The sequence below is a fragment of the Muscardinus avellanarius genome, assembly GCF_963383645.1.
Source record: "Muscardinus avellanarius genome assembly, chromosome: 4".
In the NCBI taxonomy this organism is placed as follows: Eukaryota; Metazoa; Chordata; class Mammalia; order Rodentia; family Gliridae; genus Muscardinus; species Muscardinus avellanarius.
Genome location: NC_137789.1, coordinates 35791118 through 35925884, shown reverse-complemented (window position 1 = coordinate 35925884; position 134767 = coordinate 35791118). Strand labels below are relative to the sequence as shown.

The following is a 134767-nucleotide window of genomic DNA, read 5'->3' as shown; positions in this document are numbered from 1 at the left end:
CCCGTTTGAAGACTCGATGTCACCTGTGACCTTGGAGATGGTATTTGCAACAACAGAATACAAAGTGTTATTATTGCCAAATATCCTGAAGTTTCAGAATACCCGAACTTCAAAATGATTAAAAATGAGAAAGCATCAATAATAGAAAGTCCCACAGATTAGGCTGTCAAGCCAGGAACAAAAAACCTAAAGAGGTTATGCAATTATCATCAAGAGACCTTTGTATGAAGGTGAAAGGGGTAATTATACACATAATGAAGCTCCTACGAGCTCAGCAGCCAGCGCCACTCGCAAGATGAGATTGGATGTCAGCGCTGTTGTGACATCCTTTCTGAAACTGTCCAGATTAATGATTTCAAAGGTTTTCTTTATCTTGGACACTTTACATCATGAAATGCCCTGCAACACGGCATAGAACAAACTTCCTACATTTAATTAATTCAAACTTTTATCAGAAAAGGGGCTCTTGGCGTGTCAGTGAAGTGGTGGGGGAATGGCTGGCTAAGATTCACTGATAGTAATAGAAGGGAGAGGAGCACAGGCTCCAGAGGAGACGCTGGCCAGCAGATCAGAAAGCGCTTCCCCTTTCTAGCCTACATTTCTATGCATGGCTTTTCGGGGTAGGAGCTGGGGCTGGACATGGCCCTCAGCAGGGGAAGCCTGTCCATGGTCTGCACTCACCTGCTTTCCTTGCCCTACGCAGCCGCCTCCTTCCCCAGACACTCAGGGCCCTCAGCAGGCAGGAAACATGAGTCACAGGGACCCAGAGAAGAAGACAGAGAACAGGACCCCTGCTGTCCTGCACTCTTCTCCCCAGGGAAGCAACAGATTTGATGGACTAACATATCAAGGCATGTCTAAGAACAAATTATGCCTAGCAGGAGCAATTTTGAGGGAGGATTAGCAAGATTATGGATGCTTAACCCAGAGGCACACATCTACTCTGCGAACCTGCCACGGGGACAGAGCAGCCAGAGGTGCAGCAGGACTTCCTTCATTTTGGAACAAGGCCCCCAGGCCCTGTTGTATTTCAGTCATCAGCCAACGGGAGGTACCTACCTGTTGGCTTTCTCCATTCTCCTGGCCCATGCGGCCATGCTGTGGACCATGAGAGATGTTTCAGGCCACTGATTACCTGACAGAAGAGCTCTCAGTGGGGCAGAGGATGGGACAGTGAGGGTCTTTGAGCAAGACTGAACAAGGAGAGGTGAGTATCTCAGGATGCATCCGAGTCGGCATCTGTGGAAACTCCAGTCCCCTGGTCCACACTGGGATAGAACTTCCTGGCAAGGAGCCAGGCACAATAGTGCACACTTGTAATCCCAGTGCTTGGGGGGATGAGATAGGAAGCTTGCAGGTTCAAGGTCAGCCTCAGCAATTTAGCGACCAATGAATAAGACCATGTCTTAAAATAAAAATGGCTAAGGGTATAGCTCAGATATAGAATACCCCTGGGTTCAAAAGAATTTCCTGAGCTGGGCCTGGTGGCGCACGCTTGTAATTCCAGCACTCTGGAGGCTGAGACGGGAGGATTGTGGTTTGTGGACAGCCTCAGCTACTTAGTGAGGCCCTTTGCAACTCAGTGAGACCCTGTTTCAAAAATATATAAAAGATTTTTAAAAAAGGGCTGGGGTATAGCTTGGAGGCACAATGCCCCTGGGTTTCATCCCAGTACCACAAAAGAAAGAGAAAGAAAGAAAGAAAGAAAGAAAGAAAGAAAGAAAGAAAGAAAGAAAGAAAGAAAGAAAGAAATTCCTAGTAGGGCAACAAGTCACCCAGTGATGTGCGGTATAAGTCATAGCTGGGGAAGGTTGGCAGCACAGGAAGGCTGGAGGAAAATCAGAGGAGGAATTGAAACCACAGTCGAATCCTGGCTCCGATGCCAACTTCCTCTGTGGAGCTCAGGCAAGTCTCCTACTCTCAGGGCCTCAGTCTTCCCACTGGAAAAACCAAGACCTATGTGGGTGAGAGCTCTTAAGCCCTGCCTTCACCCTGTCCGCCTTCTGTGATTCTATGAGCAGGGAATGCCTGATGTATTTCTAGAATTAAACTTCTCAGGTCTGGATGGGTGAACTGGAGACCAGGTAGGACTCGCCTGCTGGATTTAGAGCTACTTTGCCTCCGGCTCCTCTCTCTGGGCTCAGGGTGTGGACTTGGAAAGGGAGCTGTGTACAGTGCCAAGCCAGCAGCTATCGGGGCAGGAGGTCTAGCAGGTACTGTGGTTTCAATGCCCTGCCCTTCTATAATTCACTGTGAAACCTGATCTCCATGGCGGAGCCTTAAGAGCTGGGGCCTTTGGGAGGAGATTGGGTCCTGAAGACTCCTCCCTTGTGAGCAGGATTAAGGCCAGAGTTTTCATCCAGTATGTGGCCCTTTTGCCCTTAGTCCCTCCCCCATGTGAGGACACATGTCTTACTCTCCGGAGGATGTGGCGGGAAGATGCCCTCTTGGGGGCAGCCCTTCCCAGAATCTGCCCGTACCTTGCTCCAGGACTTCCCAAACTTCTGAACTGGAAGAAATATATTTCTGTGGTTTATAAAGTATCCCACCTGGCATATCTTATCACAGCAACTCAGATAAACTAAGACAGCAGAACGGGTTTTAATGTCCTGAAGCTGATGAGCAGGAACATTTTCCCCCCTGTAGGACTGGGAATGGAACCCAGGAGCATTTTACCCCCAAGCTACACCCCAACCCTATTTTTTAATTATTTATTTTGAAACAGGGTTTCACTGAGTTGCAAAGGACCTTACTAAGTAGCTGAGGCTACTGGCGAACCGCAATCCTCCTGTCTCAGCCTTCTGAATGCTGAGATTACAAGCGTGTGCCATCATGCCTGGCTAATTTTTTTTTTTTAAATTGGGGCTCAGTCATAACCGGCAAGATAGTCAGGAATGGTTGCCTTGACTCTGGACAGCTGTTGAGGGAACTGGTCCAGTGTACAACTCCAGAGAATACTCATCCCTGAAGCACCTGCCCCTGGGCAGAGGAAGATAGCTGTCCTGAAAGGCCCCACCAGCCACAGGGGCTAAGATTCATTGAGTACTTGTGTTAAGTCAGTACTGGGCCAAATTTCTTACCTATACCATTTTACTTAATCCTTCCAACAACTCTTTGAGCTAAGTACTATTTCACCCCTTAACAAGCAACCCTTTTGAGGTCAGATAATTTGCTTGTGATCATGCAGCAGCAAACATTAGAGGCAAGCTTTTCATTCTGGAATCTGCAATTTACACAGTATGTAATGCCATGCTCCAAAGCCAGAGTCGATCAGGGTTCACTTTCAGTTTGTTTGTTTGTTTGTTTTTGGTACTGGGGATGTACCACAAAGTACCAGGGACTTTGTGGTGTGGCGTCTTTCACTGGAGCTTCTTCACTGCCTCTGTGCGTGGATCATGTCTCCCTCTGCACCTCCTGTCTGTATCCTCTAATATTACTCGTCCTGGATTTCTCTGATATAAATGGAAGGTAATGACATGGTATGTATTCCTTCCTCATTAAAAATGTTGTTTGCATGAAACAAATATTTCTTGGAACGCAATTACTCGTTTATCACAAGAGGCGCTCATTTAGACCAGAGATGGTAAACACAGTGATTACACTGTCAAAAATAATACCTAACTGTCCTCCTGTCACACCACTGTGTATTTAAGGGCACTAGTCTGCGAACTTCTGGGAACAATCTATATCCCATCTAGCTTTGTACTCAAGGGCACGTTGCAGGGCACAGTGGTGTAAGAAGAGCTCTTGGTCGACGTTAGAGTGTTTCGTGGGGACTCTGAAGAGGGACTTTGTCCTTGGTCCGCATTAGTAAGGACACAGACTAAACTTGGGATGCCAAATGTGGCTTTAGCATCATGTACTTCTCATTTTGTAACTTTTGACTTCAAGGTTGTTCATTTGAGCACTTGGAAAATCACATCATTGAGCTAATGGTGTTGTAAGATAAATCATTCATTGTAATGCTGAAGTAAACCACTAGATGGCTGCATTTTTATTGGTGAATTGTTATCATTGGCTAGAGGCGCACAAGCACACAGCACTGGGCGAGCTCTCCCCCACCTCGGCTGTTCTTAGCCCACTCCTCGCGCTCCCCACCTCCACACTGTGATTGGCGTCGTAAATCTGTGTATGTCCATCCAGGTATTTCCCGCTTCAAGTCTTCTCCCCCCTCCTCCCGCCTCCCTCGGTCTTGTCCCTCTCTCTCTCTCCTAAGGTTTTTATGTACTCAGTTTCTTCCTAGCTTCCACATATGAGGGAAAACATCCGAACTTTCACTTTTGGTGACTGGCTAATCTCACTTAGCTTCTTGAGAAGACCAACCAACTATATTTTTGTCTTGCTTGGCAAACTGTCATAAAAAATAAATAGTGTCACTCCTGGGGTCATCACAGCAATGTTGGTATACAGTCGTTATCCTATCCTCAAAATTGAAAAGGGAAATGACCTTTTTTTTTTTTTACTGTTCCCTTAAATATTACTAATATATCCTTCTGTGAACATCAGTGAGTTATAAGTACAGCTTCATTATAGAATTATGACTTTTTAGATTTTTAAAATGTTTTGCTCACATTAAGCAGTTTTCAGATTATTATTTAATGAACATATAGGTTGAGCATGAGTATTAACTTAAAAAAGCTCTATTAAAAGGGGTTCTTTAAATAACAAACTTCTATCTTGCATTCTCAGTATATTCCATATATATTTGATTTACACCATCCTACTTAGGTATATAACTTTCACATCAGCTAGACTTGAATATACAAATATGCCTAATGTATACCTGAACATTTGGAGAAATCTCAAAGCATTAGTGCCACATATACTAAGGAAATAAGTAAATACATTTGTTTAGAGGGAGAGAGAGAAAGAAATAGAGTTATTACACTTGTCTATAATTTTGAACCATTTAAAATTCTTCTCTTCTATCTCATGTTTTTCCTCTTTCCATTCCTGTCTACAATTTTCCTTTGGGAAAAGACTATTACATATGAGACATTGGAAACCTAAATCAATGACTTTAAATATTCGACATTTAAATTGTCATAATATGAACATTTGGATTTTCTTTGCAATGAGCCTTGCAAGGGAATAATAAAATGTTGGAAACGAAGTGAAAATACACAAGTATTCATAAAAAAAAAACTTTCATATATTGTAGTTAAAACCAAACAGTCTTCAAGGGGAAAGATGAACTTTCAAAATCATAGCTATGTACTTAGAGCTAAACGGGCTTTAAAGGGCAGCAGGGGTGGGACAGTTGAATGGACTATAAATATTCTTCCAGGTAGTCGAAAAAATTATTTTTCTAATAGGATTCATATTTGTTTAAGATACTGTGTCATCTCATGTCAGTCAGCCCTGCTTCTAACATCTTGTAATACCCAGGGAAAGAGTGTATGGTGTATCGCTTCTGTCCCCACCCCAAGCCCTCCCCTGTCCTGGAAGGTGCCCTGGACTCTTTCTTGTGTGTGGACAGTCCAACCTGCAGGGGCTCCCTCCAGCCCCTGGGAAGACAGATCTAAAAGAGACAGGCAGACTCTACATGTGGGCTTTGGCCATTCGGACAGGAAATTGTGGGATTCTTGGTACCAAAAATGTGGTCTAGAAGTGGCTGGGGGCCGCACACATCTCCTGAGCACTTACATGTATACTCACCCATTCCTGCTCTGCCTCATGGACACAGTCGCATTTACTCCCCCTCCTCCAAACTACTATTACAGGTCCGAATTGGAGAATCAGTAGGAAATGTTACTCTGTGAGTAACTGGAACCTCCCATAGTTGCTTAAATACATGGGACTTATTTCTTTTTATGTAAACTAGCAGTCCAGGGGTAGCCAGCCCAAGACTAAGGATCAGTCCTTTCCCTCCACATGTAGAATGAGGCTGTATCTTACAGAGATTGGCTATGTCTTTAGCAGTGTTTGTTACAACAAAGAATTTAGGGGGAAAATTATTAGGCTCCAAAGTCCTGAAAAGACCTCACTCCACGTTCACCCCCTCACTGAGGGAATCTCCCTTGGCCCCGGGCTCAAGGGATCTATTCATCTGTCAGTACTGGGCCTTGGAATTTTATTTGACTCATCACAAACAATACACTACATTCTCCTCTCCCTTTTCTTGCTTTTTCTGACTTTTATTGCAATTTCCTTCTATGATCCCAGAGCTGAACACACTTTCATCATCCGGTTCCATACATACTCTTCAGAAACTAGTGCTATTTTAGGACTTTTCCACATATCTCCTTTAAACACAAGCTTCAGAGACATTTTCTTTTTAACATTTAAACAATGATGATACTAATGACAAACTCTTATGTGGCACTTACTATATGATGCAGGTGCTGTTCCAAGAGCACTACACATATTATCGAATTTTCCAAAAGTCTATATTATTATCCCATTTTACATATAAATGACTGAAGTATACGGTGATTAAGTGACTTGCTAAAAGTCACATGTTCATAAGAAAGATTAAAATTTAGGCAATCTGGCTTCTGATTTTCACCTACTGTGTTGTTGCTTTTAATAAAGCTTAAAAATTTTTATATAGGTTATGATGAACTATTATGCAGAAATGTTATTTTTAAATGTAGTTGAAAACTAACTGCTAATTGTTAAAACCAACTGCACAGATATGTTTATTTAAAATTGTATCAATTCTATATGATGTGTGTGTGTGTGTGTGTGTGTGTGTGTGTGTGTGTGTGCGCGTGCGTGCTTCCTGGGGATTGAACCCAGAGATATTCTATCTCTGATCTACACTCCCAGCCTGATTTTATTATTTCATTTTATTTTTTACAGTACTGGGGATTGAATCCAAGGGCATTCTACATCCAAGCTACATCTCAGCCCTATTTTTTATTCTTTATTTTGAAACAGGGCCTCACTAAGTTATAGAGGGCCTCACTAAGGAGCTGAGGCTGGCTCCAAACCTGTGACCCTCCTGTCTCAGCCTTCCAAGTACTGGGATTACAGGTGTGTGCCTCCACGCCCGGCTTATTTCTTATTTTAAAACAAGCTCTTACTAAGTTGTGAAGGGCCTAAGTTGTTAAGCCTGTTTTGAACTTGTGATCCTCCTGGTTCAGCCTTCCAAGTACTGGGATTACAGACGTATGCCACCGTGCTCAGATTGCTATATGACTTTGGACTCAAGAAACCTGGTAAGGCAAATTTTTTACCCTAGTATTTGTAATAGACAAATATAAGATACAATCAACATACTTGGCATATAACAAGAGAGCTGATTTGATAGCCTTTTAGCAAGCAAGCTTTTTGGCGGGGAACAGTAAAACTGTTTCTCCTTAAAATAGTATTTATGTCATTTGCAGGAAAATGGGTGGAACTGGAGAATATTACGCTAGGTGATAGTAGTCAGTCATGTTCTCCCTCATATGTGGGACACTGAGACATTGGAGGGACTTCACACGGAGGAGAAGCCTTAGGGGAGTGAAGGAGGGGACCTGACTGAGAGAGATGGGAGGGAGACTTGAAGAGGAAAACGCCTCAGCGGACATGATGCTCATACATGAACCTATCACAGCCAGCCACTGTGTTGAGCCCAGGAAGGTGGGGAGGGTAAGAGAGTGCGGTGGGGCCTGGGGAGGGCTTAAGGAGTGCTGTGTGCGTGTGTACCTCTACTGCCCCGAACTTCACAGAGATGTATGATTACAATGCACCAATTAAAAAACAGCAAACAAACAGAAATAGGAATTACAGTCACTGAGTCTTCCTTACTATCAGGTACGATGCTGTGGAGATGGATGGCACATTTCTTTGCTGTTATTCAGAGTCGGGTCTTTTGCTTTCCTTACTGTAACTGGGTTGGTCTGAGTAATTTGACAATTTGAATGTGACAGACACTTACTAGGACTTTCAAGACTCAGTCATAAGAAGCCTTGCAGCCTCTATAGAGACAAAATATTCTCAGATCTCAGCTTCCACGCTGTGCAAGCAGCCCAGTGTAAAGGCCACTTGGAGGATCGCAGGCTCTCCGTGGACTCACTGGCTGTGATATCCCCCCACCAGGCACATGCCGAGGAGTAGGCCGGTTCCCCTGAGCTCTGCCTGTATTACTGACTTGTGAGCAACTGTAGGTGCTGTAGGCATAAAGGCTGGGAGTAGTCTGTTACACAGCAATAGGTGGCAGGGACACGGTGCTAAGGCCTTTATGAATGCGACCTTAATTTATTCCTTATGATCGCCTCGTGAGGTAACTTTGATTGTATGTAAGGTGATGAATCTGAGGCTCAGCGAGTTTGCATGACAATCCAGGTCTATCAACTTCAATTTTAATGAGTATGTCTCCTGACTGATACATTTAACTTCACTCTACGTCTTATAAGACAGCTGTTGAGACACATGACCAAGGTTAAATCAAGGTTAAATAGAATGTGAACATTCCACATATACGAATAAAGGAGTTGGCTGATGATAAGCAATGAGTAGATAGATTCTTTGTTTTGAAAATTCTTCCCCACAATGATAAAGGAGGTAGTGGTAAAAGGCTTTTAGAAACGGTGTTTGATGGTATAAACATGGGATACATACTCACATTTAGGGTCAGGTATGTACCAAAGCGTGTTGAATGACTTTTTAAAAAGAGAAAACCCTGTGTCATCACATGTATGACTTGTTATATATGTTATCACTTGTTTGTAAAACATAACACATATAAAGTTATAACACATATAACTTTTGTCATATATAAACAGATAAAATGTTAATAACACATTTAGTTGAAGTCTAGAAAATCCCTGATCTCTAACTCCATTTCTTAAAGATTCCTTCAAATTTTAGAATTCTGTCAATTTTCCTCCTTCTACTTCCTTGAATGTTGAGTAACTTAAGGGGGGAAAAAACAACACAATTTCAGCCAACTCTCAATCAGTGCCAGTATCTGCATTCAAGTATTTGTAACTGGTATGCTATTCCTAAACAAAAGTTCAGGTATTCTGAGGAAAGGCCTTTACCACCTCCCAACTGCCTGCTGCTCCTAGTTTTTTGTTTTTGTAAACAGGGCCTGAGTAATTTAAGTCCTGTCAAGCTGCGTCATCTTCTCCCTTTGAATTCAGGGGACAGGGCATGAAGGGATGCTGGAGCACACTGCATGGATGACAGCAATGAACAGCCAGCGTGTTACTGGGTCTGTAGTATGCACTCAATAAATACCTTGTGAACTGGAAGTACTCATTCTCCCACTATCCCTGTTTCATTCATTTCTGGATTAACAGCAGGCGATGATGCTGAGCAGCAGAGTAAGTGAAACCTCAGCGCCCGTGGAGAGTCTCTGTCCCGAGCTGTGCTCTCAGTTCTAGTGTGCAGCGGGAGCGGAGACAGGAACCACGCACCAAAGACAGCTGGTTGCTGACCTCTTCCCTGTTAATCCTGGTGCTCTGACTGACACACTGGCAAGACCAAGTACTGAACAGAAGACTTAAACAATTAGGGCAGTCTCTACTAAAACGTATATCCTGTGGAAAGAACGTGCTTTTCAAAAGTGACCTTGGAATATTTTCAAAAAGTTAAAGAGGATGAACTCTTAAAAGCATATATTATACACTTATTATGTTTTGGGTGCCATAAGAAAAAATTAATAAAAGAATCAGAAAATAAAACTATTATCCACATAAAAAATCCCATTATTTTGGAAAAAGCCAAAGGGGAGAAAGCCCCTCCTTTAAAAATACTTTTGGGTTAAGAATAAAAATACAAACTTAAGGACTGAAGATGTAGCATAGTGAAAGAAGGCCTGCCTGCATACACAAGGCCCTGTTTTCAATCCCCGGTACCGCAGAACAAGAAACCTTGAAATTTAAGAACACCTAGAAAATAAGAGTAATGACAACACCAATATAGAGTTTAAGTCCATGTCTCAGGTTTCATATTCATAATTAAGAAATAAATAAACTGTGAACTCAAGTTAGGGGAAAAAGCAACAAAATAAATTCACAAAAGCAAAAAGCAAGAAATGTATCTCAGTTGGAACCAACTGGCTGAAAAATAAATAAATGAATAAATAAATAAAAATAAAAAATGACAGAATCAAGACATATGAGACATGGCATTTTTAGTGTCACTGTCTTGTCTAGGCTGGTCTTCAACTTGTGGGTTTCAAATGACCCTCCCCCCTCAGCCCCCTGAACTGGTATGTGTCACCACACCTGGCTGTTAAGTTACCTTCGTTGAGAAATAAGGGAGCAAACATAATATCCTGAAGGAGGAAGGAGCCATACACACAGAAGAGGAAGATGAAGTGGTGTCTGATCTTAGATAAGACATAAAATCCACACAAACCAATTTCCACAGAAAATAGTAAGACATGGTCAAAGAGTTTCTTGCCAAGTATCCACCAGACCCAGAAAATGTCACTGAAATTTTAAAATCAGAAAGTCCCAATGCTCTTTAAACTGTTTCAGAGCTGGCTGTGGTGGTGCAACCCTATAATTCAAGTACTTTAGCGGCTAAGACAGGGGGCCCACAGGTTCTAGGACAGACTTAGCAATGTCTAGAGACTCTCAGCAACCTAGTGAGACCCTGTTTCAAAATGAAAAATAAAGTAGGGCTTGGGGTGCAACTCTGCAGCTCAGAGGTAGAATACCTCTGGGTTCAATCCCCAGCAAATTCAAAACAAACTGTTTCAGAGCACTGGAAAAGGAATTTCCAAATCCATCAGCATAAAATGAATAAAATCCCTTTCAAAGATAACACAAGCACATGCATAGATAAACTTATAGATTAAACTCAAATTCTCAAAGTAGAAAACACAATCTAACAATATATTTTAAAACACACAGAGGCAAGTAGAGTTTATTTCTGGAATGCAAAGATGAGGATGGCTTAAAAATTATAGAACATATTAATAAAATTCATTAGGATCAAAGTAGAGGAATCATACAAGCATCTCCATGGATGTTGAAAAGGTGTATGATAAAATTCAACGTGCATCCTAAAAACTTGACTAAGATTGGGATCAATGAATAGTCCTCACCATGATTAAATGTCTCTATCTCAATCTAGTTCATTATAGTCACTGTTAACATTTTCTACACAAAGTATAAGATAATTCAATTAAACAAGACACAAACAGTATGCAAAGTGTATTTTAACAGTATTTGCAGATGACATGGTTGTGCAGCTAAAAACTCAAAATAGTTAAATGAAATACTACTACAAATGTTAAGAAAATGAAGTTTGGTGGCTGGGTAGAAAATTAACATAATAATCATTAGTTTTTACACTAAGAGGCTAAATTATAAATGGAAAGGACTGCTTTAATAGTGGTAACAAAAACAATGACATTTATAAGATTACACTATTAAAATATGAGATCTCTGTAAAGTATAAAATATATCTAAAGGAAATGACAAAAATAGACTTAAACAAATAGGTGACATTTTTGGAGGGCACCATGATTTAGATAAATACTTTATTTAACATTGTAGTGATGCCAATTTTCCATAGGTTAATCTGTGACATTAGAACTGTCCAAAAAAAGAAAAAAAAATTTTTTGTAGAACTCACTAATTCTGAAGTTCATATGTAAAATGTAAAAATAAGCAAAAACTTTGAAACATTTTAAAACGAGTTATTAAAACAATGCTGTACTGGTACAAAAAGAGATAGGCACACAGGTGGAGAGAATTTTAGTCTTGAAATATACCCAAGTAAGGTGAAAATTTACTATGTTAAAGGTTTAATAAGCTGCTTTGGAAAAGCAATGTAGCCACCTGAGAAAAACAAAGCAAAAGCCCTAAATTTAGGATAGACCACTGATTTAAAGGTAAAAAATTAACCAATAGAATGTGTCATGGTTTAGCTATAGAATGTCCCTGATCAGTGTTGCTATTAAGTCATGAGGGTTAATCTCATTGGTGAATAAATCCACTGTAATGGATTTACTGGTGGTAACCTAGGAAGTGGCTATGGCTGGAGGTGGGTCTTCAGGGACTGTGCTAGTGTCTTTGAATCCCATTTTCTCTCTTGCTTCCTGCCTTCATGATATGAAAGCAGAGACCTTGCTCTCTACCTTTCTATGCCTCCTGCTGCCATGCCAAGTTCAGCAAATGTAACTAGGTTGATTACACTGAACTGAAATCTCCAGAATTGTTAGCCAATAAATCTTCCTTTCTCTACATAGTGTGGTCAGGTCTTATGGGTGACAGCAGTGAGAATGTGGACTAAAACATAATTCATCTTTAAATATTCAAATCCCAATTATGTATTTCCCCTTGAGAAAAAGCACTGAAAATATATGCACTGTATAATTTACTAGGCTATATATCACTTATCTACATACAAACATATTTATGAACTATATGTATAGTATATGGCATTTCTGGAGGGATATACAAGAATCTGGTATTGGTATTTGTCTCTGTGAAAGGGAACTAAAACATAGGTGTCAGGGGTTAGGACAGAGACCTATTGTTTTGCTGTTTAAACCAGGAAGATCTAGCAGTCAATTAAACAAGTCAAAATAAATACCACAAAATAAAACTAAAACCCCCTAAATTGAGAGTATATTATTAATAGGACCTAGAAGAAGATTAATTTGCCAATCCAAATTCTGCCAGTAGACTATTTGAAAATGATGTAAAGAGAGAACTGATGGTGGTATTATATCTTATAAGATACACCAATTAGGAGGTAGTTTCCTTAAAGGCAAAGTGATATTCAGGTCCTTAGGGAATTTACTCTTGAGTACTGGTGTAAATTACTACTTTACTACAAAAGAGTAAAGCAGAATATACCTATCATTTTCGTTTAGATATACTGCATATTTTATGGCCTCAATCTGTATATATACAAAAATAATAACTTTGATTTAAAAAGTACCTCAAGGCAATAAAAAAAATCATTTTAATTTTTGATACATATTAAAACATTTTAGTCAGTTCTTTCTGACAGCATAACAAGACAAATACACAAGACCTCAAACATGCTTTAAAATGACATTCAGCAAAGTATTTCAAATTTAATAAATAGCAATAATCACACAAATACATTTTTCATACTCAATCATTAAACTACTAAAACAGACAGCTAAAGAATAAATAAATAGGAATTAACAATAAAAAAAATAAATGGGGCTTTGCAATTCACACTACTTTAAAAAGGGAGGCAATCTGAATGATTTCTTAACTTGCTTTTCTTCAAGATTATAGCATGACACCCCCATGAATAAAATATATTGAAAAAAATCACTATTACAATAATGCAGTTTTTAAATACAACAAATAAATATGAAACTGGCAAAGCAATACCAAGTTATAATAAAAATGCTCCCTCAACCCCCCCAAAAGCTATGGAAATATATAGTCATTGTGGTAGCAAATAATAGTATTTAAAGTGATAGTGCTTGTGCACTAAACTCATCTGAGACCTTGATATGATTTTAGTGCAAATCCCTAGGGTCCAATATAAGCATAACCCTATGTCAGGGAAAGACATTACCAGCTGGAACTCATCATGTACAATATTTGTACATGTTTTATAAAGTTCAAGATTTAATGCATAGTAGAATATTTTCATCCACTTAATTCTGTCCCTATAGAGATGAAAACAGAAATGACTTGGGATTTTATCATTTGGTTTGTACCATATTAGAATATTAAAGTCAACATTAGAAAAGTTATAAAAGAGTTTTGATTTTGCCATTAATTTATCTAACTCTAAATTTCACATCACTATATGCTAAACATAAGAGAAATATTTTTAGGAAGCTTTTTTCCTTTTGACAAATTCATATTATTGATGAAATCCAATAACAGACAAATGTTATACAAATAAAATAGTGAATATAAGGGTTTGTTTTCTTTTTGTACATTAACAACCTTAACATCTAGTATATTAAGTTACAAGATGTGTTGGAAAAGCATAAAAGGTTCAATTAAAAGGCATTATTTTATATAAACAAACCTTTTAACGTAGAATAAAATGAGTCAAAGGAGTTTAAGCAGCTGAATTTCTATTGTGAACTACAGTACCAGGATAAAAACAATTAGAAACAAATGGAAGAACATTATGGAACAACATGAATACATAATGTAATTTTAGCTGCTAAAACAGTAGACTCTTAAGTTCATAGAGTTACAGGTTGTTTAATTTTACCATGCAGGTTAACATACTAGAAAAAAACATCCTGCATCTTTTTTCTTTTTAAACTAAAACTAGTTTAATTGGAAAATTACAAAACAATGAATGAATATTGCTCCAACTTGTATACAATCTCCCTTCTTTATGTGGTTCGTACCTAACAAAGTAACAAAGCCTCATCATCGCTCGTTTCAGTTTTCAGTGTTGCTTCTAAGCAAGTGTCTGGTATCTGGGCAGTGTGGACGATCCCACAGCGCTCACAGGGGCCGTCTCGATTACTTGGCCTTACTCCAGGGTTTGCTGCACTGTATGGCTGTCTAAACCCTGGTCCTTGATCTGAGGAAAGATCAAGAAGAGGTCTGGAGCAGTCATTGACATCGACGTCTGAAGCTCCGTCGGAAACTGGAATCAGCATTTCGACGTCATCATCTTCTTCTCTTCCACTGACCCCATTATCAAGCTGTCTCAAAGGACTCTGGTTCTGATTTACAGAATTTGAACGCCCTAAAGTGAAACGTACCCAGCGCAGCCCCTGAGTCATGCGACTTAATGCACTGGTAAGCTGGTGACGTGCTGGACTCACACTGGGGGGCTCCACGCCTGTCACGTCCCTGCCATTCTCTGTGTGGCCACTGCGGGTGCTCTGAGTTGAGGAGCTTCCACCTGCTCCCACTGTGGCTTCTACCGCTGTTGTGGGAGGGACTTTTTGAGGCAAAGGAGCTGCAACCCCACCAGATGCTCCTGCTGTATCTCTTCTTTCATTTTCTGTGTCTGTGTCATCAGACTCCACAGAGAACAAACTTCTGTGAGTGTGATTTCTTTCAGGTTCTCTGTTGGTACTCTGACTAGGGACAACCTCATCTCCATCTGCTGAGACCAAAGCCAAGGACCCTGAATGACGTGATCTTGCAAAATTAAAAATACGGTTCCAAATGTTGCTGGATCTGCCTGCCATGGGAAGCCTGATTGAAGTAAATCCAAGCTGAGATCGTACAGCAAGTCTCAGGTTTTCCAAAACAGAAGCCTACAAAAATAAGAAAAGATTTAAGATAGCTAACAATAATTGAGGTGGAAAACACTCTTCTATTAAGAATGCATCAGGCTAAAAATCCCACTATTCACTGTTACGAGGAGGATGAATTAAATTCTTTGCCCTCTATAATTTCATCCCATTATGAAATCTAATCTATAACTTGAATTGTCATTGTGTTTAAAATTTTCTTGATATTTTATACATCCAACTTTATAGTCATTTAATGTCATTTATAATACTGTTTCTAAATCTCATATAGTAGTCCAATCCTAAAAGTTAAACAAAGGTAGAAAATAAAATTTGATACTCTACAACAAGGAAGGTAGATAAATCTCAACCATATTTAAATGGTTTAGTATGAAAAATGGGCTATTTATGCTTCTTTTTATTTGCACGAAGAATAAATTAGACTTTATATAGCTGAAACTTCCTAAGCATGTGAGAATTATATTTCATAGAGTTGACTCTCAAGGATTTATTAAATGAACAAATATTAAGAATTTAATTATATAATCACAAATAAATGAATCAATATATTTCTAAAATAGCGCAGAAAACAACACAAAATAAGGAAAGCTAAAGTAATTAATTTGTTTATTGCACTACCCAAAGATCATTTGAATTCCTTCTCAATCTTTAAGGATAAAATTTTATCTTCTACAGCTAGTAGTAAGCAATCCTCCTGTCTTCGCCTCCCAAGCGCAGGGATTACAAGCGTGCACCACCATGCCCGGTGAAAAACTGTTTTTTTTTTTTTTTTTTTTTTTGGTGGTACTGGGGTTCCTGGAAGCCCTTCTACCTCCGGGCTACACTCCCAGACCTATTTTATATTTTTGAAACAGGGTCTCTTACGCCAGCGCGGCTGGCTTCGAACCTGCGCGATCCTCCTGTCTCCGCCTCCCAAGCGCGGGGATTACAAGCATGCGCCACCACGCCCGGCTAAAACTGGTTATTTTTAATTATTACATATGGAAACTAAATTTATTGCCCAACAGGAAGAAAAATCTATTTTCTTCCAGTGAGATTATTTTTAAAAGTGCACATTTAAACAGTCTTTAAGCTCCATCTAGTGGTTATAAAAAGAATATTCAACTTGGACATAGCTTTCATCAAGCTGGCTTTAGCATTTAAAATATAGTATTTCTAGAAAACAATGGTGAGTTGACATACTCTCCTTCAAATGAGAGTCTGCTTCCCTCTGCCAAAACTCAGCCTGTTGCCTTTCCACTCAACAGAGAAAAGAAAGGAAGGGGATAAAGAAGACATGACAGCTTATGTTCCCCATCTGTCTGGGGGACTGGTACTGCATTTATTCATGAAAAAAGAAGCTATGGCATCAGGAATGTTTCACATTCTAGTCTTACCAAGGCACAGATTATAAAGAAAAAATTGGGGGATCAGTGCACAGGACTTGTAGTACAAATAAGATTTCCCCCCCAAAATTAAGAGGTATCTAACAATAAACTGAAAAAATAGTGGCTCACACCCACAAGGAACTTCTCCATAGACCTGATCCTTGACATTCAATTTGCACAGTTTGTTTGAAGCACAAGGTTGATACCCAGCACTCCACAGAAAGCTCTTCAGATATCCTCCTGTGCTCTGCACTATCACCTGTCAACATCAACAAATTCTGCAACACAGTTTATTACTGACTTAAACACCTGTCACCGTCAGGGGAAGCTCTGTACTTAGTTAAAAGCCTATTTAATTAAAGACTGCCAATCTAACATCAGATTCTATAAAGGGAATCTCATAAGTATTTTAGTAAGACTTTCCTATACTTCTTTAGCTTATGAAGCAGCAAACATTCCTCAGAAAGCCTTCACTCTCTTATCCTTTCTCTCCCCCTCCCCCTTTCTTTTTGTAGCAATGACGTGATTGAATCCAGGGGCATTCTATCTCTGAGCTATATTCCCCACCCCCCATTCAGCCCATTCAGTGTCACACAAGGTTACTCAGTCTTGATATGCTGCTGAGTATGTCCTCAAATCTGAGATTCTCCAGTCTTGGTCTTCTAAGTACTGGGATTACAGGCATGCACCACCAGCATGAACATGTTTTATTTAAAGTGCTGCTGGTAGAATTCTCTCACAAGAGTAAATCATAAGCACAGAGAATGGGATAGTGTGTAGTAAAGAATTTAACCTATGGCTACTGGGATGTGATGTCTAAACTCTTAGGATACCAGGTGTGATAGAAGTGTCTTTGCCTGGAGGCCGTGTTCTAGACAGACACCAACACTGTGACTTAGGAGGGTGGCTCTGGGTCAAGTGGTGTCAGTCTAGCTTAGGAGGGCTGACAACTGAAATATGAACCGGACGTGGTGGTGCACGCTTGTAATCCTAGCATTTGGGAAACTGAGACAAGAGGATCTGGGTTTACGGCCAGCCTCAGCTACTTAGTGAGGCCCTCTGCAACTTAGTGAGACCCTGTTTCAAAATAAAGAATAAAAAGTAGGGCTGGGAGTGTAGCTCAGAGGTAGAATGCCCTTGGGTTCAATCCCCAGCACCACACACCCACACCCACACAGATTAAGATGAGCCACATATCAAGCACAGAGAATACATGTCCATATAATGGAGCCCAATAAAAACTCTCGACAGCAAGCCTGGATGAGCATTCCAGGCTGGCAATACTCCCTACACACTGCTGTACACTTGGTCAACAGAGTAATGCTTTCCTGTCTCTGTAGTGGAAAAACAACAGGGAGGTCTGTGGTGAGTGCTCTGCTGACTGTTCTGTGCATCTCTTCCTTGGCTGGCTGTAGTGAAATGTAACCGCAAGTTACAGTGAGTTCTTGAGGGTGGTTTGGGGACCTCCTCAAATCCCAGCTGGTGTCAGGAATGAGTTCAGTCTAAGGCTGTGCTCCCTCGATCTCCCAGGGTTAGGGGTGAGGTGGTAGATGGTAGAGTGGGTGAATGCAATTAACTATGATATGAAATGAAATCTACCTATGAGAAAAGAAACCTTCTCCATGGCAGGGACAACAATATAAAAAAGCCATAATTTAATTTTTCTTTCTATTTTGCAAACAACGTTTCAAAGAACAGAAATTCTGCATTACAAATTACATGTGGAAAGATGTTTAAAAACTAAAATTGTCACCAAAGAGTTCCTAAAAGATTCAAATAAATGACAGACTATACTCAGAAATCTTCTTTACCAAAAATGAATTGGTGTTTCACTCTGAACGGAATTAAATCACTGAGAAAACATCATTTTTCTTTAATACTAAAGACAATTTTCTTTAATACTAAAGACAATTTTTATGTTTCTAAATAAACTTATAATATAAATGTATATAAACTCTTCTGCCTAAAATTAACCTTGGCACATGTTTAAACCTTGAAAAAGAAATTTTAAAAAACTGGTTGAAGATTTTAAGCAATTCAAATGAGTTACTAAGCAAAGAAAATGGGTTGAATTATATACACTGTAAAGTCCAGTCTGAAGTCTTCCCTCAAGTGAGAAAGAAATGCTTACTTTATTTCAATTACGTCTACTTATAACTTGTTTATCTAGCCTGCAATATTACTAGCATGCTAATTTTAGTATTTACTCTTAAAATCTCCAAATGTATTTTCTAGTAGAAAATAATTTGTCAGTTACTTTTGAATTTTAGTTTACTAAATTATCCTAAACAATAAAATGCTTAAGAATAATACAACCAAATAAGAAGAGCAACAAATACACTTTTAATTTTGTAATATTTGTTAGAATAGCATAAAATATAATTGCAGTTTGTTATTTATTTTTGTGGTGCTGGGGATTGATCTGGGAGCACTCTATCTCTGAGCAACACTTCCAGCCCTATTTAATCTTTATTTTGAAACAGGGTCTCCCAAGGTTGATGAGTATTACTACTTCCCTGAAGCTGTCCTTGAACCTAAAGTCCTGTCATCTCAGGCTCTCGAGTACTGGGATGACAGGTGTGGGCAGGGTGTCTGGCAGCTGGAGAAGGTGGGCCCTTGGGGCGCAGCCCTCTCTTTGCTGTGCTCTCCTTCTCTCTACTCCCACTGCCAGGTCCTGAGGTCCTGACGCTGGCCTCACACTAGTGGTACCCAGGACTTTCAAGGAAATCATGAGCAAATTAATTTTCCTTCCTCTAAGTTATATGGTCAGGTTTTGATGATTCCAGCAATAAGGATGCTAAGGCAACTTGACTGCAAATGTCCTGACCGTCAAGGGTCCTTGCTTTACCATTGATACAGGTACTGAATTCATTTAAGAAACACTGAAATAGAAATCAGACTCTGCAATATACCTGATTAGGTGAACAAACAGGAAAATCTTCTACTGGTGGAATTAAACCCTGAGCAATCAATTGTCCATAGGACGGAGGGGCTTCTCTTCTTAACAATTCTGCTTCCACTCTTGACAACTGGGTTTCAAACGATCTTTGAGAGCAGACAGGGAGATAACATTTAAAAAGGCAAAGCAAAACAGTCATATTCCAGTACCAATAATTAAAACAACCTGAATCTTAGTATATTTGATTATTTTTAAACCTTAGTCATTTAACCAACCTTTACTGAATGTATTTTCCCTACAATGGGAATACAAAGATAAGAGTCTGTCCACATGGGGTGTGACACTAGCAGGAATCTGGAATTTTTGTGAAAAATCACAAAAATGGCAGTAAGTAATATGTGGAATTACCAAATATATAAAAAATATATTAAAAATCACAACTGAGAGTGGCAACTTGTAGAATTCCTACAAAACAGATTTATCTGAAAACAGCTGGTAAATACAGATTGGGCTTTCTCATCTCATAACTTAAGTATTTGTTTGTTTATTTAGTGGCAGTGGGGATTGAACTCAGGGTAATTTTACTTTCAAGATACACCCCCAGCCCATTTTATTTTTATTTAATAAAGGAAAGTCTCACTATTTACTGAGGCTGTCCTTGAACCTGCAATATTCCTGTCTTAGCCTTCCGAGTACTGGGATTATAAGTGTGTGCCACCACGTCTGGTCATAATTTAAATATTTAGTAGTCTGCAATACATTTAGCCCTCATTCTTGGGTTTTCATATGGATTTTATGAATCAATATTTACATATTTCTAAACTAATGAAAAACAAAAGTATACTGGCAATCACATTTAAAGGACTTGTGGTAAATACTTGGCCATATTTGTATTATAGAGAGCATAATCACTGTAGTTGTGCCTTGATACTGACCTTCGTTCAAACATTCTCAGAGAATAAAGCTTACAAGTACATCCCAATGCAATGACAAGTAACAGGCCACAGATAAGGCTCCCTATGACAGCTGCAGTTATGACTCTGGTAGGCACAATGACTGGGCAATTTTCCTCATCGCTGCCATCGCCACAGTCATCTTGAGAATCACACACCCAGCTTTCAAACACACAGCGATTGTTTTTACAATGAAAATTTCCTGGCTGGCAAAAAAAGCAGTTTTTTTCATCTGAACCATTGGGGCAATGATTTTGGTAGTTGCAGCGATCAGAACGAGGATAGCAGACACCATTGCGGGAACAGGGAAATTCTTCCTTTTGGCACATGGTACAGTTGATTTCATCCCTTCCGTTTGGGCAATGCCAATATCCATCGCATCGTTGCTGCTCAGTGTAACACCCCCAGTTACCTCCACAGGGTATTTCCCATGGCAAACAGAAGCCATCAACTTGGTAAGTAGCATTAAATCCCCTGGCAGCATTTACTTTATCAGCACAAAAATGTACTCTTATCTGTCCAGAAGAAGAAACAACTGTAAGAGGTGCGTGAGAATCAAAAGCAGTTAACACACGTAAAAGCTTGTGTGGATTCTCCTCTAATCCATCATATATTTTGACGTAATCACCGTAACCAGTACCATCAAGTTTAAAGTCAGTGAAGCGTAAAATGACTTTACGATGATCACCAGTATCAATTAACCAGGTGCAATTGCTCCCAGGAGGATAAAAGTCTGGATAATTGGGAGAGTTAAAAGTACCATAGAAATATTTTAACCACTGTCCACAAGTTGGCACATCACAGTCTATCTCATCTCCGAGGTCAAGGCAGTCAATGTTCCCATCACATTTTAAAGATTCAGGGAGGCAAGTGTAAACTTTGGTAAAACGGGACAGACACTGGAACTGGTTGTAAGCACAGGGTTGAAAAGAAGCAACTGTGGGAGGACTAGCTTCTTTGGCACAGATCTCTTCATCGGAACTATCTCCACATTCGTCCATATTATTACATTTCCAGGCTTCTGGTATACACTTGCCATTACCACAACGAAACTGATCACAAGCACAGTTTGGCTCCTCAGATTTTCCTGGGGAAAGGAAGAAGAAGAAACATGGTCTTCAATGATATATAATAGCCACTTTTTATGATAAATGTTGATTAAGCCCAAGTGATAAAGATTTTAAAAAATATGTTAAGTTCTAATTACAAATTAGAACTGGCACCAATTATTCAACAACTTGATCTGTAAAATGCCTATTATGTCTTCCATGAAGTTCTTTATATTTTAATATAAGCAGAGAAGGAATCAATTCTGTTTTTTCAGAGAGTTATTTTAGTATAGAACTTAGTAAAATGATGGAAGATACACGAGCCAGTAGGATATACCACCTGAGAATTTAGGTATCATTGTCCAAACATTATAAAACATGATATATATTTTTATGAAAAAATGCCCTAAATAATCACCTTTCAAATACTTTTACATATTCTTCTCTAGTTCATCTCTCCCTCTCTCTCTCTCTCTCTCTCTCTCTCTCTCTCTATATATATATATATATATATATATATATACATAAAATACTTTGCCATGTATATAACATATTGTGCAAATACATTATGTAGACTCAAACTTTTGCTAAGATTATCATAAGATTAAACCGCTTATAATTTTTCATGTAATCATAACACATTTAATAATTTGAAGCATACTGTTCTAAATATTTAACAGTAATGAAATAGCAAAAACAACTAAAAGCTGGCCATGGTGGCACATGCTTGTAATCCCAGTACTTGGAGGCTTAGATCACAAATTTGAGGACAGCCTTAGCAACTAGTGAGACTCCCATCAATCTAGCAAGACACTGTTTCAAATAAAAACAAAACAAAACAAAAAACAAACAAACAAAAACCCCCCAAAAAAACAGGACTGGAGGAGTATAGCTTAAAAGTAGAATATTCCTGAGTTCAATCTCCAAAAGCGCCCAAGTGCACAAACACACACAAACACACCAAATGAAAAACATCAGATTCTTTTAGTACCCAAAATGACAATGATGCGCCAATTAACAACTTATTTGTTGGTATACAAGTGACTGAAAACGTACTTCAGAAGCTAAATTACAAAAACTGTTTTCAAGAAAAAAATATATATATTTGTTAAAGGAAGTTATAATTTCAAAAAATGTAAAGCTGGGCATGGAGGCGCACGCTTGTAATCCCTGCCCTTTGGAGGCAGAGACAGGAGAAACGTGCAGGTTCAAGCCAGCCTTGCTGGCGTTAAGAGATCCTGTATCCAAATAAAAATATAAAAAATAGGTGTCTGGGAGTGTAGCCCAGAGGTAGAAGGGTTTCCAGAAACCCCAGTACCCCCCCCCACAGTAAAATAATTTTCAGCAGAAAATATATATAACTCTAGGGCATTCTACCTCTGAGCTATATTCCCAGCCCTATTTTTTATTCTTTATTTTGAAACAGGGTCTCACTGAGTTGCAAAAGGCCTAAATAGCTGAGGTTGGCCACAAACCTGGATCCTCCTATCTCAGCCTCCCAAATGCTGGGATTACAAGTATGTGCCACCATGCCCAGCTTCATGTCTTTTCATTGAAGATATAAAAACAATGGTAATTCACAAACTTAACAATATATTCTAAGTAACTTTCATGACATGGGTAAGTCCTTGATGGAGAAGAAATTATTTAAAAAACATATTTAGGATGTTTAAAAAGAAAATGACCTGAGTTTAGGAAATTAATCCATCTTTCTGTGGATTATATAAAACAACCTTTGGAGACCAAGTTCTAAAGTACCTGCCTTTACCTGCCTTTTCAAATCTTCAACCTCAGAGAACTTGAGGGCCAACTCATAACTAAATGGACTCTTGGTTCAGATTAGCCCTGAAATGTATGAGCAGCTAATAGTACAGAATTTGATTCATGTTTTTCTTCTTCTTTTTAAAATAACATACCTGAAAAATATGCAAGTCTGAAACCTTTCCTAGAGACGCTGTCATCTGAATGGAACCTTATCCAGACATGGTCTTGTGAAGAGATATATGGAGGTGGGATTGTGGAACCACAGGCTCTGTAACTTTCAATATTCTTGTATGTTTCTATTGTCAACCAGTCCAAACTGCATCTTCTGGACCCCTGAATATCAAAATCCTGAAAACTACAAAAAAGAAGTCAGAAAAGTTTCATAATAATACAAAGGAACTAGGAACATTATTATAAACCTTCATATATTTATTGATTCTGCTGGGCTTTCAAGGCATATTACAATTTATATCATCAGCAAATAATCATATTGCTTATGTGCCCCTAATATTTGAATCTTTTCCCCAGATGCCAGAATAGTACTTCTTCATTAGTCACACCAGATTCTAAAAAACAATGCTAAAATCAAGTGATATTTGGCACATTTTAAAAAATTATGTGTATATATTTAGAAAACCCCACTTCTAATTCAGAACATTCTAAATTTTCCTATTTGAATCAGAAATGCTGCTTTGTAATATGTGGATGGAAGTACACATGGATAAAGTCAGCCTTGTATTATATTACATTGGTTCATCTGCTTCCTTAATGCAAAGTTCATAGCTTACATTTTCTGGAGAGCAAATTTGAGTACAGTAAAAAAAAATTCAAAATGAACAAACATGGATTTCAGTTGTTTTGGTTTTTTTTTTTTTTGGGGGGGGTGGTACTGGTGTTCCTGGAAACCCTTCTACCTCCGGGTTACACTCCCAGACCTATTTTTAATTTTTATTTGGAAACAGGGTCTCTTAAGCCAGCAAGGCTGGCTTCGAACCAGTGCGATCCTCCTGTCTCTGCCTCCCAAGTGCAGGGATTACAAGCGTGCACCACCATGCCCAGCAAGTTTTTTAATTCTTTATATTAGTTTACCTAATAAAGCACTAATGCTATACTTGTTCCTTATAACTTTTTAGAATACAGATTCAGGATTGAGATTTTCAATTTCTTCATGCTTTTTAATTTAGTCAGCTTTTCCTAAACTTTTTTTGAGTCATCTTTGGTAATTTAAATTTTCTTAGAAATTATTTTAGCTTGGTAAAATTTATTACTACAAAGCTATATACAGTGCTTTCATATGATTTAAAGAGTTTTCATATCCATTATCTTTAAATTTGCTTAGATTTTCCTGTCACTAATTTCTGTTTGTTGCACTGTTATACTCACTAGGTGTTCTAGCCCAAACAGCAAAATAGCCTGACCACAGCTCTGGGCCTCACGCACGATGAAAGGATTCAATCCTCTATCCTCTAGGAATAAGCTGGCCTTAGTTGATTTGGGTGGGTTTCATGGGACAGATGAAAAAGTAAAAATTCCTTTATATCATGATCTTCAGCCAGTTTTATACAGAGAGCTCTCAGTATTGTATAACTGTACTTTTTAATATTATTTCCTTCTACTCAGATTGTTTAAATCCTATTTTACTAAAGATTTTAATTTTATTTTAAATTCAACTTGTCAAAATGCTTTAAAGCATCTATTCTAGATAATCACATACATTTTCTTTTGACTTGTTAAAAAGTAAATCAATTATAAATTTCCTAACAGTAACTTATTTGCATGTCTGAATGAGCTGCATCTGATTATAAAATAAAATTCTTTTGACTCATTTAAGATTTAATATAATAATATGTGAAATTCAAGTCTTTATATGTGAGCCACTTGTAAGTTTTGTTATTACCGTAATAATGACTTTATTTCTAAAATCACCTTATTTGTGTAAATACAAATTTATTAACTCCTTCCAGATTTAGAAAATCTCCCTTCTATACAGGGTTTGCTTAATTTTGTCCTGCATTTCAGTACTATACTTGATTTTTAGTGTATCTTACTTTGTGAAATCTCAAGAGTCCAACAGATGATCGATACCAGATGGTAGTATTCCATGCAATTCTGTACTGGCAAGAATATCCACCTTTAAATAAGTGAGCTGGTAAGTTGCAAGTTTAATTTTTAGGTTAAAAGATTAAAATCTTTAATCTCTATAATAAATTGTTTTTAGGTTGAAAATTCAATTTTTTTTTTTTTTTGGTGGTACTGGGGTTCCTGGAAGCCCTTCTACCTCCGGGCTACATTTCCAGACCTATTTTTACATTTTTATTTGGAAACAGGGTCTCCTAAGCCAGCGCAGGTGGCTGGCTTCGAATCTGCGCTATCCTCCTGTCTCTGCCTCCTAAGCGCGGGGATTACAAGCATGCGCCACCACGCCCGGCTGAAAATTCAATATTTTTAAGAGCATTATTTTGAAAGCATTATTTTTACTTGGTCATCTTACAAAAATAATATAAAATAGGTATACTATTCAGATGTCAACACTAGTACTGTTGCAGAAAGATTAACTCCAATAGTGTATCCTATTGATCAATCAGGCAAGAGAATAACACTTTTCCCAAAAGCAGCTGTGGTGTACCAGAAGTAGTAGCCTGAGGGAGAGGAACTAAAAGGAAAACAAAGTATAGCTACTTTATACCTTTCACAGAAAAAGGGAGATAGAAGATAGTTTCTCAAGGGAGATTGGCTCCCTTATTAAAGAACATAAAAAAGGCTTTCTTTTTAGGTTCTTGGTGGTTTCCTTTGATGAGCAGAAACTTTTAGTTTGATGCCATCCCACTTGTTAATTCTTACTTTAATTTCCAGTGCTTTGGAGGTCTTGCTGAGAAAGTTACTGACTATGCCTATATGTTGGAGTGTTGAACCTATGCCGTCCTCTAATAGCTCCACAGTCTCTGGTCTAATTTCCAAGTCCTTGATCCATCTCGAGTTGATTCCTGTGCACTGTGGGAGGTAAGGATTTAGTTCTATCTTTCTACAAATAGATAGCCAGTTCTCCCAGCACCATTTGTTGAAAAGGCTGTCTTTTCTCTAACATATGAATTTGGCCCCTTTGTCAAAGATCAAATGACTATAAGTGTGTACGTTTGTTTTTGTATCTTCTATTCTGTTCCATTGGTCTGTATGCCTGTTGTTGTGCCAATACCATGCTGTTTTTACTACTCTTGCTCTGTAGTATAATTTGAAGTCAGGGATTGTGATGCTTCCTGCATGTTTCTTACTGCTGAGAATTTTTTTTTGCTATTCTGGGTCTTTTCTTTCTCCATATAAAATTCATGACTGATTTGTCCAAAGGGAACTACTGTAACATATGCATACCCATGTTCATAGCAGCACAATTCGTAATAGCCAAAATATGGAACCAATCTAGGTCTCCGTCAACAGATGAATGGATTGTAAAATTATGGCAAATACACACAATGGATTCTATTCAGCTATAAAGAAGAACAAAATCATGTCATTTATAAGAAGATGGAAAGATCTGGAGAGCATTATGTTAAGTAAGATCAGCCAAGCACAGAAAGAGAAGGGACATATGTTTTCTCTAATATGCTCAAACTAGGGAGTATTAGGAATACCAGAGGGACTCCAGATAATGGAGGGGAAACCTCAGCAAAGCTAGAATGGAAGGGTAGGAGAGGAAGAAGGCTGAGGTTGATTAATGGAGGAGCTACATCCAAATATGTGGAAAAGTATGAATATAGCATGGTTAACCTGGACACTCACTGTTGGGAGGGAGGAAGGGAATTGTGCTTCAGCTCCAATGAAGTTCTTTGTTCAGGCACACTGCTTTTACCCCTGTTTAGGTAATTTTTTTCATAACAGCCTTAATATAAAACTTTCTTAAGCAAGCAATATTTAGTTTACTGAATAATCTCTCCTTAATATATTATTCCCATATTTTCTATAATAACTAAAAGTTTTACATATTAATCATAGCCTCTCTTATTTATACCATATTTACTAGTAAAAATCTTAAACTTATGGTTAATTTCCCCTAGAAGTACCTTCCACTTTGTATTCTTTCTTAACAAAGAATACAAAGTTTTTTCTTTTGTTTCAAAGTCTTAGTAAATATTATTAGCTTATGTTAAACACACACACACACACACACACACACACAAACACACACACCCTACAATCATGTTTTAACTAGGTAGAGGACTTCACTAATGAGAACATGGTTCTATACTATAACACCTAAGTGGGTTAGCTATTTAGCAAATGCGTGCCTTTTGTTAAAAAGTAGCATAGATGAATATAGGTGACTCACTGTAAATACACTGCCAACAGAAACAGTCAGAACACATATTATTCTTTCTCTTAAAATGATTCTAAGAGCTAGAATTTATATCTTCTGACAAGTCTTTTGGTATTACTGTATGTTATATAATGATACTTGAAAACTAAATGTATGCTTTGTAATAAAATATCATATAAACATATAAAAATGTGTCAGAATTACCTTATAGTAATGATTTCCCCTGGGTTTGCTCTTATTAGCCAGCTACAGTTCACTTTGGCAGGATATTCAGAAGGCCAGCCTGGACTAGTGATTATACCACTTGGTGCTCGAATTTGTTCTGGAGTCTCTCCACAAGCTGGAAGATGGACAAAACAATCTCAACTAATTTTTATACTTTAAAATATAGCATTAAGTAGATCAGCAATTCTTAAAAAAAAACCCAAACATCAAATCATATGCAGTAAGATGGAATCTTATCAGCCTTAGAAAGCTTCTATTATTTCAGCATGATCTTTTAATTTCTTCTATTTATAGACAAAGAACTTTCTCCTAATTAAGTACATGTTTTGGGCAGGTAAAGAAGTTTTCAAACTGGATCATTCAGGAGTCAGGATTGCTAGATTCAGTCAAGAGATCAACTGAGCCACCATCCATCATTTTTCAAATATCTTTTAAATTATTTATCATAAATTATCTAAAGTTTAATTTACTAAACTTACTGTTTAGATGCTTAGATTAGCATGTTGCTTTTAGGATACTTTAAATAAACACAATAAGATGCTGGATTATAATATTTGCTAGGAAGTTAATGGATGATTGGATAAAGACAGTAAAATTCAAAATTGCTGCTGAGTAGTTCTTCCATTTAAGTGACATTCCCAAACTTTACTATAGGACCATACATAATTCCTGAATTACTGAAAAATAAACTCTTCAAATAGCAGAAAGAATAAATTGAACTATTATCAGCATATTCCTGGATCCTTCTTTCTGTATTATCCTGAACTCTTTGTGTAATATAGTTAACATTTTACCTAGCCAGAATTCAGCAAATCTGACAATTTACTGTCTCAATTAAAAATGAAAAAAAAACACGCCCCCTAAAAAAACTATGATGCATGCTTAAGCCTTCAGTAGAATTGTAAAATCCTAGAACATCTTACTTAAATACAGTATTAGCAAATTAAATTACCTGATTTTTAAAGAAATAGCAGATTAAAAACAGTAAACTAAGATGGGTGCGGTGGCGCACACTTGTAATCCCAGCATTCGGGAGGCCGAGACCAGGAGCATCATCTACTTAGTGATGTCTTCCGCAACTTAGTGAGACTCTGTTTCAAAATAAAGAGTAAAAAATAGGGCAGAGGGTGTAGCTCGGAGGTCAAATGCCCTGGGTTGCATCCTCACACCCGCAAAAAAAAAAAAAACAAAAAAAACAAAAAAAACCCCAGTAAACTAGGAATGGGGAGAGTAGCTGCCAGTGATGTATAAACAGTTATCAGAAGTGCTGGGATAATTTCTAGAAAACAAATAAAAACTACCTATTAAACTCAAAGATCATACTAAATTCTGATATATACATTACTACCTTCCAAATGGTAGAGGATTTATGTCATAGTAGCAAATTAATATTCATGCCTATATCAAAAAGCTGTTGAGTGAGTAAATGAATCAGTATAAGCAAAGTACATTAATTCCCATGCTTCTTGAGTTCTGCAGTTAGTTTTATGTCAGGTAACGTAATTTGTATATAACCAAATTCCCCATTACAATTGTGATTTAGAAAAAAATGGTTACTTTCTCTCTCTCTCTCTGGTAACCGAGATTATACAGTCTATTCAACTTAAGCAAAGAATGCCAGGAAATGTACTATGTAAATTAAAAGAATATATTATCATGATAAAAAGACAATAAAATAAGCTGTATTACTTAAAATTCAATCCTAGCCAGGCATGGTGGCTCACCCTTGTAATCCCAGCATTTGGGAGGCTGAGACAGGAGGATTGCAGTTTGAGGACAGCCTCAGCTACTTAGTGAGGCTTTCTGCAATCCAGTGAGACCCTGTTTCAAAACAAAGAATAAGCTGGGCGTGGTGGAGCACGCTTGTAATCCCCGCGCTTGGGAGGCAGAGACAGGAGGATTGCACAGGTTCGAAGCCAGCCGCGCATGCTGGCTTAGGAGACCCTGTTTCCAAATAAAAATGTAAAAATAGGTCTGGGAGTGTAGCCCGGAGGTAGAAGGGCTTCCAGGAACCCCAGTACCATACAAAAAAAACAAAAACAAAAACAAAAACAAAGAAAAAATAGAGCTAGGGGTGTCGCTTAGAGGTAGAATGCTCCTGGGTTCCATCCCCAGTGCCGACAAAAAAAAAAAAAAAAAGTCAATCCTTATTTCTACAGATTTCCTCTGAAGAAAACATGCAGTTGAGGCTTTTAAAGTATGTTCTATTGCAGAAAACATTTTTATACCTAAATGGGATCTACCCAGAAGCTAAAGTAATATGTTGCCAAAGAGATCTCACTTTGAATTATTTTCAGCACAAAGAGAGTCATGATAAAGAATATACAAACACAATACACTAAAGTATATTTTAAATAATACATCATTCATTTCACTACCGAGGACAGTTTCCAACTTTTTTTTTTTGCCTGTTGTTTCATTAAAAGTAATTTTCCTTATAAAGAAAATGTTAATATAAATGAACAATGTTTTAGAAAAAAATAAATTTATCCAAATATAACTATTTTAAGAACTTATTATTAATAAAGTACTATTGGGTAAGGGCTAATTGGGCGATGAGTACATGTATGTCTTCATCATCTTTACCCCATTAAGAAGTATGACTACAATGTACCAATAAAAAAATTTTTTTAAAAAGTACCAGTTTTGCTTCTACTTTGCTCTAAGATATCATCACAACAATGAAGATCCTCCGTCATTTGTACGACTCTTTTTCATGATATTGTACCAAAGCATTCTGGACTAATATATTGATAGAATGCTTAAATTCATGGAGATACAAACAAATATTCAAATAAACAGACAAAATTATAAATGAAAAATTATTCCCACAAATAGGGGAAATTGTTCATTTTCATTAAAAGATTCATCTACATTAAAGAGATTAATACAATCTTGAGTTAAATTATATTTAACTCAGAAATGCAACACTATACTTGCACATTAAGTTATTTAAACACTTATTTAGCTGAGTTAATAGCAGTGAAATAGAATTTAAAAAAGTAGGTGAAAATGTTTTGTGACAAAGCAGAAAATTTTTAACATTTAAGTAAATGATAAACTAATTGCAGGAAAAAAATTATCATTTTATTAGGTTTCTGTTGTATTAAATTTTTAAAAATATTTCCAAACACATGAGAAACCCATAGGTGGTGCTCTTATACAAAGAACTAATGTTACTAAAACCTACATGTATTTTATTTTCATACAATTGTATAGGATAAGATATATATCACCATTAATAATAGTTTAAGATTCACTTCCTTATATCTTAATTTCATATGTACTTTTATTTACAGTTTTAAAAGATATCAATTATTCCCCCAATAAAAAACAAAATCCACTAGTGTTAAAATTTCTCCGTAAATTCACCAGGAATATATACATTTCCTTATGTTTGCACATTTATAATATAGACTAAATTTTGCATTTTTTTTGCGGTACTGGGAATCCCTTTTTATTTTATTGTTTTAATTTTTTTTGGTGGTACTGGGGTTCCTGGAAGCCCTTCTACCTCCGGGCTACACTCCCAGACCTATTTTATATTTTTATTTGGAAACGGGGTCTCTGAAGCCAGCGCAGCCGGCTTTGAAACTTCACGATCCTCCTGTCTCTGCCTCGCGGGGATTCCAAGCGTGTGCCACCATGCCCGGTCTGAGAATCCTTTTTTATATCTAAGAAATAATAAATTCAAGGCCAGGCATGGTGGTGCATGCTTGTAATCCCAGCATTTGAGAGGCTGAGACGGAGGATTGCAGTTTTGTTCGTGGTCAGCCTAAGCCACTACTTAGTGAGGATCTTTTCAACTCAGTGAGACCCTGTTTCAAAATAAAGAATAGCCGGGCATGGTGGCGCACGCTTGTAATCCCTGCACTTGGGAGGCAGAGACAAGAGGATCACGCAGGTTCGAAGCCAGCCTTGCTGGCTTAAGAGACCCTATTTCCAAATAAAAATATAAAATAGGTCTGGGAGTATAGCCCAGAGGTAGAAGGTTTTCTAGGAACCCCAGTACCACCACTAAAAAAAAAAAAAAAAAAAAAAAAAAAAAAAAAAAAAGAATAAAAAACAGGGCTGGGGGTGTAACTCAGAGGTAGAATGCCTCTGGGTTTCATTCCCAGTACTGCATAAAAAAAAAAAAAAAAAAAAAAAAGAAGAAGAAGGAGGAGGAGGAAGGGGAGGAGGAGGAGGAAGGGGAGGAGGAGGAGGAGGAGGAGGAATTCAATTGCCAAAAGAAACCATTTGAAAAAATTTCCCTCCCTTAATTTGGGTTAAGAGTTTGCCTATAAATACTGGTAGATGTGGTATTGGAAGACTCAGATGCTGTCTGTTCCATCTGCCACTTACTGGTTTTGCCACAGTGAAAATTACTGTAACTTGCTGGGTTTTAGTTTCTTTGCATGTTAAAGCAAGGAGTTGCTATTTGGATGCAGTCTGCAATCATGTACCTCTTTCTCTCATCATGATGATGCATTTCCACTATATTTATAAAAGCCTATCAGGAGGCACTTCCTTGGCTTCCATTTTGTCTTTGACCCACTGAAATCTTACTTTCAGTGGGTCAAAGAACTCCAATTCTTACTTCATCTCCATAGAAAGAATGCAAGCAGGTAAAAGCCATCTCCTGACCGTACTCCAAATCCAATTTGTCCCCAGTCCCTAAGGCACTGGATCTTTCTGGAGCACTTGAAAACTGACCTGTTTTTTGTCTTGATACTGTCTACTACCAACACTTCTTCTAGTTCTCTTCCTCACTGTTCTGTGTGAGTTTGCTAGCACTAGACCCTCCTTCTTCAACCAGCCAGATATGGTGGTATTCATGGCCTGTGCTCAAGCCGTCTACTTCTACCCCTGGTGGAAGATGACGTCTATAAGTTATGGCCTTAAAATTTCTAACCCAGTGACTTCTAGTCAAATGACCACTGGACAGTCCAACCTCAAATTCAATATGTGTCTCCCAAATCCTATTTTATTAAATATTTGGAATCATCACTGTCTGAGTGATTTAGCTGAAGGAATCGGCAGTTAAGTAAAAAGGAAATTTACTTTTAGAATATCACAGTACATCTCGAGGATTTTCAAGGACAAGAAATAGAGCAAAGCAGGACCTCACAATGATGAAAACCGGCAATTTTAAAGTAAGAGGTAGAGCTTGCTTTCACTAACACTTAGAGAATCAAGGCCTCAATATTCCAATTGGCTCCCCCTGAATCCTCAACCCCCCATTATTTTGGTGCCTTATAAATAATCTCCCAATACCAAATCCTTATAATGCTCCAGCATCTAACTTCAACTGTAATTTCATTTTCTTACTTTAATATATTTATACAATTGTTCTGTATTTTATCTTTTTAAAATAAATTGAAGTGGCTTAGTGTGATCAATTTGATAAAAGTTAAGCCTCCATTTCTTAGCTTGTAAATGGGGATTAGAACACTACCTAGTAGGCAGAGTGTTGAAGGATTAAATGTAATTATTTTAGTAAAGGATTTAGGATTTTAACATACTGCTTGGATTATAGTAAACTGAATAAATAACATCACCTGATGGAGAGTGGATGCTGCATTGAGACCGTTACTAAGGCTGTGTTGGCCTCACTGGGAAAGAGCACAGTGACTCTAATTTGTGCTATCATATGCTCTAGAAAGACTGAGAAATTATGCAATGATTGACTCATTATCTCACAGGAGTAGAAGCTTGTTGATGGGGTTGGGACACATAAAACTTTAGAAAATACTGTTTTTTTTTAAACAAAAATGTTTATATGGTTCCAAAACTTTTATAGATTTTGACAATGCTCCCAATTTATAGTACATCAAACTTGGCCTTTATCTATATTCATTCTATCCACGTCTTTTCTATTGCTTAGACATAATTATTTTAGCTAGGGTCTGCTTAATTCTTCAACAAGAATTAGTTTATATGTAATTGGCAGATGGAGGAATCTTGCCAGTATAATGCAAATGTGTATGTTTTTATTCTGAGCCTGCTAATGATTTGAAATAACCAGAGGTATAGGTTTTCATAGTTAAGAAAAAAATATAAATATTCTATAAAAGTGCCTGCCTAGGTGGGCATGGTGGCACACGCTTGTAATCCAACATTTGCGAGGCTGAGACAGGAGGATCCGGGTTCGTGAACAACCTCAGCTACTCAGTGAGGCCCTTTGCAACTCAGTGAGACCCTGTTTCAAAATAAAGAATAAAAAACAGGGCGGGGAGTGTTGCTCAGAGGTAGAATGTCCCTGGGTTCCATCCTCAGTACTACAATAAACAAACAAACAAACAAACAAACAAACAAGCAAGCCAGGCGTTGTGGCGCACGCTTGTAATCCCAGCATTTGGGAGGCTGAGATAGGAGGATCGCAGTTAGCAGCCAGCCTCAGCTACTTAGTGAGGCCCTTTGCAACTCACTGAGACCCTGTTTCAAAATAAAGAAGAAAAAATAGGGCTGGGGGTATAGCTCAGAGGTAGAATGCCTCTGGGTTTCATCCTCAGTACCACAAAAAAAAAATAAATAAATAAAAAATAAATCAATCAAAGTGCCTGCCTTTATTGGAAGAGGCAGTTACTTTAGTGGTTTAAAGAATTGCAGAGCTGGGTGTGGTGGCGCATGCCTGTAATCCCAGCACTTGGGAGGCTGAGACAGGAGGATCTCATAGGTTCAAAGTCAGCTTCAGCTGCCTTAAGAGACCCTGTTTCGAAATAAAATATAAAATAGGTCTGGGAGTGAAACCCAGAGGCAGAAGGCCCCTGGGTTCCATCCCCAGTACCACACACACACACACACAAAAAAAAAAAAAAAAAAAAAGCAGGATTTTCTTCTACATTAAGCTACCTTAGGATGCAATAAGTTTAGATAAGAGATGTGACTATATCATTCCATATGAAAACAAAACAAAACACCTTATTGATGAAGGATATGTCTGAGTCATATTTTTGGTTTTGGTTACATTGGTCTCTGTTAGAAGCAAATGCCCTTAAGGGCAAAGCATGAATCTGATCATATGTGGCTACAGAGTATGGACTGATTCTAGGTGCAAATATCTGGAGATACTTGACTATGTTAGTATCTGGACTGACATTCTATTTGTTCCTGTTAAATTTAGAAAGCTGCATAGCTATAAGTGATCGGTGCCAACACTATCTTTCTCGAAAGCCCTTCTTTTGCTGGGTAATTCTGCAAAACATGAGGTTTCCAGGAACATATATATGGCATCATGTCAGAAATGACTATATTTTAGTTTTTGTTTACTTGACCTCCTTAATACATCTCTTAATTACCAGAACCAACGTATATTCTTGGAACACAAACATTATAAAATATTTAAGTGACTTTGGTCATTATTTTTAGCTATAAACAAGAATTTAAGTATTTTGATGGTGATGATACATGTCTACATTTTATAAATTTCCCATTAACTCCAGAAAAAAATTAAAAGTGCTCTAAATGTTCATTAAGAAGACAGCAACCTTCAACTTGGACAGTATCTTCCTTGTAGGCACAGTGATTAGGTTATCTGACTAATAGCTCTTGAAAGCCTATTTATTTAACTCATAGTGGATCTAGTGTATAGGACATCTGAAATGAAAAATAAAGAACAATAAAATGATTGTAATGCTAGTGGCTAAGCTATACTAAAATGCCAAACACTCCCTCCCTCCCTCTCCCTCTCTCCCTTCCTCCCTTTCTCCCCCCCTCTCTATATATACTGTTTTTATTTGTCATAAATACTGTTAATTAAATGAAAATTTACTGAATTATGAATAGGTAGAAATTCTGATAGTTTTTTTAAGTACATTAAAATTCGTTTTCTGGTTGAAAATATAAAAATCTTATCATATAGTTTGGAAAACAAGGCAAAAACAACTGAACAAGAAATACTCAAGAACTCTACAAGAATGGCACTATGGCTTTAAAACTAGACAACTGCATCATGCCTATCTTATAAAACATTTTAAAAACTGGAAGTATTCAAACAAACTATTTAAGGGGACACACGGGAGAGGACATGGTCACTTCAAGATAATGTCAAATAAACTGCCTTTCAACTTGAGATTCCATGGTTTATAAAACCTGGAAAAAAGATGTAGGCAAAGGGATTGAGAATTAAAGCTGAACTATGTATAAAAGAAAAGTACAATTTCCTGTTCAAAAGATAAAAACTGGGTCTCCTTTAAAAACTGATAAAGATTGACATTTTATGACAAAGAGAAGAGATTAAAAGTGACATGAAATCTCTGTGCCTCTGGTTTTTAATAAGTCACAAAACTGAAATACAAAAAAAAGTCAGCTCTGCTTATGACTACCTAACCTCATATCACAAATATGGAAGGCACCAAAGAAGGTACTTCATATTTACAGAAATTATACTGTTATGATGTGTGCTTATAACTGAATCTAAGAGTCATGCAACAATTATGAGAACTCAGAGACAATACAGTACTGAACGATATAATGCATAGCTAAGATAATTTTAAACAAATGTCACATGTAAAGTTAAACATGGCATTGCTAAGTAGAAAAAAAGGCTCATCAAGAAGTTGTATTATATAAGTATAGAATGGGAGAGTTATACTTGACTATGAACAAAGAATTTCTTTCACGGAACAGAATTAGATATAGTTAGAATTATAAAAACACATTCCAACAATTTGGATGAATTTCAAATTTCATAGACACTAGTCAACCTACTAGACTTACTATGAAAGGATGCGATCAAAATTATTTTTAAAGGTATTAGTTTGTAGTGCTATAACCTGTGGGAAGAGAAACTGGCAAGAAAAAGAGACCAGATTAAAAGTATAGAAACTCCTCTTTTTACGGAATTTTATTTTATAAAATTTTCACTATGGAATAAAAGCATGCTTAACCTGCTCATTTTAGCAAAGGACAACATTTGTACAGTATAAGGGTCATTATCACTTAACCCTCTAGTTTCTGAGTATAGAATCTTATAAATATTATTCCATTATTGATGAATTGGAAAGCAATTCCAAGTATTTTTTTATTTTTTTTTTACAGGACTGGAGGTTGAACCCAGAGGACTTCTTCCTCCAAGGTATACCCCTCAGCTCCTTTACATTTTTGTTTTGAAACAGGGTGTCACTAAATTGCTAAGGTTGGTCTTGAACCTGTTATCCTTCTCAGCTTCTCAAGTACTGGGATTACAGGCATGTGCCACAACACCTGGCTCCAAGTGTTTAAAAAACTAGTAAAGAGGGCTTAATTCAAATAGGAAGAAACGTACTTAAAATACCTGAAAAAATTAGTAAGTATATGTTGATTGTTGCATGGCCATATGGGATAAGATAATGATTTTGTAATACATGGAAAGTATTGTGCTCATGAAAACAATCGAAGGCACTGAAACACGAAAAAATAAAAAGTAGGAAGTTGACTAGCATGAAATTCAGATACCTACTGACTCACTGTTAATTTAGGAGAACAGGGGCGGGTTGACAACTTAAAAGGTATGATGTACAGCTAAAGGATGAGACTTCTGTTGCAGGTTAGCCGCTTATGGTTCATAAGTTTAAGACCTGTGAACTTCGCAAAGTGAGAAGTATAGATAGGCCTGTAGATCCTATGGCTGATGAGAATGTTAAAAATTAGCTAATATTAACTGAACTCTTATTCCTTGTCAAATACTCTCTCTTTTCTCATTTACTTCTTACCAAACAGGTGGAGAAATTAAGAGGCACAGAGAAATTAAGTAATTACTCTAAGGTCACAAATAAGCTTAGTGTCACAGCTAGGAGGAATCTGGACACTAGGTTTCAGAAACTTACATGCTTAATAACTAAGGCAGAATGTTACCTTCTACGGAGCTCCTATGTGTGGAATAATTATGGGGGGGGTGTTTCAGTAGAACTACAATACTTTTCCATAGATAGATGTAATCTATTCTGAAAAATATCTATTGGTCCTATATTAACATGAAGAAAAGGGAAAGAGTCTATAATAACACAGAGAAAAAGTGTATACTTAGTAGTGTCTACAGATTGGTTCCTATTTGCTAAAACTATCTAGGAGGGGAAGGCCCTTCAGGGGTAGCGCCTAGTGCAAGGAGGTTAGGTCACTAGAGCATGTTCTTGAAAGTGAATACTGAACCCCAGCTTCTCCCCCTCTCTTTGCTTCCCAGCTCCATTAAGTAAGCAGTTCCTTCCACCATTCATTTTTGCCATGCTACACGGCCCTGCTACAGGCCCAAAGCAACAAGACCTTTTATGGAAATAATTACTAGCACTCTAATAATAATAGTTACTAGTCCAAGATGGGAAAGTGTTTCATTAGAGTTTAAAAGATAAGAATCAGTACAAGTAGAAAAATTATATTAATCCATCACTTCCACTCAGGACTTTCATTACTCTTGAACCTATTACTAGAAATTACATATTCTTATAGCAAGTAGAAAATCTTACATCTAGATGTTTATAATTTATATGAATATTCTCTGCATTAGTACAGATACTTAAGGAATGAATTCAGCACAATTATTCCTATTATACTAAGTAATGTTCTTAAAGATCAAAGTATCTTATTTGACCATTGGCTCTAATCAAGCCAGTAATTTCCTGGTTTCTTAAATGTCATGAATGTTCAGAACAAATAAATAATAATAAAGGGTTACATGGCAGTAAAATAAAATGCACAAGCAAAAAAGTCAGAAGAGGCACAAAATATGCCCAAAAAAGAAGAAAAAAATAGAAAACAGAACCAGAGAATAATAAAGATGAGGTAAGCAAAGAATCTGAATATATCTACCCTAAAAAAACTATGTAACCATTCACCTTGAAATTTCTAAGTAGCAAAAATAATTTTAAATTTTGCTAGCAAAGCATAAGATAAGAGGAATTGGGTGAATTAATCCTTTTATACCTTTTTTAAGGGCATAAGAGGGCAACTTTTTTTCCCTGCAAGGGCATAAAGCTATTGATATGGTACCTACATTTTCCAATTTATATACTACAGAAACCGAAAATGCTAAGTAAGCTACTACTTCTATTTCTCAGTGGGCAAAACTATTAATTTTGGAAGCAATCGTGACTCTCGTGGAAAGCACATAAGAGGTGAGGCAGAAATCAGTACTTGAGCAGAAAACTGGGCTCGGAACACAGGATTTTCTAAGCCATCTCTATCAGCTTTGACAGAGCCTTTATCCTAACTCCCACTAGTTATGTCCTTTGTCAAGGACAGTACCAGGAACTACTGTAATACTCAAGACTGTGTTTAGGTGAAGAGCAAAGAATACCATCATCTCATTTGTTCTGGACACTATTTCTATTACTGCAGGGTCAATCACCTCCTTAATTAATTGGACTGGTAAGTCAACCAAGAGCCAAAGCCTACTTTGCTCATCTACTGTGTTAGTCTGCTTCCTGTCAATTTAACAAAATATCTGAGATAATTAACTTATAAAGAGAAAAGGTTTATTTTGATTCATGGTTTTGGAAATTTCATTCTATAATATATTAGTTCCTTTGCTTTGGGCTTGTGGCAATGGTGAGCACATGCTGGTGAAGCAAAAGTGCCCATCTCATCAGGAACCAGGAAGCAAAGGAAGAAAAAGAGAGGTCCAGGTCCCACGCTCCTCTTTAAGGCTGAGCACACCTCCCACTAGTCCTCTCCCGTCAAAGACCTGTTACATCCCAACAGCACTATCCTGGGGACCAAGCCTTTAACACATGGACCTTTGGGGGACACTTGTCTAAGGTACAGAACCTGCTGAGGCCTGTGTGGCAGTGGTACAGTACCCTCCATTCAAATGCATGCCTTGGTAAAAATAAAAACTAATATGCTATTACACTTTGAAGAATTACTCTTAAAAGTGGCAGAGTAGAAAAGAAAATGTTAAATATTCGAATGCAGTTTTGCTGGCACTGACCTGACCCACTCAGTGGAGTGGATACATACATCCAAGTAGAGCTTCATCCCACCATCTAAGTATCACAAGCTGTCAGAATACATGGTGCCCAGGAACCCCAATGTATTATTATTTTAATACTGAGAAGTTTTATTGTTCATTGTAATAATGTAATATTACAAATGTGTAATAATTGTTATACATAAATAATTGTTCAACAAATATTTTATACCATGTAAATTATACAAAAATATACTGTATAAGAAAGTAACCGGTAAGATTAAATTATATAGCATATACTATAAAAATTATAATGCCATCATTACTTTTCTTTCTAAAACTTAAAAGTGTTTTATTCTACAAGCTCAAGTGTCTCATGAATAAATTGTCTGAAGGTAGGCAATGACTTTAAAGATGTAGAGTATCCTATACAAATGTGTGTATTTTTTTTAATGTACTGTTTTGTATTCCCCATTCACTTTTGTCCTTAACAGAGTTTCCTGGGTTCATACTAAGTTCTATTTTAATATTCTGAAACCCTAAAAATCTAATGAATGCATTATTATGTAAAATACAATAAACTTTATTTTCCCTTTCAACTGAAGCACAGGGAAAAGACAGTAGGTAGCACTGGCCAAAAGAACCAGTGAAATTCTTCTTAGTAACTTCAGCAAGAGGTCCAGATACCAGATTGAATAACTGCAAAATAATAGTAAGACCCCATAGGAAGAGGTACAAAGGAACACTTGAGCTGCTGCTTATTCATGTAACATTTTGCATTTTAAAACAGTATAAACTACTATGAAATAATTATAGTTTAAGCTTTATTTCCTGTCAGACTTATTTAGAAATTTCAAAAAATTTTAGCATAGCAAAGGTTTTATGATACTAGATGTTTTTCCAGGGAACCTTCAAAATACCATGTTATAATATTTAAACTTAAAGCAGTGGCTAAAAAAAATTTACTGCAGTACTTTATGCTATTATAAAATAATATAATTTGTAAATAAATCAACTGCAATTTAAAAATATGCCCACAATTAAATTATTGATTATAAAGGCTCAGAAGGAATCAGAAGTTGTGCTAGGACTTTAAGTACTAGAACAGGAAATATAAAATGCAAATACACAAAAGCAAAAGAGTGATGATTTTGACAGAATACAATTGTGACACAATATAGATTAACAATGCTTAAATATTACTTGAGGTCTATTTTTTTTTTTTTTTTTTTTGGTGGTGGTACTGGGGTTCCTGGAAGCCCTTCTACCTCCGGGCTACACTCCCAGACCTATTTTTACATTTTTTATTTGGCAACAGGGTCTCCTAAGCCAGCATATGCGGCTGGCTTCGAACCTGCGGGGTCCTCCTGTCTCTGCCTCCCAAGCACGGGGATTACAAGCGTGCGCCACCACGCCCGGCTTACTTGAGGTCTATATTATATACTCGGTTAATTCCATCAATATGAATAAGGATTAAGGATTGTCCTTAATATTACTTAAGAATATTACTTAATATTCTTTTTCTCAGTTCTCAAAAGCACTAGCTTTGCCTGACATAAGAACAGATTCAAAAATCAAGCTAACCTCAGAGTTTTTTACTACTGATGTTAAGAGATAGCAACATTTAGAAGTTGCATCACTGGTGAATTGGGACTAACATGTTAATACTTGAAATGGGGGGGGGCCTCTACCTGAGAAAACAACAAGCACCAATATTTGTTCCTATTAACAACCAGAAAATCTTTCTTAAATTTCATACTAGTTTTTGCCTAACTATAAGGGAAAGATAATCTCATTCTCTTTTCTGTTGCAATATCACAACTCTAGTCCATGAACCAAAAATAGAATTAAGCAGTTATCTTTTTGTTTTTTTTAACTGAGTGAGAAACTAAGAGTTTAACAGAAACACAGTAAGGAAAAAAAACTAAATAAGAAAAACTTTGTCATATCCAATGATACGCTAAATGCTTTCAGACACTGTGAACAGCTGTGTAAGATTGAAAACAATCTCTCAAAAGGTTTCTAGAGTCATTATGTTATTTAAGACTTTTTTTGTGTGAGTCTGGGGATGGAACCCAGGGGCATTCGACCTCCGAGTTACACCTCCTGCCCAATTTTGTATTCTTTATTTTGAAACAGGGTCTCACTGAGTTGCAGGGGGCCTCACTAAGTAGCTGAGGCTATCTGTGAACCAATATCCTCCGGTCTCAGCCTCTCAAATGCTGGGATTACAGGTGTGCGCCACCAAGCCCGGCTATTTAAGACCTTTGATATATTAATTGTACTTCTAGAAACATTCTAGGGAAATAATATAACAAATAAAGTAAGTCTAGATCTATATAATGTCCCTTGCAGCATAATTTAGATTAAAGGAAACTAATTGGAAAAACTCATTGATATATTTAAAATTAATTATAGTATCACCCTTCATTGAAATTTTGCGCAGGCCTTAAAAGAATACATATAAATATTAATAAAAACCAAAATCTATTCTATAAAATGTTAAATAGAAAGGTCAAGAAGTAAGCTGGGTGTGATGGTGCACGCTTGTAATCCCAGCATTTGAGAGGCTGAGACAGGAAGATCTCAAGTTTACAGCCAGCCTTAGCTACTTAGTGAGGCCCTTTGCAGCTCAGTGAGCCCATTTCAAAATAAAGAATAAAAAATAGGGCTAGGGGTAGCTCAGAGGTAGAATGCCTGATTTCCATCCCCAGTACTGAAAAAAAAAAAAGAAAGAAAGAAAGAAAAAAGAAAGAGAAAGAAAAGTTGTAATTTCAATGCATATTACAATTATTTTTAAGGTATACACAGAAAAAAGAACAAATGAAATAAAAATACTATTATTAATTGTACAGAGGGTAAGAGTTAGTGTAGTGGGTGAAAATCTTTTTCTTTTAAACATTTTTCTAAATGTTTAATGAAACTTACAAAATGAATAAGTAATTTATAAAAACAAATTCTAATTTAGAACTGAAGAGTATGGAGAGCATAATCAAATACTGATTTTTTTTTATTCAAGTCAATGCCAGATTATAGAGTAATATAATATTCAGTGTAACACGTTGTAGTTGGGTGTGGTGATGCATGTGTGTAATCCCAGCACTTGGGAAGCTGAGAAAGGAGGTTCACAGGTTCAAAATCAGCCTCAGCAATTGAGTGCGATGCAGCAACCTGGCAAGACTCTGTTTCAAAATAAAACATTAAAAAAAGGGCTGGGATATTACTCAGAGGTGGAATGTCTCTGGGTTCAATTCACAATACCATAGGGTTTGGGGGAATAAACACACGGAAAAAAAAATCAAATAAATTTGTTTCATGTGTGCAAAGACCTTGTTGTAAATCAACCTGATCTAAAAATATGTTTTTATAGCATATGAGCAATAATTCAGTTTCTTAATAAAAATAACAATGAGTTTAGGGACCTTTTAAGCTTTCTACAAATTCAGAAATTTCAACTTTCACCAATTCCAAAAGTTATTTAACTTTCCTACCTATATACTATATCTACTACAATACTCAATTTTTCTTTCTGTTCATATGGATAAAAAGCTTGGGTTTATGAAATAAATTGTAGGTCTTTTAGAAAAATAATTTAGCTATGTAAAATATTAGACATTTTAAAAAAGAACATAAGACACCTAAGTCTTTTAAAAAACATTAAAATAGCCTTCCTACTCCCCAGTACATACAATTACTTGTTAATCTCTATAATTTCATGATGATTTTCATATATTATTCAATTTATAAAAATACCATGTCTCTTTTCTCCTTTCTCTATTTTATTAATTTATTCTTTTTGTGCGTGGCACTGGGGATTGAATCCAGGGGCATTCTGCCTTTGAGTTACACATCCAGTCCTATTTTATTTTTTATTTTGAAACAAAGTTTCACTAAGCTTCTGAGGCTGGCCTCACACCTGTGATCTTCCTGTTTCAGCCTCTCAAATATTGGGATGTATGTGCCACTACACTCGGCTTCCTCTATTTTACATATGAAAGTGAGATTTAAAATTCAAGCTGAAGCCGGGCACAGTGGCGCATGCTTGTAATCCCTGAGCTTGGGAGGCTGAGACAGGAGGATCGCACAGGTTTGAAGCCAGCCTCAGCTATTTAGTGAGGCTAAGCAACTTCGTGAGACCCTGTTTCCAAATAAAATTTAAGATAGGTCTGGGAGTATAGCTTGGATGTAGAAAGCCCTCTGGGTTCTACCTCCAGTACCACACACATACACACACAATACATACATACATACATACATACATACATACATACATAAAATTCAAATTGAGGACAAGTTCTATGTTAAAGTGAAAAAAGTATAAAAAGTAAGATTTTATCTAATAATTCTCATTACATAATCACTATGTATGTATTTTTTTTAAATAATTAAGATTCCAACCTGTAGAACATAAGAACCAGGAAAAAAGGCAAAGACACACTTCTCTTGGCAAGGATTTGAGAAGAAAAAAAAAAAAAAAACTAATAGAGCGTTAGAGATACAAAGTCAAGTAGGGAAACCAAAATATATTTTCTTTCTTCCTTCCTTCCTTCTTTCCTTCCTTTCTTTTTTTCTTTTCTTTTCTTTCTTTTGGTACTGAGGATTGAACCCAGGGGCATTCTACCTCCGAGCTACACCTGCAGCCCAATTTTTTTTTCTTTATTTTGAAACAGGGTCTCACTACTTTGCAGAGGGCCTAAATAGCTGAGCTGGCCATGAACCTGTGATCTCCTGTCTCATCCTCCTCACTACTGGAATTACAGCATGCACCACCATGCCCAGCTCTAAAACATTTGTCAATAAAAATTTAATTAGTGCCCCAAAACAGTATTAATAAACAAAATTCAGCACTCAGTGCTATTCTGAATTAGTAAAATAATGAAAGTTAACATTAAATCATTTACTATTCACTGGATATTATAACCAGGCCATTATAAATCATCTAATCGAGTGCACTCTTTATTTGCCACAGGACTTACCACATTAAAGGTGCATTTTGGACAAGCTTACTTTTTCCACTAAATTATGTTCCTCAAGACAAAACATAGTTTCATTCATTGCTTACTCCCACCCTTTTAAGTACTAGATCGGTATCAGGTGCTTTCATACATGCAGAATAAAATGAATGCAACACAGACGGGGTGACTATTAACTCTGATTTGTCTAGGATAGCCCTGGTTTTGTCAGTGGTGACAGTATAATTTAAAAAATGGCTTCCTAGCCAGGTGTGGTGGCGCACGCTTGTAGTCCCAGCATCCAGGAGGCTAAGACCAGAGCATCGCATTTCGCGGACAGCCTCAGCTACTTAGTGAGGCCCTCTGCACCTTAGTGAGACCCTGTTTCAATATAAAGAATAAAAAATAGGGCTGGGGGTGTAGCTCAGAGGTAGAATGCCGCCGCTGGGTTCCATTCCCAGACCTCCCCCCCAACACACAAAACATGGCTTATTCTTTCACTCTCAAAGTGTCTCGATTTAGAAAATAAAGTACCTGATGGTTGTACTAACTGTAGATAAGCTAAAATTCTTTCTAAAGATGTCAGTAGTCCTCCCAAAGTGTAAACATCTGGAGTAGGGCACTGAGCACAGCAAACAGAGTAAGAGGTGAAAGGAGCAGGTGATACACAAAATAGGCAGCACCATGGATTACTGACGTAGCTCATCGTTCCTGTTGCTTGCTGGTCTCAAGAGAAAGCATGTCGTACATTTAGAGATTGTTTCGAAGGCCAGTTCTGTTTTTAGACCAGCGTTGAAGAGACCCCAATTCCTACCGGCAATATGAAGGTTTCAGAAAACTTATACAGGTTGAGCATCCCTCATCCAAAATACAAAATACAAAATGCTCCAACATACTCAACTTTTTGTGCACCATGTTAGCACTCAAAAACATTTAGATTTTTTAGATTTCGAATTAAAGATGATGAATCAGTAAAATATATGTGAGTACAACAAATTCCAACATCTGAAATCTAAAACACTTGGAAGCATTTAAGATAAGGGATAATCAAACTGTACTAGGTTAAGTCGTACATGTACAGTTCCATTCTGACCAAAGGAAAAAATGCAATGAATCTATGGACCCAAAAGCACCTTTTGAGACAGCATCCTTTTATTTTTTTAATAGTATAATGGGAATGTTATGTTTTGTATGTTATTCTTCTCACTCCAGAGAATAATGGTTTTATAAGTCCAGCCTTCAGAAATACTAATAACCCATTAGTACAGTTTCATTGACCTTTGATAATGGAATTCTGATTTTGACTTTTGGCAGTGCTAGCAGGGATCTCAAATATACTACAGAAGCTCTACCACTGAACCATAATCCCCAGTACTGAAATGGAACATTTTTACTAAAATATGATTAGTGAAAGCACACATTTTGTTATTAAAATATGTTGCCTTCAAACTTTGAAGTTCTAATATCAGTTTTTCAGAAACATATTACTCTATACCTGGAGTCTTTAATGAAGTAATTAAGTTAAAATGAGGTCATATGGGTGGGCTGTAATCCACCATGGCTGGTGTCACTAACAGAAGATAAAAGAACATTGATAAGATTAGAGGGTCACTCAGTAAGAAGGCTAAGATAACAGAACAAACGAACCTTGCCGACTTCTTGAATTTGGACTTCTAGTCTCCAAAAGCACCAGAATATAAATTTATGCTGTTAAGTCTGTGGTATTCATTTATGGTAGTCCTACAAACATTATATACACATATGTGTGTATGTGTCTATGTGTGTATATGTACAAACATGTAAGTATATATATATTTCTAAATACATGTCTGAAATTCACAAGTAGAAAAATAGTTAAAATATAAAACATCTTTAACACAATAAATTGCTGAATTTCTGTTTTTTTAAACAGGAATTTAAGAGCAGCATTAATGCTCAACAAAAGTCTGCTGATAATCTAATCTTAAGCAAACACATAAAAATAAGTTTAACCTAATCTTAATGAGTTGATGCAAAATTCTGAATCTGAGTAGATACTGGATCTGTCCAAATTTCTATAGCTTCTCATAATCTCTATATGACTCAGCAAATAAGTACTTTCCAAATGATAAATGCATATAATAAAATTATACATGCTAAAACAATCCATTCAGATGGCAAGAAAGGCCACCTGGGTTTTAATTTAACAGTGTACAAAAAGTTCACTGATGAGTGGTTTCAGATTCCACATTGCAACTAACCTTTAAGAAACTACCACTTGTTAAATTTTGATGTAGTATCAAAGAAAAATCTTCACAAATTATCTGAAAAGACTTCCGAAAACACTATTTTTTGGTGTGTGGGTCTGGAGATGGAACCCAGGGGCATCTGACCTCCGAGCTACACCCCCTGCCCTATTTTTTTATTCTTTATTTTGAAACAGGGTCTCACTAAGTTGTGGAGGGCCTCACTAAGCAGCTGAGGCTGCCGGTGAACTGTGATCCTCAGGTTTCAGCCACCAGAATGTTGGGATCATAAGTGTGCGCCACCACGCCTGGTTCAAAACACTACTTTTCACAGTTACAAATGAGCTGGGTTGTCTTTACAATTATGTGAAACAATGTCACGTTGCAAAAGACAAAATGCAGAAACAGCTGTGAGATTTAAGTCAATCATTAAAGATTTTATAAAATTATAAAACAAGCCTATTCTTATTGATGTTTTCATTTTGAGAAATATATTTTTCATAAAACTGATGTAAACCTGCAACAGTTCTTCACTACTGTGTTAAATTGAATCTGTTTTAAGACACTTCCTCAGTTTTAAATTCTAAATCAATAAATAGTAGTAGTGACTGCCTACATAAATAAAGACTCTTTAAAGTCCTTGCTATGAACTGAATTCAATCCTCCTTCAAAACTCGCTTGTTGAATATCTAAATCCTGATGTAACTGTATCTAGAGATACGGTCCTTATCCCATTAAGCTCCAAGTTTTTAATTCTGTGACTATTGAAGTTAACACAGGTGTATTTAAATAGGTTGGAAATAATAATCTAGCGTTTATGTATATTATTATATTGATATTATAATTGATACTTATATTATGTATCATATTAACTGTATTACATACTCTGTATATGAGTTTTTATAGGCATTCCACATCTGGGACAACATGACAAAAATGAGTGAAAGAGGTAACTGGGGTTAAGTGGGAGTGGGCTAGAGTCCAGCACAACTGGTGTCCAGAGAGAGAGAAGAGAGACTTCCACCCCTCTTTTGCTAGCTAAGCACCCACAGAAGAAATGTCAGTGAGGCCACAGGCAGAGAGTGGCCATCTGTGAGCTGGGGAGGCCTGGCTAGGAACCAACCTGTCAGCACTTTATCTAGGACTTCCTGCCTCCAGAAATGTGAGAAAATTAATGTCTCTACTTAAACCACCCAATGATATTCTACTATGGCAGCCCAAAATGACTAACACAGCCTTCAAAATTTTTACTTCAAGAGTCCCGAGATCAAAAATTTTGAAAACCACGTAATTAGACAAAAACCATTTATATAAACTAAAATGCTTGTAAACTATTTTACTTCATAGTTATAACTTGGAAAACTAATCACAATTATCATTAGTCACTCAGAGTAGAAAGAAAAGACGGGTCATCTTTAAAATAACCTTCCATTTATTTGAGGTATATACTTATATATCATTTAAAGGCACATTAAAAAAGTGAAACAGAATGTGAAAGAATTGCTGCAGGCTACTGAGGCACCAGCTCTTCTTTTTCAGGAAACCAGGCTTGTTGATGTGTTAGAGGAGTACGTAGAACCCTTAGAGCAGATGATGAGTCTGTTAGCTCTCTCAATACAAAGTCAGATACAAAATGAAAGATCCAACCTTCACTTTTTGCCTCAAGTGAGGAAAAGGTGCCAGTTACAGGATTTGTAATAGACTCAACAGATTAACACATTCAGCACAATTTTTAACCACATAAAATGCATCAAGAAGTCAAAGAAATGACTTAAGTTATTAATAAGAAACCCAATTTGAGTACATACAAAAATAAATACTGATCTCCTACTAACTGTAGTTGGTATAGAAAAATGGCAACAAAGGTGTAAAAGTTACCAAAGAATGAAAAATTTGACAGTAATGGGCCTTTCTGTAAGTTATACAAGTTTACATAAATGAACAAATGTATATCTCACTGAGTTTCTGAATTTCATGAACACAAGTATGTTGCTGGTTTGCTTTTTTTTTTTTTTTTTTTTTTTTTTGGTGGTACTGGGGTTCCTGGAAGCCCTTACGCCAGCGCGGCTGGCTTCGAACCTGCGCCATCCTCCTGTCTCCGCCTCCCAAGCGCGGGGATTACAAGCGTGTGCCGCCACGCCTGGCATGCTTTTAACAGCCAAAAATAAAATTGTGCACTTAAGAAAAAGTTTTATGTAGTGTCATACTCTAAAACATCAAACAAAATGCTTCATTTCTAAGGCTCTAAATCCTAAGACTGCCATTCAAAATTCTACTTTAATAAATTTCACTTTACCTAACTTTGCATGGAAAGAAAATGCTAATTCAAATTTTGCTAACTTTTCTCTTGGTTTAGTGTTTATATGGGAAAAAATTATGCAGTCTATTTGGAAAAGTTTAATCAATCCATGGGCATGCAACTATCATTTTTATCTTATGAGAATTTCTCCATGTTTCAGTTACTTCATTCCTTATTACATGCTGCAAAAAGCAGTAATAATTTTTATAGCCAAATATCAGTCCATAAGATACTAGGTAGCTTTCAATATTTACCATATAAGTCATGCATGAAATTTAAACATTACAAAAAAATGACTTACCAGTTGACACTCCTGAAATATGCACATTTTCAGAATGTTCTGCAAGAGCACCATTTCCTAAAATTAAACATAATGAATAAACTAATTTCCAAGATAAAATTTATAAAAAAATTTCAGATCCTTCCCCTAAAAAGAAACAATTACATAGAGCTACTTTAAATATTTAGAAACCTAAGTTTCTTAGAATAATCTTCAAAACAATACTAAGAAGCCCCAAATCATAATAGCAGGGAAAACAAAAGCTTTTGGAAATAAAAGCAATATGCTATGGTAATAAAGGCAGATATAGATCTGATTAATACCAGAAATAATTTCTATCAATTTATCATAATAGAAAACTACTTCTAGAAAAGAGGGGAACCACAGCTTTTAAGAGCAGCATTTCTCTTAGAGCATATGCAACCAGCTACACTTACCATGTGACTATTGCTAGGCCACACATGTCAGCAGCTTAAGAAATAGTACTTCAAATTGCCTTCTAAATCTTTCAGCTGTTTTCACCAACATCTCTAACAGTTTTAAGAGCAGGAATAGATTAGATCCCCTACTTTGAAAGTACTGATTTTCCTTATCTCATTTCACACAGTTGGGCAAATAAAACCATTCCTATCAATAACTTACTGAATGTCACCTAATAAAACAGAAGCATGGTTTTAAATGACTCTCATTTAAAGTCCCTTCAGGTGCTTATTTCAAATTCAAATTTTTTTAAATTTTTATTATAAATTATTTCCATTTAACTCTGTTCTTTTTTGCACAAATTGCTCATTACTTCTAAAGTTTTGTTTCTCTCTTCCCATTGGCTAGATGCGGTGTCACAAGAGCTCAGGAACTCAACAGACAGAAAGAATTCCTTTTGTACTGGTATGACTGGAGGTAGCTAGCTGGGAGAAGTTTAGAAGGCAAAAGCAGAATTCTCTTTGGTGGTTGAAAGTGGAGAAAGCAGCAAAGGTTGCCAACCAACAACTTTAACAATTATTATGCTTCTACTACAGAGCATGCTCCACCACACTAAGCTGCAGCAGCACAGAGTTTTGTGTTTCTTTGGCACACCCCTGAATGCACTGCCTCTACAACAGAACAGATGCTGAAATGACTAGAAATGGATGTCATGACAATTAAAATCAAATCATACCCATTAAGCACCTGATACAGTGCTTGGCACATAGCACTGGATAAGCATTTATCTTTATAACTGTGTAGAGTATGTTAATAAAATAAGTAACAAAACCACATTTTAAATCAAGTACAGCTACATCTTTCAAAATGAAAAGAACTCTGCTACGTCCATATATGAACATATTACTACCAATTTTACTAACGTACAAGGAGAAGGGGAATCCGGAAGGAAACACACCCAAGTCCTTTGTGCATATATTTTTGTATCACACTGAGCCTCACTATGATGCATTACAATGTAGCAATAAAATATATTTAAAAAATGAAAAGAACTGTTATGTTTCCCTCAACTAAGAATGATATTGGCGGGCGTGGTGACCCACACTTGTAATCCCAGCATTTGGGAGACGGAGACAGGAGAATTGTGGTTCGTGGACAGCCTCAGCTACTTAGTGAAGCCCTTTGCAACTCACTGAGACCCTGTTTCAAAATAAAGAATAAAAATAGGGCTGAGGATGTAGCTCAAAGGTAGAATGTCCTTGGGTTCCATCCCCAGTACCACCAAAAAAAAAAAAAAATAGTGATACAACAGAACAGGTAAAATAGGTATAAAAGCCATATCAAGTATATAAATAAACCTAAGTTATTAAGTACTTAAAAACACAGAAAGCATAATATATTTTCCCAGAAATGTTAATGTTAAATTATATATATATATATGAAGGTGAACCTACTAGACAGAATCTATCCATTTCTTTACTACACATAAGTTATAAAATTAGGTAGCACAAACAAACAAAAAACAGATTCAATAAAAAGCCTACGCAAGTTGGCCAAAAAACAGTATAAATCAGGTAAATCCTTATACTCTCAGGAAAAACAGTTTTAGGATCTCTGGAAGTTTACCAGAAATGCAGGGTTTCAGGTTCCAACATAGATTATTGAATCAAAATTTACCTTTTAATAAGATCCTTTTCTATTTCTAGTAATATCTATATTCTCTATCTATCTAAGCCTGAGAATTTGTTAATCAGTTCTAAAAGTCTTTTGGTTGAGTTTACTGGGTTTTCTAGGTATAAGATCTTATCATCTGCAAATAGAGATAGTTTCAGTTCTTCTTTATCTGTTTGTACTCCTTTGATTTCCTTCTCCTGCCTTATTCCTCTGGCTAGTTTCAAGTACTATATTGAAAAGGAGTGGTGATACTGGGCATCCTTGTCTTGTTTCTGGTTTTAAAGGGAATTCTTATAGTTTTCCCCCATTCAATATTTTATTGGCTGTGGGCCTAATTGTATATTGCCTTTATGATGTTGAGGTAAATTCCTTCTATTTGGAGTCTCTGCAGTGTTTTTAGCATGAGTGGGTGTTGGATTTTGTCAAATGCCTTTTCCGTGCCTACTGAAATGACCATATGACTTTCTGTCCTTAGTTCTGCTTATGTGGTAAATTATGTAGATTGTTCTTCATATGTTGAACCAGCCTTGCATCCCTGGGATGAACCTGACTTGATTATGGTATATAATTTTCTTGACATGGTTTTGAATGTGTGTTGCTAGTATTTTGTTTAGAAGTTCTGTGTCTAAGTTTATCAATGATATTGGTCTATAGTTTTCCTGAGCTGTCTGTATTTGGTTTGGGGATTATGTGATAATGGCCTCATAGAATGCATAGAACTGATCAAGAAATTCAACAAAGTATATAGATAAAACATCAATTAAAAAAATCAGAAGCTTTTCTATATGTGAACCATAAATCCGTGAAAAACAAATCCAAAAATATTTCCACTCACAATAACCTCAAAAACAATAAAATATTTAGGAATAAGCCTAACCAAGGAGATAAAAGACCTCACAATAAAAATTATAAAACACTGAACAAAGAAAGTGAAGATCTTAGAAAGTGGAGGGACTTCCCATGCTCTTGGATAGGCAAAATAAATATCATCAAAATGGTAATTCTTCCATAAGTGATCTACAGATTCAATGTAATACACATTAAAAGTCCACAGTCAATTATTCACAAATATAGAAAAATCAGTTCTTAAATTCACTTGCAACAACAAAAAAACTAGAAAAGCCCCCCCAAAAAATCTCAAAAATAAAAACCACATAGGAAGCATCACAATCCCTGACTTCAGAGCTACAGTAATAAAAACAGCATGGCATTGGCACAAAAGCAGACACATAGACCAAAGGAGCTGAATGGAAGATTCAGAAACAATTCCACACACTTGCAGTCAATTGTTTTTTGACAAAGGGGCCAAAGTATACACTGGAAAAAAAGACAGTCTTCTTCAACAAATGGTGTTGGCAAAACTGATTATCTATATGCAGAAAAATGGAAATACACTCCATTTTCTCATACTGCACAAGAGTCAAGTCAAGATGGATCAAAGGCTTGGAAATTAAAAGCATAGACCTTACAGTTACTTGAAGAGGACATAGGTCCAATACTCCAACATATAGTCACGGGTAAAATCTTCAACAAGATCTCAGAAGCTCAAGAAATTAAAATAAGGATTAATAGTGGGATTGCATTAAACTGAAGAGCTTTTGTCAGTAAAATAAACTATCAAGAACCTCAAGAAAGAGTCAACAGAATGGGAGAAGATCTTTCCCAGCTATTCCTCTGATAGAGGACTAATATCTAGAACGTACAGAGAACTCAAGAAACTAACTGCCAAGAAATAAAATAACCCAATCAGAAAATGGGCAAGTGAACTAAACAGACACTTTACAAAAGAAGAAATACAAATGGCCAATATGTGTATGAAAAAATATTCAATATCATTAGCAATTATAAAGATGCAAATCAAAATGACCCTGAGAGTTCACCTAACTCTAATTAGAATGACAGTTATTAAAAAAAAAACAATAATAAATGCTGGTAATGATGTGTAGGGACTCTGATACACTGTTGGGATAGCAAATTAGTCCAACCACTTTGGAAATGAATGTGGAAGATCTTCAGAAGAATGGGAATGAACCTACCATATGCTCCAGCTATACCACTCTTGAATATCTACCCAAAAGAATGGAAACCAAACTTCCATAGTAATGCATGCATATCTATAATTATAGCTGCGTAATTCACAACTGCCAAACTATAGAAACAGCTGAGATGTCCATCAACAGATGAATGGATTATAAAACTATAGGATATATACACAGTGGAATTCTACTCAGCCATAAAGAAGAACAAAATTAAGTAATTTTCAGGAAAAAGGTGGAACTGGAGAATATTATGTTAAGTGAGATTAATTAGTCATAAAAAGTGATGTTCTCCCTTAAATGTGGAAGCTAGAGAGAAATTGGGGCATAGGAGGGACTCCAGACAAAGAAGAAACTGTAGTGGAGTTAAGAGGAGGGCCTAAGTGAGGGAGATGGAAGCAGGAGGAAGACGTGAAGGGGGAAACCTGATGTACATATACAAACACTCATTGCTGGGAGGGGAGGGCACCAAGCACTGTGTGAATGTAAACCATTTTCAATATGACCCACATAAAAAAAATTTAAAAACGGTGAGTTCTAATATTAGAAGTATCTTATGCATTAATTTATGTCAAAAATAGCATAATGCAGTATTAAAATTGTAAATTATGGACTATATTGCCAGGAATCTAATAGCAGTTCCACTACTCAAAATGTAAGTTAGGCCAAGCTACCTAGCCTCTCTCTGCCTTAATTTAATCTCTAATAGATATAATACCTACCTTACAAGGTTTAATAAACTTCTTTATAATAGAGGAAAAGAATTAATCTAAATCTATATCCACATGCAAATAAGTGACATAGCTTTATAAGAAAATATTTAATAAACTAAATTAAATAACTAATATGTACTATCTTGCATACATATGCAAATATATTAAGATGTATCAGAATAGCATTAGAGTATGATCTAATCTTAACATCAAATTATGTAGTTTATAATATACATTATTTATATAAGCAAGTCATACACACACACACACACACACACACACACACACACACACACGTGCACACGCATTGGTATAAACATCAATGAGCCTAAAAGCATAAATAGACCAGAGGAAAAACTCTAAAAGGACTTAGAGTGGTTTTGAATACTTTAACATTTATTCAATTTGTTATAATCAGACACAGATTTCTTTAAAAATTTATTCATATTATTGAAAAGTGGGAAAAACTGGTAAGGAGAATATAGTTTATTCTCCACCATTCTGGATAAACAGAAACCTGATATATACTAATAAAAATATAATAAATAGATGTATTTTTCAGAAAATAACTTATATGTACTAGCTTGCATAGATATGCAAATATATTAAGATTTATCAGAATAGCATTAGGATATGATCTAATCTTAACATAAAATTATTTATTATTTTAAAAATTAACACATTAAAATATAAAAATGAGCCATGCGTGGTGGTGCATGCTTGTAATCCCAGTATTCAGGAGGCTGAGACTGGAAGATCTCGGTTTGTGGACAGCTTCAGCTACTTAGGCCCTCTGCAACTTAATGAGACGCTGTTTCAAAATAAAGAATAAAAACATAGGGCAGGGGGTATAGCTCAGAGGTTGAATGCCCCTGGGTTCTATCCCCAGACCCGCCCCACCCAAAATATATATATATATGTATATATATAATTTGTAACTTGGATTTTTATTTTTGAAACTAGGAATGAAACACAATGACCTTTTATATCTGGGTTATGCTCCCAGCCCTATTTTTTAGTTTTATTTGTAAACAGGGTCTTGAACCTGAGATCCTACTGTCTCTGCCTCCCAAGTACTAGGATTACAGGTGTATGCCATCATTCCTAGCTATGGTTTTGATTTAGAATGTCTCCCTAGACCTCGTGTAGATAAGGTGGCCATCTTGAAGGCAGGGCTTAGTTGATGAATGTGCTTTAAATTTTCTGCACACAAAACTTAAATCTTAACGTATTCTGTATGTGCGTGCGTGCGTGTGTGTGTGTGTGTGTGTGTGTGTGTTACTGGGATGGAACCCAGGCACATTCTACCTTCGAGCTATACTCCCAGCCCTATTTTTTCTTTATTATTTTGAAACAGGGTGTCACTGAGTTGCAAATGGTCTCACTAAGTAGTAGCTGAGGCTGCCCTTGAACCACATCCTCTTGTCTCAGCCTCCCAAATGCTGGGATTACAAATGTGTGCCACCACATCTAACTTAAAACATTACTTTTATAATTATACATTAGTAGCTAAGTACATAATAAGTCATTTAAGTAGAAAATTCCTAAAAAGTGAATTGTTAAGAAAATATTTCATCATTATCTAAATCAGGAAACTCTTATAATTCTTTCCCCCCCTAGTTCCACAAACTGAATCCTAAGAGACTATAGATTGTCCCCTTTTACTATTCTTCTACAATTTTGACTGCAACATGAATGTGCCTCAACTGAAAGAATAAACTTCCTTGGGAAAGAAGCTATGGGTCAGTGATAGAGTGTGAATTCTGGTCCTGGACTCCTCAGAATCAAACCCTGGCTCCACTGTAATTAGTCGTGAACCTTACTCAAACTACTTTTTCTAAGATTTTATTTACTCACTGCCATTAATCGGGATGTCATCATAAAAGAATATCTAAATTTACGGTCTCTAAATTCCTATTAAATTTTTATTTCTTTCTATTATTTGTTTGCTGTTTTTAAGAATGAAAGTACTTAAGGAATTGCTATGAAATATACAAAAATTTGATAGGTAGTACCAGTCAAATACTAAATGCCTTACTACCATTCCCTTAGCTGATCTTTAAAACAATGGTCACTTTACAAACAACAAAAAAATCTTAATAGTTTGATAATTTTTTTCAAAGAGCTAGTAAATTAAAAAATTTAATATTCAAATGTACAGTCACTAAGAAATTTGCATTCCTTACTTTCTAAAAATAATTCAGGTTCTATACCAATTACCATAACATTAAGAAATTTGTGTTTCTTTTTTTAAAATAGATTCAGTCATGAATATATTCTTATTGATAAAAGAAATAAATGCTTGACTCTGAAGCACTACTAAAACATTAGTTAAAATGTACCAGCCAAGTGGAAGGACTGTGAAATAGAGGTTTGAGGGTGATGGCTAAAGAGACTACAGGATTTCTTTTCAGGGTAACAAAAATACCGGAAAATTGATCGTGGTAAGGGCTATACAGCCATTGAATTGTACACTTCAGATGAAAGAATTAGATGTTACAGGAATTATGCCTCAATAAAGTTGTTTAAACAATGAAAAAATAAAATAAAATGTACCAGCCATGGCTATTCCAATTTGGGAAGAAAATACAGGTATAAAAGTTAAGGGTTAGCTGCCAGTAACTAACATGCTCAGGGTACAATTTCTTTTCTACTCTACAGTGAGAACAGTTATCAGACATAAGTGTTTATTTGTACATAAATTAATAAGGCAAAAACTGTTCATATTTTATTGTACTTAAAGAAAAAGTCCAAAGTCGTAATAGGGTTTGCCAAACTTTTTAACAGTCTAGTTCTTCCTATTTCTAAAGCTTTATCTCTTATTATCCATTTTTCCATTCCATCTCTTTTCTCCAGTAACAATAGCATCTTTTAAAAAGTGTAGTCTCTCGTGCCTTTGGACTTTAACATTTTCTCTTCAGTGAGATATCTCTTGATTCCCACATCCTTAGGTTTAGGCCATTTTATTATAGGCTCCTAAGGTATCCAACACGAACACTTTTTGGAACCTTACCACATATGTTGTTTGGGTAATGCCTGCAATTCCCCACTAGGTCCTAATGGAGGGGGCATAAGGGAAGAAGACGAGGAGTGTCCAATAGGATACAGCTGGGCTGTGTCATTTTGTAATGTCAGTGATTAAAACAAAACATTATACATAAAATTTTAGCCCATAAAGCAAATTTTAACATTTAAAAAAAGGTGAAATAATTTCTTGTATCCTATCAAACCATAACAGAAAAGAACATCTATCAACAGCAAAAGAAACCGCAGAAAATACATAAACACATAGAGATTGAACAATTCACTTCAGAATGAGCAGTGGGTCATCAAAGAAATTGGAGCAGAAATTTAAAAATCCCTAGACTCAAATGAAAATGAAAACACAACCTACCAAAACCTATGTGACACAGAAAAAGCATTACAAAAAGGAAAGCTTATAGCTATAAGTGTCTACATTAGAAAAAACAAAGACATCTCAAATAAATAACTTAATAATTCTCAAGGCCTTAGAAAGACAAAACAAACCAAACACAAAATTGGTATAAGAAAAGAAATAAAGAGAGCAGAAATAATAATAGACTAAAAGAGTACCACAAAAGATCAATAAAACAAAGGGTTGGTTCTTGGAAAAGATAAACCAAATTGACAAATCCTTAAACAAACTAACCAAAAGGAGAGGAAACCCAAATAAATAAAATTAGAGATAAAATAAAGGGTATTACAACAGATAACCATTGAAATTCAGAGGTTAATAGGGACTATTGTGCAAAAGTATATACCCATAAATTTGAAAATCTAGAAGAAATGAACAAATTTCTAGAATTATTTAACTTACCAAAATTGAACCAAGATAGAAAACCTAAACAGATCAATAAGAGGCATTGGGACTGAAGCAGTAATAAAGTCTCCCAACAAAGAAAGCCCAGGACCAGATGGATGCACTCTGAAATTTTAAAGAACTAATACCAATTCTCTTCAAACTACACCATAAAATAGAAAGGGACAGAACTCTTCCAAACTCATTCTACAAAGCCAAAAACCTAGTAGGGAAATTAAAAAACAACATTGTAGACCACTATCTCTGATGATGCAAAAATACTGAATAAAATACTTGCTAATTAATTTCAACATCATATTAGTTGGTTGTAGTCCAGTGATGCAACACTGGTTCAACATACACAAATCAGTAAATGTACTTCACCACATAAGTAAAATTATGGATTAAAAAACAGGATTATCTCAACACAACAAAGGCTAAATATAACAAACCCATAGCCAATATCATACTGAATGGAGAAAAATCTAAAGTATTTCCTCTAAAATCAGGAATGAGAAAAGGGTGCACTCTTACGACTCTTACTCAATACAGTACTGGAAACTTTGGCTAGAGCACTCAAAAGAAATTAAAGGGTAAAAATAGGAAAGGAGGAAGTCCTATTATTCCTGAACGCAGATGTTACAATTCTATACCTAGGAACCCTAAAGAATCTACCAAAAATACTGATAAACTAGGCAAAGTAGAATACACAATTAATGTAAGAAAATGAGTAACTTTACTATTCACCAACAGTAAACTATCTGAGAAAAAAAGGCAGAAAAACAATTCCATTCACAATAGCCTAAAAATAAAACAAAACCGAAACTTAAATCCCTACAAATAAACCTAATCAAGAAAGTGAGACCTCTAAAATAAAAATTGAGGCAGAGACAGGAGGATTGCGCAGGGTCAAAACCAGCCGTGTGCGCTGGCTTAGGAGACCCTGTTTCCAAATAAAAATATTAAAAAAATAGGTCTGAGAGTGTAGCCCAGAGGTAGAAGGGCTTCCAGGAACCCCAGTGACACAAAAAATAAATAAATAAAATAAAATAAAATAAAAATTATAAAACACTGAAGAAAGAAGTTAAAGAACACCAGAAAATGGAAAGACATTCCATGTTCATGAACTGCAGGAATATTATTAAAATGGTCATAGTACTGAAAATAATCTACAATTCAAAGTAATTCCATTAAAATACCAATCACATTCTTCACAGAACTAAAAAAAACCATCCAATTATAAAATTCATATGGAAACACAAAAGACTCCAGTCAAAGCAATTCTGCACAAAAGGAATAATGCTGGATGCATCACAATACCTGATTTCAAAATATACAACAACTGTAACAAAAACAGCATGATAATTGGAATAAAAATAGGCACACAGCCTAACAAAATAGAGAATTCAGGAAAAAAACAAGCATTTTTAGTCATCTGATTCTCAACAAAAGAGCCAAAAAACATACTGGAAAAAGACAGCCTCTTCAACAAATGGTATTGGGAAAACTGGATTTCTGCATGCAGAAGATTGAAACTTGATCTCTATCTCATCCTCAACAAAAATAAAGTCAAAATAGATCAAGACCGTAATGTAAGACCTGAAACTTTGAAACTACTAGAAGAAAACATAGGGCAAACAATTTCCTGAACAGGACTCTAGTAGCTCTGGAAATAACAAAGAACTGACAACTGGGTTATAACAATTTAAAAAGCTTGTGTACAGTAAAGGAAATGAGATTAAAAGACACCTAGAGAATGAGAGAAAAATATTCTGTCAGCTATTTAGCTAAATGAGGATTAATATTCAAACTATATAAAGAACTCAAAAATTTAACACCAAAATAATCTAATAAATAAATGGGCAAATGAGTTGAACAGATGCTTCTCAAATGAAGAACCATAAATGTTCAACATATTTAACTATTAGGAAAAAGCAAATAAAAATTACAATTGAGATTCTACCTCACCCAAGTCAGAATACCTATCAAGAAAAACAAAAAACAAATGCTAGTAAGGGTGTGGAAATGTAAATTAGTGTAGTGAGTATAGGAATCTATATGGAGGTTTCTCAGAAAACTAAAACTAGAGCTACCATATGATCCAGCTATACTACTGCTCCTAGGTATGTATACCTTAAGGAACTGAAGTCACATACAGCAAGATATACCTGCATACCCATGTTTACTGCAGCATTACTTAAATCATGAAATCAGCCTTGTTGCCCATCAATGAATAAATGAGTAAAGAAATTGTGGCATATGTACACAATGGAGTATTATCCAGCCATTAAGAATAAAATCATGTCAGAGAAAAACAGATGGAACTGGAGAGTATCATATTAAACAAACAAAACAGACTCAGAAAGACAAATATCGCATGTTTTCTCTCATGTGAAATCAAGAGAGGAAAAAGATGAAATGAAATTAGAAGGGGGACTATAAAGAAAGAGGCTAGGAGGGGTCCAGGGGAGGGGGAGTAAGAGAGTAATAGGGAGGGTGGATATGATCAAAGTATACCATGCATGTATGAAACTGTCAAGCAGAAACCCATTCTTCTATACAATTAATATTAGTGTCATAATTATAATAAAGAACAACAAAAATCACACTATGGAAGTATAATCAGCAAACTCTAGACTGAAATATTCTGAAAAATAGTTTCTTTAAAAATACAATAAAGTTTAAAAATCCTTTTAAAGGTCAAGAAGGAACTTAGATTGAACAAGGCTTAAGAAAAGTATCACATAATTACAAAGTGTAGGCCTTACCTGAGTTCTGATTCATAAACCTTTAGGACATCAATAAGATGACTTTAGACTTGAACTTAACTAGAATTTTAATGAAACCAAGGGAAAAAATAATTCTTGAAATAATGGTGTAACACATGTTTATTAAATCCCTGTCTTTTAGAAATGCACTCTTAAAATATTAATGGATGAAAATGATGTCTGCTGTTTGCTTAAAATTATGGGGAGGAAGAATGTAACAGGTCAGTGACTGAGACAGATTAGCTCTGTGTCAATGGTTGTTCGGATCTAGGTTTGAAGTGTGTATATAGGAGCAGGGTAGTCTATCCTATATTCTATCTACTTTTAAACAAATATTTTAAATTCTCCATTACAAGTGATATAAAAAATACCTCTCTGACAGTACTGAGTATACTCCCTTATACTATTTATATGGCATACTAAATGATCTGTATTGCAGATCTGTGGAAATGACAAATGTATCCTAAAACATGTCCTAAAATCAGGGTTTGTATTATATGAATAGGTTTATTCCCTTCAGTATCATAATCAAGTAACTCAAAGATATAAACTGCACAAAATAAAACATCTCTAATAATTTATTATACTTTTAAACTTTCTTAGTTTTTTAGGCAGCATTGTAAGGTGCTTTTATAAATAATTCATGTTAAGCTATGCAAAAAGATTAAAAACATGAGAGCCCAAAATGCAGGAACTAGAATCCTCAAATTTAAGATGCTACAGCCTGATCATCACCTTTTGTGAAGATACATATGCACAAAACATTGCCAGGAAAATTCATATTCCTTTTTTTTATTATTACCAACGAAGCTCTTGCCCTCTGAACCCTAGTATTATCTTCCAGAAAGGCAGGCTTGATAACTGAGGGCTCATTTTCCTTCAAATACACATCAACAGATCTAAGATCTAGAGCCAAAATGTACAGTGCCTACTTTCTCATTTCTCAAAACCACTGTTGAAAGCCGGATGTGGTGGCGCATGCTTGTAATCCCACCACTTGGGAGGTGAGTCAGAAGGATCGCAGCTTTGCAGCCAGCCGCAGCTAATTACTGAGGCCCTCTACAACTTTTTGAGACCCTGTTTCAAAATAAAGAACAAAATATAGGGCTGGAGGTATAGCTCAGAGGTAGAACGCCCTGGGATTCAATCCCCGTGCGACAAAAACTAAAACAAACCACTGTTGAATCTTGGCCCTCTGGTTAAATGAGGTCCTGTGTGTTGGAGCCCTCATCTAACACTGGTGTCTTTTTAAAGGAAAAAACACCAGAGACATTTCTCTCATATACGCAGAGAATAGGCCTTAGTAAGAAAGACACTGTAAGCCAGGAAGAGACCTTGCTGCAAACCAACTGAGAGAACCTAGATCTTGAACTTGGCAGCTTCCAGAACTGTCAGAAAATAAATTTCTGTTGTTTAAGCCACACAGAATGTGATATTTTGTTACGATGGTGCAAACAAGTTAATACAGATCCTTTTCCCAGGTATGGCTAGACCCAGATGTTTGTGAATCCTTCAAAATATGTAAGAATTTAGTACATTCTTTTGAGAAAGGGCTCCACAATATCTAACAAATATTGATAACAAGATATCCATACAAAAATGGCTAAGGAATTCCTGGAAGATATGAGTGCATTTTCACACTTTATTTAATTCTGTTGTTCTAAAGTTGTTTTTTCCACAACTTTTTAACTGTAGTCATCCATTATGGGGTTTTGTGACCTGGCCTCAACCTAACAGCCACTTACAGGAGCAGTAATAATTATTTATAACATTACTTTTTTTTTTTTCTCCAGTACTGGGGATCGATCCAGTGGCATTTTATATCTCTGTGATTTTGAAACAGGGCCTCGCTCTATGCTGAGGCTGGCCTCAAACTTGCCATCCTCACTGGTTCGGAGCCAGCCTTGCTGGCTTAAGAGACCCTGCCTCCAAATTTAAAAAAATATATAAAATAGGTCTGGGAGTGTAGCCTGGAGGTAGAAGGGCTTCCAGGAACCCCAGTACCACCAAAACACAAACAAACAAACAAAAACTTGCAATCCTCCTATCTCAGCCTCCCAAGTACTGGAATTATAAGCATGAACTACCGTATCAGGTTTATAACATTACTTTATATGGAAAGATACATTATAATTTGATAACACATTCTTAATGGACGTTTAGGATCTCATATTTTCCATTTTATACTTCTTCTAGTATTGTAAGATTTTATTTAAAACTTCTTAGAAATAAAGTTATGATGACAATACTAATCAAATACAAGCTCCTAGTAATGAAAGGATAAATCATCCCTTAAAGAACATGCAAAGATTTTTGATTCTTACTGCTAAGCATCTCAGTTCATGCAGATGGAAATAATTTTCTTTATTTTAAAATTAGCTTGAACCACTGATAAAATTCATGATATAAACTAGAAAAGAAATTTTAGGTCAGTCTAATGATTCTTATGACTCCTGTGGCTTATGAAGACAAATATGAACTTGTGAAAGAGATTTAAAATTCCTGAAAAAGGCCAAAGTATACACAAGCATTTCTCATGTGTTGTTGAGATATATTTCATATAATAAAATTCATCTTTTCAAAGTATACAATCCAGTGATCTTTAATACATTCAAAAAGTGCAGAGCTGGGTGTGGTGGTGCACACCTATAATCCCAGTACTTGGGAGGCTGAGACAAGAGGATCTCAGGTTTGAGACCAGCCTTAGCAGTTTAGCAACCTAGCAATACCCTTTCAAAACAAAACATAATAAAGTGCAGGAGGTGTAGCTTAGAGGTAGAATGCCCCTCGTTTCAATCCCCCACACCAAAAAAAAACAAAACAAAAAAACCCCCCAAATCAAAAGTACAACCATTAACACTAATGCCTCCCCTAAATGTTATCTATTAAGTTACTCTCTTTTCCATCCTTCCTGTTACTACCAACAGCTATTCTGTTTTGTTTCTATGGAGTTGCCTGCTCTGTACCTTTAAAACACACGGACTCACACTACATGTACTCTTTGTCTGAGAGCTACTTTCACCTAGCATTGTTTTCATGTTTCGTCCATGTTGCAGCATAACTCTACTTCACTTTATGGCTGAATAATATTCATTACATGGACACACATACTCACATATTCATCGGTGACAAGCATTTGGGTAGTGTCCACTTTCTGTGAATAGTGCTGCTATGAGTATTTGTGTACAAGTTTTTGTGTGGGTACATGTTTTAATTCTCTAGGATATACAGAGAGAGTGGAATTGATGGAATGTATGGTATCATACATTACCTTCTGAGGAACTACCTTTATAAATGGTTGAGCTAGTTTACATTCCCACCAGTAATATGTGAGGGTCCAATTTCTCTATATCCTGCCAACATTTGTTATGGTCCCATTTTTTTTTTTAAATTTCAGTCATCCTCGTGGGGATGAAGTAATATCTTGTTTTCATTTGCATTTCCCTAATGAATAATGATGCTGAGGTTTGCATATGTTGTTGACTATGTGTATATTCTTTGGAGAAACGTCAGTTCAAATCCTTTTTCTTGTTTTGGTTTTTATATTCGGTTTTAAGAGTTCTTTATATACTGTGGATATTAATACCTCGGCAAGATACATGATTTGCAGGTATTCTCTCCCCTTTTATAGTCTTGACTTTTCACTTTCTAGATGGTGTCTTTTGAAGCACAAGTAATTTAAGACAATCCAAATTGCCTTCTTTTTTTTTGTACTTTGTGCTTTGAATATAGTTTATAATAATTTATATAGTATTACTAGATTCAGTTTGCTATTATTTTGTGACATAATTTTTGCATCTATATAAATACGGGAAATTGGGTTTTGTTATTCTTTTGGTATCAGGGTTAAGAATAAGTTGGGAAAAGTTTGTAAAGGGTGTGTGTGTGCATGCACACTTATAAAATATATACACATAAATATATGTGTGTATATATTCACAAACTCAGTGTTATTACTTATGTAAATACTCATTTAAGGAAATGAATTTTAAGCATATATTTAAGTACACTGCTTTGCTTCTGATTTTTCTTCTTGGTTTAATACACTAAGCTTTATAGCTTATTACTGAACAGCAGGTGATTAGCTTATTGATTACATTTGACATTTCTGGAAAGTGGCTAGTGACCTGTTTTACTCAAATTATGTTTCAAGTACAGTAACCAAACCAATAAATTATTACCTGACATGATCAACTTAGAATAGGATAAAAATGTAACAAAAACAAGTTTTGTTTTCCTTTTTTTGGGGTACTGGATATTGAACCCAAAGGTAATATGCCTCAGAGTTACACCCCCAGCCTTATTTTATTTTAATTTTGAAACAGGGTCTTGCTAAGTTGCTGAGGCTGACTTTATTATATATTTATTCATTTTTGGTGGCACATGCTTTTCATCCCAGTATTTTGGAGGCTGAGACAGGAGGATCACAGGCTTCTTTTTTTTTTTTTTTTTTTACTTTTTTACAAACATAAGTTTATATATAAATATATATGAGTACATGTACAATTGCTAACTCTCTTCTAGGGCTACAGAAGGGGCCCTGCCCATGAGGGATTTAAATTTAAGCTTCATTTGTTTTTTTGTTTTTCTTTTTAAATAGGAAAAAATTTTATTTTTATTTATTTTTAATTTTCTTTTTTTCTTTATAAGTTGAACATATTGAAAATCGTATACATTTAGACTGTGCTTGGTGCTCCCCCACCCCAGTTCCCAATCCCCCTTCCCAACAATGAGTGTCCAGGTTAACCATGCTATATTCATACTTTTACACATATTTGGATATAGCTCCTCCATTAATCAACCTTAGCCTTCTTCATCTCCTTTCCTTCCATTCTAGCTTTGCTGAGGTTTCCCCTCCATTATCTGGAGTCCTTCTGGTATCCTCAATGCTCCCTAGTTTGGGCATATGAGAGAAAACATATGCCCCATCTCTTTCTGTGCTTGGCTGATCTCACTTAACATAATGTTCTCCAAGTCTTTCCATCTTCTTGCAAATGCCATGATTTTGTTCTTCTTTCTAGATGAATAGAATTCCATTGTGTGTATTTCCCACAATTTTGCAATCCATTTATCTGTTGATGGAGATCTGGCTTGGTTCCATATTTTGGCTATTTCAAATTGTGCCGCGACAAACATACATATGCATATGTTACAGTAGTTCTCTGATTTCAATCCCTTTGGAAAAATACCCAGGAGTAGTAGAACTGGATCATACGGTGCATCTATTCCCAGTTTTCTAAGAAATTTCCACACTGATCTTCATAGCAGCTAAACTAGTTTGGCTCTCCCACTAACAATGTAAGAGTTCCTTTCCCCACATCCTCGCCTTGATTTCTTTATATTTGCCACTCTGGCTGGGGTTAGATGGAATCTCAGCATAGTTTTGATTTGCATCTCCCTGATGGCTAATGATGTAGGACATCTTTTCATGTATCTATTGGCCATTTGTATCTCTGCTTTTGTGAAGTGTCTATTCAGTTAAGGCTATGCTTTCAGGGATCATTTCTACAGTATGTTACTAGTCATACATCTTAATGGGATAAAAGATTTGTGGAGACATACATGCTCCTGTCTCAGTCTCCCAAGTACTAGGGTTACAGGCATACAACACTACTCTCAGCCAAGAATGCTTTTTAAAAAAAATTAAAAACAAAAATCAAGCTCACACACTAAATACCCAAATTATACATAAGGAAAATATGTGGAAGTATTTATACAAAACTGCTAACAATTTAGCCACCCCCTCAACTTCCTTCCCAAGACAGGGAGGAGAGACAGAAATGACTGGCTTTTTTTCTTGATACATCTCTATACTGTTTGATTTGTTAAAGTACTTAATACTTTTAACAAATATCCTAAAGTAAAACTCTAATGCTACCTTGTGAAAAAACCCACAAAATTCTGTAGCTATGCAGTTATTCTTACTGATATCACTAGTAACACTGGAGTTTATGCACAAGCTAATGCAAAAAAAAAAAAAAAAAGCAGTGTTGGTTTAATTAAGTGACTTTTAAATAGCAAAGGTTACCAAAAATCTAACTATAACTCATCTTATTCTCAAAAACATCAACTCTGAGCCCATTTTTTAAAGTTGGAGAGAGAAAATCATGTAACTGGGGAACAATGTTACTACAAGTTTGTTTCAATTCATTTGGACAATGTTGCTAAGTTTTTAATAAAGCTTTATCCAACCATATCTTTAATTGCCTTGAAAATCATATCAGTCTTTCATTAGTCTCTTCAAACCTCCAACCAACTTGCTCCATCAACATTCTCAGTAAATTACTTCCCTTGCCAACTATTTGGGGTTCTTCAGGCATATGCCCTTTCCTTTCCTACAAACTCTCTTTTCAAACGTGTATGTTCAAAGGGCCAAGTTCTCTATGTAGATAGCTGTTAAATTTCTATCCCTCATCTAAACCTTTCTCCTGAGATGACGATTTTTATTTGACTCTCAGCACTCACTCAACACTTATCTTGAGGCAATTACTTGTGGCTGGTACTTTTCACTATTACTAATCTTAATAGCACCCCTGTAAAATAGATATTTACATGCAGAAAAAGTGAGACTTGAGAAGAGACTTAAGGCTACACAGCTGGTAAGTGGCACTGCCAAGATTTAGACAGACATTTTTCTAGTTCAAAATTCATGATCTTTAGATGATAATAATAATGATAACAGCAGCTAACATGAATATACAGTGTTAGATGATGTTCTAAGCAATTTCCATGCTTCAGGTGCATTTAGTTTCCGTAATTATCCTATGACAAGGCTCCTATTAATAAATTTCTACCCTAAAGAGTGTCTTTTAAGAACTTGTGCTGTTGTCTGTTAATATTACCTAGGTGTATCAAACTCATTATATGTAAGAAAACTTTCATCCACTCACAGTGTGTTTCTCTTACGTTCCTTATGCTGGTCAATCATGCCAACATCATGCAGTTGTCAAGGGGAAACATAGAAGCCATGCTAGGTTTCTTCTTTACCATCCCTTTACACTCTATATGTTCTCTCCTTTCTAACCCTCCTGGCTATTTTCTTATTTCATGTTCCTGATATTTTATTTTTGTCTTTTTGCCTTAAAGGTAAACTACACAAGGACAGAAGTACAGAATAATGCCTGGTTCATATTACACAGCCAGGAAATATTTGCAGAATATAAAAATAAATGAATGAGCTCCCAAATTGGTTTTCTTGCTTTTGATCTTACAGCTCTAAGTCTTTGTACTGCTCTCTCTGAATCTTCTCATTATTTGCAATGCTACTAGAGATCTTTATACGAAGACACATTTGATATTAAGCTTAAAAATCTAGCTGGTTCAACTGCTTTTATACATAAAAGCTTGTAAGGCCCACCATGCCTGTTCTTCCAGATCACGTCATCCTGCTTTTCTCCTGCTTTAAACATATATGTATATTTATTTATTTTACTAATATATATTATTTTGTATATAAATATAAAAATAGCCGGGCGTGGTGGCGCACGCTTGTAATCCCCGTGCTTGGGAGGCGGAGACAGGAGGATCGCGCAGGTTCGAAGCCAGCCGCGCGCGCTGGCTTAGGAGACCCTGTTTCCAAATAAAAATATAAAATAGGTCTGGGAGTGTAGCCCAGAGGTAGAAGGGCTTCCAGGAACCCCAGTACCACCCCCCAAAAAAAACCTATATATATATATATGTGTGTGTGTGTGTGTGTGTGTGTGTGTAAAACATGTTTACATAAATGTTTTATATTTATATATTACATATAAAGTATATATTTATATATAACATACACTTTACCATATATATTATTTACCATAATACATATATTATTCTGGTTTCAGCACTACTAAAGTACGTAGCTTCTGAAATTCTGATGTTTTGAGCTCGATGTTCTCTCTGCCTGGAGCACTGTAGTGAGTGCACTGTCACCAGTTACCTCTGCCCTTTGGCCCAGCTCAGGAAATACATCACAGGATGAGGTCCTCCTTGTTTCCACACTGCATCATATTGATATTGAGCTGTGAGCATATACTACATGGTCCTTGCCGTCTCCCACACCAAATTCTGAGTGCCTTGAGGGCAAAGGCGTCTCCCCTTCCTTCTCTTTCTCTCTGCCTTGCTATTCCCTAGCAAAGATCTCCCAGTTTCTGACAGAATTAAATCTCAGTAAATGTTTTTTCTTAAATGATTAAAAATTATCAGACTTGGAAATTGGGTATGAAACATCCTCTGCACAATTAAAACTTTGATTTCATGTTATAGTTCATTAGGAGGGCCAAAGTTAGAAAAGGGACACAGAAATCTAAAGAGGAAAATAGGCACTCTTTTATTAGTGGATGAAGTTAGAAAGCCACAATAGGGAAGCAAGTTTGGATCCAACTGTTCTCTGATTACAAGCTTAAGAGAACAATTTCTTATTACTGTCCTTCAAACTGTATGAAATGTTTCGGAACTGGCTGTTGAGAGCTCTTGAGCAGGTTCAGTCTTTACACTGGAAAGGTTTTAGCAAATTGTTGGGCAGGGGAGGAGAAGACCCAAGGGAAAGAAATGTTTATCCTGTTTTTTGACTCCTGGGTTCTTAAAAATTTACAGCCCATCAACCAAATAAGTATACTTATATAATTCTTTTTCCTCTCAGCAAAGTTTTCCATTTACCTTTATGAAGCTCATCACATAACTTATCTGCTTTTTTCAAAGCTCTGAACTATACCTTTTGGTTTATCCTGCCAACCTGGGATTCTCCTATATAAATATAAGTAAAGTTGAAGATTATCCTTTTTCATATAACATCTAAAAATAATCCAACATAAGTATGTCTACCTCTGCTAGATAGATGTACTTCCCCGAGTGAAGAGAGAAAAAATATTTAGCTATTTAGTATGTATCTGTTGCTGACAAATATATATGACAAATTTTAATTTATTCAATGATTAGGACCAATACTGGAGACAGGTATTGTCTCCGTCTAAACCTGAAGAACTAAACTTTAGAAATGCATGTTAACAGCCGGGTGTGGTGGCTCACACTTGTAATTCCCGCGCCTGAGAGGCTGAGACAGTAGGATCTCACAGGTTCAAAGCCAGCCTCAGCTACTTAGTGAGGCTCTTGGCAACTTAGTGAGACCCCCGTTTCCAAATAAAATATAAAAATAGGTCTGGGAGTATAGCTTGGAGGTAGAAAGCCTCTGGGTTCTACCCCCAGTACCACCAAAGGGGGAAAAATGCATAGTAACTTGCTTAATTAATAGAATTAAGAAACAGAAACTAATACCCAAGACTTAGGTCTGTCATATTAAAAGACCATGCATTCAATCCCCTCACTGTACCTTCTAGAATATAAACAGGTTTTATTTCAGCTGATAATTTCAACATTTACAAGACATTTTTATCTATTTTGTAAATATATATCTTGTAAACATACATATACCCTTTTATTTTCTTAATATAAATATATCCTTTTATTTTACAACAATCTAAGGAGTAACTGATATTCCCATTTTAAGGCGCAGGATGTTGAGATACAGCATTAAAACTAACAGGACTAAATCTAGTAGCCATTTAGGAGTAGAATCAAGTATGGAACACCAGGCTCTTCTGCCACCAAGTACAGAAGATGCAGACCCACTCCTGATAGATGTCCTCTGCCTATGATGTCTCAATACGATGGAATAAGAGGAAAGCAATCGTGTGCATACAATGGCAAATAATCCAAGGGATCGGGGCATTTTCAAAAGACAAGTTGGTGTTGGTAACTATTGTCAAAAACATCTTGGGAGGCAATACTAGAACCTATTAGACACTATTTGATGACAAAATAATATCACAGAAAGTGTATGACCTTTGATGACATCAAAGACTCTTGAGTTTGACCTCTACCTTCTCTTCATTTTTCTCTTGTGAAGTGTGTTAAAGTGAATGCCACATATCATTTCCCCTGTATACCTCACCGTGCATCTTTACTTATCTATAATGTTAATACTTTAACAAATTAATAACAGCTCCTAGTATCTTTTATATAGACAGCCATAATCACATTTTCCTGATTGTGTTATGTCTAGTCATAGTCTGTCTGTGTGATGCGGGCTAGATGTTACAGTTGGCTGGTGTGTTTAAGTCTCTCTTCATCACATTACAGTCCCATTTTTCCTGCCCCTGACTTGTTACAGAAACCACATCAGCTGTCCTGTAGAAGCTGCCCGTATTCTGTGGTGTTTCTTCCTTTAGGTATCACTTAACTTTATCAGAAAGCCTTTTCTGTAAAAGGAGGAGGTCGTGAATATTTTAGGCTTTGTGAGCCACACAGCTTCTGTTTCAAGGCTGTTTCACTGTAGCACAAAAGCAGCCCCAAAGAATACATGAATGAGAGTGGCCATGTTTCAATAAAACATTATTTTAAAACTTTATTCAAAAACCTTCACTCAAAAGATAATGTTACGTGCTTACCTTGAGAGTTCATGTACAGAAAGGGAGCATAAATGATCAGTTCTTCCTCATAAATGCTTATCTTCAGAGCACAGGTAGTATCCTATTTATTTCCAAAGGTACCCAGTAATTTGTTGTTGTACCTACTACGGTGTGTGTCTTATTATAAATCTACCATTATGAACAAAGAAGTTTTTGCTTTCAGTGCATTTAAACCAACAGTCTTCCTGTCTGATTTTGCTGGTTAGGTTCTCTCTCGTTTGGCCAATGTTCCCTGTACTTGGCCCCTGTATCCTTTTAACATGAACTACCAGTTTTGGGTAGCTTCCTTGTCTTCTGATACAACAGAATATCAAGGCTCATCTTTTGTATTTTCTGTCCCGGGCTGGAATCACTCATTCATCCAATGACTCTTAGGTGAAATCATCCTTTCAGTGAAAGGATTTCATTTCCGTAAAACCATTTATTCAAGGTCATCCAATGATCCTTAGGTGAAATGATCCTTCCAGTAAAAAAATTATATTTAGAGACAATACTTAGGTTTCCAGTTGTGTTCAGTGCTATACAGCTATTATTGCAATATTTCACTGGGGAGGAAATAAAGATATATCTCAAATTCTAAGGGCAAAGGTTTAATAAGTAGCATAATCTTCCTGGAAAACAAATCCCGGTTCCAACTGTGTGAAAATTATTAATTTCTCTGTAATGTAGCTTCATGTAAAATGAAGTTAAAACAAGCCCACATCATAAATGAAGTTAAAACTAGCCCTTAGTTTTAACAAAAAGATTAAACAAATATATATTATGCATATATATATATATATACTACACACATATAAAACATTTAGAGCAATAATCAGTACATGACAACCATTCAATTAAATTTGGCATTATTTTAATTTTTATTGAAGACTTTAAAAACACTCCACCTTTTGATCCAGGTTGAATCACAGGAAAAGTAATAAAGAAATTTAAAGTAAATAGAAATTTAAACAAAAAATAGAAGCATCCTAATTATAGTACTATTTATTAATGTGAATGAAACTGTAAACAATTTAATATTCAACATGAGGGAAATAGTTTATGAAGAGAAAGTAACATGGAAAAATACCCAAGATATGTCAAATAATACCAAAAAACTTGTGAACCAAAGATTAATATTTCTACTAGTCAAGTGTGAGCCCTAGCTACAGTTTTTATATTTTTATTGACCATTTTGCACATTTGATAGAACAATTTTTGATCTTTACATATTTACTAACTGGTAGGTGGTATTTATCTGCATTTTTCTGACTCCTTTTGAAATTAATCTTTGTTTCTAATTTTATTAGCCTATACAATTACTGTTTTGTAAATTGCCTTTTGTCCATCTACTGAGCAAGAAGAAAATTAACATTTGATGTTGAAAGTAATTGCATAAGTTATTTAATAACCTTACAACAAACCTTGAGGGTAGATAATGTAAAATCCAATAACCCAGCATCTTGCCACTTAGAAATCGCAATTAATAGAATGCCAAATTTAATTTAGAAAACATTAATAAACTGGTACCTCTGGCTCATCTATCAGCAGCACCACAAGCAGGTAAGTTCTGGTGACAAATTTTAAAAAGAAAATGAAGAAATAATTAATCAACTTGCTTTAAAAACTGTATTGAGCAGGGCGTGGTGGTGCACACTTGTAATCCCTGCACTTGGGAGGTGGAGACAGGAGGATCGCACTGGTTCGAAGCCAGCCTAAGCTGGCTTAAGGGACCCTGTTTCCAAATAAAAATATAAAAAATAGGTCTGGTTGTGTAGTCCGGAGGTAGAAAGGTTTCCAGGAACTCCAGTACCACCAAAAAAAAAAACTGTATTGAGTTTAGGGCAGTTTCTAAGTAACACTACAAAAGAAGCAGTATAGTTTATAGTATATAATTACAGGTTAAGAGCACAGATTCTAAAGCTATGCCTCCTGTGTGTGTAAAATGGACCAACATCAAACTGTAATAAAGACTGGACATACATATACAGATATATTCTGGTGAAAAATATAAGCTCCAAATATAACAAGGAACTTATAAGCTTCTAAAAGAACAGAGGTACAAGAATAAGATAACTTAATATTACAAATTGATAAAGTAACATACACATAATTCTAATCCAGACAAATCATTATGCAGTGTAGGGGGAAAATAAATCATTATGCAGTGTAGGGGGAAAATAAGCATATTCAACTGTGTACATGTAAGAATATATAAAACTCATAAATAAAATTCAACCTGATTAAATGATATAGGAAAAACAATTGTTTAGAAGAAAGGAAAAATAAGATTGAAGGAAGTCAAAATAATTGAGAATGTGGCCAAAATTTTCAATGCAATTGGTTTGGTATTGTTAAAATTTCTTTATTATATAAATTTTCAAACACAGAATAAAATAGTATAAATTCTCACATAGATATCAGCTTCAATAACAGAAAAATGCTTAATTCAACCTTCAAAGCAGATTATAAATAAAACTGAGGATGTCTGCTCTTGACACTTCTATCCAATTTTGTTCTTGAGGTTTTAATTCAAACAATTAGACATAAAAAGTCATTGAGATTAGAAGGGAAGAAGCAAAACTATCTCTGTTTGCAGATATAACATGATCTTGTATATAAAAATCATAAGAAGTGCCAGGCATGGTGGTGCACACTTGGAATCCCCGTGCTTGGGAGCAGAGACAGGAGGATCGCACAGGTTCAAAGCTAGCCGCGCTGGCTTAAGAGACCCTGTTTCCAAATAAAAAAATATAAAATAGGTCTGGGAAAGTAGCCCGGAGGGGCTTCCAGGAACCTCAGTACCACCAAAAAAAAAAAAAAAAAAAAAAAAAAAAAAATCGTAAGAATTCATAAAAACAAAAATCTATTAGAACTGATGGACAAGATCAGCAAAGTCACATAATACAAGGAAAAAGTGGATTCCTGTACACCAACAATGACAATGTAAATATCAAATTAAGAAAATTAAATTTACAGTAGCATGAAAAAGAATAAAATTTTTTTGTTTTTTATTTGTTTTTTTTTTTGTTGTTGTTGTTAATGAAGCCTGAACGCAGGGGCACCTAACTCTAAGCTATACCCCCACTCTATTTTTTTTTTATTTTGAAACAGGGTCTCACTAAGTTGATAAGAATCTCACTACTTGCTGAGGCTGTTCTTGAACCTGTAAGTACTAATAGGATTACAGGCATGCACCACTATGCCTGGCTACAAATATATTTAACAAAAGAAATGCAAAATATATGCTCTCAAACTACCAAACATTGTTATCCCAGGCACAGCTCCCCACCCCCAGAAACTGATAAGCTAATCCTAAAATTCATATAAACGTTTAAAGAATAAAGAATTGTCAAAATAATCTTAACAACAATGAAGAAACTAACACTTTGTGAAGGACTCATTCTTCTTTATTTCAAAACTTAATACTACTGTGGACACTATGAAGTCTGACTGTGAGGTCTGGCCATGAGGTCATGCTGACAAGGACAGAGAATAAAGAAACAAAGAGAAATGGCCCAGGACCATTGCCCTGTCCTGAGATGACCTGGCCAAAGGACACCACCAGTGGCTTACAGGAAGGCACCTGCACACCCCCCCACACCCCATAAAATGCCCCTAACCTGTAAGGAGGCGGGCTCTCTTCTGGTTCAGTTGCCTCCTTCCAGGTTTTATTCCTAAATAAGGTCTGTTTCCTGCTATCAGGCTGTACTTTCTTTGCCCCACAGTAAAGACAATGTGGTACTGAGATAGGAATATGTAGATAGACATCTTTAGTTACCTATTTCAGTGGAATAAAATTGAGAAGTGAGAGGTAAACTCTCATAATTCTGTTTTTGACAAGCGTACTAGTAAAATGAAATGAAGCAAAAATTATATACTTTTGGTGGGACTGCAAATTAGTACAGCCACTATGGAAATCAGTTTGTAGATTTCTTCAGAAAACTGGGTATGGGCCGGGCGTGGTGGTGCATGCTTGCAATCCCTGTGGTTGGGAGGCACAGGGGATCTTGCAGGTTTGAAGATAGCTGCGCTGGCTTAAGAGACCCTGTTTCCAAACAAAAATATAAAATAGGTCGGGGAGTGTAGCCCGGAGGTAGAAGGGCTTCCAGAGCTTCCAGGAACCCCAGTACCACCACCAAAAAAAAAAAGAAAAAAAAAAAACTGGGTATAGAAACCTACATATGACCCAGCTATACCATTCCTAGGTATCTTTCCAAAGGAACTGAAGTCAGAATATTAGTGATATATAGCAACTATGGAACCAGCCTAGGTGCACATCAGGAGATCAAACAGTGGCCCAATGGAATTTTACTCAGCAGTAAAGAAGAATAAAATTAGGTAATTTGCAGGAAAATGAATATAACTAGAGAGTATTATGCTAAGTAAGCTTGGCCAGACTCAGAAAGTGAAAGGTCATATGTTTTTTCTCATATGTGGAAGCTAGAAAGAAACCAGGAAATAAAAAAGAGATTTCAAATGAATGAGAAGAGATACTGGTAGAATAGTGGAAGGGGATATGGAAAGAGTTCCAGGGTGGATAGGATCTGATGAAGGAATCAGTTCAAACAATCAAATGCATTCTTGTGAAGCTATCAATTCCAATTTCGCTGCCAACTGGGGAGTTGGAGGGAGTGGTAAGATCTGGGGAAAATGCACCTGGTACTTGGTACATATATGTTTCTATCACACCAAATCTCCACATCATGCATAGTTACATTGTACCAGTAAAAGGATTCTTAAAAGAAAAAAGGATAGTCTTTTCAACAAATAATACTAAAACAACAGGAAGCCAAATTCAAGAGTTAAGTGACTCTTAACTCATATTAAAAAGAACAGGTCAAAATAGCCCAGAGGTCTAAGTGGGTGGGCTAAATGATAAAGGTCTTAGAGAAAAACACAAGTAAACCTTTCTGACCTCAGAACAGGAAGTGAATTCTTAGGTATGGAACAAAAAGCACAAACAACAACAAAAACACATAAATTTTAATTGTTTCAAAATTTAAAATATTTATGGCTTGAAGGGCACCATAAAGAAATGAAAAGACAAACTACAGAATAGGAGAAAATATTTCCAAACCACATACCAGATACACTTTTAATATTCACAACTCTTGCAACTCCACAATAAAAACATAAATAACCTAACCAATTGTGAAATGGACAAAGGATTTGAAAGGCCACTTCCCCAAGAATATACATACAAATGGTTAAGAAATACATGAAAAGAAATTTAACATCATTATTTATGAGAGAAAACAAATCAAAATCACAATGCCCTGGGAATGGTGGAATATGCCTGTAAACCTAGTACTTGGGAGGCTGAGACAGGAGCACTACAGGTTCAAGCCCAGCCTCTGCAACTTAGTAAGACCCTCAGAGACTTAGCAAGGCCTTTGGGAATTCAGCAAGACCCTGTTCCAAAGTAAAAATAAAAAAGAGACTAAGGGTGCAGCTTGGAGGTAGGACGCTCCTTGATTCAATCCCCAGTATCACGGGGGTAAAAAAAAATATCCCAATGCTATACCACTTCACACCCATTAGGATGGCTACAATCAAAACAATAGACAACAAAACATTGGTAAGTATGTAAAAAAGTTGGATCCTTCACACATTGCTAGTTGGATTATAAAATAATATTGCTACTTGGAAAAATGTGGAGCTCTTCTAAAAGGTAAACTTAAGAGTTACCCTGAGTTAGAAATTCCACTCCTCTGCATATACCAAACAAATAAATGTCTGCACAAAAATCTTGTACAGCATTAGACAAAAAGTAGAAACTACGCAAATGTGTCAATTGATAAGCAGATAAACAAAATGCGGTATAGCTACATAATGGAATATTATTTGGCCAATAGAAGAAATGATGTACTGAGTTATGCTCAAATGTAGATGAATCATGAGAACATTATACTAGGTAAAAGAAACCAGTAAAAGAAACGTCCCACACAGGCAAATACACAGTGCAACTGACAAATGTCGATTCATGGTAGGCAAGGGTGCCTGAGAGAAAGGAGAACATATAGTGATTGTACACAGGCACAAGGCTGCCTTTTCAGCTGATGTTAATATTATGAAATTAGAAAGTGATGGTTGGACCTTCATGAATAAACTAAAAAAATAGCTGAAATATATATTCTAAAAAGTTGATGGTTACTATCACTGAGAATGAAAGGCTAAACACTAAAATCAATCAATGCAACCCACTACTGTCTAAAAAGAAAAGTTACATATCATGATGATGTGATCTACTGATCTTCTTACAGTAGATGTAGGAAAATAATTTCTCAAAATAACACATCCACTCACAATAAACCTCAGCACACTAGGAAAGGAACTTCCTCAACTTGATAAAGGTTGATCAACAAAAATTCTGCAGCTAATGTACTACTTAATGGTGATAATAGAATATCCCCTCCCACAATGAAGAAACAAAATTTCTCACCACTCCAATTGACACTCTTAAAAATCTTAGCTGGCTAGCACGGTGGTCCAAGCCTGTAATCACAGTACTTGGGAGGCTGTGACAGGAGGATCACAAGTTCAAAGCCATTTCTGCAACCTAGTGAGACCTGTTTCAAAATAAAAAGGACTTAGGGGGAAAAGCTGCCAAGAATAATGCCCCTGTGTTCAATCCCCAGTACAAAAAAACTCCAAAAACCTAGCCAATGTAAAGAGAGAGAGAGACGGAGGGAGGGGTTAGAAAGACAAACATAACACTGTTCTTATTCATGGGCAAATAATTACATAGAAAATCCCAGAAATTTTTATATAAATACTCGTGGAATAAGGGTACAATCACATTTTAAGATACACACACACACACACACACACACACACACACACACAAATTGGAACCAAAATTTTAAAGTAACATCATTTTCAATAGCTCCCCCCAAACAAAATATGTATAAATCTAACATACACATGATCTATATAATCTACACTAATGAAATAGAGACTTGAATAAATAGAAATCCTATTCATGGATTAGAAAACAACATAGTGAGGATGTCAGTTCTTCTCAGGGGTGTCTATAAATTTAACAGAATACCATTAAAAGTCCCAATAGGATATTTTTCAGATAGACAAGCTGACTCTAAAATGTATATAGAAGGGAAGGAATTAGAATAGTTAGGGAGTATACAATGGAAGGGGTTATACTACCCCATTTTAAGATTTACTGTAAAGCTACAGGAATCGAGAGAGTGTGGTAATGGCAAAGTAATTCATGCAGAGCAACCACACAGAATGGAGAGTCCAGAATAGACGCACACAGTATGGCCACTTGATCCCTGAGAAAGGAACAGAGGCAGCTCAATGGGAAAAGGATATTGTTTTCACAAGTGGTGTTGGAATAAATGGTTATTCATATGCAAAAACAGGGCCTTAAAAAAAACTCAGATAAGTCAAAATGGGTCTTAGATCTAAATGTATAAAGTAAAACTCCAAAATTTTTAGGAAAAATATAGAAGACTTATCCTTATCTGGGATTAGGTATAGAGTTTTTTTAAATGAGACTAAAATCATAATTCAAAAGCTAAAAACAAATAAGTTCAACTTCATCAAATGTAAAACCTTTTTGCTTTGCAAGTGCCACTATCTAGACAAAATAATAATAATAATAATAATAAGCTATAGAGTCCAAGAGAAAAATATGTAAGGACTTTAAAAACTCAGCAGAAAATGACAAAAAACACACCCAACTAAAAATGGGTAACAGGGTTGAACACTACACCCAAGATGAAAAAATTATGTGAAAAGACATTCAACATTATTAGCCATTTAAAAAATGCAAATTCAAGTCAGGAGTTACCACTATATAAAACTTTTAGGATGACAAAAAATAAAAAATAATTTTGAGAATAACATGAGTTGGTAAAAATCCAGAGCAACTAAAACGCTCACATACTGCTAGGGTAGTTCCTTCTAATGTTAAGCATTTAGAGTTGCCTTCTTAAAGCTGAAATTGATTAATGAAGGGCTACACCCAAATATTTGTAAAAGTATGAATATAGCATGGTTACCCTGGACATCCATTGTTGGGAGAGGGAGAAGGGAAAAAGGGGGTGGGGGGAGAGGGCACCAAGTACAGTTTAAATATATACCATTTATTTTCAATAAAAAATATGTTAAAAAATAAATAAAAATAAAGTTGCCTTCTTAGCTCAGTAGGCAGGGCATCAGTTTCATAAAGTTAAGCATTTACATAAAACTTAAGACCCAAAATCTCACTCCTAAATATTTACCCTTAAGAAATAACCTATATCCACATAAAAAAAAAAAAACTATACACGAATGTTTACAGCAGCTTCATTTATAATAGCCCCAAACTGGGAACAACTCAAAATATCCTTCAAAAAGTGAACTGAAAAAACTGAGGTATGCCTATACAATGGCATACTGCTGGAAAATAAAAAAGAAATAAACTATGGATTCATGCAACAATGTGTATTAATCTCAAAGACATTATACTGAGTAAAAACAGGCAAGTCTCAAATTGTTATACATTGTATAATTTATATGACATTTTCAAAAGCATATAACTATGGCAATGAACCCATCAAAGATTATCAGACATTACTGTGTGTAGGCAGAAGGTGTGTCTATAAAAAAATAGCAGAGGGAGATTTCTGAACTGTACTGTACCCTGAATTTGGTAATAGCTACATGAATCTATACATGTGCTAACATCCAGGGGAAAAAAAGGGCAATTTTCTATATAATTTTTAAATTAAAAAATTAAAAATTAGCAATCATCTTAAAGGCTAGAAAACTGACAAAAAAAAAAAAAAACTAAGAGAAGCTAATATAGTAGAAAACAAGGAAATCAGTACAGCATAAAACCAAACCAAGGCTGGCTCTCTGAAAGTCTATTCAAGAAAAGAATGACAGGGAAAAACACATCTGGGTGGGTATTGAGAATGACAAGGATGTAGGAAACATTTTTAGAGACTAACTTATTACCTTATAACCTTATAACCTTATAAGGTTACTTATAACCTTAAAGCAAATATAGAAATACAGATGAAACAACAATATTCTAGGAAAATATAAATTAGCAAAATTGACTCAAAGAATAAATTTTTTAAAAATTATTCTTCCAAAGGCATCATGTACATATACTATACTTTTAGAGACATAAAATTTATTTACTGTAATCCACTACTTATATCAGAGAATAAAATAATAAAAAGGAGAGATGAATCAAGTATTGATGCTAATTCTCTCTTAACCAAACTATATACATCAATCAAATCAAATTCTCTAGAGGGAGGCTGGATAATGGGTACCAAAATACAGAAAATACACTTACATAGAAGGAATAAATTCTAATGTTCTTCAGCACAAACGGGTGACCACAGTTCACAACAGTTTATTATAATTTTTTCTTTTTTCAGTATAGGTGATGGAACCCAGGGGCATTCTACCTCTGAGGGATACCTCTAGCCCTATTTTTTATTCTTTATTTTGAAACAGGGTCTCATGAAGTTGCAAAGGGCCTCACTAAATAGCTGAGGCTGTCTGTGAACTGTGATCCTCCTGTCTCACCTCCCAAATGCTGGGACTACAAGTGTGTGCCATCATGCCTGGCTATTACATATTTTATAAATAACTGGTCGAAAGGAGTTTGAAAGTTCTCAACAAGAAGGGATAGCAAATGTTTAAGGAGATGGAAATGCGAATTATCCTCATTTGATCATTATACATTGCATATAAGAATCAAATTATCACAGTGGATCCCATAAATTGTACAACTATTATGTCAAGAAAATTTTAATTAAAAAATCAAATGTCAGTCCTTTAATATAATTTGGTAGGACAAAGTAATGTGGAATTAAATCCTATGCAAATTTAATTTCTGTAATTCTATCTATACCAAACTGTATTTTTTTTTGGTATGGCCCCTAACTATAGCCAAACATTTTATCCAATGCTCAAAGAAAATTACTGAGAGAAAATTAAATGATTTGTACTTAATGAAAGTATGTGATTCAAAACTGAATATATAAAACAGGTATATTGTACCTGAGGTGATTTAAGAGATATTTTAACCCCTGATGTGAGTTCATCAAGTAAACATTCCACTTCATCCCTCACTCCTCCTGCCTTTCATATGTGAGTTCCACCTCTCCTGGGACCAAGCCATCTTCACTTAGGTATTTCACTGACTTATTTCTGAGGCCTATTCATAGGAAGGGCTCTACTTCTTATAGGTTCATCTCTATTATCTTGCTCAGGGAAATTAAGTTTAATCACAGTAGGAATCAAAACATTTCTTTAATCAACTCTTAATAGAAAACTTCATTTTTGCATTGGTATGACAGTATCCATACAGTTCATAAACAAACACACCTCTCCTTTCCTAATCTTAAAAGGCCACATAATCACACAAAAACACTAAAATCTTTTATACTGCTCCTCATCACTAAAATCAACCATGGCAAAAAGATTATAAGTGCACCTAAAAGAATGGATGGACAGATATGAAAAGCAGGCAGGAGGAGAGCGGAGGTCAAGCCCCATGGGAGAAGGAAAGGGTGGAGGGAAGAAAGCAGACTGCCTACAGACTGACCTCATAAATATAATGCAAAGTCTAAAAAATATTAGTAAATATATTCTAGCAGAATCAGATTATCATTACCATCTTGGTATGGAATTTTCATGAATGCAAAAATGGTTCAACATTCAGAATCACATGAATGTAATTTACTCCAGTTATGGATAAATGAAATCACTTATTCAAAAAGTATGTCTGGCATTATACTAAGTATGTTTCACACAAATAACTCTAGTTCCAGAGCAATCTGCAAAAATGTAAAATAATTTCACTCATTTAATTTTTTTGTTCTAGAAAATATAATTGTCATTTCACACATTTTTATTTATCATGTTACTTATAGTAACATGCAATGAACTTCTTATTCACTTAAAATTTTTAATTTTAATATAATTTATCAAATATAGGATAACTTTATTTTCATATTAATTTGTAATTTTTATTAATGCACATACATTTCCCACTTTCAAAACATTCTTTGTATTCCCCAACAATTGTAGAATCTGAGACCTGTAAGTTTGAGAATGCTGTGGTATCATATTCCCTTCTATGCTAATATACCATAATTTACTCATTCATTCTATTGCTGGTATACATACAGACTGTTTCTGGTCTGTGACTATGACAAGGATGCTATGGATATTCCTGCACATGTCTTTTGGCACATACTGTGCACCTACTTAATTCTACTGAGTTCATACCTAGAACTGCTGAGCCTCTGGGAGTGTTTATATTCAGCTTTAATAGACAATGATTTTCAAAATAGCTACTGAATATTTGAAACATAGTTTGATATGAGTCATAAGTATAAAATTTACATAGGGTTATGAAGGCAGTATGAAAAATAAAATTCAGAATATCTCAATAATTATTTTCTAATACATGTTAGAAGAAATATATATTACCTTTTTTTTCCTTTGGTGGTACTGAGGATGGAACACAGAGGCATTCTACCTCTGAGTTATACCCCCAGACCTGTTTTATTCTTTTATTTGGAAACAGGGTCTCATTAAGTTGCAGTTGTCCTAAGTTGCTGAGGCTGGCTTCAAATCTGTGATCCTCTTGTCTCAGCCTCCCAAGCACTGGGATCACAAGCATGAGCCACCATACCCAGCTATATTCTACCATTTTAACATGTAATAGTGGCATGTTAAAATGGTAGTATTTAAGATATTGAGTTAAATATATTAGGTTAATTTCACCTGTTTGTTGTTTTGTAGCACGGCTGCTAGAAAATTTAAAACTACATATGATTTACAATTGAGGTTGTTGTTATATCTTGCAGAGGTTTAGACAGTGGTGTAGTTCTGAGGAACCAAGAAAGACTTCCCAAAGATGGCAGCATCTAAAGGAAACCCAGCTGGGCGTGGTGGCGCAGGCTTGCAATCCCAGCATTCGGGAGGTGGTGACTGGGATCCTCCGTGGACAGCCTCAGCTACTTAGTGAGACCCTTTACAACTCAGTGAGACCTTGTTTCAAAAAAATAAAAAGACTAAAAAACAGGACTGGGGTGGGTGTAGTTTGGAGGTGCAATGCCCTTGGGTTCCATCCTCAGTACCACAATAAAGAACGAAGAAAGAAAAAAGGAAGGAAGGAAGGAAGGAAATCGGAAGGACAGGTAGGCGTTAACCTAGTCCAGAAAGTGGTGAAGAAACAAAACTAGACAGAGGGAACAGTGCCTGTAAAGGCCAGGAGACAGGAGGAGATGTATACAGCACATCAGGAACTGGTGGATGGTAGAGAGCTGTGAAGGGGAGTTGGATATGAGACAGCAAGAGAGAAGGTAAAAACTTACCCAGACCATGGAGGCTCTACTGAGTTATATTTTAATTTTAAGAACAGGGAACTATGTTGAGTTTTAAGCAAGAGTTACAAAATCAGATATGCACTTTTGTAAAGCTGCTGCTACGTGTGACATGACTGAATCAGGACATGACGAGAGCCAAGACTAGCTGGAGCTATTTCAGCAGTGAAGAAAAAGAATAATGGGTCCCCACATGAAGAGAACAGTAGTAGAAGAGATGGATGTGAACCTTGTGCAAACTCATTATCTAAACTTCAGTTTTTTCTAACAATACCTACTTCACATTTATTTTGAGAATTAATCATAGCATTGTTTTAGAAAGAGGTTCTGTATTTTAACTACTAGTAAAAGGTTTTAATGTCATGAAAACAGGCTAAAACAATTTCAAAAAAACTGTATTATATTTCAGAATACATCAGCTACAAAGATTCAGCTTATATTTTTTTCATATTTTGTTTAATACAGGTACTTAAAACCTAAAAGATGCTTAAACTATTAACGAAGTTGTCAGATAAAAGGCTTACTCTCCTCCTATTTGAAAATGTAAATTTCAACCACTAAGCATTCTACTATACTCCATTCATTTCTAATATTAAAAGATTAGCACTATTTTTCATTTTTTTCAAAACCTGAAGTGTAAATGAATTAAAAGCAGCTATCAAGTCAGTCTCTTTTAATTGTAAGATCACCAGTACAAAACAAGTTCACTTCACAGTGATACTAAAAGGACACTGAGTTATCAAATATTTAAGAGGAAAACTGGAAAATTGTTCTGTCAGATTCATTTACTTTGAAGTTCAGGGACCTCCTAAAATTTTATTTTCTAAAATAAGCTACTCAATCCAGAAACAATACAAAAGTCCACTTTATTCTACCAAATATGCTCTGAAATTCACTAATCTATTCTTGACGTCCAAAGACATAAACCATTTTTTACTTATCATTTAAAGCATTTAACTTGGGCAAAAATGTACTTGAATTCTAGCTTTTATCCCACCCTTTGCCTCTTGCCTAAAATGCCCCTAAAACACTGTAGAAAGTTATGTCCCATACTTGTTTCACTTACAAAAAATGACGGCCCTGACAGCTGAGTTTTCTGGACCCTTCTTAAAGTTCTCCTTTTGTACGTTAACTCCTCATACCTTCTTTGTGTGTGTGTGGTGCTGGAGATTGAACCCAAGGGCATTTGCCTCTGCGCTACATGCCCGCCCTATTTTATTTTTTATTTTGAAACAAGCTTCTGAGGCTGGCATGTGCCGCCACACTCAGCTTCTTCATACCTGCTTGACATCTGTTGTACAACTACTCATCACAGTATGCCTTCTTGCATTGAATGTTCTGAGTCTTTTCTTTTCTAGATTAAGTAACAGAAACTTAAATTCCTAAGGGTACAAATTATTCTACTGAATTAAAGAAAGAGAAATTGCTTTCATCTGGGATGGTAGTGCATGCCTGTAATCCCAGTACTTGGGAAGCTGAGACAGGAGGATTGTAGGTTCCCAAGACCAGCCTGCGCAACTTAGCAGAGCACTCAGTAACTTAAGAGATTCTCTTTCCAAGTAAAAATAAGATAGGGTTGAGGGTGTAGCTTGAAGGTAGAACACACCTGGGTTCAATTTCCAGAACCAAATAAGAAAAATAAAATTGCCCTTAATCTCATTTTTTTTTTCACATTTTTTGGGGGGCTGGTAACCATGGATTGAACCTAGGGGTAGTCTACCTCTGAGCTATACCAGGAGCCCTATTTTTATTTATTTTGAAAGAGGGCCTCACTAAATTGTGGAGAGTACTGCTAAACTGCTGAGGCTGACTGGGAAACCTGTGATCCTACTGTCTCCGCCTCACAAGTACAGGGATTACAGGTGCCACACCAACAAGCCTGACTTTACCTATTCATTCTTAACTGGTATCTCATATTACTTTGAGAAAACAGGAACAATGAAATGTAATCTCCATTTTCCCATCCCCAACTAGCACCAATATTTCTTTCTTTTCTTCCTGTGACAAAAAAAGTAAGTAGCTCTATGAACAGGGCAATCCAGTCACCTGCCTTGTTCCAAGCTCCTGTGTCTCCCACCTGGATTACAGGCAAGATCTCCTAACCATACCATCCCTATCCTGCCTACTTTAATACTCTACATAGTAGCAAAAGTGAGTTTCAATACATAAATCACATCCAGGAGTGATGGCACATGCCTGTAATCCCAGTACTTGGGAGGCTGAGACAGGAGGATCACAGGTTCCAGCACAGCCTCAACAATTTAGTGAGAAATAAAAATAAATAAAATATGGCTAAGAGTGTAGCTCAGAGTTAGAATGCCCCTGGGTTCAACTCACAGTATCTTAAAATAAGTAAATAAGTGAATGAATCACATATGTCACTTAAACTTACTTCTTCAATAGTCAACACTTAAACCCCAAACTAGCCGGGTGTGGTGGCACACACTTGTAATCCCTGCGCTTGGGAAGCGGAGACAGGAGGATCGCGCAGGTTCGAAGTCAGCAGCACTGGTTTAAGAGACCCTGTTTCCAAAATTAAAAAATAGGTCTGGGAGTGTAGCCCAGAGGTAGACGGGTTTCCAGGAACCCCAGTACCACCAAAAAACAAAACAAAAACAAAAACCCAAAGTAGCTGGGCATGGTGGCACAGGCCTATAACCTTAGGAGGCTAAGACAGGAGGATCTCAGGTTCCAGGATAGCCTCAGCAAGTAGTGTTTAAAAATAAAGATTAAATAGGATAGAGGGTGTAGCTTGGAGATAGAATGCCCCTGGGTTCAACCCCTAACACACACACACACACACACACACACACACACACACACACGCACACGCTTCTAAAATCCTTCAGTTCCTGCATATCCTTCTAACTTTACCTTGACACTTGGATCACTAGGCTCCAGCTACAGTGATTTTATTCTTTACTGGCAAAAATACACGAGCTATCTCACATCAGCTCTCTGTGGATTCTGGGCCTTTCCTTAGGCGTTCCCATATGTGGGCCCTCTTGCTCCAATTCTAACCTGGTGAGCTATCCTTTAGGTATTTATGAAATAAGCTACTCTGTTGTTTACGATCTCTGCCCTTTGTTTCTGGAGAATTATTGTAATATATCGACTAATCTGTAGACACCATGAGAGTGGACACTATGTCTGGGTAAAGAAACAAGATTAGGTTGCAATCAACTCTACTATTTCCTAGTGGTTTGATCTCAGATAAGTCACAACTTATCTGAGCTTCAATTTTCTCTTCTATTAAAAAGGATAAATACCTTATAGAATTGCTAATTGAGACTTAATGAAAACTGTCAACAAATAAAGACTGATTACAGCACCTATAACTTAATAATGCATAAACTTAATAAACATTAATTTCCTTTTCTCCTTCCTTTATAGCTCAGTTAGTGAGAATTTCCTAAGCTAATTCAATACTAAAAAAGAAAATGTATATACACATACATAAAAAGAATGACATGTAGCCAAGCAGATAAATTGATAACCTGATTTTACAGGTTCTAATCCTAAATCTTAGAAAAGGAGAAACAGAGGGAAAGGTAACCTTGGAAATTAGAGATTATCAATTTCTCTTCAATTCCTAAACTTAGAGCAATTTCCATTTACCTATAAAGATTTGCAGGAAGAACGGGATCAATAGTCACTCTAAAACTTTGAAATCCAAACATTTTCTATTTGTTTAAATATATGTAAATCTCATCTATATTTAATGTATTTGTCTCTTTTTACTTTAATTTTATCCTTTAAGTTAACATCACTCCTCCATTAATCAACCTCAGCTTTCTTCCTCTTCTACCCTTACATTCTAGCTTTGCTGAGGTTTCCCCTCCATTATTTGGAGTCCCTCTGGTATTCCCATTACTCCCTAGTTTGGGCATATTAGAGAAAACATATGTCCCTTCTCTTTCTGTGCTTGACTAATCTCACTTAACATGATGTGTAAAAGTAAGACTTTAGCATGATTAACCTGGACACTCATTGTTGGGAGGTGAGGGAAGGGTAACCTGGTGGGGGAGGGCATCAAGCACAGTCTAAATGTATACCATTTTCAATATGCTCCACATATAAATAAAATAAAATATGAAAAAATGAAAAAAGATTATACATGCCAGAGGGCTCCAAGTCACTGTAATTTTATATAAGCTAATGATGCCCTCAGCTCAGATTTACAAAGCTTTTAGTGAAAATATCAGATATTAGAAAAAAATTAATAAATGGCCTTCCTAAAAAAAATAAATTGTACATGCCAAAGCTTAGATGAAGGAAGAGGCAAGTGCCAGTGTGGTATTATGAAGTCTGCTGCTATATGTACATCTGCTCACTGTGTGTTTTGGATTCTGTTTGTATTAAAGATCTGAATTTAAAAGTAAATAAATTAATATCACTAACAAAAATTAATAGCATACACATATAATAAAAAAGCAACAACACCTCAGATCAAAAATATAAAAAGAGCTCCATTCCTTTCATTTGATGTGCTTTAAATTTTCTGCACACAAAACTTAAATCTTAACATATTCTTTGTGTGTGTATATGGTACTGGGATGGAACACAGGGGCATTCTATCTCGGAGCTACACACCTAGCCCTACTTTTTATTATTTATTTTGAAACAGAGTCTCACTGGGTTGCACAGGGCCTCACTAAGTAGCTAAGGCTGTCTGCAAACTGTGATCCTCCTGTCTCAGCCTCCCGAATGCTGAGATTACTACAAGTGTGCACCACCATGCCCGGCTTTAACATGTTCTTTAACTGCTGCCCACTTTTCAGCTTAACATCCTTCTTCTGTTTTCTTCAAAGGACCTTTTACTTTCTAGGAACCTTTTAAAACATTTTCCATACATCACTCAAAATATCCTCCATACTCTTTCCAGGATGTAGTTACCTCTATAAAAGTGGTCATTCAACACTTTGTCTGGTAACCTAGAATTTTGTGGAATGTACTGTCTACCTTCATATTCTCCATAGGATATGGATATAATTTAGATTCTGAACTCATGGAAAAGGTTTATGTTAAGCAATTAATTCAATTTTATTCAACATATTTTATGTAATCAAATTTGACTTCTTTAAAAGTAATTGGTATCAGGCTTAGCTTTTTTTCCCCTCATGTTCCAGTTATTTCTACAATCTTTCTAAAATTGGAACTTCTAGTCTAACCTTCAACAGGAAATTTTTAAAGTGCTACTGAATGTTCCATAAAATTCAAAGAAAAAGAGTCATCCATTAGATATAAAATGCAAGAGTAAAAAGAATATTGTGTGTTATCATAAAATCTAGAACAGTACATGTACAATAAAGCTGCAATAAGCTGAAAACCAGTTTTAAAATGAATTTCACTGCAGGTCAGACAGTATATGTCAGGAAGACTATTGCTACTGAATGTTTTTGACAGCAGGTAACCAGAACTCTTCAAGGCCACAGTAAAATCATATACAATAAACATACTAAATTACATTTTAAGGCATTATCTAGGGCAGCATTTGTCAAACTAAGGATTACAATCTATTAGTGGGTAGAAAATTATCCAGGCCAAAACAGCAAATGATGAAAGGAAGGGTGGGAAGGAGGCAGAATAAATAGAAAATACCTGAGTGTGTCACGGGTAGTATGGTGGGCATTATTGCTTTATGAACTTTGTTTTGTTACTGAAAATAATGTAAAATATTAAGGGTAGCTTTCAATGAAAATCAGAAAACACTGATCTGGAAGACAAACAGAAATGAAAAGGATAAGGCAACGGAACTGCTCCAAGTACCAAATTGTGGCCTGGGAGAAGAAACAGCTTCTAAGGAGTAGGAGATGGGTTTTAGAAACTTCCAGACACCGGTAAAGGGCATGCATCCCTATATGAGGAGTTAAGTAGGGTCGCCTGTTATAGTGCGCCTAGAACAATGTCCAGCAAAGCTCACAGATGCTACCACAAAGGTTCTCATCCCTCACACTTCCAAAGGCAGCAGAGATCAACCTCTGTGCTCTCCTCCTCTTACACACACTCAATGCAGGGAAGCTACAGAAGCTCCTGGAAGGTAATTCTTGGTCCATGAACAACCCATCCTACAAAACCTTAACTGGGGTCTACTGTAAAATCCAAAGTATGTAAGGTTACATAATGTAGAGATCCAAATATGACTTTGGCACCCACAAAGGTAACTTAGAAGTATAGCAGTCACACATCACTGTCCACTAAAAATTGATTATGTGAAGAACATTAAGATTTCATTTTATAAAAAGGTACATAAAATGTTTCAAATTGGAGCCATTTAATGTTGCAATTAATAGATAAGCGTAACTCTATGAAGAATTAGTATTGCCATTCCCTAAACATTGGCCAACAAACCTATTTTTCTTCTGTGGGTCTACATTAAGAGTTATTCTTCTGAATTTTCAGTTGTTTGAGCAGCACCTTCTAATTATTTCCAGAGCCACTTAAAAAAATAGCACTTTCAGACTAAAGGATGATTCATAAATTACAGCTAATATCTATCTGTTCTAAGGTGATGGCTCTTTCTCAAGATGTATCCACTACTTATCACAAAGAAGATATATTCCAAACACCCAAATCCCATTATTACTATGGAAGCACATCCCCTACTATTGGAGGGACAACACACACACACACACACACACACACACACACACACACACACACACACACACGGCTATATAGAGAATTTCTCCAGGGTTCCTTTAATCTCTACTGATCTAGTCTAATGTTCTGTCTGGCTCACTACCTCCTTTTTTATACTTTTAAACTTGCTGTGGTTGGAGACATCAACCTCTGGCATAATCACCTGCTGCTTTTATGATCTAGTCCCACCCTTTTGAAAAAAGGATGGGACTACTAACAATTTCTCTTTTTAACACAAATTCCCCAAAGGTAAACCTCTGAGAAGCACCTAACATCACTCTGTGTACAAGTACAAAAGAATGCATCAAGACAAATTATGGGGTTCACATTCTCTTATCCCCAGAGGCAAAAAGACGTTTAGTTCAAACACTAACGACAGAGGTTTTATTAAAAGAGCCCATTTATCTAGTCTGATCATACATCACAGAAATTCAATTCTGATTATAGTGCAGGACATATACAGCTGGACATTCCTAATCACCCTAGATTAAAGATTTCTTTCACTTTCTTTTCTCTCCTGGGCTATTATGCCAAACCTAGAGTAGAACTATACCCACCTTCAGGCTAGAAGAAACAACATAATAGCTTATTGATCTCTGGTGTAGACCCAAACTCACAAGTCATCAGGCAAGCAGGAATCACAGTCACTTGAATTAACTAACAGAAGTCCTGCCCTGGGTTTTCTGGTTTCACACAGGCACATCTCTGGCAATTACTACAAAAAATGTGAACCAAACCACCCTCCTCCCCAAAACAAAAATAACAATACACTACTCAGGTCAGGAAGCAAACATATAATAAACTACAACAAAATGATAACTATTTGTTGACTGTCAGTAAATGTCAATTTAAGTTGACTATATTTTTCACGCAGTGTAATTTTTCAGGCTTAAAAGTTACCATCACATTCAATTCCACAGATAAATGCCTTAAGAAAAAAAAAAAAAGATACTTGTTCATGAAGTACACTGACTGGGCCCAATTATCCCTACCATTGTTACATCAGTCGAATATGTAGCAAGTGACTTAAGACTTTCTATAACTAAAATGGACCAAATAATGGTAACTTTATTGTCCTCTGGAGAAATCAAAAGCAATACGCCAGAAAGGAGACAGAAAAATAAAACGATTCTCCAAAAAAAAAAAAAAAAAAAAAGGAGGAAAGGGTAACTGTTTTCCCTGCAATACCCATTGAACGCATTTAACCGATGCTGAACTAAGACCGCTTAAGTGAGCAGCGGGACTCGGTCTCCAACGGGCGGGGCTCCCCCGCGGATCCCCCCGCGGCCCCTCCGGACCCCACAGTCCCGCCGCCGCCTCCCGCCCGCGCCGCCCCGAGCGGAGCCTCCCCCCCGCCCGCGGCCGGGGACGGAGCAAGCCCGGGACGGCGGGCGCGGGACGGGATGGACGGGAGGGCGCCGAGCGGCGGCACCCGGGCCTCCCCCGCGGCCCGAGAACTTCCCGGGCGGGCGGGCGGGACGGCCGAGGCCGAGCCCCGCGGGGAGCCGCCGCCCCCGCGCCCCCGCGCTTTGTCCCGCGCGGCCGGGGTCCCCGGCGCGCCTCGGAGGCCGCGGCCGCCCCAGCTTTGTTCGGGGCGCGGGAACACTCACCGTACACGCCGGCGAGGAAAAGCAGGAGCGCCGCCGCCCTCCACCGCGGAGACTCTTTTGTGCCCCGGCGCCGGGCCATCACCGCGGCGGACGGCGCGAGCGCGGCGATGGAGGAGGAGGAGGAGGAGGAGCTGGGGCCAGACGCCGCCGCCGAGCCCCGGCTGCTCCCTGCGCGCTCCGCGGCGGCGGCGGGAGGGGAGGGCGGGGCCGCGGCCGCCCGCGCGCACTCCCTCCGCCCGCAGCGGGGCCGCCTTCGCGGGGGCAGGGGCCGCCAGTGCGCGTGCGGGCGCCGGGCGAGGGGGCGGCGATGGCGGGGCTCCGGCCTCGCCTGCCGCGGCACGGAGCGCCAGCCGGCGGCCGCGCTCATCCGTGCGATCGGCGCTCGCCTGGCCGGCCTGCCTGGGCGCGCGCCCCGCGCTCCGCTGGACTTCGCGGGGGCCGGGCCGCCCCTCCCCGCGCCGGGGCCGGGGGAGCCAGGCAGTGCCAATCGATGTGCGAGCGCGCGAACGCCGGCCGGCCGCGCGGGCGTCCGCGGGGCTGGAGCGCGGGTCCCGCCGGGCGGGCGAGGGCGGGTGGGGAGGCTGAAGGTGGCCGGTGGGGAGGAGGAGCGCGGGGCCCGAGGCTGGGAACTTGGGAGTCCCTTCGCCGTCCGACGCCCCACCCCCGCCTCCGCTTGGGATGGCTGCGGCTCCGCGGTGGCGGGTGGAGAGCGCAGCCCGGGCGCCCGCGCCGGCGGAGCGGGGCTGAGTCGGCGCGGCCGGCGGGGCGCGGACCTGGGGCGCGAGCTGGCGGGGCCTCCAGGGCTCCCCAGCTGCCCGGCACCTGCTCCCCTCCTCCAACAGACGTGACTCCCCGCTTCCCCTAGGTTCCCTCAACACTTCCAGATTCCTCTGTAGTGATCCCCGCACAGCCGATCTTCTGCCTTGTGTTTTTAAAGTATTTTGTCTACAGTGTCATCTCTTGTTAGATTTACCGTCTTATTTTTTGTTAGATTTATCCGTGGCCTTGACAAGCGCTCACTGGGCTATTCGTTGAATACCTGCAGTGCACTACGGTGTCCTGTTGACATAGGTTATCTCTTTCTAATTCCTAACAACCTTGTGAGATAAATATGATATCCATATTTTATAGATAAGAAAATGAAACTCAGGTTAAATTACCCAAACGTTGTAAATCCTTTGAAACCTTTTTTTCCCCCTTCCCCCATTCCAAAGTCAAGATTGTTTTTCCTTTACCATAACAAATTCAAGCACAGTGTTCAGGGCATAATAGTAGTAAATGTTTAATTTTAAGACATGCTTTTTTAAAGTACATTGCGCTTTCCCTCTATCTCCTGTTGTAAATCCCAGTTCTTGGGAGGCTGAAGGTTTGAAAACAGCCTCAGCAAGTAATGGGACTCTTGTCAACCTACTAAGACCTTGCTTTAAAATGAAAATAAAATAGGACTAGCCTAGAAGTGTAGCTCAGAAGTGTAGCCCATGGTTCCACTCCCTCCATGTGTCTATGTATGTGTGTATGTATGTATGTATGTATGTATACATGTATATATATCTGTCACACACACAATTATTTCTCCCATGGCAATTCCAAAAGATAAAAGAAAAATTATTAAACATTTCAAAATCCAACAATAAATTGTATATTATCTGGGAAAAAACAACACCAGTATAATAAAATAGAACGGGAATGTTTTCCATTTGCTATGGAGAAAAAGAAACTGCTTCAGTGTTTTCACTCAAGCTCCTGCAGATGTCTTTCCTAGTTTTGGGAGTATACGCTTCACTTGCTTGTTTCTTGAGATCTTTTCTATAAATTGCACTGCCATCACATCTGTGTTTGAGGCAGGTCATAGGCCTAGCAAACTGGACCAGATCACTCTGGGTCCACTTTTAGTACCATTCCAGGAAGGTGGTTCTTCAGACAAGACCCACAGTGCCCTCATCATATACGCCCAGTGTTCACACCCCTCCAAAAGTACACCTATTCCTCTCAGACTCCTTGGAGTGCAGCCCCATTTAACATTCTTAAAATGTAGTGAGCAATCCAAAAGAGCTTTCGTTTATGTGGGTTGTATCCATTGACGTTTACTAGTTAGGAAGGAAGACAAAAATTTCAAATAAACACAAAGACTTTTAAAATAAAAAGTGCATTACACGTTTATGTTGCTGGTTTTCAAAACAAAGAAAAATTAGAAGAGTGGCTTTGTTTTTCATCTCTAAATCTCCTTGATGTCTGGCTTAATACAGCTGGATTCTCATATCTGCTTCTGCATCCTACCTGTTGCAATGTGCTTTTGGTTGGAGTCTGTGAAGAAAATTCAGACACAGAGATACATCAATTGGCAAAGGAAGACCTCATGGACCTCAGTGAAATAGTCCCAGACACCCTACCCTCTTATCTAGTACAGGCTGGACATCCCTCTTGTGAAAATCCAAAATGACCCAAGCATTGCGCTGAGGCTCAAAAAGTTTTAGAATTTGGAGCATTTTGGATTTCAGATGTTAGGGTTTCAACTAGTAGAGTCTACATACATTTCCCAAAATCTGAAAAACTGAAATATTAAATATTTCTGATCCCAAGCATTTCAGACAAGAGATACTAAGCCTGTAAAGAAGGCCATTCATTATTCTAGGTGTCTGCATCTTTAATCCTCAAGTATTTTTTTTGGGGGGGGGAGAATCAAGTAAGGATGTGTTTCATGAGGGCACATTTTTACGTTGACAAAATGATCCTAATAGAATGTCAGACACTGGTAAGCAATATGACACAGAATAGCTACTCGGTAAGAGACAGGATAGTCCTCACTTTTGTCACCTAATCTACCTACCCGGCCATCTAGGCAGTTCCAGCAAATAATCCACATGAGGAAGCACTTTTAAATCCAGGAAGACGGTGGCTGTAGAGTGGTGAGTACTGGTAACAAACCTATTGCAGTTGAACTACTGATTTTGTTTGGATAGTGTTCTGATTCAAATCCTACAAAGCAAAAACGAAGACAAACACAAAAACCAACAAACAAAAGATCATGCCTCTGGGAACCACATTTTTCTTCATCTGAGTCCCCTGGTTCCATAGATGGACTTCAAGAGGTCTCAACCCTTCTGCGATGGTATGGAAATTTTGTCTTCATATACTTTTACTGGGAGAAGATTCAGCAGATCTTTAACTCTGTCAAGCATTAACAGCTTAAGAAAAATAGAGCAACTTTTTTAGTTGCTTCTTAATGCTTTTCCAAGTGTGTCTTAAATGGTTGCTTTCTCCCTTGATGTGTTTGGAAAAGAGTCAGAATCTTCCAGTTTATGATGACATCCTCTTAAATAATCATCACAATCCTTTTGTTTCATTTTAAACTTCTCTTTGGTCCTTTGTTTACCATCACATATAAGGGTTAAATTTTTTATTCTTGTCACCAAAAATAACTCATTCCAGCCAGTAGAAAACCTGCTCCACTTAGAGGCATTTGAGAATCTCATCCATGCTGTGAGGTGAGACTGGGAATTTTAGTCTGCCATTCTGAGAATCATCTTTTATTGGAAAGAAAATTGATGATAGTGGGTTTTATACCCAGCATGCTGCCAAACAAAACTAAATATTTTAACTCCCCCTCAAAGGAATGTTATTTTTAAAAGAAAAACAAACTTGAATAACACACATAAATAACTACAAGGGAAAGAAAAAAATTTAAATATTGCAGTTAAATAAATGAGATCTCTTTACAAGCAAATTGTAATTTCCATTGCAGTTGAATAACAGAGCAGCAAATGAGATCCATCAATCCAGGCAACCCCTATACCCGTTCCTTAGCACATTTATTGCGATTATTATTTATTATGTTCTTCACTTTGACAGCATACCCAGCACTGTACCAAGCAATCAGACATAATCCTGACTCCAAATTAAATAGTCCAAATCCACATAAATTTAGTTTACCCTCATAAGCTCAAACTAATTGTAAAACCTGACCATATAGCATGCGTAAACTTATAGTAGTAATGGCATTTGTCTCTTGTAGATATATGAAATAATTCCCCCACCGAGATAAAAGAAGGGAAGGGAGAATCAACTATAGCACTGATAATTATAAAGAAATACTCCTAGACGTTGTGCTGTTTAACTGCAAGTTTCAAAATGCATGTCTTTGTGGTTAAGCCTCTCTCATAACTGCCTGAGGATATAAACTGAAGATGTTTACAGAATGGAATCTCATCCCGAGTCCCCAAGAGCCCATCAGCAGTGAATCTGCAACTGTGATGGCAACCCAATGGCTTTTATAGGGAAATACTGCTAATTTCAGGCATATATAACTTACTTTTTTGTACTCTGCCTAAATCCAAAAAGAATTTGAGATTCCCCAGTGTCTTTGGCTTAAAAAAATTTTTTTTTTTTTTTTTTTTTTTTAGTATTTTGTAGTAGATAAAGGTATAGATCTGAGCAGTATAATAGGACTGGTTTTAATCTAGGTATTTGACCTTGGTGAAAAAAAAAACAAAAAATCCCAACCTCTATTACTTCATATTCTGTCTTAGAAAATGGGGGGGGAAATGCCTCATTTGATTACATGCCTTAAGTGAAATAATAATTGCTAATACAGGTAGTGAGTGTCGATAGTATGCTGTGCATTTAATCCTCAAACAATCCTAGAATATTGATAGTACTATTAATCTTACTTTTCAAAAGAACAAGCAGGCAGAGGGGTTCAGTAATTTTGTCAAGATCACACAAATGGTAAATGGCTGGCATTTGAACTCAGGCAGTCTGACTTAGAGCATGGTCATTCTACTGTGTTGTAAGTAAAGCACTTATAACGCCAGGCACTTAGTAGGTACTCAATAAATGGCATTTGCAACCCTTATATACATAAATGATGTAATCCAAACAGTCTTTATTCTCTGATTTTTAATTTAAAATAAAATCCATAGTTATTTTCTATCTTTTCTTTCTCAGAAGTAACCAGTATTTCCTTGGGTTCTGTTTAAATAGACACATGCTTTTTTTAGATTTATTTTTAAGAGAAAAGTCATTTTTTAAAAGCCATAGTTCCTTGAATTTTGAAAAACAGCAAGTATCAATTAGATGAAGCATCAATCTTGCCTTTTGCTGCTTGTACACATTTTTTCCCAATGACCTTGGAGTCATTATTTATAGTTGCCTTTGAAGATCAGAGAACCCTAGGTTGCTTATTGCCCTAATCTTCAGAAAGGATCTATGACAGGTTTTTCTGATATCAAAGAAGATATCAAATCATGTAAAACTGCTCAGTTACCAGGCCATGAAAACAGAGGTCATTTCTGCTAAAGAACAGATTACTCCAGCCTCATCATGAAAAGAATATTCTCCTTGGAAATACCCAGGCGGGTTTGCATTTTGAATATGCACCAGCTGTGATGGAAAAGAACAGTCTAAGCCTTTGGATTCCCGTAGTCCACAGCCTCACTTGCACAGCAGGGAACGTGAAAGAAATTGTATCAGAAGCATTTCAACATAAAAATTGTATCCTCGTGCTCAATAAAATGAATTAAGTAACTGAAGAAAAGTTAAGCACTTTTGAACATTTGTCAGCTAGTTCTAGTCGCCAGGGAATTTAATTCTAGTCACCACAACTTTCCTTCCACATTATTGCTACCTTTGCTTAAGTCCGAATACTCCCAGGATGACAACACCAATTTATAAGGACTTATATGTACAAAATTTCATGAAATACTCTTAGCCCTTGAAATGCCTGGCTCAAGGCAGTTAGTGGTAATTAGCAGAGGGGGACTAGGAGGCTGCATCTTTGGCCTGTGCATGAGAGGAAAGGGCATCTTCCCAGGGCAGCTGCGCCCATAGCTCCTGGAGGAGCTGCCCAGTAGCTCTAACCACCAGCACTCTGGGGACCAGGACCTACAGGAATGAGGCTCCTTGGGACAGTTGGCCCCTTTATCATTGCCTCACTGGCAGAAGCAGAAAGCCAGCTTGCCTACCAGGCTCACTTATTCTTCCCCACTCCATCTCACCTCCCTAGACCGTGGATGTCCCTTCTTACACTGTTGTCTGCTCTCCTCAGGATGGTCAAGGATTCTCCCAGGAGCCTCCTGGGGCAGCCTTCAGACTTGTTCTGGCAAGTCTCTTCCTGGGCATCCCTTGTTAACTAGAAAAAGACCATTTGCTTGCTGTGGTGGCAGAAGGGACGGGAGGGAGGAAGGGGAAGAAGAAAAAAAGGGGAAGGAAAAGCAAAGCAAAAGGAAAGGAGGAAGGGAGGGAGAGGAAGGGATCAATGGCTAAGCACTCAGCATTCTTGAATCTTATCTACAGCCTGAGGCCTGGTGCATTTGCCAATCTGAGGAGTAGAATCAGTTTATTCAGACTCTCCAGTCTTTAAGAAGGACAAGGAAAGTGTGAAGGGGAGGACACTCTAGATAAATAAGGACTTCTGTTGTGTTGGTTTTGTTCACTACTAAGTCCTTAGCACCTAGACCTAGGGCTTATCAGCAAGTAGGTGCACAGGAAACATTTGTTGAGTGAATGAATACAGGAACTCAGGAGTGAAATAACTCCCTGGAGGAAATGAGAAGCAAAGCTGTTAGAGTTAATCAGAGGAGAGAGAAGACAGATACTTGTCCTGACTTTAGTGCCCAAACAGCCTTACACAAGCTAGTGAATCTTTGACATTTGGTCTTGGAAAAAGCCATAAACTTCACTGCAAGGTGAAACATGATCTTGTATGCTGATGCTCAAGATAGTACTTAATGAGGTTTTTAAAAATAAAACTACTGTAGTACAAACATCAGTTTATCATTGTTTAATATTTTCACTATGCTAAGTAAAATGGGCTTTTGTGGCATCAACTTACCCTTATCAACTCTACGAGTTGTATATTTCTTATTTTATTGACTGTTAGAATGACTAAGATCTTTGTTCTCTAACCTAAAATAAACCCTAAGAAGAGAAGGCTTATCAAAACATCTTCTTTCAGCAAGCCACAGTACACCTTGTTTTAGGTGCACAGTGTGATTCCAGTTCTGTTGTCTATGCAGCTGAGCTCTTCCTTAGCATTAGTCTAAGCTGTGATGAAATTAATGTCAGTGTGAAGTCAGGATCAGAAAGCAGAGAAGCGAACCAGAAGGCAGACCTTCATAGTACACATTCAAGACGAGATCAATGTATTATTAATTTCTGGGCCATCAGTCATTATCATATTGAAATGTTAAGTACAAACAGCACTTCCATACTTCAAGCCTCCAAAGTAAATTATCTGTTCTATTCATCATTTGCTATTATCAATATTGTCTTCACTAACATACAGTTATGAGAGCTGAATAAAATAAAATAAATTCATTCAAAGTTAACTAGGATATTCTTGAGATTTTACTAATAATTTGTTATGTATTTTTGAATACTTGAGATATGCCACAGATTGCAGGCACTGTCCAATTCAAGGACAGCACCTGTCTCATTCAGCAGTGGAGGTCCTCCTCTGTCAGGTCTTCTAGTTACTGTAAATACAAAGGAGCTTATAGTCGGGTAGGGAAACACACACACACACACACACACACACACACACACACACACACACACACACCACTCACTCAGGAAACAGATTTTTATTGAGCACCTGTTATGTGTAAGTCATTGTTCCAGGTGCTGTAACTGCTCAGAGACAAACATGGTAAGGGCCATGGCAGAGGTAGATACACCAGAACCCAATTGAAAAATAGAGAAAGTCTGACAGAGGAAAAGCACGGATTTGAGAAAAGAAGAATGAGTAGGAGATTGCCATAGAGAAGGGGATATGCAAGGAGTAGTGGAAAAGCCTTCCAGGCAGAGGAGCAGAACTAGTTGTTAGTGGGAGCTTCAGGATAGAATTTCAGTGAGATTTGGGGTTCCAGAGGCTTCCCCACTCCCCCTCTAAAATGTGACCTCTTACCACAAGGCAACCCTGTCTGAAGTACAAGATAAGTCTGCAAAAGAATATCTGATTTTCCTTTTTACAACCATATTAAACCTTTGAAAGACTTAAAGGTCACAAACATTTATTACATTGGTAATGTTCTTTTTGGAAATTATGTTTTTGGCTGATAGTATTTCAATGTACTTAGTTGCTAACATAATAGCCAAAGAACACATATCCTTTATCTTGTTTAATGCCAATTACTCTGTCACTATTTTGCTTGGCATTATGGGGATAACTTCAAATGTGGTTCAGGACAGACAAGTTCAACTCTGCAGAGGCCATATATATCTATTTCTTCTGAATCAGCTGTTTCCTGTTACATTTTTAAGCAATATTAATGACTGACTTCTGTACAGCCAAGTAGTTTGATCATGCTTTTTATTTAATTCAGTTTAGGAAAGGAAAACAATCCCATTAATATCTGTGTGTGTGTGCACAATAGTAGGGATTGAACCCAGGGGATTCTACCTCCAAGCTACATCCCTAGCCCTTTTTATTTCATTATTTGGAAACAAGATCTCACTAAGTTTCTGACAGTCTCACTACATTTCTAAAGCTGACTTTGAACCTGTAAAACTTCTGTCTCAGCCTCCCAAGTACTGCGATTACAAGTGTATGCCACCATGCCCAGCGTAATTTTTTTTTAAGATTCAGTTTATGCATACAGTATAGATATAATGTTTTATAAAACAGTTTCTGCTGAAGTTCTCTGATTAGAGATAAAGAATAGCTCAGTGAGTTAAATGATTTGTTATAAACTTTATTTTTTAAAAGCAAAGATAGATGTCAAGATGATTTTCCTATTCTGATATACAATGCAAAACTATATTAAGTTCTGTGCAGTGTATCATCTGTAATGTGTCATGCTTTCACGCATGTGTTTTGTATCTCACGTAAATTAGTTATGCTCTTAATCCTCGATTTACACCTAAGCCTCAGGGAACAAGACTCCTACTGAATGCATTGTGTAAAAATATTCTTTTACCAAGAGAGGAGGGAGTGATACTGTGACTAGCAAAGGCCTGTTCTGAGAGGCCTGCTTAGTCTTGGCCAGAAAGCTCAGCTGATTAGCCATGATTTCCACTTAAGTTCAATTTGTGTTATGTAAGAAATGCAGAAGGAAAAGTCTTTAGTATATACTTTAATGATCTGAGTAGAATAAATTGGGCGAGCTGATAATAACTCGAGTGTTTAAGGAAACGTTCTCTCTAAGAAATAGAAGCATCACTCCAAGAGAAGGATGAGAAATTTGTTGTTGGAAGAGAGAGGCACAGAAATGTTGGCGTAGAAATAATCTACTCGGGATCTGGTGTGATTTTATTTTCTCCGAGGTGCCGTCAAGGACCATTAAGTAGAAGAGGCGTATATAGAACCATAAGATTGTCAGAGCTGAAAGGGTCATCTCTAGTTTAATCTCCTAATTTTACAGGGGAGAAGACCCAGGCCCATTCATGCAAGAATAATACTGCTTTGTAAACTCTGTTGAGGGACAGGTTTTTGTGTGTGTGTGTGTGTGTATGTGTGGTACTGGGGATGAAACCTACAGGTTTTCTACTTCCAGGCTACACTCACACACACACACACACACACACACACACACACACACACACACACACACTTTTGTTAAGTAAGAAATGCAGAAGGAAGGTCTTTAGTATATCCCTTAATGATCTGACTAGAATAAGTTTGGGCAAGCTGATAATAACTGTAGTATTTAAGGAAAAGTACTAAGAAATAGAAGCATTGCTCCAAAATATTATATATATGCCATCATGCCCAGCTTAATTATTTTTATGATTCAGTTTATGCATACAGTATAGATGCAATATATATGAAACAGGATCTCACTAAGTTGCTGAGAATCTCACTAAGTAGCTGAGGCTGGCTTCGAACCTTCGTGATCCTCCTATTTCAGCCTCCCAAGTACGGGGATTACAAGTGTGCGTCACCACACCTGGCTGAGGGACAGGTGTTCTGAAAGAAATTAGGACCCAGAGCTAGACCCTCACACTTGGGGAAGGAACAAGCTCAGTGTCCTAAGAAGAGCACAGCTCTTGGGGGCCGAAGTGGCAGTAGCATCCTAGTGAATGTATAGATAGCACATAGTCATTTCTAGGAGGCTGGTCAGTTGAGACTTGGAAATCTAGATATGTATAAACCATGAGCAGGTAACTGGGGCCCTAGTCATTCACCTTTGATCCAGAGATAGATAGGTGTGCTATCCCTAAAAAGGAGGGAAGTCTAATAAGAACAAGACAGGGCTCTAATCACAGAAAGACTATGAGAACAGGTTACAGGCAAGCAGCATTGAATTAGAACTGATGTTCAAGGCGAGTCATGCAGCTTTAGTACAAGAGAGATCCTAGCACTGGGCACAGGGTCAGAGCTGATAGAAGCAAAGTAAAAAATGGTGTGTCTCAACATCTAGGATAGAACACCCTACATTCCTCTAAAGCGAAAGGTATTTTCCCTAAGAAGTTTGAAGATATGGAAATTTGTGATTCTAACTGTGAGGAGAAAAGGGCTTCAAGTCCCATGAAAATACGTTTATTCACTTTTAACATTCCAGACTCAACTTCCTTTAAAACACTTTGGTGCATTCTCAGGTTATTTTTCACATTTAACAGATATCTTAGTCTATTTCAGGCTGTTATAACAAAAAGACCATAGACTGGGTTCCTCATAAACTATTTTTCATAGTGCTGGAGTCTGGGAAGCCTATGTTTCAGACATGGCAGATTCAGTACCTGGTAAAGATCTGCTCTCTGATTCATAGATAGCCATCTTTTTTCTGTGACCTCTCATGGTAGAAAGGAACAAGAATGATTGCTGGCATTTCTTTTATAAAGGCACCAATCTCATTCATGAGCGCTTTCCCCTCAAGATCTAATTACCTCCTAGAGGCCCCACTTCCAAACACTATCATCTGGGTGTCAAATTTTAACATATGAATTATTTTGAGAATACACAAACATTTGAACTACAGTATTATATGAGCCTAATCTAGGAATTTCATCAATAATTCTCAAATAAAATTAGATTAACAACACAGGGATGGAGAGAGAATAAAAGAAAATTTGCTCTTTCTTTCCTCATTAATAATACTAATTGTTAGCCAAGTACAGCAGTACACACTTGTAATTACAGCTATTTGGAGGCTGAGAAGGAGGATTCCAAGTTCAAGGCCAGCCTTTGCAAATAGTGAGAACCTGTTTCAAATTAAAATATAATGATGGCTGAGAATGTATCTCAGTGGTAGAGTGCCCCTGGGTTCCATACCTAGTACTGCAAAGCCAAAACAAAAACTCAGAATTATTCTCAGCTAGATGTGGTGGTACATACTTGTAATTGCAGAACTTGGGAGGCTGAGACAGGAGGATTGCAGGTTCACGGCCAGCCTCAGCTACTTAGTGGGGCCCTTAGCAACTTAGTGACTTTTTAAAATAAAAAATAAAATAGGGCTGTGGGTATAGCTTGGAGGCAGAATGCCCCTGTGTCCAATCCCCAATACTGCGAAAAATTACTCTCATGAATCACAATGCATAAAATTAATAATAGAATTTTGAATTATGGTTCTTGCTTTTATTTCTAGCAAAAAAAGTGAAGAACAATGAAAATATAATTGGAATATCATACAAAAATTCCGATGAGTGAAAAAATGTGTGCTGTTTGGGGATAAACATTATTCAGTTCATCATTTATTGGGACCCTACTATGTGAAGGAGCTTTAAAACGAACGTTGGACACATGGACCAAGATGGCGGCGGCGGTGGCCAGTATTTGGGAGAGGCAGACAGACCCAATTCAATCCACCTTGAACTTTTGAAGAAATCTCCCCAAAAGTAGATTGCTCCTGCCCCACATGCTCAGGAATTCTGGACAACATACCATGTAAGAAAAATGTTCGGGGCGCATCAGAGGGAGCTCCACATGGCCGGGCCGGGCCCACCGCACTGTGCTTCCTGGGAGGCCTCAGCACTCATGGCCACTGCACTCCTCTATGCAGTATTGGGGACTATAGTGCACTTGGAACAGCAGATCCCACTCTCTGTAGTGAAGCTGTGGACCTCCACCTTAGGAGGGGAGACAAAATTCATTGCTATTAGGTACTCCGGCTCCTAGCTTTTGCAAAAGACATGTACTGTTTTCTCCTACTAAAAAAAAAAAAAAAAAAAAGGAAAAATGGAAGAAAAAATGGGAACCTCTGTAGATGCCCTGCCTACAGTGACGGGGACTGGAGCCTGCAGCACAACGAGGTTTGGATCAGGGCTAGCGAGGCCAGGAACAAAGTCTGCTGAGTGGAAAGGCCGGTGCTAGGGCCTGCGAGGCTGGTACTGGGGCCTGCCGAGCAGCGAGGCCAGTGCCGGGACCTGCTGCATAGCAAAGGGCCAGTGGGTCCCTGCAATTGTGCAGTCAGGAAGCACTTGAAGCTGCTGCTGCCTCACCCCATCTCTCAGCAGATTCTCAGATCCAAGTGACCTCTATTAAAAAATTGGGTGTGAGTGGATCATCTTGTCAAAGTTACTCACCTTCTGGTGGTCAGGATTTCAGCAAATTGGAATCACTGTGGAAAATAAAAGGAGGACTTCCAAGGAAGAGATAAACTGTAATTGATCGGATGTGGAGAATAGAAACTCTAACACATTATTGGTGGGATTGCAAATTAATGCAACCACTTTGAAAAACAGTATGGAATATCCTCAGAAGAAAGAAAACAAAATTACCATATGATCCAGCAATACTACTTATGTGTATCTACCCAAAAGAATGAAAACCAAACTACCAAACCAATGCGCAAGCATCTATGTTCATAGCTGCACAATTCATTACTCCCAAACTATGGAACCAGCCAAGATGGTTCCATCTTTTGGTGGATTACAAAACTATGGGACATGTACACAAAGAATTTTACCCAGCCTTAAAGGAGAACAAAATTATGGCATCTTACAGGAAAATGTCACAAAAAATAAGAAATCAGATGCTTTCCTTAATATGCAAAAGCTAGGTAGAAATGGGTAATAAGAGGAACTCTAGATGAAGAAGGGGTCCTATAGAGGAGCAATTAAGGTGACCTATCTGAGGGGATGGGAGGGGGAAACATAGAAATTCTTTAAAGCACATGATGTACTTAAACATATCAAAGTCAATCACTAAATCAAACAGGGGAAGAAGGGAGGGGGAGGAAATGGAGTGGGGATTGGATAAGGGCTAATTGGTTGATATGTGCATGTATATCTCCACAAGTTTTTTTTATTCCATTAAGATGTATGACTACAATGTACCAATAAAAATATATTTAAAAAATGAAGGTTAACACCATGTGATGGTTCATTTTTATGTCAACTTGACTAGGCTATGGGGCCTAGTTTTTTTTTTTTTTTTTTTTTTTTTTTTTTTTTTTTTTGCAGGTCTAGGGATTGAACCTAATGGCATTCACCATCTGAGCTACACCCCCTGACCTTTTTTTTTTATTCTTTATTTTGAAACAGGGTTTCACTTAGTTGTGGAGGGCCTCACTAAGTAGCTGAGGCTGTCTGCGAACCGCGATCCTCCTATCTCCGCCTCCCGAATGCTAAGATTACAAGCATGCCCCACCATGCCTGGCTTGGGGCCTAGTTATTTGATCAAAGACCAGTCTCAGTGTTTTTGTGAGGGTATTTTTTAATATAATTATAATTTAAATTAGGAGACTTTGAAGCAAATTAACCTACACAATGTGACTGTGAAGTTGAAGGCTTTAAGACGGAAGTTTCCCAAAGAAGAAAATCTCAATAGTATAACACAGAAACCTGCCTGAAATTTCATCCTGCTGCCCTGAAGTTTGAACTCAAGACTGCAAAAGCAACTTCTGCCTAAATTTCTAGGCAGACTTATTAGCCCCTACAATCACAAGAGACAATTCCTAAAAACAAATCTGTATCTACCATCTACCATCTGCTATCTTCTATCATCTATCTATCTATCTATATCCATTTATCATCTATCTATCCATCCTATTTGTTCTATTTATCTGTAGAGCCCTGACTAATATACATGGCTTGTTTTCACACTGAGACCTAATCAAGTGCAGAAAAATCTTTAATATCTCAAGTTGCTTGGTCTGGTTATGCCAGTAGCATTCAGATTTCCTTTTAAATTGTTATCAGAAAAGCAACACATCTCAATAGATTGTACTTCAGTTTCTCCTGCCAAGGCTTGATTAGTTTTGTCTAAATTTGAGTCACAATGAATCTTGCATCTGCTGAATCCCAGCCATTTTTCCTTTCAGAAGTTCTTCAAGCCAAGCTTTAGTGAGGACATGTGGAAATATCGGAGGCCAAGGAAACCAGGAGAAGCTGAGAATTTGAAGGGCACTTTGATGAGCAGCCCAGTGCATCTCAAATTAAGTACTGCCAACCATTTTTAAAAAATGATGTCAAGCAATTGATTCATCTTTTTTGTTGTTAATCACAAAGCATTTCATTAAGCCAGGGATTTTTAAAAAAGTATTTTCCAGCCATATATTTAAAATTTCTTAAAAATTGAACGGAACCTAAAAAAATCTTTAGCTTTCTGGGTTTCTTTTTTATTACAAATAAGGTACAGAGGAAATTAAATGATTTTGAGTAGTAATTTGTTCTCAACCAGCTGGCAGAATGCATTTTTAAAAACATGTCAAATTGTGTCACACCTCCTCAAAAATGTCCAAGGGTTTTCTTCCTAACTCACTCTAAGAAAAAACTAAAGTTATTTCAAGTTTACACACGCTTCTCCTTGATCTGTACCTTCCTTCTGGGCTCCTTGTTTATCATTTTGACCTCATTTCCTACTATTATCTTCCTAGTGCATTTATACGTATGTGCATGTGAGTGCATATATATATATATATATATATATATATATATATATATATATATGTGTGTGTGTGTGTGAGAAAGAAAGATATTGAGATTTTTAAAGAACTGATGCATTCAGCTGTGGGGCTGGCAACTCTGAAATTTTGAGGGCAGCTGGCAGGCTAGGGACCAAGGAAGAATTGATATTGTAGCTCAAGTCTGACGGTCTGAAGACAGAATTCCCTCTGTGTGGAGAAGTCAGTTATTTCTTTTAGGGCTTACAACTGATTGAATGAGGCTCACCTATACCACCTAGGATAATCTGCTTTAATCAGCCTACTGATTTGAATATTAATCTCATTTAAGATAGACCTTGAAAGCAATATCTTGACAGGTTTTTTGACCCAATACGTGGGTACCATTGTTTAGACAAGTTCACATATAAAATTAGCCATCATAGTTGATTTTACAGTTGGAAAAATTAAGAAACTTAAGAGGAAATAAAATGGGGCAGAGAAGCAGAATGTGTGAAAACAGCAATGGATATCAAGAAAGACACCACCCATGGCCAGTATGACTTAAGGCTGATGTAATTTGAGAGTGGCACCTGACTCTCTTAACATGAGAATTTTATTTTCCCAAGACAGAGGAATGAATTGGCTCCAGAATCAGGAACCAAAGGGGACCAGGTAGGCATTATATGGTCTTCAATTGTTAAAGGTAATGATAGCTAAGGTCATTGATACTCTAGTGATATATGCTGATTATACAAACAGTCCTCTGTATCTGCAAACTCCAGGTTGAAAAAATTTAAAAGAAATTATGTTGGAACTGAACATATAAAGATTTTTTTCTTATCATTAATCCCTAAACAATATTGTATAAGGACTATTTGTGTTGCCTTTGCATTATATTGGGTATTATATGTAATCTAGAGATAATTTAAAGTACACAGGAGGATGTGCTAGGTTATACGCAAACATTATGCTATTTTATATAAGGAACTTGAACATCCGTCGATTTTGGCATTTGCAGGGAATTCTGGAACTGATCCTCCAGATACTGAGGAATGATTGTACTTGCTTAAACCCTGCCTCATTTCTCCTCATACCACACATGTAACACCAAATAAGACATACATGTTTATTTTTATTCAATATATAGCTATGTATTTTTCTTTCTTCCTATTTTTAAATTATAAAATAACTTTAGAAAAATATCACGTGATAGTAAATACTAGACATGGTTTTAATAATAGTAACACTGGTAATGGTAACGAGCTGTCTTCTCATGTTGCCATGAATCCCATCCAGGGACTGATGGATGTGTCATTTCTAAAGTGAGATCCCACTTCTACTGACTTCACTACAGCATATGGGACTGGATATTTCATTATATAATCTTTATCTAGGCCTAGAATGTCAAAGTGGGGCAACAAGAAGTTACCATCCTGAGTTTTTGGAGTTACATTATATATTAAAAAGTCATCTTTTATATACTTACCCATTATACATATATTTTCTTTGTTCTGTATGATGAAGATGTCTTGATGATGCTCAAGGCCAATCATTGAATAAATCTGATTTTCTTACAAGGAAATCTGTGTATTTCCTATATAGATTTGCTATTTGGCAAACCTACTGAGCAGAAGTTTGTAGTTGTGAATCTAATGACCTTTCTCTTCATTTTATGAGTTTTCTGAGGTATTCAATTAAAACATTTTATTCTGGTCATATACATGTCCTATTTCACTGTTGTTTGGCTGTTATTTTTCCTATCTACCTAGAATATGCTTTCCTTTTGCTTTTTCCTGGTAAGGTCTGACATAAGAGCTCCCTTGATTACTACTCCCTTGTAAGTACTCTTTGAGTAGTGATGCTTTTCAAGCTACAGTTGCATGATATTAATAGCCATTATATATTGAATACCCAACTCTTATCTTCACTATAATTTTTTTTGTACTAGAAATTGAACCCTGGGGTGTTCTACCTCCACACTCCAGCTCCAGATCTAGTCCTTTGAAATCAATACTATCTGATCCAGTGGGAATATCATAGGTAGAGATTCAGAAATGGAGATGGGAGAGACTAGATATGTCAAAATTAGAGAGAGGACCTATCCAGGGCTAGCCTAGTTTCTGAAAAGAGCAGCCAAGTCAAAGCAGGAACCCACCATCAGACTCTAAAGCCTGCACAGCCTGGCTGAGCATTCTGATCCTTCAGAATTATTTTATTTTGAAACAGGATTATGCTAAGTTGCTGAGGGTCTCATAAGTTGCTGAGGCTGCCTTGAACCTGTGATCCTTCTGTCTCTGCTTCCCAAGTACTAGAAATATAGGCGTGTGCCACTGCACCTGGATCACCATGATATTATTAGAAGTCATTATTTTTATGTTATAATAGAAGTAATTAAGGCTCAAAGGGGTAGAGTAACTTAGGTAAAATGTCATAGACAATAAATGACAGGATTTGAACTAAAATTGTTTGGATTGTAGGCTTTTCCCTCTATACCATGCTACATACACTAGCTCATTTTTATCCTTTCAGCAACAACAAGAGGTGACATTTTGGGAACACTTGATATGTACTTGTTTTACACAGTTGACATGTACGATCTCGTTTAATTCTTAAATAGCCTCACAAAATAAGTGCTATTATTACCCTTATTTTATAAAGGAGAAAATGGAGGCACAGAGAGGTTAAGTAATGTGCCCAAATCAGCCAAGTCATTACTAGTGAAGACTGAATAAATAAAGGAGATGTAATTACAATTCTCATTTTATAGGTGAAGAAATGGAGCTTCAGAGAGATCAATGATTTGTTGATCATTGTGGCAAAGTTGGGTCTTGCCAAGTCTGATTCCAAATTTCATGGCTTGAACAAGAGCAATATAAACATTAATTTTTATAAAACTGAAGTTCTTAATGGCTCTTGAACGATGCAAGAGCTGTGTAATGAGAACTCTATAAACATTTACTGTGTGTGAAACTTCAATGGAGTGAATGCAAGAGGTAGAGAGGGAACACATTTACGAACACCAAATAAGCATTTCACACCACGAAGGGTAACTGTGGACCACTGAGAAACAGCAATAAATGGCAATCCAACAGAGCATGTAGAAATCAGCAATTGGATTGCTCTGGGGAAACAAATGCTGCTGGCAAGGTAAAGATATTTTTAAAATCTATGCACTAAATATAACCTTTTAAGTCTACATCTTTTGTATTTCTTTTTTCTCCATCTATAATAACCAAACCCCTTTGGTCACTTCTCTCAAATCTGAAATGCAATGCAGTTGTGCCCTTAGCAATATGATACTATGAACTTTTAACCTAAGACTTTAGAACCTAAAAGAATTCATTTATGAACTTTGAAATCCTCCTAGCTCTTTTCTTTTTAGGTATGAGTATAAATATTTACTACCAACAATCATTGTTAATGATAAAAGAAATATTGTTTAAGCAGAACTTGACCTCTGTCCTGACCATCTGGGTAATATGCCACCGTCTTTAGTAGCCATGGCTTTGTCTGGCAGAAACTCGGTGCTCACTCATGCATATGTCTTAAGGGACATGAACAAAGGGATAATAATAAAGACATTTATACCCTCAGGGGAGGTCATATTTCAATTTAAAAACTCTCCAAGTACTGTTTTTAAAGGGGACAAAGGGATTGTTAGCTTGCTAGAACATTAATATACACTGGGAAGAATTTACATTGTCAAATTTATACTGAGTAGTATTGAATGACTATGTGCCATGGAGTGTATTTTAAAATTGCTGATCTTTCAGTTTCCACACGGAATAAATTATTTGAGATTCAAAATACAAATATAACAAAAGTGAACAAGGTTCCTCTTGTTCATCTCTCCTTAGCTCCCCTGAAATGTATGTATACGTCTTTTGTGTAAGCATGACAATATTTTAAAGGATGCTTTTTTCCTTAGGAGCTTCATATGAGAAGACATTAATTTTTAGTAAGATTATTCATCCTTTAAATGTACCACTTTGTTTTACAGCATACACTAATATAGCGTATGCTTCATTTTTTTTCTATGTTTATAGGAAACAAAGCACAGCCACTATTGAATCAGTGTGTTAGCAGCAAAGCTGTTGGAGTTGATCCACTCTAGATATTTAGCCATTGAAGCAATAATAATATTTGAGGATTTGGTTAAGCATCTGATGAGGTAGTATGCCCCAACTCTGCATAGTGGAAGGAGGAATAGCATTGAAATACTAAGTGTTAAAGGTCAGATGAAAAAAGAGAACCGGTAAAGGAGAATGAATAGGTATATCCAAAGGGAGAGAGAGAAAGCAGCTTTTCATTAACACAAAGCAAAACTGAGTCACCATCAAGTGAGAAACTCATTTTAAAAACACAGCGACAGCATTTAAATATGGATGAAGAGCATCCCACATCATTCTCTGTACAGAGAAAGATTCACAGTGGAACTCCTTAGGAAAAAGCTGTGATAGTAATCTACCAATATCTTGAAAAAATTTGTAAGGAAGGCAAAAATAACAAAGCTGTCAAGTTTAAAGAGTACACGAAGCCTCTTCAGGTGGTAAAATGTTGAAAGGACATACATCTCAGGGGAAAGAGAAGTCTGATGACCTGGGGTCAATATAAGATAATAATAATAGTGTGAACAGTAACCACGGCCTATGTGCCAGTCACCAAGCCAGATGTTTTTTGTACCTTAACTCTGATTTCCACCAACATCCTGAAGGATCAGAATGCTCAGCCAGGCTGTGCAGGCTTTAGAGTCTGATGGTGGGTTCCTGCTTTGACTTGGCTGCTCTTTTCAGAAACTAGGCTAGCCCTGGATAGGTCCTCTCTCTAATTTGGATATATCTAGTCTCTCCCATGTCCATTTCTGAATCTCTACCTATGATATTCCCATTGGATCAGATAGTATTGATTTCAAAGGACTAGATCTGATACTGGGCTAAATCTGTAAGTGGTTCCCTAAAATCTTGACCCTCCACCCGACTCTGTATTGGAGATTCTAGATCTGACTCTGTTCTATTCATTTCTGTCAAGTTTCAGTGAATTCTCCCTTATTTCATCTTCCTTCACTTAGTAGTTTATACCCCCTTCCCAAGAATTATCTCTGAGAAAAAAAACCCTACAGGTCAGAGCAAGAAATGGGTCAGATTCAGGTAGTTGAATGATAAAAGGAAAAGAAAGTTAAACAAGTGAAGTTGGGAGTGCTGGATGACTTCTTGAGTAGGGTCCAGGTATAGGGTTGGCTCCAGGCTGAGGTTTCTACTTCAGGCCCAGAGAATCCATATAAAATAGCATGACTCTCACTCTCGGCCCTCAGCACTTGTAGGCATCAGCAACGTAGAGATGGCTCAAGCCCCACAGGCAGGTAACTGTACCCTGTGAGGACGCTCACAAGTCAGCAAGCCACATCATGTGTACAAGGGGCAGGAGCAGAGGGGCTGTGGTTAATAGAAGTCTTACTTGATTGTGGAGAAAATCTCTAGGCAATCATGAAAAACTCACACTATCCATCTGCCTTAAAAAATAGGATTCGCTGGGCGTGGTGGTGCACGCTTGTAATTCCCGTGCTTGGGAGGCGAAGATAGGAGGATTGCGCAGGTTAGAAGCCAGCCTCTCTGGCTTACAGAGACCCTGTTTCCAAATAAAAATATATAAAAATAAGCTGGGCGTGGTGGTGCATGCTTGTAATCCCAGCATTTGGGAGGCTGAGACCGGAGGATCGGGGTTCACGGATAGCCTCAACTACTTAGTGAGGCCCTCTGCAACTCAGTGAAACCTGGCTTCAAAATAAAGAATAAAAAATAGGGCGGGGGGGGGTGTAGCTTGGAGGTCGAATGCCCCTGGGTTCCATCCCCAGACCTCCAAAAAAAGAAAATTATATATATGTGCCTGGGAGTGTAGCCTGGAGGTAGAAGGGTTTCCAGCAACCCCAGTACAACCAAAAAAAAAAAAAAAAAAAAAAGGATTCAACCAAGATTCAATACTTCATCATTGTTATGGTTAGGATTGCAGTTTAAAGGCAGAATCAGACTTTGAGGTAGAAGTGAATGTGGACACAGGGGAATTTCAATGGCCTGTTTGGCCATTTTTAGATGAGAGAGCCTGCCTTTTGTGTTGGCGTTTTCGTTCTTTTGACAGTGTAAAGGGCTGTTCACTTGCTCAGCAAGCTTCTGAGGTTGTCAACAATGCGCGGCACATTGCGTTTGTGCTGGGAGTAGAAGGACAAGTAAGTTCCAGTTCCTGACGTCCAGGGACCTAAAATAGAGTCACGGGAGCCTAGAATATAGTAGAATTCTTTTTAGGTGCAATGAAGTGTTTGGGGTGTCACGACAGATGTCAGCATACAATGTAATGGACAAATTAAGATGAGTCACCCACATGACGGGGTTGGGAAGCTTGAATCTCCACTGAGGTTAACCTTAAACGCCTACAAAGCAAGCAATTGCTCTATGTGTACATGAAGACTAAGACATTTCCGGCCAAGGAATGTGGAAGAGCCAACAGAAATGTCGACAAAGAAAGAACTGCGGTTTGAGGAAAAATAATTTTGGCCATAACATAGTAGATGGAAGAAAGGTATGTCAGACCGGAGGCAGAGAAAGCCTTAGAATAGTATTTCCATGGATTTAATAAGACAGTAGCCATGAGGCTAAAATGAAGGAGACAGATTGAAAAAAATAGTTTTTTGCTTTTTTTTTTTTTGTGGTGCTGGGGATTGGACCAAGGGACAGTCTACCTCTGAGATTCACCCCCAGCCCTATTTTATTTTTATTTGAAAACAGGGTTTCACTAGGTTGATGAGCGTCTCACTACTTGCTGAGGTTGTCCTCGAACCTGTGCTCCTCCTCTCTCAGCCTCCCAGGTACTGGGATTACAAGCCTGTGCCAGGACACCCGACTAGAAAAATGGTTTTAAATGGTAGAATGAGCAGGACCCGGTCGTGTGTTAGACTAAGGAAGAGGGAGGAGTCTGAGATGGTTCCCAGAATCCTGGCTTGGGTGACTGGATAGAGAGAGACTGGATAGAGAGAGGGTGGGCCATTGGTTAGGAAGGAAAAGTGTAGAAGGGGAGCAAGTATATAAATAGAGATTGGATATGGTTTTGAAACATCTGTGAGTAATCTGAGTGGTAAATATATGTATTTTTGGATCACAGAAGACCGACCTGCCAGAAAGGTGTGGCTTCGGGTGTTACTGGCATGTAGGTGTCAACTGAGGCGACAGGAATGGTAACATCACATAGGAGAGCATTTGTATTAGAAAGAAATAGAGATGTGATCCCTGGAAATTCCCAATATTAGATGACCAGGGAAGAAGGATGACCAGAATATGGCAAATAAATCTACAAGGAATTGGGAGCGGCAGTAGCATGGGACTCCGGAGAGCTGCTTCCTGTTGACCAAAGGGAGAGTCATTCCAAGCAAAGAGATGATCACATGGTGCACAGAGGTCAAGATGTTGAATAAAAACAGATCAGGGAGTTAGGATGTCAAAGATGACCTTTGCCAGCACTGTGTCAAGGGAATAGTAAGAGCAGAAACTTGACAGCAGTTTACTAAAAAAGGAAAAGCTATTCTTTGGAGGAACTTATGGAGGAGGAACTGAAACTGCTAGTGGAGAATTAAAAGCCAAAGAACAGCCGATCAAGTTCAAGGCTAGCCTCAGCAACTTAGCGATACCCTGTATCAAAAACCAAAATGGGCTGGATATAGAATGCCCCTGTGTTCAATCTCCAGTACCTCCCCCCAACTCCTCCAAAAGAAATAAAGACAAAAATAGTCAGGGAGTATACAGTTGCCCCTCAATATCCAAAGAGGGAATGGCTCCAGGATCCCCAAAGATCCTCAAATCCGCAGAAGCTCAAGGCCTTTATATGAAATAACATAGTATTTGCATATGACCTATATACATCCTCCTGTATACTTTAAATCATCTCTAGATTGTAATGCCTAATACAGTGTAAATGTTATGCAAATAATTGCTACACTGTATTATTCAGGGAATAATGACAAGGAAAAAAGGATTTTTTACTGAATATTTCAATCCAGTACTTGCTGAACCTGCAGATGTGGAGCTCACGGATATGGAGGCCCACCTGTATTTTGAATAGGCAGTTGAGTTTGTTTAGGCTTCTGAGAGGGAGCATGTGGAGACGGCAAGCTGTTGCAATACAGGAGAAAGAGGAAACCAGCCAGGCATGGTGGCACAAACTTGCAATCCCAGTACTTGGGAGGCTGAGACAGGAGCATTGGAGGTTTGAGACTCTATTAATAAAATCGGACAGGGTGGGGTGTAGCTTGGAGGTAGAAATATCCCTGAGTTCAATCCCCAGGACCAAAAAAAAAAAAAAGGAGGAAACTGCCTGGACCAGAAGAAATAGAAAGAAATGGATTTCAGGCCCAGGCAAAGAGGCTGGCCTGGAGTAAGAAGGGTGCTTTCTCCTTTGAGATGTGGGGGCAGGAGCCATAGTTCTTCCAGGTCCACTCCAAAGCATCACTGAAGGCATGGCAGCCCATGTTTTCCTTATTGTTTCATTAATACGTACTGAATCATTTGAATGTTTTGCTTCAGGTTTTCATTCTTCCTCTGATATTTAATCAAACACAGGGTGCTTGTTTATTAGTTATGTTTTCATGTTTTTGATTTTTTCGAAGATGCAGTCTTTCTGGCACAAGCATTTGCAAATTAAGGGTTATTAAATCTACAAGAGCTGAAAAACCCTGATTGCCAGCCTTAATTATGAGCTTTAATTCTCTTCGTTGTATGAGTGCTGGTGTCACAAGGCGAATCCCAAATGTCTGCTTACAGAAGTTCTTCTGGTGTGATGTTTAAGAATAACAAAAGCAGAAGCTATTCTCCTTATAGAAGATGTTCTGACATTTTTCTGATATGTTAGCTTCTGATTACCTATAGTCTGTCTCTTCTTTCTTTCCTTTTCTTTTTTCATTTCTCCCCTTAGTGTTCTCCCTCTACTGTCATTTCCTTCCTTCCTTCCTTCCTTCCTTCCTTCCTTCCTTCCTTCTTTCCTTCCTTCTTTCCTCCTGTGGTATTTTATTTGGTACCACCCTGTTCTAGGCCCTGTGTTTGGTTCTGAAAATCAGATGTGGCTTCTGTCCTTGTGGGAATTACATTCTAATAGAGGAGGTGGAGAATAGATAAGTAAAAAAATGAGCAAAATAATGATAATTTAGGTTAGAAAATGCTGCAAATAAAACATGGTTCTGGCCAGGCGTGGTGGTGCAGGCTTGTAATCCCTGCGCTTGGGAGGTGGAGACAGGAGGATCACATTGGTTCGAAGCCAGCCGCGCTGGCTTAAGAGACCCTGTTTCCAAATTAAAAAAAAAAAAAAATATATATATATATATATATATAAAATAGGTCTGGGAGTGTAGCCCAGAGGTAGAAGGGTTTCCAGGAACCCCAGTACCACCAACCCCCCGCCAAAAAAAAAAAAAACCAATAAACTAAAACCAAAAAACAAAAAGACATGGTTCTGTGATAGATGATTAAATAAACATAGAGGGAGATTTCTTTAGAAAAGGAGGCCAGAGAATACCTCTGTAAGGAAATAACACCTAAAAGAGAATTCGAGAAAATAATAATGGAAGGAGTGTTTTATTTTTTATTTTTTATTTTTTTGGTGGTACTGGGGTTCCTGGAAGCCCTTCTACCTCCGGGCTACACTCCCAGACCTATTTTTGCATTTTTTTTATTTGGAAACAGGGTCTCCTAAGCCAGCGCGCGCGGCTGGCTTTGAACCTGCGTGATCCTCCTGTCTCTGCCTCCCAAGCGCGGGGATTACAAGCGTGCGCCACCACGCCCGGCTGGAAGGAGTGTTTTAGAAGAGGGAAAAAAGTGTCTGGCAGGGTCTAGGAATAGTAGGAAGAACAATGCCAGAGTGGCTGAAGACCAGGGAGCAAGGGGCTGATGGGTTAATAGAAGAGGTTGAGGTCAGGTTATGTGAGGTCAGGTTATGTTACTAGTTTGGATTCTATTTATTCTAAGTACTTTAGGAAATAAAGCATTTTTCTTGAATACAAAGTGATACATAAATCTCGCTCTTGCTCTGGCGCTCTCTCTCAGCTTGAAGGACACAAGTCTATAAGTCTATTTCTCATAGCCCGGGAGGTTAAGAGTCAAGGTCAGGGCATCAGCAGGGTTGGGCTCTGGTGAGGGCCCACTTCTTGTCTTAGCAGCCTTTTCACCATAGCTGTCTCACACGATGGAGAACTCCATATATATTTTCAAAGAGTACTTTGCTGGAAGAAGACTGGATTGGAGAGGGACACACTAGAAGTGGAGAGACCAACTGGATGTCGAAGGGATTAGCACCCATGAGAAATGCCGGTGGCTCGGTGGAGGCGGTGAATGCAGACTGAAGCAGAAGAGATTCAATGCACAGTACATTTTGGAGGCAGGAGTGACTGCCAGACTAAATGCAGATCAAATACAGATGCAGGAAAAGATTGGGCTTGACGCAAACTCTTTTTCCAGTATAACTGAATGCTTCTTTCTTCATGGCTGGGACCACAAGGAAAAGACCAATCTGGGGAGAAAGCAAAAGATTGGTCTTGGATATGTTCATTCTAGGTGCATATGATGCATCCAAATGAATAGGTCAAGACTTGGATATATGTGTCTCGTGTCCAAATCCTATACAGATAAATTTAGATGTCATAAAAAAAATAAAATAAAAGCTGGGATTGGTGGTACATGCCTGTAATCCTACTACTTAGGAGATTGAGACAGGAGGAATTCTGGTTCAAGGCCAGCAACATAGTAAGGCCCTCAGGAATTTAGTGAGACCCCTTTTCAAAATAAAAATAAAATAAAATAAGGCCGGAGGTGTAGCTCAGAGGTAGAATGCCCCTGGGTTCAATGATCAGTGCCACAAACAAATCAAAAATAAAGTACTTGAAACCATAGGTATGGCTTGGGGCAAATATACAAAGAGAAGCAAAGACTTCTTGGGACTTAACTCTAACAAAATGCAACACATAGAGGCCCAGTGTTAGAGAGGAGAGTGATAGCAACTAAACTTAAGTAGCCAGTGAGATAGGAGAATGCCAGGCCAAAGCCGTGCAGGAAAGGGAAGAAGCTCTGGGTGGAAGGAAGGCTCAGAGAGTTGGCTCAAGAGGAGGGCAGAAAAATAGCCACTGAACTTGCAACGCAAAGATTGTGGTGACCATGATAAAAGTAACTTCCACAGAATAGTGGCTGCAGATGCCTTTTTGGAGCAGGCTGACAAATACTGTGCACTTCCTCATTTGGAATTCATTTATCTTTTCAAAGATCCTAACCAGAGCTAGTTGAGGAGTATGTAAATACATGCTTTCCCTATCGCAGGCAAATTCCCAGCAGCTAATTTCATGGTGCTTTTCCTAGCGATCTCTGACTACAGCCAGGAGTCTTTCTAAGGTCACAACCCTTTCTCTGAATTCTGACTTAGTACTAGTTAATGAAGCCAGGTGTGGCGGTGCACACTTGCAATCCCAGTACTTGGGAGGCTGAGACAGGAGGATTGCAGGTTTGGGGCCAGCCTCAGCTGCTTAGTGAGGCCCTTTGCAATTTAGTGAGACCCTGTTTCAAAATAAAAAAAAAAAATGAACATAGGGCTGGGGTGTAGCTCAAAGGTAGAATGCCCCTGGGTTAGATTCCCAGTACCACACACACACACACACACATACACAAATTATGAATGATTAACATCGGTTGGCTTCCATACATCCCTTAGCAGCAGGGATACATTCTGAGAAATGCATCAGTAGGCAGCTGTGTTGTATGAACTCCACATAATGCACTTACACAAACCTAGATGGTATAGGTCAGTCACTTGATGTGGCTTCTTGATATAACCAAGAAACATAGGCACAAAATGTATGAGGTTGCCATTAGTATTACACAGATTGCTGTTTTCTAGTAAACTTTATGTTTAATAGGTGGAAGGAGAAAACTCTAAAATCACACGCTGGCCTCGAAGGTGAGATCTTCTTGGCCTCCCAGATGTTGGGATTACAAGTGTGTGCCACCGTGCCCAACTCTCCTGTGTATTCTTTATGGTGCAGTTTAAATACTCTCTTTTTTGTAGACATCTCCCATAATCTATTGCTACAATTTTCATCTCATTGTGTTGCCATTATAGGAAGTGTCAGTTGTTTGAAAGCAAAGGAGATAGGGTGAAGGGAGAGATTTCTGTGGCTTCTACTCTGCCTTAACCTCAAGATAAAAACTTGTGTTAATCTCATTTGGAGGCAGACAGCCATTGCCTCAGGGATCCATCCCGGTTGTTTACTTGTCTGCTTCCCTTGTTATGTCTGAGTTTCTTAAAGGCCGAGGCAGTGGCTTATTAATTTTTGTATTCCCAGCACTTGGCTCATAGCAGACACAAATAGATATAGAATAAAGAACATTTAAATGCATAAATAGGTGGTCCCTAAAGATTGGCTTTTTTGTGTGTGGCAAGAGATTAATATGAGGCATCAGATGAGCTAATTCTCTTAAGCAATATTGTGCTGCTATATTTTGGAACTTATAACAAGATGTTTACTAATATAGAAGTGAGTGGTTTCTCACACAAGTCAAAACTCACTATTGACCTAGTTTTTACTGATGTGCACCTGTGTTTTTAGGGCTCACAAGTCAAATACAACTCAGCAAGTTAAAGACTTGAAGAAGAGTTCTCTGTAAGACACTCTGGGTTAATGAGAACAAGCATTCTTTACTCATATACTTTAAAATCTTCTAAAACAGGTACTGTTTGCCGTGTGTGTGTGTGTGTGTGTGTGTGTGTGTGTGTGTGTGTTTGTGTGTGTGTGTGTGTGTGTGTGTGTAAATGCAAGCAAACATGCATAATTTTATTCATTCAAAGAAGGCTGGCTAAAATTCTTGGACTTTGTTGTTTCTTACCTGGCAAAATGGAAAATTGTTCTAAACAGCACAGAAACCAAATAGACTACAAATGTGTTTTTTAAAGTTGTTTTTGGGGCTGCGATGTAGCTCAGTGGCAAAGTGCCTGCTTTGTAGGTGTGGTGTTCGACCCCCAGTTCCAAAAAGACCAAAAAAAAAAAAAAAAAGGAAGAAAGAAAAAAGTTGTTCTTTACAATATTAATAATAGCTACTATTTATAAGCATTTACCATGCATTTGTTACTATACCTTCTAGTGTGGAGAAAACTTTATATAAATTTGTTTTAAAAGAATATAGTACTCAATTTTGTGGGGATTGTGCTAGGGATTGAGCCCAGGGGCATTATACCTCCAAGGTACATACCCAGTATATATTTTTAAAAATTGTAAACAGTGTCTTGTTAAATTGCAGAAAGCTGAAGCTGGCTTTGAACCATCACCCTGTCTCAGCTTCCCAAATACTAGGATAACAGGCATGGGCCACCATGCCAGGCTGATAAAATTCTTTTAAAACAACTTTGGCAAAATAATAAAATATTAAAAATGCTAAGAGAGATTTTAAAAGGAAGTAATGTGGGTGGTGATGAGGCCTACATTGTTTGGAAACAAATTTTAAGAAGCAATATTAATGCCGGGTGTGGTGGTGCACGCTTGGGATGCAGAGACAGGAGGATCGCTCAGGTTAGAAGCCAGTTGCACTGGCTTAAGAGACCCTGTTTCCAAATAAAAAAGTATAAAAATGAGTCTGGGAGTGTAGCCAGTGGGAGTGTATCATGGAGGTAGAAGGGTTCTCAGGAACCCCAGTACCAGCAAAAAAAAAAAAAAAAAAAATCAATATTGAAAACTGTATGATACAATAATAGACAATCAGATCAGAGAAGCATAATATATAGACTAGATAGATGAGGTATACATATATAAGATTTCAATATATAATAAGAGAGACATAATAAAGCAGGGAGAACAAAGTCTTATTCAACAGATGGTGTAGCAATTGGCATTTGTGTATCATGAAAAACAATTAATTTTGTTCTTCAATCTGCACTATACACAAAAACAAATTTAAGGCTGGAAAAGAGTTAAATATACAACCAAGCCATAGATAAGCTAAAAGAAAATAGAATTTTCTCTTTGTAGCTTTCTCCTACAACAGGGGGCACTTCCTAAATTCAGTAGCAAAAGAAAAAAGTGCTGAGGAGTAGATGATCACTTTGTGGATAAAAATTTTGCATGACTCTTTTTTGAAATAGCATAGAAACCCAAATACTGCCTAAAAAAAAGGGAAACAATAGAATAAGATAAAACATTTTTAGCAAATTAAAGAAAAATTTTAAGATCTTTAGGAAGAACACAAATTTTTCTTAAAATAACCTTGGCATACATATAAAAGAAATAAAACTGACAACCAAACATGGCAAAATATTAATCTTCATTATATATTTTGGTTAAAGAAGTGTAAATTCAAACAAGATTGAAAAACTAATTTTATATATCAAAACAACATGCATTCAAAGTAATAACAAATAGTGATGCAGAGAGTATGGTCAACAGACACTCTTATGTTATTGGTGCTTATGTAAAGAGTTATTTAAAATCAATTTAATAGTCTTTCTTAAGCTTTAAAAAACGTTCATATGTTTTCATCTGAAACTCTTTTTTTTTTTTTTTTGGAATCCAACCAAAAGAATGAATGCTAAAAAAATCCCCAAAACAGTTTTTATGGGAAAAGATATGCATCCATGCTTGAAATAGTTTTCTGTGGCTGCTATTGAATCACCTCAACATTGGTGGCTTAAAATAACAACATTTTTTTTTTTCATGCACTGAGGCCAGAAGTCTAACTCAGTGTCACTGGGCTGACATCAAGGCGTTGGCAGACTGTGCTTTCTCTGAAGTGTCTGGGGGAGACCTTCCTCACCTCTTCCAGTTTCTTGGGCTCCTGTTATTGGCTTGTGGCTGCATCTACCTGTGTGGTCACATGGCTTTCTTCTCTTCTGTCTGTAGTGGAGTCTCCCTTCATTTCTTGCTCTTATAAGGACACTGATGATCCCATTTAGGACCCTTAATGGAATCACATCTACAGTGATCCCTTTTGTTCACCCCACACGGGAAAATTTATAGGTTTCCAAGGATTAGGACTTGCATCTCTTTGGGAAGCATATCTCAATCTACCACAATGTACACGCATTAATCCCCATGTGTGCTGGTGTGAGACCCTAATGAGGTACTGGAGATGCCATCACTGTTCAGGATGTCATACCTGACCTCAGGGGCATACAGTTGGGTGGGAAAGTTGGGTAATAAATCAATTATTGCAGCACACAATGAGAAGAAACCCACAGTGCTAAGGGGACCTGGCTTTGAGAGTATCAGGGAAGGGAGGCAGTGATGTGTCATTTGCAACTAAGGGATTTGTGGGGCAGAAGGCAGTCAAGCATACTGAAATTTTAGTTCTCCTTATGCACATGCACTCTTATTTTTCTATCTTTGCTTCCTTTGGGCCTTTACATGTACTGTCACTTCTTGAAACACTTGCTAACCCCTTTGCATTCTTCAGGTTTTAGCCTGTGAAGAAGTATTTCTCTCTGTGACAAAACTCCTTCCAAGTCCTCATGATCCTGTGACATTCCATACTGCCTCCCTCACAACACTTAAACCTGCTTCTAGCTGCCTGTTTAACTGGTGCCTATCCTCTATTAACTTGTTAGTTTTGAGGTACTGGTGTATGTCTGTCTTGGTCACTATTGCCGTCTTAGTTTCCTGTCTTTTAGTAGAGTACCTGACAAAGAGCTGATGTCAACAAAGATTTGTTGAGTGAGTGAAAGGGTGATGAGAAACTTCTGATGGAGCACTATTTTCTCACCAAGCCTCCTTTTTGCATTGAATTTCTACTACATGCACAACTTGTCAAGTTAGCCAAAGCCCTTGGTTTGACAGGCCAGAGAAATGCAAGGTCAAGCTTTGTATTTCTATTTTCAGTTGTGTGACTATGTATATCACCTAACATTCCTTGGTCTTGTCTTTGCTGTTTTGGAAGATAAAATTCAGGGCTTGAATTAAAGTACCTCTAAGTTCTCTAGCTATTCTGCAGTTCTGTGATTCATGGCACTTCCAGTCAAACTCTTTAGTTGGTTCTGCTTTGCTGCTTGGAGCACCTTTCTGTCTCCAATGTCCTTTGGAGAACTCTGAACATCCCCTTAGGACATAGCTCACACAGCTGCATCCCCCACAAAGCCACAGGACACTCCTCCTTTATCTTACCAGAACACTTGCAGATACCTCTATTACAGCATGTACGGCATCCTATCATGATTGTTCATGTGTTTCCCTTTCCACTTCTTTCCCACTCCTTCACTCTCCTAGAATGGCAGTTGCACGAAGCTGGTATCATGCTTTAAATCCCCTGTTGCCCCTGCTATTGGGTGCAATTCCAGCATCGATTAACAGTGGATGCATTTGAATTAATATTTTAATCTTTTTTTCTCTCCTATTGCATTGGGAATTTTCGAGCATGAGGTAGGAAGAAAGAAGAGTGATGTCAGTATTATGGCAAGTCAGTAGGAACTGGTGCCAGTAATGCACCATACTCTTACAGTTTACAGGGCTGCTTTCTTTAGCTGTATAAGGTCAATCCAAATGGTTACTCTGCTTAAATATAATTCTCCATGTAAAAAACAGATGGACTTGGCTGGGATTGCTCAGAGCAGTGAAGGGAGGCATAGCTTACCTCTTAGTAGGAAGTAACAGGTATTAACCTTCTTGAGCTACCTGGATCCATTTGGTAATTTACTCTTAGTAAATTGCTTAAGTGGAACCTTAGTGGCCCAGAAAGTTAGCACATCTGCCTAAAAGTAAGCAATTTACTCTCCTCTCAGTTATTGGATTAGTCCTTAATGGCCTCTTTAAATCTTAATGACTTCCTCAGAATGTGGAATGGTGTAGTCTTTTATGGTACTCTAACTTAGCATTTCAAATCAAATCACATATATTTATTGAGCTTTGTGCAAAGCATGGTGCTTAGCTGTGGGGCATACAAAGATGAATAAGACATGGTTGCTATCATCAGGGAGGGTCCTATTTTATTAAGTACACAAGACAAATGTATGATAAATTAAATAATAATGCACGAGTTAAATAACAATTCAAGAGACTTGCTGAAAAGATTTCCTTAAGTAAGTGATTAATTGGGAGATTAATTATTCAAACTACATAGAGTCGACATTTGCAGAGAGCTGAGAAAATTCTTCAGGTTCTATAAAACTTTATGATGAAGAAAACATTTTAGTTAAGACTTTAAGACTATCTGGAAAGGGAGAAGGAATTATTTGGAATCATGAGTGATGATGACCTGCTACATGGTGGGACAGGTGATAAGAACAGAAAATGGTGGCTGGTCAAGCATCAGGATCAGGAAGGCTCATTGCTGGGAGAGACTTGATTGGTAAACACAGCACTTAGAGAGAAAACTGCCGGCTGACAGCATGTGATGTAGTCTAGGAAAGAAGTTGGTATCAAGAGATCCAGAAAAATCCAGATGTGGTGGCATGTCCCTGTAATCCCAGTACTTGGGAGGCTGAGACAGGAGGGTTGCAGGTTTGAGGACAGCTTCAGCAAGTAGTGAGACTCTCATCAACTTAGTTTCAAAATAAAAATAAAATAGGGCTGGGGTATAGCTTAGAGGTAGAATGTCTGGGGGTTCAATCTCCAGTAACACACACACACACACACACACACACACACAGATCCAGCAAAGAAGAAAGGAAGAAAGACATCAAAATAAGTGATTATTCATAAGGAATAGCTAATAAGGGAAACACTGACATACAGCTGCAACAGTGGTGGCAGCAGCAATCAATAATTTTTGAGCACTGGCAAAGTGCCAAATGCTTATATATTATAGTTCATGTGTTAGTCCCTCTATTCCTTATTATTTATAGAATAGGTACTGTTATAATTCCCATTTTATAGATAAAGATATCGAGACATCAATTTATAAATAGGGCATAAGGAGGTTGTGCCCTAGGCTACCTCTGCAAATTTCCTGTCCTACAAGTATCTGAGAATCAGACAGGAGTTAGGAGAAGGGTTGATTCACAAGGCCTATAGGCCGGCATGAATCACCCATTCCCAAGGCACTCACCAGCCCACAGTGACACTCATGCCATTTGATCTGAAACAGCCCAGTGCTTTCTCACATGGACTCTAATTCTGTCTGCTCTGTCCGAGTGGTGAGATCTCAGCCTTGATTTCTGTCTCCATCCTTGACATCTCCAGTCTTAAAACTTGGTATTCACCTCTGGACCTTGACTATCTTGACTATTTTCTTGATTCTTAGTTGGATTGTCTCTAGCAGGAAGTTCTAGTTTCCATTCCAACTCCCAAACCCAGCTTTGTGGGACTCAACACAGTTGCCACCCAGTATTCCCCATGAGCCTACATTAAGGCTCCTTCCTCACTATTCCACTATGTAAGGATAGATGGATTCATATGTGAACAGAATTTCGCATTTTGGGGAATCAATAAATTTGATTGGAGCAGAGTTTTTCAAGAAACAGAGAAATAAAAGCCTGCTATAGTCTACTGGGAACAAGATAGGAGGACTTTTATTTCTAAATATTTAAAATGTAACATTTTTAGAAGTCATATTTAATGTGGGGATAATTATAAAACCAATACAGCAGTGTGTCCTGGATGCTCCAACTCTGAGCTATGCCTGCAAAACTGAAGTCACACATAGGATCTATATTAGGTAGATATTTTTTATTTCCAGTTTTAAGGAAGGGAATGATTTATTGGAATAGCAAGCTCATCTCAAGAAACAATTTATTAGAATATCAAGCTCAGATATATAAAATGAAGCTTCCTAGGTCATACCTTAGGTCTACCAGATCAGAAACTCTTTGAGATTGAATATAGCATATTTTTAATTCAAATCTGAGATGATTTTATACATATCAAATCTTTATTTTTTGTGGTACTGGGAGCTGAACTCAGGGACATTTTACCTCTGAGCTACACCCCAAGTCCTATTTCAGTTTTTTATTTTGAAACAAGATCCAACTAAATTACTGATAGCCTTGCTATGCCATTAAGGCAGGTCTCAAACCTACAATCCTTGTGTCCGAGCCTCCCAAGTACTAGGATTACGGGTGTGTGCTGCTAAGCTTGGCCATGCACATCAAATTTTTAATCACAGAAAGTCCCATAAATACTTCAGCCACACAACCAGGTTAAAAAAAAAAAACACTAAGGACTTCTTGTGATTCAGTGTGATTTTAGCGATAGCTTCTGTGTCTTCAGCAATGTAGTTTTTTATTTTAACATCCCGTGATTATAATGATGGCTTTTCATTCTCATCACAGCCTCTTTAGTGCTCACAGTTGTCTTTCTTGACTCCTCCTTGTTACCTCCTGACTTTTGCTTTCTCCTGTTTGCCTTGTTCAGTCTCTGCTGCTGTGTGGCTTATACTCTCTGCCTTTTCTATTGGATTTCTGTCTGCTCTGTCTTTTTCTCCCAACTGATAATTTTATTGTCTGTGCAGAAGTTGGTGCATATGGTTTTTAATCAAAGATTAGTAGATCTCTGCATAAGATAATTCTCATAGCATTTGTTTGTTTTTGTTTTCTGTCCTCATGAATAATTTTAATATTTGTAGGATTATAAAAGAAATAAAACCATGATGCATATATCCTGATGTTATACTTAAAACCACATGTTTTTATTATGTTTCCCTTGCATTTCTCCCACTTTCTTCTATGTCTTGCATTTAAACTCCCTAAGAGAGAACACTTGCCTTATTTAGTTGGACATTTTCTCCAGTAGAGTAGCCTCATGAGCAGAGGCCTCATGCCTTTTCACAGGCTACTACCAGTTTTGAGTCAGGCACCCATACTTGGTCCAGTTAATTGTTGCCAGGTTACTAGAGTCACAAGGTCAACTTTCTTTAAGAAGAATGAGAGAAAGAACAAAAAAAGGGGAGAGAGAGACAAAGAGAGGAAGGAAGGAAGAAGAAAGGAAGGAAGGAAGAGAAATAAAGAGAAAGAGAGAGAGAAAGGAAGAAAGGAAGGAAGGAAGGAAGAAAGAAAAAGAAAGGAGGAAAGAAGGAAACTATGGACCAGGGAAGAAATTGTAGCATTGAACATCCCTCTACAATATATTGCCATAGGGGTAGTGGGTGATATGGGGGTTTGGGAGGTACCCTATTGTGAAACAGAGTCTAATACATCATTGCCTGCCTCAAGTGTTTGGATGCACTTGGGGTTGTCTCTGGACCTGCAGTGAAATGACATCCTGCTTCCTCACTAGGTATCTGTCACTGTGATCTCACAGCAGAAATGCAAAGACAGGGCTGAGCAGATTCCAGGAGGCACACACTACTTCTCTATTCCAGAGAGGTTGGATGCACAATAAAGATTCATGAATCTTTATTTCAAGTGCTGGCTGAAAGCAAGACAATAAAGTCGGTTGAAAGATTCCATATATAGAAAAAAAAAATCACAGGCCTAGAGCTTCTTCAGACCAGAGCATCAATTACATGCTCCATTCCTTGAGAAACCATGCATTATTATTTATAGCAGGCATGTCAATTGATTATTATGGGCTGTACTTTAAAAAACAAGAAGTCTTGATTTACAGGCACCTGGTTTTTCACAATGGATATGAAATGTGTATGCTTCCTGTGTTCACAAGACAGGAAAAATTACTCAACATACGTCATGTTGTCACATTATGGGGAAATATAAATGCATAATTATTTTTCTAACTATTAGTTGTTAAACACATTACATGAATCATCAAACTACCATTCAACAGGTATGATTCCTTAAAAGAAGTTCAAAGTTAATGTTCTGTAAAATCTTTTATACTGGTGTAATTGTGATTATTTACTAGGTAGAGGAAGTTCTCAACCATTTGCTAAGAAAATATTTATCAAGAATCTATTATGTTCTAGTTATGGGCAAGAGGAAGCCCCTGCTCTCATGGGGCTTACTTTTCAGTGGAGGAGCACAGAAGCAACTAAGATGATTTCAGATAGTGAGAGGGATCTCAATGAAAACAAATCAGAGCAAGGCCCTAAAGAATAAAGGGATGGTGGAGGCAGGGTTCTTTAGGATGGCCAGGAAAGGCTGCCCAAAGGAGATACAACTGGATGAAGGATAATGGGTACTTATTGAATGCTGGTAAAGGAATATATTAACACGACATTTTGGTATAACATATGGAAAGTTGAAGACACAAATGCTCTGTGATTCAGGAATTCCTCACCCAGGCACATAACTCAACAGAAATGCCTGCAAGGGTGTGCCGAGAATTATATACAAGAAGTTCCTGTCTACTTGTGTGCTTAGTAATGATGCTCATGTTTGTACTAATATCACAGTGCTCAACATGGAGGATGTGGAGTTGGGATGTGTTGCCCCACATTTCTGACTGCTGCTGATTTTCTAAAAAAAAAAAGAAGAGAAACTTACTGCTCTGGACACCTACAGTGTTTCAGTTTTATAGACTCAAACCATAGACCACTCCAATGTACATCAATAATAGCATGCACAATGATCTCTATAATTTTATATGGTGTAATATAGCAATGACAATGAGTGAATTAAATCTATTTATTCATTAGGAATGGATCTCAAAAACACAGGTGAAGTAATTGAAGCCAGGCATAACAAAATATATGGTGTATGATTCCATTTATATAAAACCAAAAGAGACAAAACTGAACTCTAAAGGAGTCTGGAGTGTGTGTGTTTAAGTGTAGGTGGTAATTCTAAAAACAAGTAAGGTGCTAATTACTATATAAGTCAGAATAGTATAGTCAGCTCTTCCTATGCACAGGTTTAACATATGCAGATTCAAGCAATTATGGATTAAAAATATTTTGAAAAAAGTTGTACTGAACATATATAGTCTTCCTTCCTTCATTTCTTCCCTAAATATAGTATATAAATTATTTCCATGGCATATACATTGTATCAGGCACTATAATATAGAGATAATTTCAGGTATGCAGGAGGATGTGCATGGGTTATATGCAAATGCTATGCTCTTTTATATAAGGAACTGCAGCATTCCTGGATTTTGATATCTGCAAAGGATTCTGGAACCAATGCTCTGTAGAAACCAAGAGACAGTTGTACTTATCTCTGGAGGGAGTAAAGTTTAGTGTTTGCAACTGGATAGGTTCAGGAAGGTTTTGGGGGTCTTGATAATTTCTACGGAATATACAAAGCCACATTCTGCTAATGTCTATTGTCCTGGGTTACGCCTGCACAGGCCTCCCCCTTTTGACACTTTACTAAACTATACATTGTTTTTTCACATTTAGCTATTTGTTATATTTTCCAGAAGAAAGAAATTCATAAATGTACAGCCCATTATATAATTTGTGCTACTTGTACAATAGAATGAAACCACTATCAAAACTTCTACCTTAGAATGTGAAGAAAATATGAAGAAATATGAAGAAAAAAGATAGGAAGAAGAAACCTTAAAATTAATTACATCTTAATGTTGTGCTTACAATACTTAAATTATTAAACACAAATATGACTTTTATCTGTAATAAAAAAATCTTTTAATTTTTCTTTTTTTTTGGGGGGTGGTCCTGGGGATGGAACCCTTCTACCTCTGGGCTACACTCCCAGACCTATTTTATATTTTATTTGGAAACAGGGTCTCTTAAACCAGCGAGGCTGGCTTTGTACCTGTGCGATCCTCCTGTTTCCACCTCCCAAGCGTGGGGCTTACAAGCGTGTGCCACCATGCCCAGCATAAAAATCTTTTAATTTCTTATTTACTTCCTCACTACTATTTATTTGGGGAAGATACTGCTGAATGATAGTTTCATACTTTAAACTATACCAGAATGTGTTCCTTTTATTAGATTAGTAATAGGAATGAAAAGATGATATTTAATGGGACTAAAAAATAATATCCTTTATACTAAGAATGCTTTAGGCACAACATTGCTCGTGAATAACCTTGAGCAAATTTTGCCATTGTTATGCATTTAAAGCTCTATACATATTGAATAAGAAAATGTTGGCTAAAGTGTAAGGCTTTTGTTATTATTATTAATATATTTTTTAAGCCTGTTAGGGATGCATGAATAATAAAACTTGATGCTGAAATAACAAAGGTCAACAATAATAAAAAGATAGACTGGTCTTCTTATCTACTTGGTACTGATGGTCGTGTTATGCTAACATTGCAGTACTCACTACAAGGTTAGGAGTTGGAAATGTGTTGTACAGTGTGATTGACGACTACTGATTTACTGAGTAACTTAATGTTCAATTTACTATTACACGGGGAACTGCTAAGTTGTACAGCAATCTCATCACAAAAGAAAACCTTGTATTTTTTCATTGCTTTGCTATAGAATCTATAATTTCTTTTTTCCTGTGCATGTGTCTGTATGTGTTCGCTTATACACATTGTTTACAAAAGATGCATTGTGTCTATTAACTAGAGTTTATCACCAAGAATAATAAATCTATTAATAGGCTTTAGTCACACTTAATCTCTTTCTGGTATCTCAATTACAGAATTTGAAGGCTTCTAAGACAAGGGTGAATTAAACTGCATCAGGAATCCAGGGATGCTCTAAGCCAGTAGAGATTGTGATGCCCTCAGATTCAACTTATATAAATTTATGAAAGTAGTCAACTTGGTCTTGAGTAAGGCTGAATGGCAACCTTCAATGATAAAATCATGAGATGGATTACCATAAACACAGAGTTGACTGGTCAAAAGTGAGATGGTTAAGCAACAATGACTTTTCTGGGATCTGTGAGGCAGTAGACATGTGAACCTATCTACCTACAGCCAGGCAGCAGACCTGAGTCCTGGGGAGGTGCCCGAGTGGCTGATTCTAAGAACTCCGAGGCAAGAAACCCAGTCCAGAGCAGGATCTTCCTCTATCCCTCTATGGCCCAGTGGATCTCAGCCAGGTGGCTCCACTGCAGGGGTGTTTCTGTCCACCTCTCTTGCTTTGGTTGAATAAGTGGGTTTGTTTATGTCCTTACAGCAGCAACAGCAGGAACAAAAGGAGTGTTTCTTTACACAGAGCATTTCTTCTTCCAAGTGCTGTTCTGGAGACTTAGACCACTCCAGGCCTACTGAATTAAAATCTCTGAGAATGAATATTGACAATTCATATTTCAACAAGTCATTTGGAGGCAGGCTAAAATTCGGGACCACTGTCCTACAGCAACCTGCTTCTAGTAGCTGTGGTAGAATTCTCCAGCTTCAGCTCTCTACCAATAGGTGAGAAGCAGTCCTACTTGAGCTGTGGCACGAATAGCAGCAGCAGCAGCAGCATCAACATCAGCAGCAGCATCGTCGTCGTCATCATCATCATCATCATCATCATCAGCAGCAGCAGCAGCAGAAGCAGTGATCAGTAATATGCCAGGCAGTGGGCTATCTATTTGGTGGTGGCCAAAGTCGCATTATGTTAACTGCTGGAGAAATCCATCCTTCTTATTGTGGGGATGGATCCCACCAGCCTTCAGGGAGCTTCCATGAGTTCTAGTTTCACTGTACTATGAGAATGAATTGGTTGAAACTTTGGACTCTAAAAAGAAAATCTGGGGGCTCTGTGAACATTCAAGTGAGCTGTATTTAGCATGAAGAGAGGATACACTTGCTAAATTGTGATGAGGGGGCTCTTGTGGTGCATGGGAAAGCTCTGGAGATGATCCTTTGCACCTAAAATGTAAGAAAAGATATCCTGTTGATGCTAGGAGGTATATTCCCTTATTGATTCACGTTTTAATCCATATGGCTTAGACTGTTATAACTTGAAACATTTTTATTGATTAATTCAAGAATTAATATCCTGATCACCAAGGTTCCTGACTTTATATTGCCATTTATAAAATGGCCGTCTGTCCAGAAGATGCCAGAAAGGAAGCAATTGGTGCATCCATCTGGAGGCAGCCAAAAGAGAAGGGTCTGGCGAAGCACTGAGCTTTGCTGTCTCATGAAAATAGATCTAAAGTCAACATCACCTTCTGGAAGGAAAACTTAGTACTCACCTTAAGAAAGATGGTGGGACTTCTGTCGTGCTAGCCATGGCATATGTTGTAAGTCAATATTTTTAAAAGTTGTCACACAGCATGAGGACATTATCAAGATCTAGTATAAAATAGTTCAAAGTCAATATTAGGGAAGACTAAAGAAACTAAAGATATTTATGGAAGGTCTTCTCCTCTGCCTTTATTTTCAAAAACTTAGTGAAATTTCTTTCTCCTCAGAGGAAAAATTGAAAAGATAATTCTCATACCTTGATGATAAAGACACAGCAGATGTTAAAGAAAATGTTATTGCAAAGCCTAGTACCATTACATTGTATTTTGCATTCTTCTTAATTTCTCTCATTTTTTCCCCCATTGAAGAACACATTACATCATCTCCACATTAAAGGACTGCAGGAAGCTAGAGACTTCTCTGCAAAGTTTTTGAAACTGTAGAAACAGCCATACTCGTAAATCTATGGTGCTTAAAATGATCATGAGCTATAAAATCTCACTTTAATGGTTCTGAGCATATAAATGAGAGTGGAATTTGTTCTAAGCAAGTTATTGCTATACTGGCACTTTCCTAGTGGGGCTGTTGGTTTCTCTAACCATATATAAGCGGGTATAGGTTATAATGTGGAATAAGTTAGTAATATATTTCTTTATCCAAAACATAGCTCCATAAGTAGTAACACTAGCTTTTATCAAAATCAACACAGAGCAGATTACTGTGGATAATTCTGATTTTAGATGTGGTTAGTATTCCAAATCTAAGTAATTTTTAAAGAACAATGTTATTTATGTATACATACATATGTGTCCATACTCCTGGAAATTATGATTTAGTAGTTCTAGGAAGAAACTTAAGAATCTGAATTTTAAAAAGGTTCCTAGATGTTTCTATTGTTAACTAGGCTGAATAATCACTGACATACTCTATGTACCTATGCTCTCTAGTGATGGATCTATTGATCTATGTATGTAGCTTTGCAGATATGTTGGCACATGTGAAATTTGTTCACAGCTTTATAGTTTGTAAAGTATGCCCTGAGGTAATTACATGAACCTCACAATATCTATTGAGATAAGCAGAGATGTTTAAGGATAAGAACATGAAGCTCAAAGGGAGTCTCAGGCTGAGGATATCTTGGTTTGTGGCTGATAGGAATGCAGATTCTCTTGTTCAGGCCTTGTGTTCTTTTCCTATATCGTGCTATTCTTCAATCTTGTTCTGCCAACTCTTTCATGGCATCTTTCTTCTTGATGGTGTGAGCAACCCAATCTCTTTAGTAGGGGAGAGCTAATAGGGGGCAGAGAATCCAAATTTCCACTTTTTTCCCTTTTCCAGGATAATTCAGTAGACAATGTATCAGTGCAGTGAGAACCAATAACATACAGTAGTTATGATTAGACTAGGGGTTCTTCACTTAATGGTATGCAAGAATCCCACAATACATGTATGGACTTCAGAGAGTTTGTAAGCCTTCCAAAATTACATGTAAAATCTTGTATGAAAATGTGGTGAAAACATTAAATGTTTTTGGTACTCTAGTATACTTCACTGCATATTCTTTTAGTAATAGCATCATCCTCATTTTCTTTTGAAGTGTTACTTCTTCCTCATTGGATATACCCTGGTAGGATATTAACAAAAGTAACGGTGCTTCTCTGGCCTAAGTCTAAGCATTTGACCCACACTTAGCCGACAACTATATGTTTTTTAAACAAATTTTTTATTGAACATAAATGGTATTCATTTAAACTATACTTGGTGCCCTCTCCCAACAACTATATTTTGAAATGTAGAGCGTAAACTAAGTTATATAAAACTGACATCACTTGGAGGGTATTCCTTCTAGCAGAGGTACTCTGAGCAATATCGGTGACTGGATCCTTTAAAATTGCGTGATCCCTGCTTTTTCAGTCAGTTTTTCAGTCTATCCTTTGTATCTATGAATTCCCCCATATTAGAGTTCTCCAGAAACACAGAACACACACACACACACACACACACACACACACACACACACACACACACACACTGGTTTAAGAAATTAAGTCACACAATGGTAGGTGTGGTCTGGAAATCTTAAAGCCTAGAGGATAGACCAGCCTCTAGAGACTCAATTAAGAGTTGCTGCAGCTGAAGTCTAAAAGCAGTTTGGAAAATTCTTCTCTCTTGGGGGTCTTTGTCTTAGTTTGTTTTGTGCTGCTATAACAGAATACTAATAATTTAAAGTACTAACAATTTAAAATGAACACAAATTTCTTTCTCATAGTTCTGGAAGCTGGGGGGTCTAAAATCAAGACTTGACAACTGGTGAGGATTTTATGGCTGTGTCCTAACATGGTGAAAGACATCACATAATGGATATGCAAAAATTAGGTGAGAATAAAAAAGAAAAGGGGGAAGCGGGGCGTGGTGGTGAATGCTTGTAATCCCAGCATTTGGGAGGCTGAGCTGAGACAGGAGAACCTAGGTTAGCAGAAAGCCTCAGTTACTTAGTGAGGCCCTTTGCAACTTAGTGAGACACTGTTTCAAAATAAAGTAAAAAAAAAAAAAAAAAAAAAGGGCTGGGAGTATAGGCCAGAGGTAGAATACCTGAATGCCCCTGGGTTCTATCTTCTAGCACCACAAAAAAGGGGGGCACTGAAATCATCCTTTTGTAATGAACCCACTCCCAGGGGACTGCAATAACACATTCACCCTGCCCTCATGGTCTAATGAACTCTCATTGGATACTATCGCCTAACAGATTAATACTATTGCATGAGGTAGTAAGTTTCCAACACATTCTTATTGGTGGACACATTCAAATCATAGTATTTACCACTAGCATATTCATTTTTCACTTTTCTATTCAGAATTAAAAAAAACAGAACTGTCTGGGTACCTTAGGTATTGTAAATTATATTGGTCTAACCTACTTGTAAACTGTTCAAATCTCAAATATTCCTCATTTTATAAGATGGATGTGAACTACTGTATCACACCTAGACAGAAATACCTTGTGTTAGAGAAATTCTTTCTTTGAGGCTTTTTACTTACTTTTGTCACTCTGTGATCCAGGGGCCTATATACATAACAGCTATAGGTGTTCTTTATCACGTTTGGGAGGTGTAAAGGATTTTTAAAGACTTATTCAACTTATAGTCTTTAATGACAAGTATCTACAGCTTTACATATATACATATACATCAAAGTAAAATGATTCACCTGTCAGTCTTCAGATTCTTTTTATTTTGGAAATTAAATTTGTCCTTGTCCCATAGATTCAAGGGAGCCATCTCAGACTCTCTTCA

General features: G+C 37.3%; 1 protein-coding gene across 3 annotated transcripts; it reads right to left on the bottom strand.

The window, feature by feature from the left end:
* Positions 1 to 14254: 14254 nt before the first annotated feature.
* On the bottom strand, positions 14255 to 91967 carry LRP12 (LDL receptor related protein 12; the record flags this gene model as incomplete). 3 transcript variants are annotated; one of them, XM_080694921.1, is made up of 7 exons in its annotated part: positions 14255 to 15121; positions 19398 to 19530; positions 20320 to 21424; positions 23303 to 23505; positions 27664 to 27799; positions 49325 to 49381; positions 91779 to 91967. In XM_080694921.1, 7 exons carry the CDS (start codon positions 91855 to 91857, stop codon positions 14255 to 14257), a joined length of 2580 nt encoding a protein of 859 aa, XP_080551047.1. The 3 variants fall into 3 exon arrangements, with proteins under 3 accessions (XP_080551047.1, XP_080551045.1, XP_080551046.1); XM_080694919.1 differs by having other exon boundaries at positions 49325 to 49405; positions 91779 to 91857; XM_080694920.1 differs by lacking the exon at positions 49325 to 49381 and having other exon boundaries at positions 91779 to 91857.
* Between the last annotated feature and the right edge of the window lie 42800 nt (positions 91968 to 134767).